The 144,179-nt window shown below is 42.5% G+C and overlaps 1 protein-coding gene and 1 non-coding gene across 4 annotated transcripts; both read right to left on the minus strand.

Annotated features, from left to right (window-relative positions):
* Positions 1-18,208: 18,208 nt before the first annotated feature.
* Positions 18,209-81,346, minus strand: HSD17B2 (hydroxysteroid 17-beta dehydrogenase 2). 3 transcript variants are annotated; one of them, XM_056525823.1, is made up of 6 exons: positions 52,218-52,245; positions 41,207-41,271; positions 40,811-41,023; positions 30,394-30,579; positions 24,234-24,371; positions 18,210-21,789 (listed from the first exon to the last, which is right to left on the minus strand). In XM_056525823.1, the coding sequence occupies exons 1-6, from the start codon at positions 52,226-52,228 to the stop codon at positions 21,425-21,427; spliced, it is 978 nt and encodes a 325-aa protein (XP_056381798.1). In that variant the 5' UTR covers positions 52,229-52,245; the 3' UTR covers positions 18,210-21,424. The 3 variants fall into 3 exon arrangements, with proteins under 3 accessions (XP_056381799.1, XP_056381798.1, XP_056381797.1); XM_056525822.1 differs by lacking the exons at positions 41,207-41,271; positions 52,218-52,245 and adding an exon at positions 80,983-81,346 and having other exon boundaries at positions 18,211-21,789; XM_056525824.1 differs by lacking the exons at positions 40,811-41,023; positions 41,207-41,271; positions 52,218-52,245 and adding an exon at positions 80,983-81,346 and having other exon boundaries at positions 18,209-21,789.
* LOC130278188 (U2 spliceosomal RNA) lies at positions 50,661-50,851 on the minus strand. Its single transcript, XR_008845849.1, has one exon. It is a non-coding gene; the product is annotated as a U2 spliceosomal RNA (small nuclear RNA).
* Positions 81,347-144,179: the final 62,833 nt, after the last annotated feature.

Here is a 144,179-nt window from a genome sequence, read left to right on the forward strand (position 1 = left end):
GTCCAAATGACTCCCAATGTAGTTTTCTATTTCACACTGGCACCAGCTGCTATATAGTGATTTGGATTTCTGGAATACACATTTTTCATTTGATAGCATTGGATTTCTTTATTTATTTAGCCAAATTTTTAGGTTACAGTTCTTTAGGTTTCTTGATCAGTGACATTGCCCAATGGCCATAAATGTTCTCTACTAGTCAAGAAATTGGTTAAAGTAAGTTTTTCAGGCTGGTGACTATGGGGCAGATTTACTATTCAAAATGACCCAGAATTCTGGATCAATTTGCACCACTAAAACCGTGAACAAGCCTGACACTTGACATTTGTCATGTTTTAGACACTTTTTGTGCCCTGCTTGTGTGACTAAAGGTACCAGACACCTTAGACTAAAGTCAGACAAACCAGTTGACTGCCTAAAATGTATGTCAGCTTTCCAACTCTCCCACGAGCATGCTGGATTTTCACCGTCCCAATTTACTGTTCTCAGACAGATAAGCTACCACCAGAGCTGCCTGACTGCAGCTTATTCCTCCTCTACCCATAGAGGAAACAGAAATGTTCGGCCAAGCCGAATGTGTATTCCATGACAAAAAAAGTGTATTCAACAACAAAAAATGTAAAAGAAGAGACAAGTACAAGAGACAATTCCACGCCCAACCCTGAATTCTGGCTTTATCCTAGGCATGGGCCTAGCAGTGCTACCAGCCTGTTCAGTCCAGTACACTTTCTCAAGCTCATGTGTCACGACATAGCAGGCAGGAGGACGGTTGTAAATGTTGTCCTATGAATGGTCAGAAAAGTAAGAGAAAGAAAGTCTTTGGTTCAGATGTATCACTCTGTCAGTAATAATAATGTATCTAATTTGCCCATAGCAACCAAGACCAACTAAGAGCTGAGATTAGTTGTTGTCTTAGATTGATAAATCTGGGCCTCTAAACAATCCAGCTCTGGCCCATTCCTATGAAATGGAGAGACTTTTGAAAAGATGTGCACTATGGAGAAAACCCCCAATTAAAGAAAACTGACAGCAGTTTAAATTACTTTATCACTCTGAAGGGTTAATGTACCCAAACCGTGCAGGTTTTAAAAAAAAACTTTTGAGAGCACAGATAGGCTTTTACGGAATAGTCATAATGATCTCATTGGATATAGACTAATATATTCTTATCCATTGTATGGAAACAAATTCCACTTGGAAAATCCAGTGCAGCATAATCACATTGCTGGCTATGGGGTTCAGCTGCAGAGTGCACACTATGAAATTTAAAGGAGTATTCCAGGCCAAAACTTTTTTTTATAAATCAACTGGCTCCGGAAAATTAAACAGATTTGCAAATTACTTCTATTAAAAACTCTTAATCCTTCCAATAGTTATTAGCTTCTGAAGTTGAGTTGTTGTTTTCTGTCTAACTGCTTTCTGATGACTCACGTCACAGGAGCTGTGCAGTTCCTATGGGGATATTCTCCCATCATGCACAGCTCCCGGGATGTGACATCATCATTGAGCAGTTAGACAGAACATTTCAGAAGCTAATAACTATTGGAAGGATTAAGATTTTTTAATAGAAGTAATTTACAAATCTAATATATAAGGAAAAAAAGGGGGGGTACCAAATGCCTCTAGACTAATACCATAAAATGGTACATGCTGATGGAATTACAGAAAAAATAAATAAATCGGACTGTGCTTCACTTTAAATGATGTACAAATTTAATATAAAAAATATTACAAATAAGACATAAAATAAATAATGCAAATCTAATACATAAATGCCTCCTACCACAGGGCCCTTGTGGGGAGGTATGATATTTGAATACAAAGCATATATTAAAAAAAATTTTAAAATATAGCATGTGAATTACGTTCTACCGCTATCCCAATATATTGCAATATAGCGGTAGAACGTAATTCATGCTATATTTAAAAAAAATTTTTTAATATATGCTTTGTATTCAAATATCATACCTCCCCACAAGGGCCCTGTGGTAGGAGGCATTTATGTATTAGATTTGCATTATTTATTTTATGTCTTATTTGTAATATTTTTTATATTAAATTTGTACATCATTTAAAGTGAAGCACAGTCCGATTTATTTATTTTTTCTGTAATTCCATCATCATGTACCATTTTATGGTATTAGTCTAGAGGCATTTGGTACCCCCCCTTTTTTTCCTTATATATTATTTTGTACTAGTATTTTTTTGGTGTAAATACTTTCCATTTAGCCTCGATTAATTTATATTGTGAGCTGCACATACCCCAATTTTTTTTTATTTACAAATCTGTTTAACTTTCCGGAGCCAGTTGGTATATAAAAAAAAGTTTTTGCCTGGAATACCCCTTTAAGCGTTGAACTTTCCGATGCTGAACTTTCACCACAAAAAGGATGATCCGCCTAGAATACAATGTTGTTTATGGGGATGGCAATGTACACATGGGCCTAGCGCTGACTGATTCAGACGACACTTGGAATCACCAGCTGGAATTTTTCTGGCCAGAGAGAGATTCCATAGTGTGAACCCAGCCTCATAATCTAGGAGTAGTGATATTGTGGCATAGACTGACACTCACAATATCAGGAACACCATTGGAGACCATATATTCTCAATTGTACTTTACAGTGCTGATATAAGGCCTTTTCCCCACATGATAGAATATTCATATTGTTAATAAAATAATGTGTGACTGGGAGAGTGGCCTGTATCCAGTGCTGATATATGGCCTTTCCCACACATAATAGGATATTCATATTGTTCATAAATTCCTGTGTGATTAGGGCAGTAGCCTGTATCCACTGCTGGACAATATACAGCAAATGGCCTACTACCACTTTACCAACAGGAGATCATTTGCCTAAAGGCCTATTCACACAGCAGAATTTTCTCTCTGAATTTCTTTTACTTCTCCTTACAAAAAACATGCCACACAAGAAATTTGAAACAGATTCAAGCAGAGTTTCCATGTGGAAATTCTGCATGAAATATTTGTAGAACAAAAGCAACATTATTTTCTGCTTCGAGAATTGACATGTATGACAATTCTGTTGGCAGAGGGTGCAAAACCCCTTAGGATCAAACCACAAAAGATCAATTGACGGTCTATATATGGTTCTATATATCTATAATTCTATATATATATATATATATATATATATATATATATATATATATATGGAGGATCTAAATATTTCTAACATAGACAGGCCAAGTGCTCAACAGTGAGACCTGCTCTCAGTTTTGGCTGATGAAGGGGGTTTTAAGTTGAGGACCTATCTCTTTGACTGCTTAAAGGGGCAATCCCGTGGAAAACTTTTTTTTTTTTTAATCAACTGGTGCCAAAAAGTTAAACAGATTTGTAATTCACTTCTATTAAAAAATCTTAATCCTTCCAGTACTTTTTAGGGGCTGTAAACTAAAGATAAATCCAAACAGAAATGCATTTCCTCTGATGTCATGACCACAGTTCTCTCTGCTGACCTCTGCTGTCCATTTTAGGAACTGTCCAGAGCAGCATTTGTTTGCTATGGGGATTTTCTCCTGCTCTGGACAGTTCCTAAATAGTGTTGCTAGCGAATATTCGCAATTCAAACTTTAATCGCGAATATCGCATATTCACAAATTCGCAAATATGACGAATATAGCCCTATATATTCGTAATTACGAATATTCGTTTTTTCGCATATGAGAAATTTTATGCGCATATACGAAAATATATGAGCATATGCACATCTTCGCGAATATTGAGTCCTCCCTTATTTAATGGTATAGGGAACTATGACTGGTGCATTAACTCTGTGATATTTTGCCAATTGAAACCAATAGGCCCATTGTGGTCTATGGGGATCTCACAGCGTGTAAAACAGTAAGATAAGCAGGACCGTCTCACCAGCACAGTGGAATGGGAGGCCACCACTAGTTTGAGTCCTGGGGTGGGACAGAGTGTTACAGTATTGTGGTTTAACTTTACTTTCCTGGAAAAGCTGCTGAGTTGCCCATAGCAACCAATCAGATCGCTTCTTTCATTTTTCACAAGGCCTCTGCAAAATGAAAGAAGCGATCTGATTGGTTGCTATGGGCAACTCAGAAACTTTTCCTGGAAAAGTTTCTGAGTTGCCCATAGCAACCAGATTGCTTCCTTCATTTTTCAGAGGCCTTTTCAAAAATGAAAGAAGCAATTTGATTGGTTGCTATGGGCAACTGCACCACTCTTCCTCTACACTGGTTTTGATGAATCTCCCCGTAGAGGGAGATTTATCAAAACCTGTCCAGAGGAAATGTTTCTGAGTTGCCCATAGCAACCAATCAGATCGCTTCTTTCATTTTGCAGAGGCCTTGTGAAAAAAGCGATCTGATTGGTTGCTATGGGCAACTCAGCTGCATTTCCAGGAAAGTAAAGTTAAACCACAGCACTGTAACACTCTGTCCCACCCCAGGAATCGAACCCGTGGTGGTCTCCTATTCCACTGTGCTGCCAAGACAGTCCTGCTTGGCTTACTGTTTTACATGCCATGAGATCCCCATAGACCACAATGGGGCTATTGATTTCAATGGGCAATGCACCAGTCACAGTTACCTATACCATTAAAGAAGGGAGGGGTCAATATTCACGAATATGCGCATATATTTTTGCATATGCGCAAAAAAACGGATAAGCAAATCTCGCGAGTATATGACGAATATTCGTCCATATATTCGCGAAATATCGCGAATTCAAATATGGCCTATGCCGCTCATCACTATTCCTAAAATGGACAGCAGAGGTCAGCAGAGAGCACTGTGGTCATGACATCAGAGGAAATGCATTTCTTTTTGGATTTATCTTTAGTATACAACCCCTAAAAAGTTCTGGAAGGATTAAGATTTTTTTTATAGAAGTGATTTACAAATCTGTTTAACTGTTTTCCACGGGAGTACCCCTTTAATGCTTTAAAAGGAAATATGAGTTACAATGCTGATGGGTCACTAGAGTCATATATTCCCAGGACTTATGGTGGGGAAAACTAGTGGGACCAGTTCCTGCAGTAACCAAGCATGGCTACTATGCACAAAACAAATCCAAATGGTTCCAGCAAATTCCCAGTATAGCTCTGGCCACGAAATCCCGCTGAACAGGCATCATTTTTAACATAAGGTTGGGGCTACACAGTAACATGTGGGACTTTTGTGCAACTTGCTGTTTGGTGACTATTGCAATTGAGATTTGACTGTGAAAAAACAAAAACAAATCACAGAAAAGTTGTAAGCAGATTGCAGACAACTTGTATTGAGTTTAGTGCTAGCAAAGTCGCATGCGAACTACGATGAAAAATCCATCATGTCATGTTGCATCATGTTGCAGGTTACATCGAGATCACATTAACAATCATTAGATGCAGTGTTATAAAATGACATGCACAACCTATTTCCATAGGGAGCATTAAATTCACATGTGGTGTAATGACACTAGTCCAGGTGTATTTTGTATGCCTAATTCTCTCACCTCCATTGTCTTTTCTAACATAAACAATTTATAATTCAATTTATCCTTGTGGAATGAAAAAGAGAATATTTATAGTGTCTGTATAAAACTAGAAAAACAACTATAATTGTTTGCAGATGTAAAACATCCCCTTTAAATCAGCCATTTATCCAGCTCTATAATAAGTAGGAATAATCCATCTTAATTTCACAGTGTTTATAGTAGAACAGCCTATTACATCCAGTTTTATTGTGAGCCAATTACATCAATTTAAAGGGGTTGTTACATGGGAAATGATCCTTTGTTTTACTAGTAATCCATAAATAACAGTCATATACCCAGATGTATACAACACTCATGAATAGAACAAGCGATTCACAGGGAATAAACAACATTATAATCCGGAGGAAATATGCTTCAATTATCATGTTTCCTAATTATCAATTTATCTGCAGTGAAATTATCAACAGTTACAACAGTTGTAAGACATTATACGAATGTTCTCCTGATGCTAAGAACATTTCTTATAATTAGTTCTTCCTTCTTTCTGTAAAGAGACAGGACACAGTACAGAACCTTACAATCACTTGAAGAGTAGCTTTAGTTTGGAGCCACTTCATGATATTAACCCCTTAAGGACAATGGATGTGAATGTATGTCCTGATGCGATAGGACTTAATGAACCAGGGTGTACATCTACGTCCTGTACGTGATGTGAGCACCGGAGCGGCACCTGCAGCAGTGCAGGCATTCTAATGGATGATTAGATTGCCCGTGTCACTGCCGTAGGAACCCGATCATCCAAGATGGCGGACGGAAGTCCCCTCACCTGCTCCGGCCGTCATCCCAGGGTCTTCTTCTCTGGTCTGCCTTCCAGCAGATTTAAAAAATACTAATTTTGTTTAAAAAATTAGATTTTTTTTAAAGTGATACAATAATAGTAAAGCATGTAAACAGGGGTATCATTTTAATCGGATTGACCCACAAAATTAAGAAAACTTGTTTTTCTCTGTAAAATGCACTACATAAAAATGAAAGTTGCAAAATTGCGGTTTTCTTTACAATTTTCCCACAAAATAATATATTTTTTTTGTTGCGCCGTACATTTTATGGTAGAATAAAAGGTGTCATTAAAAAGTACAATTGGTCTTGCAAAAAACAAGCCTTCATATGGCTTTGTGGATGTAAAAATAAAAAAGTTATGAATTTTAGAAGCAAGTACTGGTGCTAGGCAGGAAAAGTACCAGGTTCTATAGCGCAATCCACCACTCAGGCAACTTCTTGGGATAAAAGGTTCGATTTATTTAGCCAAAAACATAACGCGTTGCGAAGGTTTAGACCCTCTTCATCAGATGTACAGGCAATGTATGACCATGGTTAAACAGAGCAGGTTTAAATGCAAGACAAGGGCGCCAAAAAACCACTAGGCTCCGCCCCCTAGTGGGCGTGGAGACTGACTTGCATACATAGAGTCAAGCTAAGTTAAAAGATACTTCAAAATAGCATTCAATCATGCTACGGTAAAGTCTATACAATAAATACTATATATAGTTTAAAAAGGACTGGTTATAAGGTACGTAGGGGATAACAGTGTGTGTCTGTCGGCGTTCAGCTTTCATTAGCGGAACCGCCGGCAGTGTGCGCATGCGCGAACTCGGGAAGTTAATAATGATGACGGAAACCTAGTAGCAAAATGTAGCGGCACGGCATGTGTGCCGCTGGTACATTGTGTCAGCTTATGGGGAATGAGTGGGCTGCGGGGCACCACCCGATAACACCGTAAATGATGGGATGGATTATATTAAGATAAAATGGAATAGAGGAAATGTATGAATGAATGATGATGGGGCCAATGTGGAGCTGCACCCATACATATATATATATACATTTACACATAGAACATAGGCACTACATAAGTATAGTGTGCAAGATAGTCAGCATATGTGATCAGCATAAGCCAGCATCACATGTGTCAGCCTATATAGTTAACAATGCATTGTCAGCATATATAATAGGATTAAGGTGAAGTGGAGGGATAATTTGAATGTATATGATAGTATAAAAGGAACATAATAAAATATATATGTTACATGGTATACAGGGAGAGAAATTTTTTTTTAAATAAATAAAAAAAAAAAAAAAAAAACAACAAATAACAAATAAATTAAATACAAATATGTTCGTATTATTATAATAAATATGTTAAAAATACCATTAAATTGAGAAAGAATACCATAGTGTGGGTACTGGAGGATGGAGAATAATATAAATGATAGGACTCCTAACGGATGATATCCATTACTTCGTTCAGTCCATTGGGTAATAAAGAATTTAATTTATATATCCAAAATGATTCTCTCCGTTGTAGTTTTTCAAACCTATTGTATGTATCCTCTGGGATGTGTTCTAAAATGGTTAAGGAAAAAGCTGAAAATTCCTTATTGTGGTATTGTGTTGCGTGTCTAGAGACGCTGTGTTTGATAAATCCTTTATGTACGTTGGATCTGTGTTTGTTCATACGTAGTCGCAACTGTTGAATAGTGCGACCTACGTATTGTAGTTTGCAGTCGCATTCTAATAGATATATCACATGGGTTGTAGAGCAGTCCATCCTAGTTTTAATAGGAAAAGATTCCCTGGTGGAACTGCAAAGGAAATCTTTTTTACCATTGGTGATGTTTGCACAGCATTTGCATGTTGTCTTATAACATTTGTAATTTCCCGGGGTGAGATGGTTAGTTTTGCGTTTGTTAATGGATTCTTCTTTTAGACGACTAGGTGCTAGTATATTCTTCAACGTTTGGGCGCGTCTATAAGTAATAGAAGGTTGATTGGAAATATCTTTTTTCAGGACGAACATATTTGTATTTAATTTATTTGTTATTTGTTGTTTTTTTTTTTTTTTTTTTTTTCTTTATTTAAAAAAAAAATTCTCTCCCTGTATACCATGTAACATATATATTTTATTATGTTCCTTTTATACTATCATATACATTCAAATTATCCCTCCACTTCACCTTAATCCTATTATATATGCTGACAATGCATTGTTAACTATATAGGCTGACACATGTGATGCTGGCTTATGCTGATCACATATGCTGACTATCTTGCACACTATACTTATGTAGTGCCTATGTTCTATGTGTAAATGTATATATATATATGTATGGGTGCAGCTCCACATTGGCCCCATCATCATTCATTCATACATTTCCTCTATTCCATTTTATCTTAATATAATCCATCCCATCATTTACGGTGTTATCGGGTGGTGCCCCGCAGCCCACTCATTCCCCATAAGCTGACACAATGTACCAGCGGCACACATGCCGTGCCGCTACATTTTGCTACTAGGTTTCCGTCATCATTATTAACTTCCCGAGTTCGCGCATGCGCACACTGCCGGCGGTTCCGCTAATGAAAGCTGAACGCCGACAGACACACACTGTTATCCCCTACGTACCTTATAACCAGTCCTTTTTAAACTATATATAGTATTTATTGTATAGACTTTACCGTAGCATGATTGAATGCTATTTTGAAGTATCTTTTAACTTAGCTTGACTCTATGTATGCAAGTCAGTCTCCACGCCCACTAGGGGGCGGAGCCTAGTGGTTTTTTGGCGCCCTTGTCTTGCATTTAAACCTGCTCTGTTTAACCATGGTCATACATTGCCTGTACATCTGATGAAGAGGGTCTAAACCTTCGCAACGCGTTATGTTTTTGGCTAAATAAATCGAACCTTTTATCCCAAGAAGTTGCCTGAGTGGTGGATTGCGCTATAGAACCTGGTACTTTTCCTGCCTAGCACCAGTACTTGCATCATATACCTCGGACAGGTTTCACCTGCTGCCGATTCCAGGAAGCTGCTCCACCATTACTTTGAACCACGCGCTTATTGCTGTTGTGTCTATATACACAACAGTACAAGGTGAGCGAGACTACTTACTTGTTTGACTGCCTCACCTTATACTTATGAATTTTAGAAGGCAAGGAGGAAAAATCATCCTTAGACATGTTATCCCCTATCTGGGCCCCCTCCTCCTCCCATAGACATGAATGGAGGGGTGTGGCGCTTCTGTATTCATGAACACCACAGATCCTAGTGTCCGGACCCCCAGCGATCACACATGTTACCCCCTATACTTTCGATAGAGGATAACATATACCCCTTTGTTATGGATGTAGTCTAAAACATCTAGTGTAAAACTGTAAACAGAAGATGGAAGGGGGGGGGGGGATGTTGGTGCAGATGAAGTATTTCTGTGAGAGTGCATGACTATGAGAGGGGGGGAAGAACAGCAGGAGGAAGACATCTGATTAGCATAGCTATGACATCACTCCAGGAAAAGCCTTCCCACTCATGAGCCATGGTGAGAGGATATGCCACATCTAACACATATGTATAGCTAGAAGGTTTTGGAGAGGCTCTTGTCAAACTAATCACCAATATAGACTCGAGCTACCCAACTAACACATACACCCACGGTGTCTAAAAATAGGCTAAAGACAATATCAAATCTGGGGCTCAAGGTCACGGATATTTGATTAGATATTATTATTTATTGTTTATAAAAATATCAACATGAAATCATAAAATGCGCTGTGTCCTGCGGCTCACAGGGCCCTTGTGTGTCGTCAGGATCACTATGTATAAAATTGCGATAAAATATAATATAAAATGCAATAAAACCACTCATTCAATGTGACCAGTCCATTATAGGTATATAAACATTCAGAACGTTCTTGTTCTCAGAGTCAGTAATAGCTTATATGCATATAGTGGTGCTGCCGTAAACAGTAGTAATATCCAGATGTTATAGGCTCAGTTAGCAGAGTTTTTTTAGACTCACCGGTCCTGGAGTGCAGAGACAGAGGGACCTCTATAAGGATTCCTCACTGGTATTATGCTGGGATCTCTGATGTCATTTGCAGGTAATATAGAATAGGTTAGATTTGACTTTATTCTTAGTGGCGCTGGTCTTTGTCCCCGTGTCGGCTCTCTTTGCAAGAGAGAGCGCTGCTGGAGACTCTGCCGTCTCTCAGGATCGCAGCGCTGATGATGGTGGGCTCCAGTTCAGTGGACTGCAGCGCATCTCATGCACAGATGGTTAGTACTCCCAGGGGCATCCTCGTGTATGGCAGCACACGCTGTCCGGCGGTTTGATTGACAGACCGCGTGCTAACGGTATCTGGCAGATATGATCCAAAATTAAGGTATAGTCACAGTATGTTCAAGTTGGTGGTGGTCAGAATACTCAATTATTAATCATCTGGATGCGTTTCAGGACCCCCATAGGTCCTTTCCTCAGCAACTTATCTATACTAACACATACACATACTTGTGGAAATAACACGACCACTTCTCAGTTCCTATGCTTCCTGGCTGATTTTTTGGTCACTTTGGAATGCTGGCGGTGCTTTCACTCTAGTTGTACCATGAGACAGAGTCTACAACCAACACAAGTGGCTCAGGTAGTGCAGCTCATCCAGGATGGCACATCAATGTGAGCTGTTGCAAGAAGGTTTGCTGTGTCTGTCAGTGTAGTGTCCAGAGTATAGAGGCACTACCAGGAGACAGGCCAGTACATGAGGAGACATTAAGGAGGCCATCGGAGGGCAAAAACCCAGCAGCAGGACCGCTACCTCCACCTTTGTGCAAGGAGGAGCAGGAGGAACACTGCCAGAGCTCTGAAAAATGACCTCCAGCAGGCCACAAATGTGCATGTGTCCACTCAAACGGTCAGAAACAGACTCCATGAGGGAGGTACGAGGGCCTGACGTCCACAGGTGGGGGTTGTGCTTACAGCCCAACACCATGCAGAACGTTTGGCATTTGCTAGAGAACACCAAGATTGGCAAATTCGCCACTGGTGCCCTGTGCTCTTCCCAGATGAAAGCAGGTTCACACTGAGCACATGTGACAGACGTGACAGAGTCTGGAGATGCTGTGCAGTGGGTCAGCAATGGTGTGGGGTGGCATTTCTTTGGGGGGGCTGCACAGCTCTCCATGTGCTTGCCAGAGGTAGCCTGACTGCCATTTGGTACTGAGATGAGATCCTCAGACCCCTTGTGAGATCATATGCTTGTGCGGTTGGCCCTGGGTTCCTCCCAATGCAAGACAATGCTAGACCTCATGTGGCTGGAGTGTGTCAGCAGTTCCTGCAAGAGGAAGGCATTGATGCTATGGATTGGCCCGCCCGTTCCTCAGACCTGAATCAGCAGTTTGATTGACAGACCGGGTGGTAACGGTATCTGGCTGATACAATCCAAACTTATGGTTTAGTCACAGTATGTTCAAGTTGGTGGTGGTCAGAATACTCAATTATTAATCAGCTGGATGCGTTTCAGGACCCCCATAGGTCCTTTCCTGAGCAGCTTATCTATATCAACACATACACATACTTGTGGAAATAACATGGCCTCCTTCTGTATGAAAGCTAATTTACATCACTTCTTCACAGGGAGCATTGCTTGGTTTATAAAACTTCCTCCACCAGCATGGAGGTTTCACTAAGGAGGCTCATTGCCCCTGATGTGTATTATATAGAAAAAGAACATAGATGTCAACGGAAACTGTGCAATATTTTATTTCCCGTATGTTGTAATGTAGGTAAATTGAACACTTGTTGACAGTTATCCCCACAGAGAACACAAGATCTTTAGAGGTCTCAGCAGTTTATTTTTGAGAATCTGTCTTACAAAGTTGGATTGTGAAAAGTAGAAACAAACACTCCTTTAAGCCTTAAATTAAAAACACTGCTAAAAAAAAATAAAGGGAACACTTAAACAACACAATGTAACTCCAAGTCAATCACACTTCTGTGAAATCACACTGTCCACTCAGAAAGCAACACTGATTGACAATCAATTTCACATTATGTTGTGCAAATGGAACATACAACAGGTGGACAATATAGGCAATTATCAAGACACCCCAAAAAATGAGTGGTTCTGCAAGTGGTGACCACAGACCACTTCTCAGTTCCTATGCTTCCTGGCTGATGTTTTGGCCACTTTTTAATGCTGGCGGTGCTTTCACTCTAGTTGCACCAAGAGGCGGAGTCTATAAACCTCACAAGTGGCTCAGGTAGTGCAGCTCATCCAGGATGGCACATCAATGCGAGCTGTGCCAAGAAGGTTTGCTGTGTCTGTCAGCATAGTGTTCAGAGCATGGAGGCGCTACCAGGAGACAGGCCAGTACATCAGGAGACACAGAAGAAGCCGTAGGAGAGCAACAACCCAGCAGCAGGACCGCTACCTCCGCCTTTGTGCAAGGATGAGCAGGAGGAGCACTGCCAGAGCCCTGCAAAATGACCTCCAGCAGGCCACAAATGTGCATGTGTCCACTCAAACAGTCAGAAACAGACTCAATGAGGGTGGTATGAGGGTCCGACGTCCACAGGTGGGGGTTGTGCTTACAGCCCCACGCTATGCAGGCCATTTGGCATTTGCCAGAGAACACCAAGATTGGCAAATTCGCCACTGGCGCCCTGTGCTCTTCACAGATTAAAGCAGGTTCACACTGAGCACATGTGACAGACGTCACAGAGTCTGGAGATGCTGTGGAGAATGTTCTGCTGCCTGCAACATCCTCCAGCATGACCGGTTTGGCAGTGGGTCAGCAATGGTGTGGGGTGGCATTTCTTTGGGGGGGCTGCACAGCTCTCCATGTGCTTGCCAGAGGTAGCCTGACTGCCATTAGGTACCGAGATGAGATCCTCAGATCCCTTGTGAGACCATATGCTGGTGCGGTCGGCCCTGGGTTCCTCCTAATGCAAGACAATGCTAGACCTCATGTGGCTGGAGTGTGTCAGCAGCTCCTGCAAGAGGAAAGCATTGATGCTATGGACTGGCCCGCCCGTTCCCCAGACCCAGGCCCGTCACTACAGGACAGGCAAACCAGGACAGGCCATCACTAGGGCCGGATTAACAATCGTGCTCTTGGAGTTTGAGCTCCGGGCCCCAGAGCTTTGGAGTTCTTCTCACCACAATCACGCTCCCCCCACCCCCGCTGCACTTGGTATCTTCCCTCAGCCCCCGTCTGAGCAGGAGGAGGGGGGGGGGAGAGGAGAGAGCACAGAGCTGTGAGGAAAAGAGACCGCAGAGGCTGTACAACATGGGGCCTGACTACAGTAGGTTTCCCTGCCTGTATATATATGTGTATAGATGTGTGTGTGTGTGGATATATATGTGTGTGTACTTATGTATATGTCTATGTACTGTGCCTGTGTGTGTGTTACTACTGTGGATGACTATATGTAAAGTGCATGTGTGTATCTACACCAGTGTTTCCCAACCAGGGTGACTCCAGTTGTTGCAAAACTACAACTCCCAGCATGCCCGGACTGCCAAAGCCTGTCTGGACATGCTGGGAGTTGTAGTTTTGCAACCTTTGTAGGCTCACTGGTTGGGAAACACTCATCTATTCTAGCTGTGTGTGTATGATGCATGTATGAGTATCTAATGTGTACAGTATGTGTGTGTGTATGAAGCATGCATGTACAGTATGCAATGTGTACAGTATATGTGTGTGTATGAAGCATGCATGTACAGTATGTAATGTGTACAGTATGTTGTGTGTGTATGAAGCATGTACAGTATGTAATGTGTACAATGCATGTGTAAGAAGCATGCATGTACAGTATGTAATGTGTACAGTATGTTGTGTGTGTATGAAGCATGTACAGTATGTAATGTGTAATGTGTACAGTGCGTGTGTAAGAAGCATGCATGTACAGTATGTAATGTGTACAGTATATTGTGTATGTATGAAGCCATTGGAGGATAATACTGCCATTGTGCACAGGATGGCTCATTCTCAGTCTTTTTAGGATGCCATGTCAGTGGTTTCTTCTACAGTTACAGGACGCAGTGGAAGTGGCCTTTCTAGACAGTCTGCTCCATAATCTCTGTCCTCTGTATTCCTCCGCCAATGTGCTAAACAGAGAAATAGCATTATCCATGAGGAGTTACATAAGGAGGACAGTCAGCCTTTGTGGTGGAAGCAGTGGCCAAGCAATGCACCAGTGGAACTGGTGGTAGGAATGGTGGTAATATTGTAAGGCATTATGGTGGATAAACTGAGAGGTAGCAAGAATCCCTACTAAGGATAGTGGGGGGGGGGGGGAGGGGGCGATAAGGAGGATATTGATGATGATGTAGTTTTGGATAACACATAGGAACCATGTCAGGAGAAGGTGAGGTGTTCAGAGCAGAAGGGTAAGTGTAGTACTGTCAACAATAAAGAGCAGAGCCAAGGTAGGGCCAGAACATCTTTCAAATATACCAGCCTTAGGCCTGCTCGTATGATCAGCTCAGAAGCAGGTGATGGCAACATTGCTGCATCTGTAGGCTCAGGAAAAAAGCCTTCTAGGGGAGGGGCAAAATCGGTACCTGTCTCTTTACAGTATTCTGAAGAGTGGACATTCTTTTCTACCATACCAGATGGAAACAACCAGGCACAGTGATGTCTCTTTAAACAGAAATTAAGGCCCCAAAAGGTCTGAGTTTAATAATTATAACTCTAGGTAAGCACATTGAGAGGCATCACAAGGCCTGGCTACAACTATCACTAGCCCATCACCCCTGCTGTCTGCTGGCAGCTACAACAACCAACAGTACAACAATACCTACTGTCCGCTGACTTCAGCTACCATTAGTCTACCAATGCCTGCTGTCCACTAGCTAAAGCTACCACTAGTCCATCACTGCCTGCTATCCACTGGCTACTACAATCACAAGTCCACCACTCCTGCTGTTAACTGGCTACTATAACTATCACCATTCCACCACTGCCTGCTGTCCCACTGGTACCACTAGTCCACCAATGCCTGCTGTCCGCTGGCTATAGCTACCACTAGTTCACAAATGTCTGTTGCAGTTGGCTTCTACAACTACCACCAGTCCACCAATCTTGCTGCTGCTTCTACCTGCCAGGCCTACCGCACAAAGATTCGAAAGCAGCAGAATCCCATTGATATCAATGGGATTCTGCTGTGCTAGTCCCACGGTGGAATTTCCGGAGTCTGCAGAAAGAACTGACATATCTATTCTTTCTGCAGAGTCGGCACGGCAATGCATTGCCATGTATGAGATCCTGCATTTCCGAGCGGTCATAGCACCGGCATGTTCTGCCAGCGCTTCGCTGTCAGGGGAGATGTCCGCACAGAATTTTTTAAAGCGGACATTCACTCGTGTAAACAGCCTTAAAGTTTACAAAAGCTATTGCTTCTTCACTTTTTTAAGACACCAATCCTGTTGTAACTCCCAAATAACTATACAAATCACACAGGTGTGCTTAATTAGGCACAAAACAATATTAAGGGAGAGGGTATAATCACACAACAACCCAACAGTACTCCAGTGGCCTAAATATTAGGACCAGTGTAAATCTGCTATATGCAGTTGTAAATTACAACAACCTACAAGATATTCACTGCAGCAGACAAAAATTTGATTATACAAAATAACAATCTTTATTGTTTAAAAGGACATAAAATGTATCACAAATTCTACCTATTTGGGAGTTAACAACAACCTACAAGATACTCACTGCAGCAGACAAAATATGATTATACAAAATAACAATCTTTCGTGTTAAAAAAAAGACTTACATAATTTTAAAAGATATCAGCAGCTGAACAACAGACGTCTCTCATATTATGAAAGCATACACCTCTAGATCAGACATGGCCACATAGTAGATAGTTAAAGTGCTTGATATGAGGGTATAAACATCCCACTATGCATTATAGAATCAGTACGCAAGTGCAAATCATAATGTAAACAGAACCCATGCTGGGGATGGAATACCCACATGTAATAAGCCAATGGTACACATGAGGAGACATCCACCCCTACCATCATTTTAGACCAAACAACCTTCTTTGTCTCCTCATGTGTACCATGTGCAACCCCTGTTGTACCGATATCGGCGTCCATAGTGATGTCCCGCCTCAGCTGGTGATAGGCTGGGCGCACTGTCATGTAAGGAGCTTGGGCCCCACCTTCTCCCTGCTGCCGTGGCTCCTTACATGACAGAATGATCAGCCTATCACTGACCGAGGCGGGACATCAATGCGGCCGGCGATATGCTGACTGCAGTGTGACGTTCCGAGCCTAAGAAGCAGGGAGCGAGCAGCGGCGGAGGAACAGGAGAACGTAGGAAGGTGAGTTAAAGTTAGTTTTTGGAGCCCGGGCACAGGAAAAGTTAAAAGATTTGCGCTGCAGTTCTCCTTTAATGTTAGGAAGCATACAAAATCCACAAATGCAGTGTGTTTTCAGACAAGTTGCTAGTTACCATAGGTTACTGTATACCACTGTACCATTAACATTAACTTATGACCACTTTAAAACTACTTGAAAAGATTCCTGGCAGTGTTATACAGGGATTTAGATCTTTTAGGCAGTCATGTTTTAGGGGTTGTTGATCTGCATGTTTGCTATTTTATGCAATCTTTTGAAAAGTTTTGTGGTGGCGGCGGGGTTTGTGGTGCAGGCCAGATGTTGTTACCCTAGGGGTAGATGGTATTAACCACTTGTGTTTGTGACGCCAGGGCGTGGTTTAGCCTTAACCACCTGAAGGTGTACCGCTGGATCCTTGGCTAGGCATGGGGGCAATGAAGACACCGACGCCAAGTTATGGACAACAGTAGCTTAACTGAGGGTAGACAGTTGTTACAGTCTATGCAGTACAGCCAGGGCCAAAGGAGGTGACCAGTGACACAGAGACCTCGCAGGTTTGCTGGGACTTGTAGTAGACAGGAGAATTTAGTACAGGCCACGCTGAGTAGATAGAAGACTTGACTTGACTGACAGGACAGTGACTTCAGCTTACTTGACTTGAGGCTGCAGGACTTGACTTGAGGCTGCAGAACTTGACTTGAGGCTGCAGGACTTGACTTGAGGCTGCAGGACTTGACTTGAGACTGCTGGACTTGACTTGAGGCCTCCACTGCTCTGGACACACACTATAGGCAGGACTTGACTGGACTGGACTTCAGCACAAAGAGAGAGCAGAGCTCAAAGAGAGAGCGAGACTAGCTCCATCCAGGGCTTGTATGGGGGAGACTAGCAGGGAGCTCATAGGCCACCTTTGGGGTCAGCTGGTCACTAGTACCTCCTGGGTAACAATCACATGGTACATTTATTAAAGGTATAATACACAATATAATACATAACCTATTTACATGGGGGAAAAAACTGCAGGGGGCCCTGGGGATACTGAGGGACACTGCCTGGAAGGTATGGGGAAACACCATCCCGTACTGGGCCACCAAAAACTCCCCCTCTTTATTACAGTCGACGCCCAGTCTTGGAGGGGAGAGGACCGAAGTGACCACTGGGGCCAATGACAGTTTCTGGAGCATTTTTACCCAATGTCTTTTCCAGGTCTGATGAGGAACGGCAATGAGTCCATGTGGCATGGTTAATGTCCATACATGTTCTAAACGGATGTGGAGTTTTTTGACCTTGTAATTCTTCTCCATCAAGAATATACATAACAACTTTACAAGACATGTTGGATTGGGCTGCCGAAGGCTATCTACCCAATGCCTTGGCTACTGGGGTCCCTTGGTTTGACACAGTTCCCCCCCCCCCCCCCAGAACTCTATACATAGACTTTAAACATAATGTTACATTTACATTTGGTTACCTCTGTCACTGCACGTGTGTTGTGGAGCTATCAAGAATACCTTCTGGCCAGCAAAGTATTCTGCACACTGGGACAGAAGAAAACAATAGACATACTCGCTATAGATATGGGTGGACTGGAAAATATATAAGGCTACAGTCCTAATCTAGACATGGACATTAGACTAGACTAATTTAGTAATAGTGTTTTGACTATACTGGACTATGTGTGGTACATAACTTGTATTTATTTTAACGAGAGTTAATCTCTGTACCTCACTGGGAGTTGTCCTTGGGTTGACCTGAATAAGGACACTGTACACTTTAGCTATTTCTGTACGAACATTATACTCATTTTATTACAGTATAACAACATAAAAAAAAGTTTACTTGTGCAAAAATTATAGACAAAATATATTACTTTGATGATAACATCCTTAAACTTTGCAAAACCTAAAACAACAATGATTTCTGAACACAGTTTCACGACTCAACAGTAGTAATTTTCAAATACTGTGGCCTGGCAAATTTCCATCCCAACCTCGAAGGTCACCTTGCTTCCTAGGCTGGGACATGTACCTAGGACCACGAGACTGTGCCCCCTCCATCGGGCTGACATGAGTACCCCATGACGCATGGGACAAACTGGATTCAGTGATGGTTGGGCTCATGGTGACCACCACTTGAACAGCAGCAGCTTGCACCACTGGGAGATCACGTGTAGGTGCCGGTTGGGCCGGCCAAACCTCCTCCTCAGCAGGAGTAGGCAGAGGCACTTTAGTTGGTGCCCATGGTTAGGCCAAAGCTCCTCAACCACAGGAGTAGGCCTGGGCACATCTGTGGAAGACCCTCAAGCAGATATCTGGGGTCCATAGCATTTGACTCAGGATACCATTTCTCTTGGACGACCTTCCACTTGACGCTTGGTGGCAGGAGACCAAATGGATCTGAGTCCCAATCTTCAGAGGGGGAAATAGGTGAAGGAAGGGGATTTTCATAGGATTCATGGGCCTGGTGACAGCTGCTGCCCATTCCCCTCACAGGCTCTGTATAGGGGTGTATTCTACAATCTCGTCGCTCTCTAGGGAGTGTAGCGGTGAAGGGAGGTAGTCTCTCTTCACCGCTCTCCTGTTGACCAGAATAGTACCACCATGGTGGCAGTCCATTATTGTGCCATATCCCCTCACTCTATCAAACTTGATGACTGTAGCTCTTCGCCATTCTAGGGGTGGCTATCCCTCTTGGGGTTGTTCTAGCCTTCTGATATATAAGGCATCAAGGCTCTTGATGTCCTCTTGCTGGACTTGTCGAACTTCATATGGCATAACTTTAGGGCCATACTTCCTTCTCCTCTGCGCCCTTAACTCGGGTCATGACATCAGGCCTCCTCAGCCCCGTGGGAGACCTTTTGAAGACGGTCCGCTAATGCCTGAAAAATGTGCGCCGTGGTGACACTTTTGGTCTCCGACGCCATCTTGGGACTCTCTGCTTGGGTAGTCTGCTGTGCATCCACCATCTTCTTGCTCTCACCAGGAACTTCTGCAAGATTGAAGAGGTCGAGCTCCACTCCGCTTCTTAAACTGGTCTCCAGCAAAATGGCTGCAGGCCAGAATTTCATCATCAGCAGGGCCTAGCAACAAGGGGAAGACATTTCAAGTTCCACCTGGACTAGGAACTGCGACTTTACTTCAATGCCCGAAGGCGGGGCGCTGGCCATGGCGGGATCCTTTTGTGCGCTTTTCTTCCAACAGATTAACCCTTTCAGGTATGACGGCAGACATCTTGGCACTTAACATTGCTTCAGTACAAATTTTGCACATAATGTTCACGACTTCAGAGTTTTCCTCAATAACAGATGACAGTCTTTTCTTCACCTCTATTTCACAAGTGCCTCGGGTAAAAAACTTTCCACAGACAAAGTCCCGTACACTTTCTGGCGCAAACTTTACTCGCATCGGCATGCAATTTTCTTGCAGACAATACTGGACACAGTTCAGAGGGGGGAGGACTTGTGCCATAAGGCACACACCCGTATCCTGTTCGTGACGCCAAAAGTTGTGGTGGCGGCGGGGTGTGTGGTGCAGGGCAGGTGTTGTTACCCTAGGGACAGGCGGTATTAACCACTTGTGTTTGTGATGCCAGGGCATGGTTTAGCCTTAACCACCTGAAGGTATACCGCTGGATCCTGGGCTAGGCACTGGGGCAATTAAGACACCGATGCAATGTTACGGACAACGGTAACTTTACTGACGGTAGACAATTGTTATAGTCTATGCAGTACAGCCAGGGCCCAAGGAGGGGACCAGTGACACAGAAACCTTGCAGGTTTGCTGGGACTTGTAGTAGACAAGAGAATTTTGCGCAGGCCACGTTGAGTAGACAGAAGACTTGACTTGACTGACAGGACAGTCACTTCAGCTTACTTGCACTTGACTTGAGGCTGCAGGACTTGACTTGTGGCTGCAGGACTTGACTTGAGGCTGCAGAACTTGACTTGAGGCCTCCACTGCTCTGGACACACACTATAGGCATGACTGGACTGGACCTCAGCACAAAGAGAGAGCAGAGCTCAAAGAGAGAGTGAGACTAGCTCCACCCAGGGCTTATATGGGGGAGACTAGCAGGGAGCCCATAGGTCACCTTTGGGGTCAGCTGGTCACTAGAACCTCCTGGGTAACAATCACATGGTACATTTATTAATACAATACACAATATAATACATAACCTATTTACATGGGGGAAACAACTTCAGGGGGCCCTGGGGACACTGTCTGATAGGGCAGTGAAGTACAGAGAAACACCATCCCGTACTGGGCAACCACATTTGGTTTACCAGGCAAAGAGCCCTGGACCACTCACAGTCCACCATGGTATCAGTAGTCTTGATCAAGTACAAGTTTTAACCTCACTTCTGTCATCTGACACCAGAGATTACATAATATATGTTTCGATTATGGCAACAATTAAAACTTTGTCACGTAGTAAAGCTTTATGTTACAAAAGTAAAATAAACAGGACAAGTATTGTGATATGTAATTACAATTTACTACTAGAGAATGCACCACTTCTATTTTCTAAAAAAAATATGTATATTAAAAAAAATGCTAAATTTTCTGCTCCTCATTAACAAAATGATCCTTCATGTTATTAGTTACTGGAATGGCCATATGACATATGTACATATCTACAGTCATATGATTTTTCCAATCCTGGCCCTTGCATTGATCATATGGGAAGTTTTAAAAATAATTCAGATCTGTGAACCAGATTAAATCACGGATGAGCCATATTTTTGTAAAAATTGTCCACTCATCATCATGGAAGCTCTAGTCTGTTTTATTATTAGCCTTGGATATCCGCAGGGATCTTGGTAGGATATTCTGGTGGATTTGAAAAGTTTGTTTTGCAAAGCAATCATAAACCCAGAGAGGGAAATAGTGGAACAAACAAGGGATGAGATATGCACACTGGCCCGGGGTGTAGGAGACGTAGGGTTCTTGAGCCAGAAGAGCGTGACACACATCCTCCAGGACAGGGGATAGATCTGGGGAGGTAACTGTAGACATTGTATGGTGAAGATCCTTCAAACTTGCCAGGTATTCCTCCCCATAATCTTCTTTGACATCTGGCATGATATTATCTTGAATATTCTGGTCTTGACTTGACCAGTGTTCTTGAGATCCAAAAATATCTGCAAGCAGAAGACATGCTTTGTTTAAGGAGCTTGTATAATTTATTAAATATATTCCCAACAGCAATGTAAAACAAGCAATCAAATTATAGATAACTAGTATATACACAGAGCAGTACAGGCTCTCAAAGGAGGAGTGAATGGAATTACACAAGTGATTCCCTTATGGTTTTCTGAATCTATGTAGGGCCATTATCCTGATGTATTTATATGTCATCTACCACAGTAATTGAGGCTACTTCTCTTATTTGCTTATTTTAAAGGTGGAAGGGGGTGAGTGTTGTCATTTTATAGGATGAGTTAACTGTAACCTATAAATGTATCTTTAACCAGCAGGGATGTACTTTGAAGAGAGGTTGCCTCATAGCAAAAATTATGGGTATGTTTATCCCTTTAAAACCAATTAAGGGATGCCCCAAAGAACAGCATGGTGGCCGACACTTGTACCATCCAACATCATGGTCCAGAGACACACCTGCATGAAGTTTGTATGTTCTACCTAAGCAATATCTGGGTTTCCTCGGGGACCTCAGGATTCTTTCAACACTCTCTTTTGGTGCCTGTATATATATGAGTGACAGTGTGATTGTTTTATGCTCGCACATGCGCCCTCTAAGTATGTAGCTGGGAGTACATCCGAAAGTGACACCTTCTGCCGGCAGCCGGATCATGTGACATTTCATGTTTCACATGACTAGGAGTCATTATAGCAATATTGGTGATGTAATCCCATATCGCTTGGATCATGTGATATACAGCTATGTGGGTAGGCCCGCAATATACAGTGGATGCTGATCAGGTTACGTTCATGTGAGTAAGCGGAATTAACAAGGTAGAACACACGTTTGAGTTGAGATGGCTGATGTGGCAGAATAGTACACCTATGATAGGAGTCCAGCGATAGGTTCTGTTATCATATATTAGATAGATCTGGGCCGGTTTTAGCCATGCCCCCTGACGAAGCTCAGTAGGAGCGAAATGAGCGTTTGGGTTCCAAGCTCTCCAGGTCAGGTACTTTTGTTGGGGTAAAGATCTTTGTGTCTTTTAATGATGATTAAAATGTATACTTTACTACTGCATTAGCACTTTCCTTCTATCTAATTGTCTACCTACCAATTGCCCTGCTAACAACCTGGGTGTTGACACTGTCCATCTGATAATGTACTGTTCCCTCTTTGTGGGGGTGGGAGGGGTGCTGGTATTGTATGTATGAATTTCTCACTAAAGAATTATGTTTTTTCTATGCTATCTTGCAATCAGTGCAATTTTTTTGGTGTAGATTTGAATGACATTTAAAAGACTTTATAAGCACCTGCCTTATTCTGCCTACAGAACAGTCTAAAGGTTTTCTACAAATGTCCCTTTTTTATGTAATTTGCCTCTTCACATTCTGATATGCTGGGAAGGTCAGAGTAAAAAATTATCTGTAGGAGGTGGAATAACTGGAGTACAATCAATTAGGCCTAGCTATAAGGTCTATTTATATTAAAGGGAAGGTTTAAACAGATTTTTTTGGTTAGAGGCAGACACTTAAAGGAGTATTTTGCCCACTTAAAGGGGCAAAAACATTTTATCCCCTATCGAAAGGATAAGGGATAAGATGTCTGATCACGGGGGGCCTGCTGCTGGGATCCCTCGCGATCTCCCTGCAGCAGCCCGCATTCTATCCGTCGATGTGTCTGCAGTTTCAGAAACGCCGGGCTTCCGAGATGGGGACGTGACGTCACGCCACGCCCTCTCCATTCATGTCTATGGGAGGGGGCATTGTGGCCGTTATGCCCCCTCCCATAGAAATGAATGGAGGGGGCGTGGCGTGACGTCACGTCCCCGTCTCGGAAGCCCGGTGGTTTCCAAAACTGCAGACGCAGCTATGCATAGAATGCGGGCTGCTGCAAGGAGATTGGGCGATCAGACATCTTATCCCCTATCCTTTCGATAGGGGATAAGATGTTTTTGCCCGGAATACCCCTTTAAACATGTTCTTTGTTTCCTAATCGGTTTCTATTTACCATTTTTTTCTCATATTTTTACATTGTTATGGCAGCTGCCATATTGCCCGAGCTGTTTTTAACAGCATTTAGAGATATGCTTTACAACAAGTTCCAGGGACATAAGCAACAATAGACAGGACCTGTCCCATTCACATGAATTGGAAACTAGGCATATTCTGTGACTTTTTTTTAGTGGTTATTCTAAAGGGATGGGGATGCTGAGCTTCAGCTATTGGTGTCTTATCTATCTACTGGTGTCATCTTTCACTGTTCTAGTATTTTCTAATAATTCCTATCACTAGAGTAAGCAGGTTGTAAATAATGCCTGTATTCCATATACAGAAGTCTTCTCATGCATTTTTCTGCATGTGTTTAAGCAGTAGTCATCTGGAAAAAAAGACAAAGGTTTGCAAAGCAACCTGGACTAAGACAAACACTTAAATATATACATACTTGTTTTGAAGCCACTTGGGTGGATAGCGGATACTTTTACACTCCACTTTAAGAGATCTTGGCGCATCACTGCAGAAAACATGGACAGAGCTGCCTTAGATGCTGCATAAGCTGCAAACCCAGGAATTGGAGTGTGTCCTGAAGAAGATGTAAAGATGAGCTGAGGACAACATAGACATCTACTAAACACCAGCAAGCCTCAATCTAGTAGAGACCTCATGCCAATGATTTACTAGCTCATAAACATTGAAAGGTATAGTGTATTATGGTCACAGCTAGTGGTCAGGTAGTGTTTTATATAGAGTATAACAGAAATGGATTGGTTATACCCAGTAGTTGATTTAGGTTGTGGGGTGTAATGATTTATGTATAGAGAATAATGGCATCATATTGTAGTCATGGCCAGTGATCAGGTGTAGTGTTCGTATAGTGAATGACAGAACTGTTATGGTCACGTCTCGTAGCCTGTTTCTGTTGGGATTTGCAGTGTTCGATGTATAAAGAATAATAAGATTGTATTAGGGGCATGTCAAGTGTGTCAGGTCATGTTGGTGGATGTAGTGTTCTAAAATAGAATTGTATTTTGATCACATGGTGTAGGTCTTTTTAGAATGGTATGATCATACCCTATGCTTAGGACATGTTGAGATGACGTTGTGGATTGTATCTATATAATTATATTTATCAGTCTTGTCACGCTTGTAGATTGAAATGTTTTATGTAAACCGTAAACATACCAAGTAAGACCTAAATATGATTTATATACAATAAACTGTTCCAGGAGACCTGCAAAACACATCTACACGTTGGCAACTCTGAGCAATTCATCCAACAGATGCTTAAGAAATGTTCTTATTGTAAGAGAACACAAAAGAGATGGGCAAACAGATGTGATGGGCAAAAGCCATTCATCAGCCTCCCCACCCGATCACCTTTAACAAATACATGAAAACGTCCCACATCCCCTATCGATGACACTACTGTTTATCTAGTGCACAGTACACTACTGTGGGCTGAGTGTTCATGGTTGTTTGTCTGTGCCTGGTTGGAGGATTCCGCCGTGCTAAATACTTTAAGACTCTTTCTATTTTGCACAGTAAAGTTAATCCCAGTTGAAATGAATAGCTTATTGGAGGTCACAGTGACCTCAGATCGAGTTCTTTCACAGCATTGGGTTGTACATGCAGTCAGAGGATATAACCGCATGTACCGTTCATTGTGCAGAAAAACCTTTTCATCTGATAACAAGCTAGAACTTGCATGCACTGTATTACTCTAAAATGACTAAGATGTGCTAACTAATCCTGCATAGACACATTGTATAATTGCACAGTTTTAAGCAGTTTTGTCTCTGAACCTGTTCTAGGTTAAAAAGACACATAAGACTCCAAACATGCTCTTATCTTGTAATCCCGAGAACTCTTAAAGGGTAGCTCCCACCATCCTATATATTTTGTTATCTGTCCCTGCCTATTGCCCATCTATCCCTAACCCCCTCCCTGCCTTAAATTTTTTTTTTTACTATATTAAAAATAACTTTTTGTCTGCCTGGTAGTGTGCTCACTACCAGGCAGACTTCCCCAGCAGGCACCACGTCACTGATGCCTGCTGGGGCCGACACTTCCGCCCTTAGTTCATCTACACAGGGTGCCTCCAGCTGTTTCACCACTACAACTCCCAGCTTGCCCTGACATCTATTGGCTGTCAGGGCATGCTGGGAGTTTAGTAGTGAAACAGCTGGAGGCACCCTGTGTAGATGAACTATAGGTTAGTGCCATGCGGCGCTACCCCGTTCCCTCCGTCACACCCCCACCCCTCCCCCTGTTCTGAAACCCGGAACCCCAGTCTCCTACAACCCCCGTTATAACCACCAACTCCCCTAAACATCTCTCCTCCATACTTACTGATACTGCAGAGTCCGGCAGTGGGCGTGCAGGGGCAGTGGCGGCGGCAACGACATGTGTGGGAGGAGTGGCCTCCCAGCCAGTGGCCGGGGAGCCAATGCGCTCGCTCCCGCCTGTCTGATTGACAGGCAGGGAGGGAGTGCAGTGTAAATGAATTAGGATCGATTGCCCGGCCGCAATCAGTCCGAATTCAGGCGTGACGTCACGCCGTGCTGCAGGCGGCCACTAGGAGGGAGACCCCTAGTGGCCGGTTTTCAAACGTAAAATTCACCATGAAAATGAAAAAATAAATAATGAAAATATATTACAGATATGTTGTAGTACATAAGTACTACAACATATCAAAAAATAAAGTTGGTGACAGTGCCCATTTAAAGGAGTCCGCTCCACTGCAATGAGCCTTCCTAAACATAAAGCTGACTGGTTTACTCATTCCTAACCAGTGTTAGGATTTCCTTTAGATAAGCAGCACCACCTGTGTCTGGCATCCACTTATCTCTTCTGTCTTTACATTTCATTAACATTTCTTTCAGCATCTGTGGCATAAATGTCAGCCTCGGATTTTTGTATTAGATCCTCTAGTAAATTTGTGTTGGGCTGGGCCAATCAATCACTTGTGAGCACACATACAAGGGTTTATTTACTAAGAGTGGAGTATAGTTTTCTTTGTGGGTTTTGATTCTGGACAGGTATTTTCTCAAGGTATTTAGTAATGTTTCCCCACACTTTGCACTTTTCCCTACGTTTTGCAAATTTTTAACAACTGTTTTGATCTGCCTGCTTTTTTTCAGCTCAACTCCACCACATTTTCTGCGGAAACTTTAGTAAATATGTTGGGATATTTCAAAACGGTCAGGGACACTCCCCTTTTGTTGGGACCACGCCCCCTTTCTCCCATGGCCATACCCCCTTTTCTGTTTTTTTTTTTTTGTTTTTTTTTTGCATTCTGTCTTTTAACCGTTGCTGTGGTTTTGCAAGTGTTAGTATTTTTAAATTGTTTCACCTATTGAAACAATGTTGTCAGTAACATTCCAAAACCATGGTTAGTCAAGGTAAAGACGTATGCAGCTTTTACTTCCCATTTTTACCTCTGACCTTCGAAACACAAGAATAACATGGAAAAAATGCATATTGTGAACATAGCCTTATTTAGGATTATCTGAATAGGGGTGGGGTCACCAAACTACTTCAGCAGTATGAGAAAAGCTATACAGTGGTCATATTGCACATCAACACCAAACACTTTAGACCAAAGTACAATAGGTAACAAATATTTAATCTTTATTGAATTTATCAAATAAAAACAAGTAAAACACAAATAAAATGAGAGGTAGGACGGTTTAGTACAGGAAGGTAGATAGCAAGGTGGGAGGACATTTAATCATCAGGATAAGGTTATAAGGGTAAAGGGTGACACTCTCTCATGCACATAGGATATAAAAGTAATCATACAACAACACATAACTTGATGAGTATGATGAGAGGGAGAAAACATGATACCAGCATATAATAGCAGAAATCTGAATAGTAATGAATGATAATGCACCCTGCCTGAACAAAGCAGGTGCGAAAACGCATTTGGGGCAGAGGTGAGGAGTTCAGGCAGGGTGCATTATCATTTATTACTATTCAGATTTCTGCTATTATATGCTGGTATCATGTTTTTTCCCTCTCATCATGCTCAAGTTATGTGTTCCTGTATGATTACTTTTATATCCCATGTGCACGAGAGAGTGTCACCCTTTGCCCTTTACCCTTATAACCTTATCCTGATGATTACATGTCCTCCCACCTTGTTATCTACCTTCCTGTACTAAACCGTCCTACCTCTCATGTTATTTGTGTTTTATTTGTTGTGTTTTATTTGATAAATTCAATCAAGATTAAATATTTGTTACCTATTGTACTTTGGTCTAAAGTGTTTGGTGTTGATTATCTGAATAGACAATATGGGGAAGATACTATTGTTTTCTCTGTGTCCGACATTCTGACTGCTTTGTATTCTTTGTTTTATTTACTATTTCGGCACACATGTGTTTATAAATTTGGGTCTATCCTCATGTATTACCCTGTCCAGATGAGAATGTCACAGTAATTTACAACTCAGCCTTTATTTTGTAGCTTGTGTAAAAATCGTGCCAGAAATGTGCCTTTCTAGTAAATTAGTCAGGGAAATCCTAAATCCCTTTAGCCACACACCCTTTTTAGGAACTGAAGCTCCATGCATATGTCTAAACAAAGCGTTGCCCGAGTAGTGTAAAATAATAGTAAATGAGGGCAGACTAGGGACAAAGGTGTGGTGCACGCAAAATAGTACATTTTCCCAACACATGACACTAACTTTCAAGACTGATTGAACATTATCACCTGTAAGGGAAGAGTCAGGAGCCTTCCATACACATTAGACAACAAGCTGGTTTCATGAAAGTAGGCAGGTTCAGCTGACTTTTGGCTAATGTGTATGGGGACCTTAAAGGGGTACTCCAGTACCAAACATCTTATTCCCTAGCCAACCGCTGGTTCAACCCCTCCCCTTCCAGTCTCCTGCCTGGAGCCCTGGCTCTCTTCATGCGAGGAGTGACCTTCGCTTCATGCAAGGAGTAACCTTCGCTTCATGCACGTATTACTGACGACCATGGCACAAAGCTGTGACTTACCCCTTCTTGTATGTCTATGGGAGAGCCAAAGATACGGCATTCATGTATCTCCAGCTCTCTAATAGAGATACATTAAGGAGCATGTCGACCACAGCCCAGTGGTCGGACCCCTAATAATCACACTGCGGATTTTATGTGTGCGCATCAAAGTAGTACTAATAATTAATATGAATTATGATGTAAAACTGCTATGTTTGTTGCCCAGGGTGCTATTTTCTATAAAACAAAGCAAAAAACCTAACCAAAAAAGCTTGTCTGAAGCTGACTACCGCCTTTAAGGTATTTTCTGTAGAAAATAGTTATGGTGAATTGGGACTATCACATTCAAGTTTAAGTCGTGCAGCAACAATGCAAGCAATCATGATGCGGCTTTGATCAGTGTCGGGATTTTTTCCTTCCTGTAAATGAGAGATTATGTATGCACAATTACAATCACATAACAAACTAATTAAATAATCAAAGAGCCAATTACTGAGCTGTGACAAGCCAGTTCTGACAAACTAACGAGCCCATTAATTAATAGCCAGGATCTCAGACTTGGCTTTGGAGATTTGATTGATCCACCCGCTAATATTTTTGTACATAACTGACAGTATGATTGTATGTCTGCAGTGCAGGGTTGTAGACAAGGGCTGCAGGTGCACAGGGCATCATACCATGGCTGCTGTCAATCACTCGCCTCTAATTATACAACCAGGAATGCTCAATGCTCTATTACTCAGTCAACTCCATGAGTAAAGTATACAGGCCGATAAATTAAGTCAGAATAAATAGATAGATAGACTTTGTGAATATACTAGACTATGTGAATATTTCAAAAACGAACAGGTTGTTAGTATACATTTTGCTCAAAAAGTACAAGCCCACTTGCCACATCAAGGCCACCTCATTAGAGTGGGTCCCTAACCTAACACTCGTGTAGAGCTGGGCAGTGAACACTGCCTCTGTGACATCAAGCCCACAGGGGGAATGACCCACTGGCCAGGCAGCCCCACTGATGTCCGACCAAGCTCCTGGCTCTGGGCCAGCGCTACGACAGTGTTAGGTTAGGGACCCACTCTGACTAGGTGGCATTGTTAGTTTTTGAAATGATGCTGAGAAGCAAGTAGATCAAAATACAAATTGTGAATGTGCGGCTATGTTTCTATTTCTCCTTTTTTGTTTTACATATGTATTTTAACACCTACACATTGCTCCTACATAGCTTTTAGGACATCCTATTCTAAGTCTTTAGGCATTAAAGCATACCTGTCAGATCCCACAAAAGAAATATGTCACTTAGTACCTAATCCTGACCATGTACATCTAATTTGTATGCCTCTATCACCTATATTTATTATAAAAATACCTCTTTTCATTAGTCCACTGTTTTATAAATCCTCTCAGGGGAAGGGGGTGAGTCCCTCGCTTGTGGTGGTGGGAGGTGATTGGGGTGTCTGTTCATGTAGTTTTGTCCATGAGTCATCTATTGCCCATGACTCATGAAAAAAAAAAAAAAATAATATACATATATATATATATATATATATATATAAATGAGAAACACTTTGGTTTAGAATAAGATGTGGTGACTGGTGAACATAATAGAATAACCCTTACCTGCCATACTGGATATGGTCACAAGTCTTCCCTTGGCTTTCCTTAGTAAGGGCATAAATATCTTTGTAACTTGAACAACTCCAATAAAATTCACATCCATGCATTGCTTATAGACACTAATGGGCAGCAATTCTCCATCTGCCATGTAGCCAAGAACCCCTGCATTATGCACAATACCCCAGAGACCTAGACCAATGGATACAAAAAGGAATGTCAGTATAAAATGTGTGGTTGGGATATATCAAGGATCTATATGGCTATCATTATCATATGCACTAATGTACCATAAAGAATGCACCAGAGACATCCTAAGGGTCCACAGTCATGCCCAATAACACACAGTCTCTCGAACATTGTATTGGTGGCACCAGTGTAAATGATAAATTGTCCATAAAATATACATTATTCATATTATCAAAGTATTGTGATTCCTGGTCGTACTGTTACAATAAGATTTGTATAGTACATTTATTATAGTCTAAATTAATAAGACACCAGTTGATCAGTAAATATGGTCAGATTTTTGCTTTTGTTGCCAATAAAATAAATGACTGCGACCAAGGTCTAGAACATGATTTATCTTATATAATTCAATGAGTAACCCCTTTTATCCAAATCTACATCTGACTGACAGATCACTTTAGACTGTAAAATACCAGGTGATGTAGCTAAGCTTTGGTCTCCCAGGTTTGGCACTATTTAATTTAATTACTGAAATATATTCATAGTCAGGAGACTGTCCATTGTGTGGTTGTATTAAGAATATATTTGCATTTAAATGCAATGTACGCATGACTTATTTCCATAGTTCCATGTCTCAATGCATATTGTAATTCCATCAATATAGGCTTTGCTTAAAAGATACATGCTTCCATAATCTGCTATTAAAAGACCAATGCTTCTGAGGTGTCTCAGCCCTCTGCATATGGCAGTTGTAGATAATAGAATCCAAGAAGGAAAAGGAAATCCAGCTCACCCGAAAAATATGGAATAACAGTATAAAAACACAAAAAATTTATTTCATCCTTTAAAAATCAATGAGATGGTGAGAATTAAAAGCATAGATGAAAAGCCGACGCGTTTCGAACTATATGGTTCTTAGTCATGGCACCATGACTAAGAACCATATGCCATGACTAAGAACCATATGGTTCGAAATGCGTCGGCGAAACGTGTTGTGCCATGACTAAGAACCATTTGGTTCAAAACGCGTCGGCGTTTCATCTATGCTTTTAATTCTCACCATCTCATTGATTTTTTAAAGGATGAAATACATTTTTTGTGTTTTTATACCGTTATTACATATTTTTCGTGAGAGCTGGATTTCCTTTTCCTTCTTGGATTCTATTGCAATTGGCTACACGGCTTGACCTGCATCCGTGCTCCTCCACCAACTACCCTTCCAGTGGCTACTTCTACAGGGCGGTAAACTGGTCTATTTTTTCTTTATGTATTAGTTGTAGATAATACTTCAATAAAGGCAGATAGACCGGCACATCACAGGTATTCTCCACCAAGGAAAGAAGCGCAGGAGTGTGAATAGGACCGTAATAGATCATGCTACTTGTGCTCAGCACAACAGACTGGCAAGTCTCGAATGTTGTATATGAAGTAAAATATAAATTCGCGGCACTCACCACTCGTGAACAGTCTTGCTTTATTACTTCGGTGTACAACAAGTACAAGCAGTGTTTGTACTTGTACACCAAAGTAATAAAGCAAGACTGTTCAAGAGTCGTGAGTGCCGTCTATCTATATTTTACTTCATATATATCAGTTGTAGATAATATTTTGCAGCCATGACACTGATCTCCTGGGGACATGTAGATCAAGGACCCCTCTCAATCAGCTGGTATTGCTGGGAGAACCACAAGCTAAAATATTATAACATATCATTACATTCATTGAGATCAGTTGGCGTCTTGATTTCAATCAGTTATGATGGGTCTCCAAAACAAACAGCTGAGACATACATGAAAGTGATCTGAACCCTTTGAAATTAAGGGAAATGGTCAACCAACTTATGTGTATGAGGGTCTGTCATCTGTCCTGGCCTTAGAAGGTGGCCTTTGTTCCATTGGGAAGTTAAATGCTCCTCAAGGGGTCTTAGTGGCTAATTTCCTTGTTGCCATTGAACTGTACATGTACCCTTGGCCAAATACACATGTTTAAAGGGGACATCCAAGAATAGAAAAACAGAGCTAATGTCTTCTAAAAACAGCACTGCTTAAAGGGGTTCTAAGGTGGAAGACTTTTTTTTATTTTTTTTTATGAACTGGTGCCAGAAAGTTAAACAGATTTGTAAATCACTTCTATTAAAAAAAATCTTAATCCTTTCAGTACTTTTTAGCCGCTGTATGCTACAGAGGAAATTCTTTACTTTTTGAATTTCTTTTTTGTGTTGTCCACAGTGCTCTCTGCTGACACCTCTGTCGGTGTCAGGAACTGTCCAGAGCAGCATAGATTTGCTATGGGCATTTTCTCCTGCTCTGGACAGTTCCAGTTGTCAGCAGAGAGCACTGTGGACAACACGAAAAAGAAATTCAAACAATAAATAAATAAATTAATAGAAGTAATTTGCAAATCTGTCTAACTTTCTGGCACTAGTTCATTTAAAAAAAAAAAAAAAAAAGTTTTCCACCGGAGTACCCCTTTAACCCCTTAAGGACCGAGGGTTTTTCCGTTTTTGCATTTTCGTTTTTTTCCTCCTTGTCTTTTAAAAAATCATAACTCTTTCAATTTTGCACCTAAAAATCCATATGATGGCTTATTTTTTGCGCCACCAATTCTACTTTGTAATGACTTCAGTCATTTTGCCCAAAAATCTACGGCGAAACGAAAAAAAAAATCATTGTGAGACAAAATTGAAAAAAACGCTGTTTTGTAAATTTTGGGGGCTTGCGTTTCTACGTAGTACATTTTTCGGTAAAAATGACACCTTATATTTATTCTGTAGGTCCATACGATTAAAATGATACCCTACTTATATAGGTTTGATTTTGTCGGACTTCTGGAAAAAATCATAACTTAATCACAAATACGTTTAAAATTGTCATCTTCTGACCCCTATAACTTTTTTATTTTTGCACATATGGGGCGGTATGAGGGCAAATTTTTTGCGCCGTGATCTGAAGTTTTTAGTGGTACCATTTTTGCATTGATGGGACTTATTTATGGCTTTTTATTCATTTTTTCATGATATAAAAAGTGACCAAAAATGCACTATTTTGGACTTTGGAATTTTTTTGCACGTACGCCATAGACCGTGCGGTTTAATTAACGATATATTTTTATAATTCGGACATTTCCGCACGTGGCGATACCATATATGTTTATTTTTATTTACACTGTGTTTTGTTTTGTTTTTATGGGAAAAGGGGGGTGATTCAAACTTTTAATAGGGAAGGGGTTAAGTGATCTTTATTCACTTTTTTTTTGCAGTGTTATTGCTCCCATAGGGACCTATAACACTGCACACACTGATCTTTTACACTGATCACTGGTTTCTCATAGGAAACCAGTGATCGATGATTCTGCCGCTTGACTGCACTGAGCAGTCATTCGGCGATCGGACAGCGAGGAGGCAGGTAGGGACCCTCCAGCTGTCCTGTAAGCTATTCGGGATGCCGCGATTTTGCCACGTCTATCCCGAACAGCCCACTGAGCTAACCGGCATACTTTCACTTTAGACGCGGCGTTCAACTTTGAACGCCGCGTCTAAAGGGTTAATAGCGCGCGGCAGTGCGATCAATGCCGCGCGCTATTAGCCACGGGTCCCGGCCGTTGTTAGAGGCCGGGCCCAACCCGCCGTGGCCCCGCGTTATAGATCGGGAGCGGACACATGACGTTCCAGTACGTCACGTGTGCTTAAGGAGTTAAATTGTATGTGGTATTACAACTTGGCTCCATGCACTTCAATGGAATTAAGATGCAATACCACACACAACTTGAGGACAGGAATGGTACTGTTTTTGGAAGAAATTAGTTCTGTTTTTATAATTCTGGATTATCCCTTTAACCCCTTAACCTGTTAAGGACGTAGGGCATACCTGTATGCCCTACGCCCGGTCCCGGTGTTTAAAACGGGGTCACACCGTAACCCCGCATCACATCGGGTCGGTCCCGGCTGCTAATGATAGCCGGGACCCTGGGCTAACCGATCGTTGTGCCACGTGCTATTAACCCTTCAGACGCAGCGATCAAAGTTGACCACCACGTCTGAAAGTGAAAGTAAACGCTTCCTGGCAGCTCAGTCAGGATAAAATCGCGATGTCCCGATCAGCTAGGACGCGAGCGGAGACCCCTTTACCTTGCTCCATCGCGTCCGATCAGCGTATGATTGCTCCAAGCCTGAGCTACAGGATTGAGCAATCGAGCCCCTATCTTGCTGATCCATGCAAAGTTATGGCTTTGCAGGGATCAGAGTAAAAGATCAGTGTGTGCAGTGCTATAGCTCCCTATGGAAGCTAACTTTTTAATTTTTTCACAAACGGGCCGGTATGGGAGCTATAGCACTGCAAAAAAAAGTGAAAAAAAAAGTTAACAAAGGTCATTTAACCCTTTTGAATCACCCCCCTTTTCCCATAAAAAAACTGTGTAAATAAAAATAAAAATAAACATGTGGTTTCGCCTGGTGTGTAAATGTCCAAGCTATAAAAATATATTGTTAATTAAATCGTACGGTCAATTGCGTACATGCAAAAAAATTCCAAAGTCCAACATAGCGTATTTTTGGTCACATTTTATATCATGAAAAAATTAATTAAAAAAGTCATATCAATACAAAAATGGTACCGATACAAACTTCAGAACACGGTGCAAAAAATGAGCCCTCATACCGGCCCGTACGTGAAAAAATAAAAAAGTTATAGGGGTTAGAAGATGAGAATTTTTAACGTATAAATTTTCCTGCATGTAGTTATGATTTTATTCCGAAGTACGACAAAATCCAACCTATATAAGTAGGGTATCATTTTATGGACCTATAGAATAAAGATAATGTGTCATTTTTACCTTAAAACGCACTGCGTAGAAACGGAAGCTCCCAAAAATTAAAAAAAATGACATTTTTTCTTCAATTTTGTCTCACAATTTTTTTTTTTCAGTTTCGCCGTGGATTTTTGGTAAAGTTACTAATGTCACTGCAAAGTAGAATTGGTGGCACAAAAAATAAGCCATCATATGGAATTTTATGTGCAAAATTGAAAGCGTTATGATTTTTAGAAGGTGATGAGGAAAAAATGAAAATGCAAAAACAGAAAAACCCTAAGGACAGAGCCAATTTTGGCCTTAAGAACACAGACAACTTCATTTTTGCATTTTTGCTTTTTCTTCCTCGTGTTCTAAGAATGATACCGTATATACTCGAGTATAAGCCGAGTTTTTCAGCACGATTTTTCGTGCTGAAAACACCCCCCTCGGCTTATACTCGAGTGAACTCTCCACCCGCAGTGGTCTTCAACCTGCGGACCTCCAGAGGTTTCAAAACTACAACTCCCAGCAAGCCCGGGCAGCCATCGGCTGTCCGGGCTTGCTGGGAGTTGTAGTTTTGAAACCTCTGGAGGTCCGCAGGTTGAAGACCACTGCGGCCTTCGACATCATCCAGCCCCCTCTCACCCCCTTTAGTTCTGTACAGTACTCACCTCCGCTCGGCGCTGGTCTGGTCCTGCAGGGCTGTCCGGAGAGGAGGTGGTCCGGTGGGATAGTGGTTCCGGGCTGCTATCTTCACCGGGGAGGCCTCTTCTAAGCGCTTCGGGCCCGGCCCCAGAATAGTCACGTTGCCTTGACAACGACGCAGAGGTACGTTCATTGCCAACGTACTTCTGCGTCATTGTCAAGGCAACGCCTCTATTGGGGGCCGGAAGCGTGGAGAAGAGGCCCCCCGGTGAAGATAGCAGCCCGGAACCACTATCCCACCGGACCACCACCTCTCCGGACAGCCCTGCAGGACCGGACCAGCGCCGAGCGGAGGTGAGTACTGTACAGAACTAAAGGGGAGTGAGAGGGGTCTGGATGATGTCGAAGGCCGCAGTGGTCTTCAACCTGCGGACCTCCGGAGGTTTCAAAACTACAACTCCCAGCAAGCCCGGACAGCCGATGGCTGCCCGGGCTTGCTGGGAGTTGTAGTTTTGAAACCTCTGGAGGTCCGCAGGTTGAAGACCACTGAGGGCGGATGATGAGAAGAGGATGATGAAGGGGGGGGTGGGATGATGAAGGGGGGTGGGGATGATGAAGGGGGGTGTGTGGGATGATTACAAGGGGATGATGAAGGGGGGTGTGTGGGATGATTACAAGGGGATGATGAAGGGGGGTGTGTGGGATGATTACAAGGGGATGATGAAGGGGGGTGTGTGGGATGATTACAAGGGGATGATGAAAGGGGGATGTGTGGGATGATGACAAGGGGATGATGAAGGGGGGATGTGTGGGATGATGACAGGTGATGATGATGAGGGTCTGGATGATGACAGGCGGTGATGATGATGAGGATGTTAATGATGGGTCTGGATGATGACAGGGGTGGATGATGTATTTCCCACCCTAGGCTTATACTCGAGTCAATAACTTTTCCTGGGATTTTGGGTTGAAATTAGGGGTCTCGGCTTATACTCGGGTCGGCTTATACTCGAGTATATACAGTACCTTTCTTTGCCCATTTACAGACCAGAGAGCTTGTTTTTTACATGACCAAGTGTACTTTGCAATAACACCATAAAATGTACAGGAAACAAAAAAAATATTATTTGTGTGGGGATATTGAAAAGAAAACAGCAAATTTGCAATTTGGGGGAGGGGGTGTTTATGCGATACACTTTAGGGTTAAACTGAATTTTTTTTTTTAATTCTGTGGGACTTTAGGAGAGCTTATTTTTGCACCATCATCTATAGTTTTTATCGGTACCATTTTTGCTTTGGTGGAACTTTTTGACCACTCAATCTTTTTTGTGACCAAAAATCAGCAACTGTGTTTTACATTTATGCCATTCACCAAGCAATATAATAATAATATTATATCTTAATAACATTATAATAACATTATATTTTAATAGATCAGGTATTTACGCACCCTACCAGATATGTGGGGGTTTTAAAAAATATATTTGTATTACATATTATTTTTTACTTTTTTAATTGGAAAAGAAGGTGATTTACATTTTTATTGGGGGGGGGGGGGGTCTTTTATATATTTTAAAAAAAAATTATATTTATTTTACACTTTTTAAGTCCCTTTAGGGGACTATTAATAGCAATCAATAGATCATAACATGGTACTGATAAGTATTGTCACCAATCTTTTTGTACAGCCTGGCTCTCCAGCTTACGGTTTTGAGCAGTTGGCTGTACTTTAAATTAAAAAGCACTTGATGTTTAAAAATAAAAAACAACTTTTGACATGCCAAAAATTTTAACTGGTTGGGGTCTTAGTGTTTAGATCATTACCAACCACTAGAATGTGTCTCTGAGACGATCCCATACATCTCACACTTCTCCCTGCTCATTCTTCTGAATGTTTTCCTTGAAATAATTGCAGGGAAGTAATCTACTAAACTAAACGTATAAAATACTTTCATCTTTACATAGTTGAATGTGCTGACAACAAAATCACACAAAAATTATCAATGGAAATCAAGTTTATCAACCCATGGAGGTCTGGATATGGAGTCGCACTCAAAATCAAAGTGGAAAACCACACTACGGGCTGATCCAACTTTGATGTAATGTTCTTAAAACAAGTCAAAATGAGGTTCAGTAGTGTGTGTGGCCTCCATGTGCCCGTATGACCTCCCTACAACCCCTGGGCATGCTCCTGATGAGGTGGGGGATGGTCTCCTGAGGGATGTCCTCCCAGACCTGGACTAAAGCATCTGCCAACTCCTGGACAGTCTGTGGTGCAATTTGGCATTGGTGGATGAAGCGAGACATGGGCCCTTATTTACTAAGAGGGGAGTGTAGGTTTCATTGTGGGTTTTAATTCCCTACAATTTTTTTCCACAGTATTTACTAAGGTTTCCCTACATTTTCCACCTACCCTACATTTTGCTTTTTTTTTACACATGCTCTGATCTGTAGGATTTTCCTCAGTTGAAATCCACCACATTTTCTGTGGAAACCTTAGTAAATAGTTAACCTTAGTAAATGTCGGGAACACGCCCCTTTTCGGTGACCCCTTTCCCAGAAGGCCACGCCCTTCTTTCATGTTTTCTTAGCAAAATGGTGAGTTAGTCTGTTTTTTTCAATTCTGGCACAGACAGTCCATAGCATCAATGCCTTCATCTTGCAGAAACTGCTGACACACTCCAGCCACATGAGGTCTAGCATTGTCTTGCATTAGGAGGAACCCTGGGCCAACCGCACCAGCATATGGTCTCACAAGGGGTCTGAGGATCTCATCTAAGTACCTAATGGCAGTCAGGCTACCTCTGGCAAGTACATGGAGGGCTGTGTGGCCCCCTAAGAAATGCCACCCCACACCATTTCTGACCCACTGCCAACCGGTCATGCTGGAGAAGGTTGCAGGGAGCAGAACGTTCTCCATGGCATCTCCAGACTCTGTCATGTCTGTCACATGTGTTCAGTGTGAACCTGCTTTCATCTGTGAAGAGCACAGGGTGCAAGTGGAGAATTTGCCAATCTTGGAGTTCTCTGGCAAATGCCAAATGTCCTGCACGGAGTTGGGCTGTAGGCACAACCCCCACCTGTGGACGTCGGGCCCTCATACCACCCTCATGGAGTCGGTTTCTGACCGTTTGAGTGGACACATGCACATATGTGGCCTGCTGGAGGTCATTTTGCAGAGCTCTGGCAGTGCTCCTCCTAGCACAAAGGCAGAGGTAGTGGTCCTGCTGCTGGGTTGTTGCCCTCCTACGGCCTCCTTCACGTCTCCTGATGTACTGGCCTGTCTCCTGGTAGCGCCTCCATGCTCTGGACACTACGCTGACAGACACAGCAAACCTTCTTGCCACAGCTCTCATTGATGTGCCATCCTGGAGGAGCTGCACTATCTGAGCCATTTGTGTGACTCGGTCTCATGCTACCACTAGAGTGAAAGCACCGCCAGCATTCAAAATGACCAAAGCATCAGCCAGGAAGCATAGGAACTGAGAAGTGATCTGTGGTCACCACCTGTAGAACCACTCCTTTATTGGGGGTGTCTTGCTAATTGCCTATAGTTTCCACCTGTTGTCTGTTCCATTTGCACAACAGCATGTGAAATTGATTGTCAATCAGTGTTGCTTCCTGAGTGGACAGTGTGATTTCACAGAAGTGTGATTGACTAGGAGCTACATTGTGTTGTTTAAGTGTTCCCTTTATTATTTTGAGCAGTGTATATATATATATATGCCCCCCATAACTCATAACAGTCATCCCAGCTGTTTTGTTTCAAAATCAGACCCCCATTAACAGTCTTAAAAAGTTCAGGTTTGTGCAGAGAGATGAGAGCTACAGACAACTACACAGACCATAAGCCCTGCATTTGTTTCCTGACTGATCTGCGGGAGAAGATGCCTTCAGAGAGCTGAGCAGGTCACATGGTCAGAGAAGCAGTGAATATAAATGAGGGAGGTGTGTGTGCCTCAGCCAATCAGGAACAATCACACCGAAGCTGTCTCTGAGGGCTGAGGAGAAGGGAGTGTGATTTTACATTATGTGTGCTAAGAACTACTGGACTTTCTGCCTGGAGGAAAAGCTGAGAAAAACATGGCATGTGCTCAGCAAAGATTACACTTGTCCATTGCAAAGTTATATAACCTTAGCATGTGCAGCTATGTAAAGGTGATTTCATTTGGCTGGAGTTCTACTTTGAGGATAAGATTGCAGATCTTTCCAGACTGAAGATTACAAAGTTTATTAGATTTCACACAAAAACAACATGTAAATAACTTAAAGGGGTACTCCACTGCCCCAGTGTTCAGAGCATTTTGTTCCGAACACTGGGTGCGGGCTGCGAGGGTCGTGACGTCCCAACCACGCCCCTCATGACGTGACTCCATGTCCCTTCAATGCAATTCTATGGGAGGGGGGGCATGGCGGCTGCCACGCCCCCTCCCATAGTCTTGTATTGATGGGGCGTGGCCATGATGTCACGACCCTCGCAGCCCACACCCAGTGTTTGGAACAAAATGTTCAGAATGCTGGGGTAGTGGAGTATCCCTTCAACAAGATAAGTGTAGTAAATGTAGGTAGCACAAGTTTTTGTCACAGTTGCAATGCATCAGGAAGAAGTCGGTGCATTTAAAGCATTGTGCATGTATATCTACTATATAGATTTGTTGTCCTAAAGCCAAGCCTCTACATTTATCTTGTGATGTTTGTGTGGTGTACATGACAGTGTGTTATATATGGCCCATATTGCTTTTTATGTTCATTGTTATATCCCAAAAAGGAGGAAAGCATTATATGGATGGGTGTTATCTACCTGCATCTTGCACCTGACTTTTGATTTCATTGTAGGCAGTCTTTATCTGTTCTGGGTTTGTGACATCAAGTTGGATTATAGATAGTCTTGGAGAACAAACCCTTCTTAGTTCTTTAGCACCTTGGCCTTTCTTATCCAAAACTCCGGCATAGACAAGAGCACCTAGTTCATCCAAGTGCTTAGCTAGTGCATGCCCAAATCCCGAATCACACCCTAAATGAAGGAAAGAAAGCTGAAAAATTTAGCACAGCCCATCCAAAGCAAACACCTCTACAAATCAGCCAGGAATGGCATTTATTGATTAAAAGTTATGAAACTCTACAGAAGCTTTAACTGAGGAGAGACTTCCACACCAGTAACCCCATAGCCTAAGGCATGGTAAATAAGAGGAGACACCTTTTGACAGTCTTTTGCGGTTAAATTTCACAATCCAAAGAAGGGAAACATGTCTGCATGTCTGACTGCACAGGAAATAAATAAGAAACATAATACATAGTAAGAAACTAAATCTGTCTTATCAATCTGCATTTATAATGAGAAAATTCCAAGGTAAATAGGTTACATTTAAAGTGCCCTACATATCAGTACAATATGAAACAGCCATACTTAGCGACTAAAGTCAAACACCAACAAGGTCCTCAAAAGAAATCCCAACTATTCTTAAATGACATATTATTGGATATAGAAAATTACTAGTCTTTATATAGTCAAAACCCATAGTGCAGACAAAGGTAAACAGAACACAACTCCAGTAGCTTTTGCACAATGGTTAATTGCATACAGTGGTACCTTGTAAATGACAGCACAAAGAGACTTTACAGTTCCATACTATGGAGGAATATATACTGCCTTATGGTTCTTCTGCACAGCAGTGTATTATAGAGGTGTTCCCTACTAGTAATACTTATAGGGGAGAATATTTTGTTAATATGGCATCCATTGATGCATGGCACAATTATTTTCTCTATATGAATCCAAAATAAGATTGAATGTATACAGATGTAGAGTGTAACTCATAGTTTACTATGAAGTCATAATGGCAGAGTGTACAAGGCCTTACCTAAGAATGTGAACACATCCTACAAGAAGTTGTAGCAAATGTATTTATCTGATGTGAGTTTCATATTAACTTACTTTTTCTTACCTTGAAATATGCTATTCCATTCAATGTGCTCTCTTGACTGGCAGATTGGACAGGAATGCATTATCATATGGATCAAATCATAGTTGTAGGGTAAACTGTCTTATTTATTAGTCATGAATTTGACTTTTAGGGTGTGTTCACATCATGATTCGGCCTTCCGTTCCAAACATGTGTCAGCAACATCTCAAAATCAGCTGCCAACGTATATGTGTGAATGATGAGGCATGGTCCAAATAGACCTTAAAGAGGTTATTCAAGCATTAATTGGATCACAGAGCTCCAATCCCTGGTGTGCGGTGTGGCACTTTTGGGATTAGAGATGTGACATCATAGACCTGCTCAATCACAGCAAATTAAAATAACCCCCTTCTAAAATTCAAACATTCATTAATATTTATTATTATTATTATTGTTATTGATGTTGTTATTATTATTATTGAAAATGACTAAATATGAAATTCACATCACTGTGTCCCAATGTTTAAAAGCAAATGTAAATCATTGTCTACTAACAAAAACTCTTGGTGGTTTTAAACCAATATAGGTATACAAATACAAGATGATAGATCATATCAAACTCTATGGGGGACATTTACTAATCTAGTCTATTCTGGGTATGCTTATAGACCAGCGTATGTGGTAGTCTCCTGTCTATTGTGCTCCTAATTTATCAAAGGTCTCACAGCCCTTGATAAATTCTGTGCTCAGACTTCAGGGTCTACAGCTTAAACTGCATTTAGACCTGCTCCAACATGGTCTGACATTTCAGCGTATTTTGGGCAGATGCGACTTGTCGCACAAAAGTCTCACTTGATAAATTCAGCACCAATGCATTTTCCAATGCATTTCCGTCTAAAATAGACTTGCATGCTTCATGTTCTAAAAATCCTCTACAGCAAAAGTCGCAGAAAAGTCGCACATATTTAGACTGCGACTTTCTGTGCGACAAATTTAGACAGGAAAAACCAGTCTAAATCCTTTGATAAATCTCCCCCTGTATGTTTAACTGGTTTGCCAGTTCATGCAGAAAAAATATATATACAATACAATACAGCAAGTCGCTATATCTAAAGTATGTCCTTCAACCAGGGGAAAGTCAGATATGCCATTCTTTATTGGCAATAACTCATAAGTGTATAACCTACTGATATAATATCAATTCATGGCAACTGTCTCATACTGATTTTACAGAAGGATTACCATATATAGATAAGTGCACTTGTGCTACCTTTCCACCAATATGAAGCAACCATATCATGATCCTGTAAAACAAAGGCAGCACCAGATAAGTATACGCCAATCTACACAGTGTAAGACACAGGAAAATTCCTGACCCCCACGACAATACAAAAAACAATTATTTATTACCCTGTGAAACATTGTGACAGTCCTATATACTTATTTAGGGTTTCCTTTTTTCATGGAATTGTGATATATTGGCTTTATATTGGTGGATGGTAGCACAAGTGCACTATATGTGGTAATTAATCTGTGAACACAATATGAGATAGTTGCATTGAATTGGTATGAGATCAGAAAGTTATGCACTGCTAAGCTATTGCCAATAGAGCATGGCATATCTGACTTTCCCCTAATAGAATGATATGCATATAGAGCCTTGCTGTATTGTATTTTATATGCATTTTTTCTGCTGGACCCAGCATACCAGCTATATATAGGATACACAGTTATTTTTCATGCTCTTTGGCTTGATCTATCACCTTGAATTTGTATACCTATATTGGTTTGAAAACAATAAAAGTATTTGTTTGGAGAAAGTGATGTGAATTTGCTTTTAAACATTGTAGATTTTGTGTCTTGTATTTTTTGATAATAATGATTAATAAAGGTTTGAACTTTAGAAGGAGGTCAATTTCATTTGCTGTAATAGATTATTTTCCTGACCTACTGTTGAGATAGATTTCTATGCTGTGAGTAGATCATAGGTCTGCTCAACCAATCAGCGTAACACTGCTGAAGCCACTAATTGGCTGACCAAGGCTATGACAGTACGTCACCGAACCTGGAAGCATCGTGCACCAGAGATTGGAGCTTTGTGATACCAGGAGAGATGAAGGTAAGTATATAGGGTTTTTTTGATTCATCAGCCCCATGGCAGAATAATAAAAAAAAAAAAAAACATCTTATGCCCAAATAATAACTCTTGTAATGGCCTGAACATAGTCAACTAGTGACTACGTTTAGGTCATTTTCTGACCCTATACATGTTAGGGCTTGCTTCACTACTGGACTATGTTCAGGTTATTAAAGTCAATGAGGTCAATTCCTCTTCACGCACACATACATCGGCAGCCATTTTTGAGATTTTGCAGACATATATCTGGAATGAAGGGCTTAATCGTGATGTCAATATGGCCTTAAGGGGGGTTGTCTAGAACCCCTGTCCATAGGCTTTGTCTAGTATTGCAGTTTAATGGGAATAAGTCACAGAACCAGAAACAGACTATGGACACGAGTGGCGCTATTCTCACCTTTAATCACACATGTAAGGTTGGCAAGTTAATCATCACTGACTTCATAAGCTCCTGAGCCGGGTGCCTGCGTCAATACACTTCCTGCTATTCTCTAACATCAGCCTTGTTTATTTGTGTTAAGGTAAAACATTTGGATTTATATCCCCTGAAATCTCACCACTATTATTTAGTAAGAAACTGGAAGAGTAGACCTCAGGAAGGATAAGATATTTGGTTATATTAAGCAGCACAAGCTTAACTGCATTGCTTTGATTCTGTCCAGTTGATCAAGAAAAAACATTGTTATTACTTTGAAGCGCGGGATCTGACACAGTCTCAATAAGCAATATAAATAATTTCATTTCTCATAAGGAGGCAGAGGCCTTATTGCTTTTAATAGAAAACTTCTCATTCTCTGCAGGTTAATAATGTTAAGGATAAAAAAACTTTAAAAGGATTTTCTAAGATTAAAAACACACGGCTGCTTTCTACCGAGAACAGTTTGTACCGAAATGTGTCCATGGGTTGTGCGTGGTAACACATTTCAGCTCCTCTGAAGTAATTGAGACTGAGCTGCACTGCTACACACAATGGACAAGTGTGATATTGTTTTTGAAAGTAAATGACCATGTTTGTCTAATCCTGGGTATGGGCATATTCACACCGTAGGAAAATGTGCAGAATGTTCGCATAGAAAACACGGGCGGACATTCTGCAGATTTGAATGATCCGGCGGGCTCGGAAACGCGGCGTCTCATAGACGGCAATGCATTTCTGAGCAAAATCCTTAGAAGGAATAGACATGTCTATTCTTTCTGTGGACGCCAGAATTCTACTGAACTTAGTCACGGAAATTCCACCATGTGCACAATGCAGTAGAATTCCATTGAAGTAAATGGGACTCTGCTGCAGCAGAATGTCCGTGCAGAATATTCTGGCAGAATTCTGCACAGACATTCCACCGTGTGAACATACCCTTATTCCTTCAATTCCATATAAATAAAATTATCCAATGCTGTAGATATAGCTTTAGGGTGTTCCACACATACATAACCTGCTATGGATTATGTACATGTGAACGTACCCTTAGGCTAAGTTTCCACACAGGGTTTTTTCTGGCGTTTTTTTGGAAAACTGCCACTGCACTTTTTGAGCCAAAGTCAGAAGTGGATCCACCAGAAAGAAGAAGTAGAAGTCCCTCCTTTATATATCCCATTTCTTTTGAATCCTCTTCTGGCTTTGGCTTAAAAACTGCAGTCGAAAACAGGGGGGGGGGGTGCCTAAAACTTAACTTTTAATTACACCAGATAAAATTCACCTCATAAATAATAATCCAGAGCTCTAATGACCACAACCAAGCAATAATAATAACTTGCCCGTCATATTACCAGATAGAAATCATAGATTGTATGCACAATCATTTTAGCATCAATCATCACATGTAAATCCACTTCAAGCAAGTCCCAACGCGGATACCTGAGGTGACTGATCGATATTGCCACTATATGTCCCCATGGTATATTATATCAGATATATGGGTTCATAATCAACTATTGGATCCTACATAATAATAATCCCTACTGCACTTTATAGTGATTTATCAGCATTGGTGTTCTTGTGGTCACTCACTCTGTGCATTATAACAGGGTATTAGCCCGGTCTTTTAATATCTCATTTACTCTGCCATTATATACTTACCAGTCTATAATCATTACAAGATTTTGAATGCATAGCTTAAATCACTTTGTTATGCGCATGATTTTCGCATGCACATTTTTTCTGGCCGGGACCTTAGCACCACTTTCAGCTAACCATTACCCGCACCACTGCTACGTCACAGCGGGGTGGGGTATGCCGATATGGTGCATTGGAAACAGGATATGACGTCAGACGCCAGCACCACGCGGCAGAGCGCTCAGTAGCTGTCAGAAATACACAGCTTCCCGCCACTGCGGGTATGCGCTCCACCATGGAATCTACTGGTTCGGCGGCGTAATCGTGAGTAAGCCACCAAGCGGCATAGTGTGCAGTGATCTTTTTTCTAACAGGTACCTGGAACATGGAGAGTGATAGGGCATTTTCTTTTGCAGGTCTCTTTTGGATCTCCTAATGCCATGAGTGTGACAGACTGTGCATTTAAGGATGAGATCTTGAGACATACAGTGTTTATAGCCCCTCTCCCTCCTTTCATTATGATTTTATTGTAGGTATCGGGGATCACTGCTGCTACTGTATGAGGGTTACTGACAGTGGCCCTACATCTGACCACTTAATCTAATATGATATGATTGTTGCTGCAATTTACTGTGAATCTATGAGTTGCTATACATCTTAAAGCATTTATGAGCTGAAACGTAACAATTTCTATGCTGTATTATCAGAAACATTATCATAGTATCCATTCTATATATCCCCTGAGGATGCCAGTCAATATTGGCGGAAACGTGTGGGACTTGCTTAAAGTGGATTTACATGTGGTGATTGATGCTAAATAGTGTTGCTCGCGAATATTCGCAATGCGAAATTTATTCGCGAATATCGCATATTCGCGAATTCGCGAATATTCGCGAATATAGCACTATATATTCGTAATTACGAATATTCATTCATTTTTTTTTTTAACTTAATTTTTTTTTTCACCGTACACATCACAGTGATCATCCCTTTCTGCTTCCAGCTTGTGTGGTGTAAAGAAGGCTCTAATACTACTGTGTGAGACCGGTGTGCGAATTTTCGCATATGCGAAAATTAACATATGCTAATCTTCGCATATGCGAATTTACGTTTAGGTTAATTAGGGTATATGCTAATTTTCGCATGCACGTATTTTCGCATATGCGAAAAATTAATCGAGAATATTACGAATATGCGAATATTCGCGAATATATGACGAATATTCGTCCATATATTCGCGAATATTCGCGAATTCGAATATGGCCTATGCCGCTCAACACTAATGCTAAAATGATTGTGTATACAATCTATGATTTCTATCTGGTAATATGACGGCCAAGTTATTATTATTGTTTGGTTGTGGTCATTAGATTATTATTTATCTGGTGAATTTTATCTGGTGTCATTAAATGTTAAGTTTTAGGCACCTCCCCATTATCATTTCTTTGATATATGTTTTTGGTTTCTTGAGCTAGGAGATGGAGGATCCCTTGTAGATCCAAAATATCTAGCAAGATATTCGTTATCACTCAAAAACTGCAGTGGCAGTTTTCAAAAAAAAAAAAAAAAACACCAGAAAAAAACCTGTGTGGAAACCTAGCCTTAAGGCTCATCCCAATGTCAGTTGTTCACCATTTAAAGTTTAGCATTTTTTCACGTTCTTTATGAAAAAAATCTTGAATCACATGATAAAGGATCACATGCCTTGTAACTTAAAAAACACCAGAATATAAAACAAACCTAATTCCACCAAAATTTACTGTCCATTGATTTCAATTGGATTTTGCAACGGAATTTCCTCCTGTGGAAATTCTGCATAATATAAGTTCAATCTTATATTTTGTGGAATACCATTCAGTTAATAGGGTGGAATTCTGTGTTCTGAAAACACAGACATTCTGCCGCAATTCCATCCCGCAAGATTTGCTGAATGGAATCTGAGCAGAATTGCAGAAATTCCGCCATGTGAACATATCCTAACAGATATACAGGTTGTGGCCTTCAACAGCTATGGGAGCAGAGAACGAGTTTTAAGAGTGGAAAAAAAAAATTGTAACAGTTTTTGAGCAAAAGCCAGTAGTCAAATCACTTCTGGCTCCGTTTGAAAAAACAGCAAATGGCATTTAAAAAAAAACAAAAAATAAAAGCTCTGTTGTGAAAACCCCCCCTTACTGAGGTCATGAACAATCATTAGATAATTAACTACTATGGAAGTCAACAACACAAGTGCAAGGCCATAAAGGAATCAGATGGAAGTAGAACATGCAGAGTAGCAGTTTTTAAACATATTAGGGTGTATTCACACATTATCTGGAGCATATTTGATGTGCAGGATTTGAAGCTGCAGATTTGATGCTGTATTCTGTCATTTAGTTAACATTGAAATCTGCAGCAAAAAATCCTACGCATCAAATATGTGCAGCATACTGTACGTGTGAATAGACCATTAGTACACAGTGACTTTAGAGTTGTATTTACAGGGTGCGTTTTTCCACGACACCAAATGTAGCCCAATAAAAAAGAAAAGCACTACTTCCTAAGAGAAAAAAGATCTTACCCTTTGGGAGTAATAATGGTCAGATTGGTTGCTAGTCTGTTCTTTTTCTAGGGGGAAATTGCTCCTCATTTTATCTAAGGAGCTGATCATTAAGATACTATGACCTCTTCCAGGGATTTTTGGAATATAATAGTTATTGGCCATGAAACCCCAAGTGACTTGTTCAATCTTTACTTAGCAAATGGTTTGTAAATCTCTCCATAGCCTTCGTCTCTGGTGGTAAATAAAATAAGAATGATTTATGTAAAGATTAATGGACCCAGTGACCAGACAGCTTTAAAGACGTTCTCTATCAAATTAAACTATCGCTCAGGTCGCAAATGTCTAAGTTGTCCAGATGGGACTGTATGTTATTTATAGCCCTGCTATGTGTCTAACATATGGGATAAGACACATTCAGCCAAATAGCCTAATATATCCATAGAAGATTGGTTTTTATACAGGAGAGATCTCTTTCTAATTAAGAATCAATGCTCCCCCAATAAACAAAACAATAGATGCCATTACTTAAAGACAATCGGGAGGGTCACCCACATTAACCTAAATATATAGGTAGATACTGCAGGTGAACCTTTTTCTTACCTAGTGAAAATCGGTGCAGCCGATCAGGAGATATTCATGTGTTAATTCATTGTTCTTTGCAATGGAGGCGGGCTACTGCTGTAGGGGAACCTGGTCCGGCCAATGTCACCGCGCCCCTCATGCAGTGAGATTGAATTAGGGATGAATATTCATTACAGGGCAGTGACATCAGCCAGAGCGGGCAGGAGAAAGTGTTGATCCTACAGTAGTGGTCCGCCTCCATTGTGCAGAACAAGGAATTTACATATTAGCAACAAGACCAATAACTCTACACCGATTCTCACCAGGTACGAAGAGTTGGGAACAGGGCCATCTGCATTATCTACCTATATTTAGGTTATTGCTGGTGACTCTGTTGTCTGTTCTTTATTAAAGGGTGATACCTCATTAATAAAACTTATGGCAGCTTTCTTTCAGATACAGTGCCACATCTATGCATGGGTTGTGAATGGTATTGCAGTCACTAAAGTGACTGGGAAAAGCATACTACACACAACCGGTGAATATGCGTGGACTGTTTTTGGATAAACAACCATGTTATTCTAATGCTGGACAACCTCAGTTCAGTTACAGCTCTGCTAACAAGAACAACATTTAGCAACGTGTTAGCCTGTTAAAAAAAAAACTTTTATTACAAACAAAACAGCCATCTTGCAGCTATAACACGATTTCTTTTATTTGTTTTCAGCCATTAAAATGTATCAGTTCTGCTAAAAACCTGGGTAAACTGAGCTGCATTCACACCAGGTTTTTGCATTTCGGCTGCCGGCAGTTAGATAGTGACTCCGGTCGGCTCATTTTTAAACTGTATCGGTTTTACTGTCGGTCTTAAAACTGCGACAGACCACGGTTTTCAGTCCGGCAACAAACAGGATACGGTCCAAAAATGTGCCAACCAGAGTCAACATCTCACTTTGTCTGGCTTTTTCAAAGGAATAGGATGTGGCGCCGGTCCGGAGGGGATACAGTTTTTAAATTCCCCTGCAGAATCCGGTAGCTGTAGTGCAAAAACATGGAGTGAATACACCCTGAGACCAGTTCTTATGACTTTACTGCCTCACAACATTATTGATAAAGGAAATCTGTCATCCGTGTCACCTGCACTAACCTGTCGGTAGCGACAGATAGTGCAGGTGACACTGATGGCAACGGTACTCACCTTGTCCTGCTCCGTTGCGGGGATCTCTGATAATCTTGGCCGTTAGCTCCAGGTCTGGGTACCTGACTTTGGGAAATGGGTGGAGCTTAGTAACGTCACTCCCTGCTGGGTCCCGCTGCTAGAGAACAGCAGTGGTGACGTCACTTAGCTCCGCCCGTGCCCCAAAGGGGGGCCAGAGCTGAAGCTTATCGGCCAAAATTATCGGAGATCCCCACCACGGAACGGGAAAAGGTGAGTACAGTTTTTTTTTTTCAGTTTTTTTTTGGTGCACTGTACCCGAAGATACTGCCATATCGGGTCAATGCATAGGGCGACGGAAGCAAGCTTCGAAATCGGCCCCCGTTCTCAAAATTCCATTTAATATATGGTCCCCAGATAGGGGACGTATCAGATATTAAACTGATAAGAACAGATACTACACTTGATCTTAGCCAAAAGGCCGAGAAGCGATAAGGTGAGTACAGTTGTCATCAGTGTCACCTGCACTATCTGTCGGTACCGTCAGGTTAGCGCAGGTAACACTGGTGACAGATTTCCTTTAAGCAGTGTATTCTTAGCAACCAAATTGTCAGACAGCTGAGAAATCAAGCCTTCTTCCATCTTAGATTGCATTACTCATATTTTAACGTACACAAAGAAACTTAATACACTTTTAATTCAAGTATTTATTAGTCAAAACTATTTTGGGATTAGCTATAGGAAAACCAGAAGGTTTCCACCTAGCTGTCCTACACTCCTAAAAATATATCTGCCTACATATTCACTGGAATCAACTGACTGCTTGAATTTATATACCAATTATTATTTTTTAAATAACTCAAAGTGTTTAAAAAATTTCAGAAAAAAAATGTATAACAAGTAGATTTTGCAAAATTTTTATTTTTTTTTTGTAATAGTCAAGTTCACCCATGGCTGGTTATGGGCTTCTGACCTAGAAAGTTTTCCTTCTTTTCAAAAGTCTGGCTTCTTATGTTTTTTTATTTAAAGTTTTATATAAAAACTGTAAACGTCTTTTTAAATAATAGATCATTAAATGAGAGCGGCCGGGCGGCAGAGTAACTGTTATAGCAAAGGACTAACATATTTAAATAGCAAAGGACAATTTGATGTAATGGTTTAGCTGGTGGAACTTTCAAAAGTACATTAAAGAGAAATACAATTTCCTTTAGTTATGGCGTATGGGAACATTGGTTTTTATAGACTTTGCCTGGGATTTATGGACAATCTCTGTATTTGGGAGTCATTGACAGCCTGTGGCAAGGAGAATAAGGTTTGGCAGGATTGCTGAGGCATCTAAACACGGTCTGTAAAATATATTTTGTGCTGCACTCCCAACAGGATACCATCTCTCCCAATGCTGACTAGTGCAGCCATTTCTTTAACCCTTAAAGGGCACTAGTCTCAAAATAAAATCACAAGTAAACATGACAGTTTGATGCCGTTTTCTGCTAAAATATTCCCTTCATCAGCTTCTTAGACTATAATGTTTATGGGGAAGCTTCCTAAAAACCAGTACATGCACAATGGCTGGTTATGTACAACTATCACTTAGCTATGTTTGACGACCCAGGTTATGTATGTAGACATTTTTTTTTTTGTTTCTTTTCATCACTAAGGAGAATTGGCATTCATAAAAATTAAAATGCCTAAAACCCAACAATTACTGGGACAAAGCAAATAACTACGAGTCTTCTCCATCACATTCTCTCCTCATCTTCTTTTGGATGGTGAAAACACATCTATACTGAACATGTGGTCCCAAACCAAATTGGATTAGCATGGAAGGAAGTGGTGTAGAAAATAGAAAGCTTTGTTACCACATTTGCATATGTAGACATTGGTCACCTAGGGCAGCAAGTCGTGGTTGCTAGGCAACCTGAAGTCATATAACATACACTGCAAGGGAGATAATAAATATTAATATGGATTCATCAAAAATCTTTATCCATAAAAGTATCTACCAAGAAAGTGTCTTCTGTTCCTTTTCCTATCTCAATTCTAAAAAGGATAGGATGGTTTACGGTTTGGAGAAAACTGATCTGTGTTTTAGGCAATCTTTATTTCCATCTGTACACATTTTCTATAAGTATCAATAGTGACATTAAAAATCATGCATGACCATAAAGGAGCGACCATACATTCTGCTCCTACTTTGGTTGGTTCACGCTTCAAGCATAATACTGTTCATGTAATTCATCACATTATAACTTAATAGAGGAGTTTTGCCACCATGAACAGTATCAAGAATGAGACTCTCAAAGTTCCCATGTGAATGGAGTGGCAGTCGAGTATGTACACAGCATATTATACTATTACAGTATATACAGTATCTCTACTATACAGTAACTCACATAAGTGAGTACACCCCTCACATTTTTGTCAACATTTTATTATATCTTTTTATGTGACAACACTGAAGAAATGAAACTCTGCTACAATGTATAACAGTGTATAATGTTGTGTCCCCTCAAAATAACCCAACACACAGCCATTGAGTACACTCCTAAGTGGAAATGTCCAAACTGGGCCCAAGAAGCCATTTACTCACCATTGTCATATGATCTATTAGTGTTACAAAGTATCAGGTGTAAACAGGGAGCAGGTGTCCTAAATTTGGTGTTATTGCTCTCACACTCTCCAATACTGGTAACATGAAGTTCAACATGGCACCTTATGGCAAATAACTCTCTATATGGCTGAACACATTTCAGGACCCCTGTAGGTACTTTCTTCAGAAGCTTGGTATAGTCACTATACAAAGCTGCTGAAGAAAGGACCTAAAGGGGGTCCTGAAACGCGTCCAGCCATATAGTACAACAGTGACCACCACTATTTATATTATTTGAGATATAGCACAAGTCTGGAACATATTTGCCCAGCTTACCAGCATCACCCGACCTGCCAATCAACTTGTGACAGAGCGATCTACCTCAAACACGAGGACGTCACCAGGATCTGCTGCTGCACCCAGGAGAAGCGCTGCAGTCCAGCTAACCGGAGCCCACTGCCACTCATGCTGCGAATCTAGGAGATAGCCGAGTCTCCAGCAGCGCTCTCCCTGCCAGGAGAACCGAAACGCGGACTACGACTTATCATTTACCTACCTGCATAACTGTTATCCTATTTCGCAGTGCACAAAATAACATCGTACAGAGACTCTGTATTCATTCATACTCCCGGATCGGGGAGTCTCAGACTTGTTACTATACCTGGACATTACCGGCATACTGAACTAAGCTGCATATTAAAAGTGATCACTCAAATAGAACAAAAAGCACAATATACTGCGCAGTATCCTATCTAGATTGGACTTATTATAGTGTGTGGCCACATTTGATTTATTTTATTATTTTATAAGTATTAGTCCCCTTTTTTGCCATCTTATATTTTATTTATTTTATATTCTATATTGTTATTTTGTGTCTCTGCTGAATCAAAAGGGCCCTGAGTCACAGCACATAACGTTGTATATTTTTAACATTAATAAATTACATTTGGTTCAATATTCATGACCCTGAGCCCCAATTTCTTCTTTTAATTTGCCTATTGTTCGACACCGTGGGTATAAGTGCCATTTGGGTAGCTCGAGTCCACAGGTTGCTAGCCTAACAAGAGCCTCTTCAAAATATTATATAAGTACATAGATTATTGGATCCATGTCTTGTGGTCCGATGAGACCAAGATAAACTTGTGATGGTAACCAAGTGAGAAGTACAAAGGCAAGTGTGTCTTGCTTACAGTCAAGCATGATGGCAGGAGTGTCATCTTCTGGGGCTGCAAAAGTGTTGCTGGCACTGAGTTGTTACAGTTGAGGAAACCATGAATGTCAACATGTACTGTGACATGCTGAAGCAGAGCATGATCACCTTCCATCAGAGACTGGGCCGCAGGGCAGTATTCCAACATGATAATGACCCCAAACACACCTCCAAGAAGACCACTGCCTTTCTAAAGAAGCTGAGGGTAAAGGTGATAGACTGGGCAAGCATATCTCCAAACCTAATCCCTACTGGGAATCTGTGTGGCATCTTCAAACTTAAGGCTGTGTGTTGAGTTATTTTGAGGGGACACAACATTAAAGGGGTAGTCCAGAGATAAACAACTTTTCCCCTATTCACAGGAATTGTCTGATCACAGGGGGTCTGACCGCTGGGATCCACCATGATCTCCTGTCTAGCACCCTGGCTCTCATCTGTTGCATGTGCTTCATTTATTTCTATGGGAATGCCAGAGATGAGTACAGCACTCAGGTTTTTTCAGCGCTCCCACAGAAATGAATGAAGCACATGCTACAGGCGAGAACCAGGGCACTGGACAGGAACTTGCGGGGGGGGGGGGGGACAAGGCGGTCAAAATCAGACACTTTTCCCCTCTGGATAGGGAGTGGTTTTTCACCCGACTTCCCCTCTAAAAAGTGTCATAAAGGCTGTGCACTCACTTATTTACATTGTAGCAGTGTTATTTCTTCAGGGCTGTCACATGAAAAGATAGAATAAAATATTTACAAAAATGTGAGGAATGTACTTATTTATGTAAGATACTGTATATGTAGGAAGCAATTACCCAGATGCAAGACCAGAAAGCAAGTGGTTGATAGGCAACCTGAAATTTAACCGGAAAGTACCGTATCCATGAATTGGCTACTAAAGAAATAATTCTTTCAGCATTGGGAGCATTTATCTGGTTATTTTGATATCACTTCTGTGATTCCTGTCATGTCGTTCCAAATTGTTACTACATAACAGGGTGACCTCAAGACTGAGCTATTTAGGACAATACTTGGGAAGTGATATTCTTGTGGTCAGTCTAAAACCACTGTATAAGACAGACAGGAATGTTGTTTGCAAAATATTATAAAGAAAGAAAAATCCTCATAGTAGCAAACGGGTTAAATTTGTCTGGCATCCGTTATATGAGCCATGTTCAGTTAAGCGGTGTAATTTAATGCTGACACTCCAATAATCCCTTCCACTGTTAATCAAATAACTGGAGATCAGCACACGTGGAACCTCTAACTCGCAGACTGCTCCCCTGGCAACAGTTATTTATGAGGTGTAATGCAAATCATGGCTCTAGGTCCTGATTAATACAAATACCAAGATTACACTCAAATGCAGGAAAACTGCTGGGCTGTAAATCATGGATATGAAATGTATCGACGGATTTTGACTTATGAGCTTTGATAAAAAAGAACTATTTAAGGCATTCTAACAAAGATTAAAGTATTATTCTTGTCCGCCATATGTTTTTTTTTTTGGAGAAGCCCCATTGGCAATGCAAGTTTTACGTCAACCATAATTTTTAGTCAGCAGCCAATTTTAAGTGCCATTGGGATTCATTGTATAACAGATACAGCAATGTGTTATGAATGGACACCATGAGGTATTCAACTGTGTGAAGTAAGCCTTATATTTTGCTTACACATCAACCTGGAAAATGGGGCATTACCAATAAAAGTCTTCAACCTCAATCACCCACTGTATTGGTCAATACACTGACCAAACCGGATTAACTATAGGTTGCTATGTTGATGTAAGAAAGAGAGATTCTTCTAGGTTACGGGGGGATCATATTTTATATGTTGCTAAGGCTGCAAGGAACATAACAGACTTGCTCCCCCGTCGCTGCCGATTTCCCCAGCCCCCGCTCTCCACTACTGCCTCTTCTTTTCTAGTTCCACTGCCATTCCATGCAGACAAAAATGACTTTGCAGTGGCTGATCTTCTTGCTGTCAATTCTCCTCAGCTGCTGAGCGGGTATTTCCCTGGACGCATGAAATGTCAGCAAACTAGTAAAGAAGAATTGTCTATCTTCATAAATATACTTAAAAAGATAAGTAAATTATTCTAATTAATGACAGATGTTTTTCTAGAAATATGGAATTTCACCATGTTTAGGAATGTGTAACAAGTGTACTGCCAGTCCATTTACTGTCTATGTAAGCGCCAAAGATCGCAGCACTTGGCGATCTCTGGCAGTCCAATGGGCAATAAATGAAGCAGCGTTGCGCACACATTACTGTAGATCCATTCAAAGCAGAAATTCAGGACCCATTTTCATGGTCATGGGGATCCCAGTGGTCAGACCTCCTGGGGTCATACACTTATGCCCTATTCTGTGGATAAAATTTCACATGCCAGTTTAAGTTAATTCCCTGCCAGCATACGACATGCTTATTTATGTGAAGGCGCATGCCTCTACTAAATCCCTGTGCATCTGACGCTGCCTGTACGCCCACACTCACATCTAAGCCAGTTCTGAGTGGCAAAGATTTTAGCTACTGTTTATGCTCGCTAGCAGGCACAAACCATAGGAGATTTGGCACACAGGGGACTACTTCCCCTTAAATTAAACCATGCCCCTCTACGGCAAGCCGAGAATGCCAAAAAGTGGCAATATTTTTCTGCATAGTAGGTGCCTGTGCAGAAATGATGTGACTTTTTGCCAGTTTTGCGCAGCTCAAGTGTTGTTCATAAGACAACCCATTTAAACCGCAAGATCCATTCACTTGTTGCAGCAATGTTTTTACCCATTTTGCTAAGTCCTACAGCTTGGCAAGATCTATAAGCTTTTTTCTTTTTATCTATTGACTATTTTTTTTTTATTTTTTTTTTTATAATGTCTGTATTTGTATAAGAAATGTGAACTACAAGTTGATGCCATCAGATTTTTGCTCCACAGATTGATTCTATAGTTTTTTCTTTAGTTGAATGGGAAAACACATCTGAACTAAGGTTGATTTATTCAGATGTTCTTCAATTGAAACATCTGAACTAAGTCCTAGTGCTATCAACACTTCGAACATGTCTGGACAGCATTTCTGCACGGAATTCTGCAGTAAATTACACAGAAATTAACTGCCTATTCACTTCAATGGAATTCCTGCAGCGGAAATTCTGAAGCAGAAATTCAACTGTGTGAATGGGACAGCATCATTTGTTTATGGCTGGGCTCTGAAAACACACTAACTGGACTGATCCTCACAGATCATCCTCTTGCCCTGACCTGGCAAGTCTGCATCTGCTTTAAAGGGGTACTCCGGCGTTCAGACATCTTATCCCCTATCCAAAGATGCCTGATCGTGGGGGCACCCCGTTTAAAATCAGTCCCCGGAGCGTGTTCGCTCCGGGTCTGATTACTGTCGATCATGGGGCCAAAGCGTGGTGACGTCAAGGCTCCGCCCCGTGTGACATCACGCTCCGCCCCCTCAATGCAAGCCTATGGCGTGGAAAGCTTTTTTTTTTTTTTTAAATCAACTGGTGCCAGAAAGTTAAATAGATTTGTAAATTACTTCTATTAAAAAATCTTAATCCTTCCAATACTTATTAGCTGCTGAATACTACAGAGGAAATTGTTTTCTTTTTGGAACACAGAGCTCTCTGCTGACATCACGAGCATGGTGCTCTCTGCTGACATCTCTGTCCATTTTAAGAACTGTCCAGAATAGAAGAAAATCCCCATAGCAAACATATGCTGCTGTGGACAGTTTCTAAAATGGACAGAGATGTCAGCAGAGAGCACTGTGCTCGTGATGTCAGCAGAGAGCACTGTGTTCCAAAAAGAAACACATTTCCTCTGTAGTATTCAACAGCTAATAAGTACTGGAAGGATTAAGATTTTTAATAGAAGTGATTTACAAATCTGTTTAACTTTCTGGCACCAGTTGATTTAAAAAAAAAAAAAAAGCTTTCCACGCCCCCTCCCATAGGCTTGCATTGAGGGGGCGGAGCGTGATGTCACACGGGGCGGAGCCTTGACGTCACCACGCTTTGGCCCCATGATCGACAGTAATCAGACCCGGAGCGAACACGCTCCGGGGACTGATTTTAAACGGGGTGCCCCCGCGATCAGTCCCGAACCCCCGCGGCGGTCCCGAACAGCCCGACTGAGTAGCCGGGATACTTTCCCTTTCGCTTCAGATGCGGCGGTCAGCTTTGATCGCTGCGTCTGAAGGGTTAATACAGGGCATCACTGTGATCGGTGATGTCCTGTATTAGCTGCGGGTCCCGGCCGTTGATGGCCGCCGGGGCCGACCCGATATGACGCGGGGACACCACGTGACCCCGCGGCATATCACAGGAGCCGGCGGAGGACATAAATATACATCCATCGTCGTTAAGGAGTTAAGTACTAGTTGTGCATTCTTCTCCTGATAACATTGAAGTTGTTGTTGGAACCAAAAAAACTTCAGTTTAAATTTTATGAGGCACTGATACACTACTATTATAAGAACACTTCAGATATATTTTTTAGAGGAGATGACAAGACCAAAAGCCAAACAAAAAACAATGGAGTTTTTCTTCACGGCAGGGAAACCAATGAAAAGAAAACAAACAAGCGGGGAACACACGGAGGAGGAAACAAAAGAGAGAAAATACCAGTAGCCACCCGACTAAGGGGGAGATTTATCAAAACCCGTGCAGAGGAAGAGTGATGCAGTTGCCCATAGCAACCAATCAGATCGCTTCTTTCATTTTCCACAGGCCTCTAAAGAGGCCTGTGGAAAATGAAAGAAGCTATCTGATTGGTTGCTATGGGCAACTGTACCACTCTTCCTCTGCACAGGTTTTGATAAATCTCCCTCTAAATGATTCCAATTCTTCAAGAATGAAGATTTTTAATCTATCCAACCATGAGCTAACAGCCTATGAGATTCATTCATTGAATAAAGGGTTATCCTTCTGTCCAACACATAAACCAGATGATTTATTTTTATTTTTAGACCTGCATCACTACACTAGGAAGCTTACACTACACAGACATTTTTTGATACAAGACCATCTCAAACAAACCATGGATAATATCCCAGAGGAACCAACCCGAGATATTCCAAATAACTACCAGGTATACACCCAGAAATTAAAAACAAACCAATATTTTATCCAATACACAATCAGGGTCATTTGATTAAATCTTTTCATGAATTAGTAGCCAATGACCTAAAGAAATTACCCACCAATCTCTGCGGATCAAAAGAAGGGAAGCTTTCCAAAAAAGATTAACAAGCACTGAAAGCATTGAAAAACAACCCCGATATTGTCATCAGGTCGGCCGACAAAGGGGGCAGCATTGTCATCCAGAACTACAGGGAGTACCATCAAGAGGCCCTGAACATTTTGGAAGATCCCAATTATTATAGGAAACTAAATGAAGATCAATACCCAGGTTTAGAAAAGAAAATCATCACTGTTATGGAAGAAGCTTTCAACAATTCTATAATCACCAAGGAAGAGAAGAGATTTCTAGTCATCAATAACCCATCGCAACCATATTATTATCACCTCCCTAAGGTGAATAAAAATCCCATCAACCCTCCGGGTCGCCCAATAATATCGGCATTACCGTATTTTTCGCCCTATAGGACGCACCGGCATATAAGACGCACCCAATTTTAAAGGTGCAAAATCTAGAAAAAAAAGATTCTGCACTCAACAGTGATCTTCAACCTGCAGACCTCCAGATGTTGCAAAATTACAACTCCCAGCATGCCCGGACAGCCGTTGGCTGTCTGGGCATGCTGGGAGTTGTAGTTTTGCAACATCTGGAGGTCCGCAGGTTGAAGACCACTGGATAGGAGGTAGTACGCACGTGTCCCCGCCGCACCGGACCCATCACCGCTGCCCTGGATGTCGCTCCATCGCTGTCGCCGCGCCCACGGGGTGTCCCCGACGCTCCGGACGTCTTCTTCCCTGGGATCCACGCTCTTCGTCGCCATCATCACGTCGCCGTCATCACGTTGCTACGCACGCCGCTCCTATTGGATGATGGGACGGCGTGCGCGACGACGTGATGACGTCGAAGGAGAGTGCCGCCATGCAGGGGATCCCGGCGGTCCCGAACAGCCCGACTTTTGCTTCAGATGCGGCGGTCAGCTTTGATCGCTGTTTCTGAAGGGTTAAAACAGGGCATCACCGCGATCGGTGATATCCTGTATTAGCCGCGGGTCCCGGCCGTTGATGGCCGCAGGGACCGACCTGATAGGTGTGTATTCGCCGTATAAGACGCACCAACTTTCCCCCCCACTTTTTCTTTGGGGAAGAAAAAGTGCGTCTTATACGGCGAAAAATACGGTAATAGCCATACATCTAATATGTCCCAGTACCTGGATCTTATTTTACAAGACCATGTGCAAATGTTATAGAGTTTTCTCAAAAATTCTGATGACCTCATCCTGAGGTTGCAGGATGTGGAATGGAAAACAGAATGCATCTTTATCACCATGGACGTGACTTCCTTGTATAGCAACATCCAGCATCACATTGGTCTAGCATGCATCAATGATGTTCTAAGTGGGGACTCCTCTATACCAATCACACAGAAACTATTTCTTTTGGAGTGTTTGGAAATAATTCTTACCAACAATTTCTTCAATTATGACAAGACATGTGGTACCACGATGCAAACCTCGTGAGGGGTAGATTTGAAGAACTATTTATAATGTCACAAGAACTATATAAGAAACATGTTATCATATACAAAAGGTATATTGATGACCTTTTCTTCAATTGGAAAGGACCAAAGACTATATCCTCCGGTTTGTGGAAACCATCAATAATAATTAATGGGGGATCATACTCACTTCACAGCAATCTGCCAAAAAAATAGAATACCTGGACCTGGAAATTTCACATGATTCTTCTAAAATACATACTGCTACATTTTTTAAAAAAAAGTGGATGTGAATATCTATCTTTCATTCAATAGTGCACACCTAAAAAATGGAAAAGCAATATTCCCTTTAGTCAGTTTAAAAGAATTAAGAAAAATTGCTCACAAAAAGATAAATTTCACCATCAAGCAGAATCACTAGCAAAACACTTTGAAGCAAAAGGCTACCTGGAACAACTTATAATGGAAGCATTCAATAAAACCAATCAACTTTCGCAAGATGAATGCCCAAAAGATGAAACATTATAATGCAACCACCGTGCCTTTACAATAACATTTTATCACCACTTATAATCACGCTCACAGTCACATCAAATCAATATTATGGAAACATTTTGCAGGCAGACCCGATCCTTATGGATATATTACCACCCGGCCCAAATGTGACCTTTAGAAGAGCCCCAACCCTGAAGTCTATTCTAGCGCCAAGTAAACTAAAACAGCACAAAAAACGAAAGAAAATGGATGATTCAGGAAAAGAAAATGGCATACACAAGTGTCACAAAAAACGGTGCCTATGCTGCAGCACTATAAAAGCAGGTCTCAAAACCCATACCAGCAATACCTCAGGAGAAGTGTTGACTATAAAATACCCATTAAACTGCTGTTCCAGTTTTGTGATATATGTGGTGGAATGTTGCTGCGGGCAACAATATGTGGGTCGGACAACCCAAGAATTACATTGCAGGCTGAACAACCATAGGGCAAACATCAAAAAGGGATATCTTCTACATAGTGTCTCCCGCCACTGCCGGTAGAAACATGCATCAATCCAAGATCCGATACAGATTTACCCGATAGACCACATAGATGAGACTACTCACAACAGATTTGAGGAACCTGTTAATAACCACAGTCATCTGATAATCACAATGACCACAATTATCACATCCCCACCCCCCGTTACACAGCACTTATATATTCCAAAACATAATTAACATATGTTATAGCAAAAATCCTCTTTCACTCATCCAGTCCAGCTGTATACATATCATGACCTAGCAGTACTTAATCCTCTCATCATGCACTACATCAGCTGATTAATTTATAATAAAGACAACTAAACAATTTACAGACCCCTGGAGGGTGCTGCACATGTATATATTTGCTTGTATGTACACAGTTCAGTTTTAGCATGAGATATATATTTCTTGCATATACCGTATTTATCGGGGTATACCACGCACCGGCCTATAACACGCACCCTAATTTTACCAAGGATATTTGGGTAAAAAAAGTTTTTTACCCAAATATCCATGGTAAAATGAGGGTGCGTGTGTGCGCGTGTATACCCCGATACACCCCCAGGAAAGGCAGGGGGAGAGAGGCCGTCGCTGCCCGCTTCTCTCCCCCTGCCTTTCCTGTGGTCTATAGCGCTGCTGCCAGCCCTTCTCTCCCCCTAGCTATCGGCGCCGCTGCCCGTTCTGTCCGCCTGACTATCGGTGCCGGCGCCCCTTTGCCGGCGCCGATAGCCAGGGGGAGAGAAGGGGCAGCGGCACCGATTGCCGGCGCCGCTGCCCCGTTGCCTCCCCCCATCCCCGGTGGCATAATTACCTGGTTCGGGTCCGCGCTGCTGCAGGCCTCCGGCGTGCGTCCCCGGCGTCGTTGCCATGCGCTGCACGGCGCGGCGCATGACGTCAGTGCGCCGCGCCGTGCATAGCAACGACGCAGGGGACGCACGCCGGAGGCCTGCAGCATCGCAAATCCGACCCAAGTAATTATGCCACCGGGGATGGGGGAGGCAACGGGGCAGCGGCGCCTGCAATGGGTGCCGCTGCCCCTTCTCTCCCCCTGGCTGTCGGCGCTGCTTCTCTCCCCCTGGCTATCGGTGCCGGCAATGGGGCGCCGGTACCGATAGTCAGGGGGACAGAATGGGCAGCGGTGCCGATAGCCAGGGGGAGAGAAGGGCCGGCAGCAGGGCTCTAGACCCCAGGGAAGGCAGGGGGAGAGAAGCGGGCAGCGACGGCCTCTCTCCCCCTGCCTTTCCTGGGGGTGTATCGGCGTATAACACGCACATAGACTTTAGGCTAAAAATGTTATCCTTAAAAGTGCGTGTTATACGCCGATAAATACGGTACATATTTTCAGTGTGAGATATATAAGTCCATCCTTATGTATTTTGGGTTGATAAATTTGCATTTACCATTATATATATTTATTTTGCTGCCAACATTCTCCATACTATGGCAGATGCTTTTTCCAGCTTTTATCATGCCAATTCTTATCACCACTATATATATATATATATATATATATATATATATATATATATATATATATATACAGTATATATATATATACACACACACACACACACATTTCTATATAGCTTTTATCATGCCATATACCTTTCCAACACATTTATATATTGTGAGAAGGTGAAAGGGATAATAGTGGATGGTCGATATGTGTGACCAAGGCTCCTAGCCTTGGTGAAGTAAGAGCCGGTATTTATTCAGTGTCTGTGCTGCGATGCAGATTGACACTGTGGCAGTAGTATGGATGGAAGGCCAATCCGGGATGGCTCTTACTGGGAATGGTCAAGTGTAGGGTGGGGGCCATTCCCCACAATCCAGACCATCTTTTGTTGGCCTTAAAGCTAGACTGCCTCACCAGCTGAGGGGGATTTGCTAGTTGCAGCTCACACTGCCAGAGAAAGCTGAGTGTGGAGTTCTTCCTTGAGAGTTTGGAATCTGGTCAGCAGACTGCCTGGAGGCTTGGAAAATACTTATTTGATGCCGCATGGCATGGACTTTTGTTACGTTTTCCTTTTATCTGCATTTAAAGACTGTTTGCTGTTTGCTAAGTGTGATTAAAACACTGATCTTTGAGTTGAAAAGTCCTGTTTCTGTGCTTCTATACTGCAACCGCACCTGTCTGCAAGAGCGAGTCATCACATTCCGTGAAGGATGCGGGCAACGCAGTAAGGTCAGTAATTGAGTTGCAGCACGCTGTTAACCCATTGGAGTTGTTGCTAGGGGCAACGATCCTGCCGACAAGTGATTGACAGTACAGCGGGAGTATTTTCTCCGGAGAGTCAAAGCAAGGCAGTGTTCCATTGACTGCAGTGTTGACAAAATGGAGGCTGTTAGAAAAGCGCTCATGGCGGCCAACTTGCCAAAGGGGGAGACTAACAGGCTCCAGCAGGAGTCAACCAAGCAACAACAGGAGTTCAACAAGCATCAGCAGGAGACTAACCAGCTACTGTTGCAGCACATAATGGCACTAAAAGCCGCAGTGTCGACCCAGACCACCCCTGACGCCAGGAAAGCGGTTCGGATGGCGATGACCAAGATGACCCCCTCAGATGATGTCGAGACTTACCTGGCGGTCTTTGAAAAAATGGCCGTAAGGGAGAAGTGGGCCCAGAGACCAGTGGGCTGAGTTCATCACTCCGTTCCTGTCTGGATCCAAGCAGGCATACTTTGACTTGTCCGACGACCAGGCTGTCGACTGTGACGTTGTCAAGGGTGAGATCCTGGCCAGACTGGGAGTAAATGTGTGGGTTCGGGCCCAGCAGGTATGCCAGTGCAAGTATAAGCAGGCTGAGCCTGCTAGGCTGCAATACTATGACCTATTGCAACGCCTGCAAAAATGGCTGCAGCCGGAGGTCTTGAGTCCCACTGCCATGCTGGACCATTCTGGAGGGCCCTGCCTTACACCCTCCAGAGCTGGATCAGCCAGGCATCCCCTAGCATTGCACTAGGAATGGTAGACCTGGTGGGACGATACAAGGCCACCAGGAAACTCCAGGAGAGGGCTGTTAAACCCAGAAGGTCCCCACCCCTTGCCCAGGGGGTTGGTAAGCCCTAAAGTTTCCCAGGAGGTGTTCCATAAAGACCCTGCCCCGCTGCTGTGTTGGGGTGTCAGGAGCCGGGACATGTCGGGGCCAATTGTCCCCACCAGGGAGAATCCATGGACATTAACTTTGCCCACCGCCCCTTCGTGTATGTCCAAAGACTGTGTGCCACAGGTATCCCCGAAATAATGGACTATGGTCACCTCTGTTGGGTGAAGGTGGGAGATACGGTGGTGGTAGCACTGTTGGACTCCGGCAGCATGGTTACTTTGGTAAAGTCTGACCTGGTGCTGCCCACTGAGTACACGGACAGGAAAGCTGGGCTCCTGTGTATTCATGGGGACTTAAAGGACTATCCCACTACCCTAGTGACTTTGTCCATAGTGGCCGGCAAGTGGACTCATGAGGTGGCCATTGCCACAAAGCTACCATATGAACTGTTAACTGGGAGAGACTTTCATGGGGTTCGTGTCTTTGTGGCCCCAGACAAGAATTCCCCAGACGCGAGAGGCAGGGGTATCCCCAATAGACTGGCCCTATTCAGGGGTGATCCCGGAACCCAGCAGTTGGGGTGACCACCTCTACGGTGGAAGAGGCGGTGTCATCTCCACTGAGCGTTATGGTAGGAGATGTGGAGGCACTGCTGTCAGGGCCAAAGTTGGCAGAAAATTTTGGTACAGCACAGCACCAGGATCCGACTCTATCTCGGATCTGGGAAAATGTATTAATTGTAGAAGGTGCACCCCAAGAACTGGGAGCTGAGACTGTATACCCCCGTTTTGTGGTCCGGAAAGGGATGCTGTACCGGGTAAACCAGGTTTGGGGTGAGAATGTGGAACAATTGGTGGTGCCTAAGGCATATCTGTGGCTGGTGTTAGAGTTAGCCCATCAACATGTTCTAGGCAGGCACCTGGGCCAGCAGAAGACACAGGACCGAATTTTGCAGCGCAGTGTTTATCAAGAGGTCGAAAGGTATTGTGAGTCTTGCCCAACATGCCAAATAACTAACATGCCAAATAACTAGCCCCCAGCCACATTACCGTAGTCCCCTGGTCTGATTATCGAGGTCCCGTTTGAACGGATCGGTATGGATCTGGTAGGCCCGTTGCTGAAATCCGCTAGGGGGCACCAACACATTCTGGTAGTCCTGGACTATGCGACTCGGTATCCCGAGGCGCTACCTCTGCGGCATACCTCGTCCAAACTCATAGCTAAGGAGCTAATGGAGATGTTTTCCCGAGGGGGCTTACCTAAAGAGGTGCTGACTGAATAGGGCACCCCGTTTATGTCAGAAGTAATGAAAGAGCTCAGTAAGTTACTGCAGGTAAAACAGCTACGGACCTCCGTGTACCACGTGCAGACGGACAGCCTCGTAGAAAGATTTAACCAAACATTTAAAAATATGTTAAATTGGGTGGTGGCTAGAGATGGAAAGAATTGGGATCTTTTGCTGCCCTATCTTATGTTCGCAGTGCGAGAAGTGCCCCAGGCCTCTACTGGGTTCTCGCCCTTTGAACTGCTGTACGGCAGACATCCACGTGGTCTGTTAGACATAGCCAAAGAGGTGTGGGAACAACAGCCCACGCTGCACAAAAGTGTAGTTGAGTATGTCACTCCGTTGCAGGAATGGAAGGAAACAGTGTTGCCCTTGGTTAGGGAAAATATGGAGGCAACTCAGTGGGCCCAGAGCAGTGTCTATAATTGCCAGGCTCGGGTTCGAAATTTTAACCCGGGAGGTTTCTGGTTCTGGTACCAACGGTCGACAGTAAATTTTTGGCTAGGTGGCAAGGTCCCTACGAAGTGATCAAATAAGTAGGGGAGGTGGCGTACAGGGTACACCAGCCCAGGCGGAGGAAGCCAGAGCAAGTGTACCATGTAAACTTTTTGAAACCCTGGAGAGATAGGGAGACTAGTGTGGATGACAGCCCTCAGCGAGTTTTGCTAGGGGTGGAGTTTTCCATCCCCCAGTCTGGTGCAGGGAAGCAGTTGCCACAGTAAAGATTGCTGACAGCCTTTCCTCTGCACAGACTCAGTAGGAACACTGATGTGTTCTCAGACCTTCCTGGATGTACTTTTGTCATCCGCCATGACATTGTCACTGAACCCCAGGTAAAAATACGGTTGAAACCATACCGGGTACCTGAGTCGCAACAAGCCATTTAGGAAGAAGTGCAACAAATGTTAAAGCTGGATGCCATCGAAGAATCAAAAAGTGAGTGGGCCAGTCTGATAGTCTTAATACCCAAACCAGACGGTAAGTTATGGTTCTGTAACGATTTCCGGAAACTGAATGAGGTTTCCAAGTTCGATGCATATCCTATGCCCCGAGTTGATGAGCTTATTGAGAAGCTACTTTTCTGTCTTGGACCTCACAAAAGGGTACTGGCAGGTACCATTGACGGAGGCTGCCAAAGAGAAAACCGCATTTGTCACACCAGAAGGCTTGTTTCAATACAAGGTGCTACCCTTTGGTCTACATGGTGCTCCTGCAATGTTCCACAGGCTAATGGACATTGTGCTCTGGCCACATCGTCATTATGCTTCAGCCTATCTAGACGATGTCATCATTCACAGTACAGACTGAGAAAGTCGCCTAACAAAAGTGCAGGCCGTTGTAGACTCCCTCAGGAAGGCTGGGTTAACTGCTAACTCCAGAAAATGTGCAATTGGAATAGAAGAAACCAAATACCTGGTTATGTCATTGGGCGTGGAGTTGTCAAACCCCAGGTAAACAAAGTAGAGGTCATTTGGAATTGGCAACAAACTGTCACTACCTGACAAGTGAAGTCATTTCTGGGGATGGTGGGTTACTGTATGAGGTTTATCCCCCAATTTGTTACAGTAGCTGCACCCTTAACAGACCTCTTGAAGGGACACAAGTCAGTAATGGTGCATTGGAATGAGCAGGCAGAGCAGGCTTTCTCCGCTTTGAAGTCGGACCTATGTGGGTCTCCAGTTTTGGTGACACCCGACTTCAAAAAGGAGTTCAAAGTACAGTCAGATGCCTCTGAGTTAGGTCTCGGTTCTGTACTCTCACAGGAAGTCAACGGGGAGGAGCATCCCATTGTCTTTCTCAGCTGCAAACTTACCCCAGCCGAGACCAGATATAGTATAGTGGAGAGAGAGTGCCTGGCCATAAAGTGGGCACTCGAGTCTCTCCGCTATTATTTGTTGGGGAGGAAGTTTCATCTCGTGATGAATCATTCTCCTCTCAAATGGATGTGCCAGGCTAAGGACAAAAATGCCAGGGTCACGCTGTGGTTTTTGTCCTTACAAAACTTTAAGTTAACGGTTGAACACAGGGCTGGTCGGTTGCTAGGTAACGCCGATGCCATGTCACGGGTCCACTTTTGCGCATGTGTCCACCCCCTCAGGGTTGAACAAAGGGGGGTGGGGTATGTGAAAAGATGAAAGGGATAACAGTGGACGGTCGATATGTGTCCCCAAGGCTCCTGGCCTTGGTGAAGAGCCAGTATTTATTCAGTGTCTGTGCTGCAATGCAGACAGAGACTGTGGCCGTAGTATGGCTGGAAGGCCAATCTGGGACGGCTCTTACTGGGAATGGTCAAGTGTAGGGTGGGGGCCATTCCCCACAATCCAGGCCGTCTTTTGTTAGCCTTATAGCTAGGCTGCCTCACCAGCTGAGGGGGATTTGCTAGTTGCAGCTCACACTGCAAGAGAGAGCTGAGTGTGGAGTTCTTCCCTGAGAGTTTGGAAGCTGGTCATGAGACTGCCTGGAGGCTTGGAAAAGACTTGCTTGATGCCGCATGGCATGGACTCAGTTGTGAACAAACACCTAAGGAATACAGGTGGACTTTTGTTACGTTTTTCTTTGTTCTGCATTTAAAGACTGTTTGCCAAGTGTGAATAAAACACTGGTCTTTGAGTTAAAAGTCCTGTTTCCATGCCTCTATACGGCAACAGCACCTGTCTGAAATAGCGAATCATCACAATATATATACGGTACGCATCTTGCAGTTGCATAAAAATGATACAACATTCCGATGCATCCTTTTATCTATGCCGATGCATCTTTTTATCCATGTCGATGCACCTTTTTACCTTGTCTCCCAATGAGATACCATTTTGATCCATCATCGTACTTGTAGTTCTTTTGATGCTGCTGCTTGTCTTTTACTAACAAATAATAATGATTTTTTATCATATTCTATTGTATAATGCTTTTAGCAGTGTCATTACCGGGATGCGGTGTCAAGGCCGATACATCCCATCCGGTAATTAAGTGACGTCATCATTATGTCCCACCTCCCGCATTTAAAAAAAAATGTGTACCTGTATATAAAGAACGTTTGTATGTCGTGTTAATGTGACCTGATGAAGCAAGAGACCCCTTGCAAAACACTTTGTCACCACCATATAATAAAGAGAAACGTTGTTCTATATGCTTCTGCACTATCTTTCTGATATCCCGAACCAGGACCCAGAACAAAATCGTCCGAGGCGCCCCCTAAGCATCGTCTTTTTCCTTCTGGACAAACACTTCGCAGAGTTACTCCGGCATCAGTGCAAACCTTTGAACTAAATATCAGGTTATTCTGACCTGTATTATATAATAATCTTTACACAAGTGAAGTTTCAAATGACTTGTAGTAGGGATGGAAGTATTTATGTAGGAAACCATTTACATTTGAGCAACAATGACCATGGCAAGAGATCAAGGCAAATCTCCCTAGTTGTGTTAATATGTGGCAAAAGTTGTATTATTGCATATGAGAGCCAGTTTGCTCTCTGGGCTCCTTGAAATGTGTGTGGCAACAGATATGGCTGCCAGAAAATCTCTGTATTTTTAGAGTGCTTGCTTCAGTCATGCCTTTTCCAGTCCACAACACGCAACCAGCACTCCCTCCCCGGAGTAGCAGGGTTTTAGGCACTCAAGTGGAATGACCAGATAACATGGCCAAAATCAAGTACACAGGGACTCCAGCAGAAGAAAATAAATGCTAGTGTGGTAGATATCAATAAGATATCAATTGCAAGCATCTGTGGCCAGCAGTCTGTTTATATTGGGTGTACTTCAGGTAGCATAGGACACTGGCACCAAGCATGACTGGCCTAACGTCCTAGCTCCTTGATGTGCTTGCAGCAAGGTTGGTAGTCAAAACTACAGAGTGATGCAATCTGCGCCACTGAAGCCAGGGAGCTGCAAAAACTGCTAGAGCACCTTGTTACAATCTCCCTCTTGGGTTGCCACTGAGCTTTCCTAGACTATTCAATGGTAAATTGTGACAATTATGCAATAGTAACATTCTGGGGTAAACCATGCTGCATTTAAGATTTAGGAGTAGTAATGTTGGGAACTATTGAGGGGTACTACTACTTTAACAAAACTATCACTGTTACTACTAGTACTTTACTAAAAATATAATCACTGCTACTCTACCACTTCTATAAATATTGCCACTACTACTACTACTACATTACTATTAATATTACTACCACTACTACTACTTTGCCACTAACATTACTACAGCCACGACCACTTCTTTAAATGGGCACTGTCATTAACCCCTTAAGGACTTATGCCAATTTTCACTGTAGGACTAGAGCGTTTTTTGCACATCTGAGCACTTTCACTTTAAGCATTAATAACTCTGGGATGCTTTTACCTATCATTCTGATTCCGAGATTGTTTTTTCGTGACATATTCTACTTTATGTTATTGGTAAAATTTAGTTGATACACATCGTTTCTTAGTGAAAAATTCCAAAATTTGATGAAAAAATTGAAAATTTAGCATTTTTCTAACTTTGAAGCTCTCTGCTTGTAGGGGAAATAGACATTCTAAATAAATTATATTTTGATTCACAAATACAACATGTCTACTTTATGTTTGCATCATAAAGTTGACATGTTTTTACTTTTGGAAGACATCAGAGGGCTTCAAAGTATAGCAGCAATTTTTCACAAAATTTTCAAAATCAGAATTTTTCATGGACCAGTTCAGGTTTGAAGTGGATTTGAAGGGCTTTCTTTTTAGAAATACCCCACAAATGACCCCATTATAAAAACTGCACCCCTCAAAGTATTCAAAATGACATTCAGTAAGTGTGTTAACCCTTTAGGTGTTTCACAGGAATAGCAGCAAAGTGAAGGAGAAAATTCAAAATCTTCATATTTTACACTCGCATGTTCTTGTAGACCCACTTTTTGAATTTTTACAAGGGGTTAAAGGAGAAAAATCCTCTCAAAAATTGTAACACAATTTCTCTCGAGTAAGGAAATACCTCATGTGTGTATGTCAAGTGTTCGGCGGGCGCAGTAGAGGGCTCAGAAGGGAAGGAGCGACAGTGGGATTTTGGAGAGTGAGTTTTTCTGAATTGGTTTTTGGGGGGCATGTCACATTAAGGAAGCCCATATGGTGCCAGAACAGCAGAAACCCCCCCACATGGCATACCATTTTGGAAACTACACCCCTCAAGGCACGTAACAAGGGGTCTAGTGAGCCTTTAAACCCCACAGGTGTTTGACGACTTTTCGTTAAAGTCGGATGTGTAAATAAAAAAAAAAAATTGTTTCACTGAAGTGCAGTTTTCCCCCCAAATTTACCATTTTTATAAAGGGTAATGGGAGAAAATGCCTTCCAAAATTTGTAACCCCATCTCTTCTGAGTACGGAAATACCCCATGTTAGGGCGTAAAATGCTCTGCGGGCGAACTACAATACTCAGAATAGAAGGAGTCACGTTTGGCTTTTGGAAAGCAAATTTTGCTGAAATGGTTTTGGGGGGGCATTTCGCATTTAGGAAGCCCCTATGGTGCCAGAAGAGCAAAAATACCCACATGGCATACTATTTTGCAAACTACACCCCTCAAGGAACGTAACAAGGGGTACAGTGAGCCTTAACATCTCACAGGTATTTCACGACTTTTTGTTAAAGTTGGATGTGTAAATGAAAAAAAAATTGCTGTTTTTTCCCCAAATTTTACATTTTTATAGGGAGTAATATGAGAAAATTACCCCCAAAACTTGTAACCCCATTTCTTCTGAGTATGGACATACCCCATGTGTGGACGTCAAGTGCTCTGTGGTCGAACTACAATGCTCAGAAGAGGAGGAGTGCCATTGAGCTTTTGAAGAGCGAATTTGTTTGGAATGGAAATCAGGGGCCATGTGCGTTTACAAAGCCCCCCGTGGTGCCAGAACTATGGACCTCCCCACATGTGACCCCATTTTGGAAACTACACCCCTCACAGAATTTAATAAGGGGTGCAGTGAGCATTTACCCCCCACTGGCATTTGACAGATCTTTGGAACAGTGGGCTGAGCAAATGAAAAATTTAATGTTTCATTTTCACAGACCACTGTTCCAAAAATCTGTCAGACTCCTGTGGGGCATAAATGGTCACTGTACCCCATATTACATTACATGAGGGGTGGAGTTTCCAAAATGGGGTCACATGTTGGGGGGGTCCACTGTTCTGGTACCATGGGGGCTTTGTAAACACATGTGGCCTTCAATTCCGGGCAAATTTTCTCTTCAAAATTCCAATGGTGCTCCTTCTCTTCTGAGCATTGTAGTTCGCCCGCAGAGGACTTTAGATCCACATATGGGATATGTTCTTACTCAGAAGAAATGGGGCTACAAATTTTGGGGGGCTTTTTTCCTATTTTCCCTTGTGAAAATGAAAAATTTAGGGTAACACCAGCATTTTAGTGAAAAATTTTTTTTTTCATCTTCACATCCAACTTTAATGAAAATTCGTCAAACACCTGTGGGGTGTTAAGGCACACTATACCTTGTTACGTTCCGTGAGGGGTGTAGTTTCCAAAATGGGGTCACATGTCGGTATTTATTTTTTTGCGTTTATGTCAGAACCGCTGTAAAATCAGCCACCCCTGTGTAAATCACCAATTTAGGCCTCAAATGTACATGGTGCACTATCACTCCTGAGCCTTGTTGTGCGCCCACCGAGCATTTTACGCCCACATACGGGGTATTTCCGTACTCTTTCCGTAGTTTTTTTTCCTTTTACCTCTTGTGAAAATAAAAAGTAAAGGACAACACCAGCATGTTAGTATAATTTTTTTTTTTTTTACACTAACAAACTGGTGTAGACCCCAACTTTTCTTTTTTATAACGGGTAAAAGGAGAAAAAAGCCCCCAAAATTTGTAGTGCAATTTCTCCCGAGTACGGGAGTACCCCATATGTGGCACTAAACTGTTGCCTTGAAATACGACAGGGCTCCAAAGTGACAGAGCACCATGCGCATTTGAGGACTAAGTTAGGGATTGCATAGGGGTGGACATAGGGGTATTCTACGACAGTGATTCCCAAACAGGGTGCCTCCAGCTGTTGCTAAACTCCCAGCATGCCTGGACAGTCAGTGGCTGTCCGGAAATGCTGGGAGTTGTTGTTTTGAAACAGCTGGAGGCTCCGTTTTGGAAACACTGCCGTACAATACATTTTTCATTTTTATTGGGGGGACAGTGTAAGGGGGTGTATATGTAGTGTTTTACCCTTTATTATGTGCTAGTGTAGTGTAGTGTTTTTAGGGTACATTCGCACTGGTGGAGGTTTACAGTAAGCTTACCGCTAGGAGTATGCGCTGCAGCGAAAAATTTGCCGCAGCTCATACTTGAAGCAGGAAACTTACTGTAAACCTGCCCGTGTGAATGTACCCTGTACGTTCACATGGGGAGGGGGGGGGGGAAACCTCCAGCTGTTTCAAAACTACAACTCCCAGCATGCACTGACAGACCGTGCATGCTGGGAGATGTACTTTTGCAACAGCTGGAGGCACACTGGTTGGAAAACCTTCAGTTAGGTTCTGTTACCTAACTCAGTGTTTTCCAACCAGTGTGCCTCCTGCTGTTGCAAAACTACAACTCCCAGCATGTACTGAACGTCGAAGGGCATGCTGGGAGATGTAGTTATGCAACAGCTGGAGGTACGCAACAACAACTCCCAGAATGCAGAGAAAGCTGTTTGATATTTGGGCATGCTGGGATTTGCAGTTTTGCAACATCTGTAGGGCTACAATTTAGAAATCTCCAAACTGTGGACCTCCAGCTGTTGCAAAACTACAAATCCCAGCATGCCCGGACAGCAAACTGCTGTTTAGGCATGCTAGGAGTTGCAGTTTTGCAACATCTGGAGGGCCACAGTTAGAGATCCCTGCCAGTGATATCCAAACTGTGGCCCTCCAGCTGTTGAAAAACTACAAATCCCTGCATGCCCAAACAGCTGTGTGGGAATGCTGGGAGTTGTAGTTTTGCAATATCTGGAGGGTTACAGTTTAGAGACCACTGTATAGTGGTCTCAAACTATACCCTCCAAATGTTGCTAGACAACTTACCGGCTTCCGTCGGATCCAGCCGCATGACATCGCCGGACTCCGATCTCCTCCACCGATCGTCGCCCGCAGCCTTGCCCACGGGGTAAGTGGATCTTCAGCGCCGGTCCTATGTCGTTTCCCCGTTCTGTTGTGTGTGGGCAGAATGGGGAATCCGAAAGTAAAGCCCCCCCCCCCGATCTGCTATTGGTGGTCGCGTCTAGACCACCAATAGCAGGGATAGGAGGGGTGGCACCCCTGCCACCTCACTTCTATCCCTTCAGGGGGATCATGGGTGTCTTGGAAAACCGCGATTCCCCTTATTTTCCGGGTCAAAGGGTCACCACAGACCCGTATGACCCTGAATCGGCACAAATTGCAAGTGTGAATTCACTTGCGATTTGCGCCGATCGCAGACATGGGGGTTCTGATGACCCCCCTGGGCATTTGCGCGGGGTGCCTGCTGATAGATATCAGCAGTCACCCCCGTCCGGTCCCCGCCCGGCACGCGGCAGGGACTGAAATTCCCACGGGCGTACAGGTACGCCCTTGGTCTTTCATTACCAGGGAGCAAAGGCATACCTGTATGCCCTTGGTCCTTAAGGGGCTAAACATGAATTTTAATATTTAAATCCTTATGTCAAATAAATAACTTTTGTAATTGGTTTCCATAAAAAAAAAAAAAAACATTTTATGTCAGTTTTTCTGCTGTATACTTCTGGCCACCAGGGGTCTCCTTTCTTGGCCATAACACATTCTGTCTGGTCAAAATCTCAGATTTTGGTCTCCTGCTTGTAATGGCAGGAGACCAAACTCAGGAAGTGTTTCCCTGCATTGAGCTTGATTGACAGTTGCACATAGCCTCATTAAAAGCTGCAAAGAGCCTCACTGAAACATGCATAGAGCCTCACTGAAAGATGCACAGAGCTTGAGGTCTTCTATTCATCACAGCACTGCAACATTGTGAGGGCTAAAGTGGTCCCCCAGCAGGCTTCAGTAATGTCATGCCTGCTGGGAAACTCCCACTTTCTCCTGCTGAAGCAGAAAGAACAGTAAGATGCAGAACTTTAAGCTCTGAATTTTTTTTTGAAGGGTGGGAGGAGTGTTAGGAGTAGTTAGGGAACATAGCCTGAGTTAGTTTAGAAAAGTTTATTTGTTGACAGGTACTATTTAACACCACTATTACTAGACAATCAGTGTATTCCTTGGTGCAACTAACTCCAGCTTAGTTTTAGTTCTAGAGTGTACATATTAGGTGTCTGAAAAATGTGCAAAGTGTAGGAGTGTATGCAGAGTATGTGACTAGAGTCTCTTTCTGAAATGTGTGAGAAAGTCAGTATTTCTCTCCAACTAGGTGTCTTAGAGACTAACTGGGAATGTATGCCAAGCCAGACATCTCTCCTGAAGAAAGGAATACCATTGTTATTCAGATGGGTATTCTTTCCTTCTGGAGAAATCTCTGGCTTGGCATATATTTTCAATTAGTTTCTAAGACTTCAAGTTGGAATAAAAAACTGACTTTAAGGAAAAGCCTCCTGAAAAGGTTGTGTGAGAGCTGCTTTGAATATCTTTTATTTCCAAAATTTCCTAGTGGAACATCAATTCGCTAGTCGCCTGTTCCCTAGACCTGAATCCGATTGAGCACATCTTGGACATCATGTCTCGCTCCATCCACCAACGCCACATTGCACCACAGACTGTCCAGGAGTTGGTGGATGCTTTAGTCCAGGTCTGGGAGGACATCCCTCAGGAGACCATCCACCACCTCATCAGGAGCATGCCCAGGCATTGTAAGGAGGTCATACGGGCACATGGAGGCCACACACACTACTGAGCCTCATTTTGACTTGTTTTAAGGACATTACATCAAAGTTGGATGAGCCTGTAGTGTGGTTTTCCACTTTGATTTTGAGTGTGACTCCATATCCAGACCTCCATGGGTTGATACATTTGATTTCCATTGATAATTTGTATGTGATTTTGTTGTCAGCACATTCAACTATGTAAAGACGAAAGTATTTCATAAGATTAGTTCATTCATTCAGATCTAGGATGTGTTTTTACCCAAAACCCCATATAAATACCTTTTTTAGTTCCCCTGTGGGAGGAAGGCGGCGTGGCCTGGCAGGCGCAATGTCACCTGCCCTTCTCCTTCACACAGATTAAGACCTCGATCAGACTCAGAAGAGGCAAAGCCGATCCTCTTCTGTGCAGCCCTGCACTTCACTGACATTTGGCCAGCCAGATGAACCGGCTGGCCATGTCAGGAGCGCCCTGATTGACAGGCAGGGAGCTGCGCTGTGCTCTTCAGTGTCCTGGCTGCACTGAGAGTTCGGACTCATGCCAGGTCGGCATGAGTCTGAATTCTATGCACCGGGACATGTAGGGAGACCCCTAGTTTTTGTTAATCACATGTAATTAGAAACTTGTTTCTAATACATTGATTAACAAAATAAAAAAAGTTATTTTGGTGACAGGTACTCTTTAAAGGACCCTCGCATGTACAGCTTGAAAGAAAGACGAGACAGAGAGGATATGATAGAAACTTTTAAATACATTAAATGAATTAACACTGTAAAGGAGACAATATTTAAAAGAAGAAAAACTACCACAAGAAGACATAGTTTTACATTAGTGGGGTAAAGGTTTATGCAGTAATATCAGCAAGGATTACTTTACTGAGAGACTATCCTCCATATAAGATAAGACCAGGGACTATTCATAGTATTTAGGATATTGGGCAAATGGTTCTTATCTGCCGACACATTCTATGTTTCTATGAATCAAAGCAATTTTATATACTACTGGGTAAATATAACCATCATTTTGGAGTGAAAATTTGGAGAATGTTTTCTTATTTATTTGAACTACAACTGATAGGGATCTGTGAGTCCATGCCTATTCTGAGTTTATTGGCACAGCACTGTTCCACATTCAATTATTTGTAAATAGTTTTTCTAAGCTGGTTTTATTCAGTAACAGTATGGTGGTACCTTTGTAATTATAAGGCAGTCATGATGTGGCAGAATTATTTGGGTCACAAAAAGCCCTGGCAGCAACAAAAGTGCTGCACAGAGCTGGGCACGTTAATGAGCATCATCTGATGAGTCCTTACAAACATAGGTACTTTTCTATATTTTTATGAGCTCGGAAAACTTCTCTAGAGTACTTTCACACAGATTATTATTGAAGTCAATGGGTAGTAAAATCAGCTGCAGAAAATCTACAGCAAAATACACACGTGAACATACCCTTAAAGGGGTACTCCAAATCAACTGGTGCCAGAAAGTTAAACATATTTGTAAATGACTTATATAAAAAAAAAAAAGCTGCTGTATGCTCCACATGAAATTGAGTTGTTCTTTTCTGGGGATTTGCTTCTACTCTGTACAGTTCCTGACATGATCAGAAGTGTCAACAGAGAGCACTGTGGTCAGCCTGGAAAGAACTACTGGAGCATACAGCAGCTAATAAGTACTGGAGCATACAGCAGCTGATAAGTACTGGAAGATTTAAGATTTTTTAATAGAACTAATTTACAAATCTGTTTAACTTTCTGGAGCCAGTTGATTTGAAAATGATTGTTTTCCACCGGAGTACCCCTTTAAGCCATCTTTAATAATGTGAATTACTATTACAAATTTAAGAATGAATGCAACCTAATTCCCAAGAAAATCACATGTAAAAACTAAAATTATGCGTATTACTTTTTTAAATTCAGTAGACATGTGGCCATCTATATGTCTTTGTGTGTAATCTTATAGTGTAAACTGGGGCCAGATGTTCACATTTTCTTAATTAATGGACAATGGTAGAAAATAAACTGACATTTGCTCTTAAAGGAAATCTGTCATCAGAATCACCCGCACAAAACCTGTTACACAGGCTTGTAGTGCGGGTGATCCTGATTAAAACGCTCCTTACCTGGTTAAAAATGGTTCAGCGCTTCTTAAGATATCTATATTTTTAGTTCTCTGTTATTCCCTGGCTTGGGACTCAGTGGGAGGTGTTATCATCTGGGACTCGGCCACACGTCATTCTAGCTGGGCGGAGCTGCCGCCCGGCTCATGAATATTCATGAATTTATCCTCGGGGCCCTCCCCACCAGACCTAGAAAAAGGAGTTAGACTACGAGGATAAGGTCATGAATATTCATGAGCCGGGCGGCAGCTCCGCCCAGCTAGAATGACGTGTGGCAGAGTCCCAGATGATAACACCTCCCACTGAGTCCCAAGCCAGAGAATAACAGAAAACTAAAAATAAAGATATCTGAAGAACCACTGAACCATTTTTAACCAGGTAAGGAGTGTTTTAATCAGTATCACCCGCACTACAAGCCTGTGTAACAGGTTTAGTGCGGGTGATTCTGATGACAGATTTCCTTTAAGCATAAGGATTGTTTAGAAAGACAGCCCACATATAATGCTTATACAGTCATGGCCGTAAATGACGGCCCCCCTGAAATATTTCAAGAAAATTAAGTATTTCTCACAGAAAAGGATTGCAGTAACACATGTTTTGCTATACACATGTTTATTCCCTTTGTGTGTATTGGAACTAAACCAAAAAAGGGAGGGAAAAAAAGCAAATTGGATATAATGTCACACCAAACTCCAAAAATGGGCTGGACAAAATTATTGGCACCCTAAACTTAATATTTGGTGGCACACTCTTTGGAAAAAATAACTGAAATCAGTCGCTTCCTATAACCATCGATAAGTTTCTTACACCTCTCAGCCGGAATGTTGGACCACTCTTCCTTTGCAAACTGCTCCAGGTCTCTCTTATTGGAAGGGCGCCTTTTCCCAACAGCAATTTTAAGATCTCACCACAGGTGTTCAATGGGATTTAGATCTGGATTCATTGCTGGTCACTTCAGAACTCACCAGCTCTTTGTTACCATCCATTTCTGGGTGCTTTTTGACGTATGTTTGGGGTCATTGTCCTGCTGGAAGACCCAACTTCTTGGATGCAAACCCAGCTTTCTGACAATGAGCTGTACAGTCTGACCCCAAATCCATTGGTAAACCTCAGATTTCATGATGCCTTGCACACATTCAAGGCACCCAGTGCCAGAGGCAGCAAAACAACCCCAAAACATCATTGAACCTCCACCATATTTCACTGTAGGTTCTGTGTTCTTTTCTTTGTTGGCCCTTATTACATTTTCGGTAAACAGTAGAATGATGTGTGTTACCAAAAAGCTCTATCTTGGTCTCATCTGTCCGCAAGATGTTTTCCCAGAAGGATTTTGGCTTGCTCAAGTTCATTTAGACAAAATATAGTCTTGCTTTTTTATGTCTCTGTGTCAGCAGTGGGGTCCTCCTGGGTCTCCTGCAATAGTGTTTCCTTTCATTCAAATGTTGACGGATAGTTCGCGCTGACACTGATGCTCCCTGAGCCTGCAGGACAGCTTGAATATCTTTGGAACTTGTTTGGGGCTGCTTATCCACCATTCTGACTATTCTGCGTTGACACCTTTCATCAATTTTTCTCTTCCGTCCATGCCCAGGGAGATTAGCTACAGTGCCATGGGTTGTAAACTGCTTGATAATGTTGCGCACTGTGGACAAAGGCAAATCTAGATCTCTGGAGATGGATTTGTAACCTTGAGATTGTTTATATTATTCCACAATTTTGGTCCTCAAGTCCTCAGACAGTTCTCTTCTTCTCTATCTGTTGACCATGCTTAGTGTGGCACACACAGACACAATGCAAAGACTAAGTGAACTTCTCTCCTTTTTATCTGCTTTCAGGTGTGATTTTTATATTGCCCACACCTGTTAGTTGCCCCAGGTGAGTTTAAAGGAACATCACATGCTTGAAACAATCTTATTTTTCCACAATTTTGAAAGGGTGCCAATAATTTTGTCCAGACCATTTTTGGAGTTTGGTGACATTATAACCAATTTGCTTTCTTTCCTTCCTTTTTTGGTTTAGTTCCAATACAGACAAAGGGAATAAACGTGTATAGCAAAACATGTGTTACTGTAATCCTTTTCTATGATAATACTTCATTTTCTAGAAAACTTTCAGGGGTGCCAACATTTACGGCCATGACTGTATAATTGTCAGACTGTATCAGTATGCACTTGTAAAACTAATTTTAAGTTAAGAACTACAGAGTTGTTAATTATTTTCAATATGCTTAGGTTCACTAAAGGTTCCCATTATATATGCAATCCTGCACATACCCAGAGGTATTGATATTTACATAAAGCCCTAATATATCATTGTACATTTGCCAAAGAGAAATGTCTTTGATGTATTTAAGTAGATTCACGGAAATAAATTGCTAATGATGCAAGTTCCATATACGCCAATGAAGGATCACCAAGGGGAACTGCCATTTATGAAGCTGACTGTCACGTAGAAGAGTTTCCAGTAATAAAATCATGTGTGTTATATGAGTATATGTACGTCCGGTATTGTTAGTTCAGTGTTATATCCTAAATTTGGATTAATCAAAGGTAATTGTTATTTATGCAACTTTCTAACTTACCAGTGTTATTCCCCCCAAGTGAAATGTTATTTATTTAGTTCTCTAATATATCAATGTATCTTCAAAAGCAATAGTTACTTCTGTAGTTTCAATATATCAGTGGGGATTTCATATTTATGCAATCATGCAATTCCACAAAATAATGAAGGTATGTTCCACTAAAGGAATTGCTATTAAGGCAGTTTGTTAATATATTAAAGATCTGATAAATATGCAATTCCCGAATATGTCATGTATATAATATTTGCAATTCCTGAATACGTTAGTGGACAACACAGGTATAAATAACTTTTGGGTCTATATACTGATACTTTCTTACCTGTGATGAGCACAACCTTGCCTTGAGGTGGCAGCATCCTCCGGACAGGTATAGAGATGTAATAGAAAGCACATGCCAGGATGAATAGAGTGAGACCCAGATGGCTGCACAGGACGCAGCAGCAGATGATCTCCAGTAAGAGCAGGGACAGTAGACAAGACACAGCAGAATTTTCTATCTTTACCTTGTTTCTGATTATTTTGTGAATGACTAATCCACTGAAGAGAGCGCTGAGTACGACGTATGAGAGCGCAGAGTCACACTGGACCATTTCCATACTCCAAAGTAACACAGTCAGATATGACAATGCTCACGGACCCTTTAGTCAATGGGACAAATTGCAGGAGTTGCTAATAACTTGCTTCTTCAAATATGAATTTCTTTCCCACCTCTTTTATGTGTATGTTTTTACACCCCCCCCCCCTTTTTTTGTTTCACATGCAGACTCCTCCTTCCAGACTTCACTCACTTGTATAAGAAGTTTAATCAACCCATTCATTACTACAAGACGTGACGGAGGGAGAATCAGCAAAAGGATATGAGGTACAGGACAAGGGAGTAATCACTTAAAACCAGAGAATAGCAACTGATAAAGTTTCTCAGAAGGTAACAGAGTTCCAGAGGATGAAGTTACACGAGGAGGTTCCATAGATAGCAGTGACAGATACAGCATTGTTTTCTGATCATAATCATGTTATTAACAAATAATCTCACAATTCCATGCATAGTGCAGGAAGAATCTATTGCCTTGTCATCCTCTGGCTGCTAGGTCATGCATACACTAACAAAACAACAGAGACTTACACAGGCACAAAAGTAGAAGGGTGGACATGAAGGTGGTAACCTTACATAGCAGTGGGGATTATATGCCATTCTGGGTCTATGGAAAACCGGTTACCAACTCTAAAGGGTACTGTATTGGCTGCCATTAGTGGTTATCATTCACTATCTGACAAGGATAACTTAGAAATGGCTGAATAGAGAAAAACAAATGTTCCCACAACTAATTTTATTGACGTATATTTACACATTATATTTATTTAAAGGGGAACCACCCTTTAACAACAAGAAACATTTACCGTATTTTTCGCCGTATAAGACGCACTTTTTCTTCCCCAAAACTGGGGGGGAAAAGTTGGTGCGTCTTATACGGCGAATACACACCTATCGCGGCGGTCCCTGCGGCCATCAACGGCCGGGACCCGCGGCTAATACAGGACATCACCGATCGCGGTGATGCCCTGTATTAACCCTTCAGATGCGGCGATCAAAGCTGACCGCCATGTCTGAAACGAATGTGACACTAACCCGGCTGCCCCGGGAGGGACCTTACCTGCCTCCTCGGTGTCTGCTCCTTGCCGGGATCCCCTGCATGGCCGGCGCTCTCCTTCGTCGTCATCACGTCGTTGCACAAGTGCGTAATGGAGTGCATAGCGACGTGATGGCGGCGGCGGAGAGCGGGGATACCGGCCAGCAGAGATGTTCCAGAGCGACAGGGACACCCCGGGGACGTGGCGACAGCGATGGAGGGCGACATCCAGGGCAGCAGTGACGAGCGGTGACAGGTCCGGAGCGGCGGGGACACGTGAGTATAACCTCCTATCCAGTGGTCTTCAACCTGCGGACCTCCAGATGTTGCAAAACTACAACTCGTGGCATGCCCGGACAGCCGTCGGCTGTCCGGGCATGCTGGGAGTTGTAGTTTTGCAACATCTGGAGGTCCGCTGGTTGAAGATCACTGTGACCTATACATTATATTCTAGATTTTCCTCATTTAAAATTGGGTGCGTCTTATATGCGGGAGCGTCCTATAGGGTGAACAATACGGTAAATGATGTGAGAAAGTAGTTGTCAACTTTGCACAGTCTCTTTTTGCTATAAAGGTCCCCTGAAAATAGACTGACCATGTGATGCCCAGATGCTGTGATTTCAGGTGTTCATCCTCCCTGCAGTGACATCACAGGAGAAATGAAACATTACAGGCTTTCCCTTGAAATCATTAGCTTGTGTAATGCAAACATACTAGGTCCTCCCGGGACCCTCTAGACAGATGGGGGACCCCTCTATAACACAGAGGTCCCTAATATAGCATTTAACCCCTTAAGGACCAAGGACGTACCGGTACGTCCTTGGTCCTGCTCTTCCGATATAACGCGGGGTTACACAGTAACCCCGCGTCATATCATGGCGGGCCCGGCGTCATAGTGAAGCCGGGACCCGCCTCTAATAGCGCGCAGCGCCGATCGCGGCGCCGCGCGCTATTAACCCTTTAGCCGCGCGCTCAAAGCTGAGCCGCGCGGCTAAAAGTGAAAGTGAAAGTTCCCGGCTAGCTCAGTCGAGCTGTTCGGGATAGCCGCGGCTAATCGCGGCATCCCGAACAGCTGACAGGACAGCGGGAGGGCCCCTTCCTGCCTCCTCGCTGTCCGATCGCCGAATGACTGCTCAGTGCCTGAGATCCAGGCATGAGCAGTCATCCGGCAGAATCGTTGATCACTGGTTTCTTATGAGAAACCAGTGATCAACATAGAAGATCAGTGTGTGCAGTGTTATAGGTCCCTATGGGACCTATAACACTGCAAAAAAAAAGTGAAAAAAAAAAGTGAATAAAGATCATTTAACTCCTCCCCTATTAAAAGTTTGAATCACCCCCCTTTTCCAATAAAAAAAAAAACACAGTGTAAATAAAAATAAAAATAAACATATGTGGTATCACCGCGTGCGGAAATGTCCGAATTATAAAAATATATCATTAATTAAACCGCTCGGTCAATGGCGTGCGCGCAAAAAAATTCCAAAGTCCAAAATAGTGCATTTTTGGTCACTTTTTATATCATTTAAAAATGAATAAAAAGTGATCAATAAGTCCTATCAATGCAAAAATGGTACCGTTAAAAACTTCAGATCACGGCGCAAAAAATGAGCCCTCATACCGCCCCATACACGGAAAAATAAAAAAGTTATAGGGGTCAGAAGATGACAATTTTAAACGTATTAATTTTCCTGCATGTAGTTATGATTTTTTCCAGAAGTCCGACAAAATCAAACCTATATAAGTAGGGTATCATTTTAATCGTATGGACCTACAGAATACATATCAGGTGTCATTTTTACCGAAAAATGTACTACGTAGAAACGGAAGCCCCCAAAAGTTACAAAACAGCGTTTTTTTTTCAATTTTGTCGCACAATGATTTTTTTTCCCGCTTCACCATAGATTTTTGGGCAAAATGACTGACGTCATTACAAAGTAGAATTGGTGGCGCAAAAAATAAGCCATCATATGGATTTTTAGGTGTAAATTTGAAAGAGTTATGATTTTTTAAAGGCAAGGAGCAAAAAACGAAAATGCAAAAACGGAAAAACCTCCGGTCCTTAAGGGGTTAAAGATCAGTTTTCTAAACAATCCAACCATTTAATAGCATGGTAACTAATCCAACCCTAAACATATATGCTATATTATAACCACATATTATGATGAGTACTTGTGTCTTGAATTAAAGTATAGTTTTATAGAGCTTTGCTGAAGTGGATCTTGATAGATGTAGTGTTATATTGAATAATAGTGTGGCGTGGAAAAAATCATCTACTATCACATTCCCATAACGGCAGGGATGGGGGGGCCCATGGTGAAGTGTGGAGAAAGGACATGGGGCTCTGGTAGTCTTGCTTTCTCCCTCTTTCCTATGTTTGTACTATAGTATGTTACCAGCTGTAATAACATGGGTGCAGAGAGACTCTGTCCATTCCAAACCATGGCTCCTCTCCAATTCTGGGATAGGACAGCTCTGTAGAAGAGGTAAGTAATCTGTGTATAATTTGTATATATACTGATCAGCCACACACATTAAAACCAGTCAGGTGTAGTAATTAACATGATTTATCTACTGACAATGGCACCTGTTAAAGGGGTATTCTGGAGGAATTTTTTTTAAATCAACTGGCAACAGAAAATTATACAGATTAGCACATTACTACTACCATATATGCTCGAGTATAAGCCGACCCGAATATAAGCCGAGGCCCCTAATTTTACCCCAAAAACCCAGGAAAAGTAATTGACTCGACTATAAGCCTAGAGTGGGAAATACATCATCCCCACATGTTATCATCCAGACTCCGTCATCATCCCCCCCCTTCATCATCACCGCCTGTCAATCCCTTCATCAGTGGTCTTCAACCTGCGGACCTCCAGAGGTTGCAAAACTACAACTCCTAGCATGCCTGGGAGTTGTAGTTTTGAAACCTCTGGAGGTGCGCAGGTTGAAGACCACTGCAGCCTTCGTCATCATCCCCCCCCTTCATCATCAACGCCTGTCAATCCTTTCATCAGTGGTGTTCAAATTGCGGACCTCCAGATGTTTCTTTCATGCGCAGGGACGTCACGGACGGCCATCGGCTATCCGGGCATGCTGGGTGTTGTAGTTTTGAAACCTCTGGAGGTCCGCAGGTTGAAGACCACTGCGGCCTTCGTCATCATCCAGCCCCCCCCCCAACCCTTTTGTTTTGTACTCACCTTCCCTCGGCGGGTTGTTAGGGTTAGCTGGTCCGGGCCATCTATGCTGCAGGGACGGGTTGGTTAGTCGTTGCGGGCTGTCCATTTTCACCGGGGGGGGCCTCCTCTCTGCGCTTCGGCCCCGGAGTAGTGATGTTGCCTTGACGACGACGCACAGGGACGTTCATGTGCATCGTCGTCAAGGCAACTTCACACACCGGGCCCGAAGCGCGGAGAAAAGGCTCCCCGGTGAAAATGGACAGCCCGCAACAACAAACCATCCCCACCGGATGGCCCCTGCAGCATAGATGGCCCGGACCAGCTCGCCCTAACGTCCCGCCGAGGGGAGGTGAGTACAAAACAAAAGGGGGTGGGGGGGGGGCTGGATGATGACGAAGGCCGCAGTGGTCTTCAACCTGCGGACCTCCAGAGGTTTCAAAACTACAATACCCAGCATGCCTTGCTTGCTGGGAGTTGTAGTTTTGCAACCTCTGGAGGTCCGCAGGTTGCAGACCACTGATGAAGGGATTGACAGGCGGAGAGTTCACTCGAGTATAAGCCGAGGAGGGCGTTTTCAGCACGATTAATCGTGCTGAAAAACTCGGCTTATACTCGAGTATATATGGTATTTGAAAAATCCCAAGCCTTCTAGTACTTATCAGCTGCTGTATACCCTGAAGCAAGTTGTGTAGTCTTTTCAGTAACATGCTGTGCTCTCTACTGCCACCTCTGTCTACATCAGGAACTTTCCAGAGCAGGAGAGGTTTACTATGGCAATTTGCTCCTGCTCTGGACAGTTCCTGACAGGAACAGAGGTGGCAATAAGCAGGGCCAGAATTGGGATAAAAATCAGCCTTGGAAATAATTGCATACCAGCCTCACAGTACTGCATCATTGTGCCAGTGGCATTTGATTTGCCAGGCTTCCGTAGGAATACTATGTGCAGGCTGTGCCCTGATGTCACAAGAGGTGAAAGGATGCAACTGCAGTGCAGCGTGAGGGAAGCCTTGCATTTGATTGGCCTGGCTTCTGTAAAAGAACTATCTGCAGGCTGTACCCTGAGGTCCCTGAATTGTGTTGCATCATAATTAATGTAAATAAACGGTTTGTGCTGCAAACTGCTACTGGCTGTGACTTTGTACTGACAAACTTGATAATTCCATCCAGGATGCATCTCTGGCCACAGTATTTTGGGGGTGGAAACTTTACCCCATTTACTTAAATTAACTGAGATTCAGAACGATTCAGGGAGCCCAACATGGTGATCGTTGACTGCGCAATCCATGTCACAAGCAAAGTCACCATGAAGCTCTAGCCTAATAGTGTCGCCTCTTGTTCTGTATACAGTAATAGTCCCACAGTGATCTTCTAACTGCCCATTTTATTTCTCACACAGTAATACGCTCTCCTCTTAAAGGGGTATTCCAGGAAAAACTTTTTTTTATATATCAACTGGCTCCAGAAAGTTAAACAGATTTATATATTACTTCTATTAAAAAATCTTAATCCTTTCAATAATTATCAGCTGTTGAAGTTGAGTTGATGTTTTCTTTCTGGCAACAGTGCTCTCTGCTGACATCTCTGCTTGTCTGGGGAACTGCACAGAGTAGAAGAGGTTTTCTATGGGGATTTGCTTCTAAACTGGGCAGTTCCCAAGATACGTGTCATCAGAGAGCACTTAGACAGAAAAGAACAACTCAACTTCAGCAGCTCATAAGTACTGAAAGGATAAAAAAAATATAGAAGTAATTTACAGATCTGTTTAACTTTCTGGATCCAGTTGATATATACATTTTTTTTCCTGGATAACCCCTTTAATGCTCCATATTGTAATTATGCCCCCTTTGTGCCCACTAGTACATAATAATTCCCACCTTTGTGCCCTTTACTGTGTAATAATGCTTCATTTGTGCCTCTTACAACATTATAATGCCCCTACACCTAACACCTCTGTAGGTCTGTATTCACACTACTGCATTGTGGTCAGCCTGAGCGCTGTGTACTTTATACCAAAAACAGATTGGAAACCCATCAAAGGAGAGTAGGGTATCCCCCTCCTAAACTTTCCACTGTGGACGGTTTTCCTGGTTTTCTCTATTTTATAATACAGAATACACAGTGCTCAGTTACTGATCACACAACCATGTGATACTGAATACACAGCACTCACTTACTGATAACACACCATGTGATACAGAATACACAGCGCTCTGTTATTGATCACAAAACCATGTGAATACAGCCTGAGATCATAATAAAAGGTAAATGCATCAAAGCCATAACACAAACGTATTATAGGGTCCAACTATAAGATCTGTAGAACTGAATCAGACCCTAAAATGCCACTGTATTCTGGCCATATTAAAGTGGATCTGACCTGATCAGACACAGTCACAGAATGCAGAACAATTACATCTGGAGACTACAGGGGGCGTCTTCCCTGATTCTAGATGTTCTCTTTTACATCTCGCCCAGACAAATAAGATGATGTCTCCTTATGATGGCAGGCTATACTAAGACATCTGTAGCCCCACACTTCTGCACCTATCCCCATCCTCTGTGACCACCCCTGTGTCAAAAAAATTACTATTTTGAAAAAACAGTTATACTATGTAGGGATCGACTGATATCGTTTTTTTAGGGCCGATACCGATAATCGGTGGAGGCTAGGGCCGATAGCCTATAACTTATACCGATATTCCGGTATAAGTTATCGGCTATTTATTCCCCCGCTACACCGTAGCAGATCATTGATTTAAAGCGGGCGCTTTAAATCAATGCACTGCAGTGGCTTTTGCGGTGCCATAGACCGCCGCCGCCACCCGCTTCTCTCCCCCTACCTGTCAGGGTGGTCCGGGCCATCCATCCTTCCTGTAGTGTCCGGCGGCATTCCAGGTGGAGGGTGAACCGGTCCGGCTGTCCTTCTTCTCCCGGGGTCATCTTCTCCACTCCGGGCAGGCTCCGGCCTAGTACGCTGCATAGACGCCGCTGCGCAGTGACGCCCGTGCACAGCGACGCACCTGACGTCACGGTGTAGCGGCGTCTATGCAGCGTACTAGGCCGGAGCCTGCCCGGAGTGGAGAAGATGACCCCCGGAGAAGGACAGCCTGGACCGGTTCACCCTCCACCCGGGATGCCGCCGGACACTACAGGAAGGATGGATGGCCCGGACCACCCCCATTACGGGTAAGTTAATTTTTTTTTATTGACTCGGAGGGTGGGGGAGGGGCCTGACCGGTATAGCGGTATGGGCAAAAATCCATACTGGTATACCGCCCAGCACTACGGTGGGGGGTGTGACGCGGTGCGGTGGGTCAGGGGGGCGGTCACGGTGCGGTGGGGGCAGTGCGGGGCATTATCGGCTTATCGGCAAGGTAATTGCCGATACCGATAATGCACAAAATCGTGATTATCGGCAGATAATATCGGCCATACCGATAATCGGTCGATCCCTAATACTATGTTGAAAACCAATCTGTATAATATGGACTACCATGCAGATTCTCAATGGAAATAAAATGACGCAGCATAGGAGTGGACTTCATGTGGATTTCGGCACCAAAACCTCTGTGAACACGCCTAAAGGTACTGTCTGCAGAACTATTGCAAAATTTGAGATCCATGACAATTTGCAGTACAATACATGCAGATAAGAAAAATAAGAATCAGTACAGAGTATAGGGCATATTGCACATTTCAATCATCCCAAATGTCCTTCATGTACTGGATATGTAGCGGATTTGGATGCTTTCGAATGTCCCCTCAGGTACTCATACACAACACTGTGTCTTTTTAGTCTAAAATTTAAAGGTGTATGGTCAATTGAGCTTAAAAGCCATAAAAAGTATGCATTAAAGTGTGAAGCAAATGGCTATATACTTCTGTATAGTATACACCTGGCTTGTATTCCAAGTGTTAAAAACAGGTTCTCCCACACTGTAAATTTCGGTTAGTGCAGGTGACCCTTTAACTTACTGCAATTTTAACATATTTGCCAACATTTTCACAAGTAATACAAACTGGCTTTAATCCCTTAACCCACAATAACATAACACTGTCAGCAGACTGGAAGAGAGATAACTCCACTCCCAGGAATTTAACCCTCTAGATGCTGCAGTCAATAGCAACAGTGACATGTAGATGGTTAGACCGAGGGGGGGAAGGCACCTCTATCACCAGGATCATATAGCAGGTATTTGTTGTGGTGCAACCCTTCTGGAGTACGATATCAGGTAATCTGATCATGCTTAATTGCCAAATATTATATGTAGAAAAAAAACAGGATTCCACGGTGCAAAACACTTCACTTGTGATTAGATATAATTCCAGCAGGTTATTTTAGTACTAACACATGATATGTTTTGAGGAGTTAATACCTCTTCCTCAGATGTATAATAATATAAAAAACCATATTAAAAAACCGACCCCATGACATTACCATCAGGGGGCAAAGCCATCAGCATAGACCCAAATACAATAATATATATATATATATATATATATATATATATATATATATATACACATATATATATATATATACACACAATTTGGAATGAACCGAAGATGTTAAGCTTAAAAAAAAATGTAGATGAGCCTGTGACTGGTGAAAGACATTCCAGAATTCTAGCCAAAAGCGTGTCTCCTCTTCGCATAAGATTATAAAAGTGGCATACAACAGATCCTTAGCCAATCACAATTGCAACAAGCCCCTTTGTCACTGTACTGTAACCATAGGAGAACCATCTCGCCCTATGGACAATTCAGAGCAGACGGTGAAAACCAGCAACAAGGACCAGAAACTATTTGGTCACAACTCTATTACCAATCACTACACTTCCCAAAATACAGTCAGAGAGATCTTGGATTAACATTGGATTATCTTACTACTTGGCCCTATCTTGAAACTTAGATTATGTACCGTCGGACAGTATTCTCAAGGACAGACTAGCTCCTATTCGCTCATGGGCTCTAAAATATATCCAAAACCTGACAATATCAAAAGGAAGTTAAAATTTAACATTTTCGCATGAAGGTGTTGTGAAAATATGAGTTACAATGTACAATCATTCTGTGGCCAGTCCACTGGACAATCATATGTGATCAAATCCCATATAGACTATGTCATATATCTACTCAAGTGCAATTGCAAACTCCAGTACATTGGCAGAACAATAAAGCAGTTAAGAACTCTCCTAAAATGCCAGAATCTCTATTACAGATACCCTTATCCCTTCTTAGCCTTAAAGGACATCTGCAGTGCTGGGCAAAAAAACTTTTTTTTACCTCATTTAATAGGTCTTTAAAAGACCTTTCCAACGATGTCTCCCCCATCAAAATTGGCCCAGTCGTTCTCCCGTTATCAGCACATGAATTACGGAGGAGAAGTGAAAATAAAACTACATCTCCCATCATGCCTTGTGCTTACTTCCTGTAAGCTGCTGCCCTCCCCCTGTTCTATCCCCCCGAGCAAATTATTATATTGTAACGCCCCCATCTCCCTCCCCTTCTGCTCATCTCCCCCTCCCCATGCTGCTCCTGTCCAGTGATGAAGCAGCTGCCTCCGTGCTCACTGTAGTGTGGACACTGGAGAGTGGATAGTGAAAGTAAAAATGGTAAAAAAAACATAATTGTTTGTCTATAAAACTGTCCTGATAGGGGCCCCTCCATCTTTTTCACAACTACAACTCCAAGCATGCCCAGTTATTTTATATGCTGTTCGGGCATGCTGGGAATTCCAGTGGTGCCTCCAGCTGTTGCAAGACTACAAATCCCAGCATGCCCTGTCAGCTTTCTGCTGTATGTGCATGCTTGGAGTTGCAGAGGTGACTCCAGCTGTTGTAAGACTATACATCCAAGCATGCTGTGTCAGCTTTCTACTGTTTGAGTGTATAAAGGAGTTGTAGTTCACCAACACCTCTACTGTATCAGGAGACTCCTGGGAGTTGTAGTTCACCAACACCTCTATTGTATCTCTGTAGTCTCCTGGGAGTTGTAGTTCACCAACACCTCTATTGTATCTCTGTAGTCTCCTGGGAGTTGTAGTTCACCAACACCTCTATTGTATCTCTGTAGTCTCCTGGGAGTTGTAGTTCACCAACACCTCTATTGTATCTCTGTAGTCTCCTGGGAGTTGTAGTTCACCAACATCTCTACTGTATCAGGAGACTCCTGGGAGTTGTAGTTCACAAACACCTCTACTGTATCAGGAGACTCCTGGGAGTTGTAGTTCACAAACACCTCTACTGTATCAGGAGACTCCTGGGAGTTGTAGTTCACCAACACCTCTACTGTATCAGGAGACTCCTGGGAGTTGTAGTTCACCAACACCTCTATTGTATCTCTGTAGTCTCCTGGGAGTTGTAGTTCACCAACACCTCTATTGTACCTCTGTAGTCTCCTTGGAGTTGTAGTTCACCAACACCTCTATTGTATCTCTGTAGTCTCCTGGGAGTTGTAGTTCACCAACACCTCTACTGTATCAGGAGACTCCTGGGAGTTGTAGTTCTCAAACACCTCTACTGTATCAGGAGACTCCTGGGAGTTGTAGTTCACAAACACCTCTACTGTATCAGGAGACTCCTGGGAGTTGTAGTTCACCAACACCTCTACTGTATCAGGAGACTCCTGGGAGTTGTAGTTCACCAACACCTCTATTGTATCTCTGTAGTCTCCTGGGTGTTGTAGTTCACCAACACCTCTATTGTACCTCTGTAGTCTCCTGGGAGTTGTAGTTCACCAACACCTATATTGTATCTCTGTAGTCTCCTGGGAGTTGTAGTTCACCAACACCTCTATTGTATCTCTGTAGTCTCCTGGGAGTTGTAGTTCACCAACACCTCTATTGTATCTCTGTAGTCTCCTGGGAGTTGTAGTTTACCAACACCTATATTGTATCTCTGTAGTCTCCTGGGAGTTGTAGTTCACCAACACCTATATTGTATCTCTGTAGTCTCCTGGGAGTTGTAGTTCACCAACACCTCTATTGTATCTCTGTATTCTCCTGGGAGTTGTAGTTCATACACCAGTGTTTCCCAACCAGGGTGCCTCCAGATGTTGCAAAACTACTACTCCCAGCATTCCCTGGTTGGGAAACACTGGCATACACACACACATAACAGGGACTACAACTCCCAGCATGTGTCATTCAGTAGTCCCCCCCCCTCTCACACACAGAATCATCTCCAGTATGATATTTATTCCCTGTATACACCACCAGCCCGTGCAGTGTAATATGTCTCCTTCACACACACGTCCTCCCCTCCCTGCTCTGTGGTTTGCTCTGTGTTTTCCCCCATGAAAACTTGAAACCTCCCCGTGATAAGTGAGGTCCTATGTAGACAGAGCAGGGGAGGGGGGAGGAGCTGTGGACGTCCTCATTCTCCCCCTGCTTGAATCTTACAGATAGGGGCGTTTCTGAGGATGAGCCTATGGCTGCCTCAGAAAGCACCCGCTCATGCATATGCATAAGCAGGGAGGAGCTGACGGAGGCTAGGGGGAGCACAAACACTGCTGGGAGGAAGAGATCTCCGTCCCCAAGATGGCGGCTGCAATGTAATGAATAGGGGACGGACGCAGGACTACTGGGCTATGCTGGCAACTCTAATATCTCAGAAACGGCTGCATATAGGTAAATAGAACTAATTGACTGAATTGTATAACTTTTGTTTGGGGAACATTTGGGCAGGGATTTTTGACCACTACAGTTGTCTAAGTCCCAGTTTGTTTTCTTGTACATAGATGTTTATCAGCAGACGTGAGATGACACTGGGTGAAGGTAACAACCTTTGTGTAGAGAGGACCATGCCTAAGGTCTTTTTATACCGCTCCTACCGCTTCAACCCCAAACTCATCATTCATCCTATAAAACTGCTAAAAGTACATTTTGGGAAACACAAAGGAATTTTAGCTCACTGAGGGATAAGCTTACATGCTGGCCAAAGAAGATTAAAGAGGGGGATGAGGAAGCTGAAGAGTGAGACAAGGGCAGACAGGGACACTCTTTGCTGAGTTCTCTATAAAGTGTTATATTTTATATAGCTTACATTGCTCTGTAATATCCTCCAAGCTGTTGCTGCATCTGAAGATGTGCAAGAGAGATATAGTGGAGCAGGATTCCTTCTTTTGTGTGTTAGTCTCTATTCACTTACTGAGGGGTAGCTGAAATTTAGAGATGAAGCCTGCAAAGAATACAACTGGTGAAAAAGTCATAAATAACTGCTAGAAATAAGTCTACTCCTTGCACACAAGCGTCATTTTATCTTGAAAAGTATGTTGAAAGACTAGTGCCCATTTAAGGTCTACACCGTGACATTTATTTCACATGACTGACAGGCTGGCTATACAATAATATACAGGGTGGGCCATTTATATGGATACACCTTAATAAAATGGGAATGGTTGGTGATATTAACTTCCTGTTTGTGGCACATTAGTATATGTGAGGGGGGGGGGGGAATTTTCAAGATGGGTGGTGACCATGGTGGCCATTTTGAAGTCGGCCATTTTGAATCCAACTTTTGTTTTTTCAATAGGAAGAGGGTCATGTGACACATCAAACTTATTGGGAATTTCACAAGAAAAACAATGATGTGCTTGGTTTTAATGTAACTTTATTCTTTCAGAAGTTATTTACAAGTTTCTGACCACTTATAAAATGTGTTCAATGTGCTGCCCATTGTGTTGGATTGTCAATGCAACCCTCTTCTCCCACTCTTCACACACTGATAGCAACATCGCAGGAGAAATGCTAGCACAGGCTTTCAGTATCCGTAGTTTCAGGTGCTGCACATCTCGTATCTTCACAGCATAGACAATTGCCTTCAGATGACCCCAAAGATAAAAGTCTAAGGGGGTCAGATCGGGAGACCTTGGGGGCCATTCAACTGGCCCACGACGACCAATCCACTTTCCAGGAAACTATTCATCTAGGAATGCTCGGACCTGACACCCATAATGTGGTGGTGCACCATCTTGCTGGAAAAACTCAGGGAACGTGCCAGCTTCAGTGTATAAAGAGGGAAACACATCATCATGTAGCAATTTCACATACCCAGTGGCCTTGAGGTTTCCATTGATGAAGAATGGCCCCACTATCTTTGTACCCCATATACCACACCATACCATCAATTTTTGTGTTCCAACAGTCTTAGAGGGATCTATCCAATGTGGGTTAGTGTCAGACCAATAGCGGTGGTTTAGTTTGTTAACTTCACCATTCACATAAAAGTTTGCCTCATCACTGAACAAAATCTTCTGCGTAAACTGAGGGTCCTCTTCCAATTTTTGTTTTGCCAATTCCGCAGCACCTGAAACTATGGCTACTGGAAGCCTATGCTAGCATTTCTCCTGCGGTGGTGCTATCAGTGTGTGAAGAGTGGGAGAAGAGGGTTGCATTGACAATCCAACACAATGGGCAGCACATTGAAGACATTTTATAAGTTGTCAGAAACTTGTAAATAACTCATGAAAGAATAAAGTTACGTTAAAACCAAGCACATCGTTGTTTTTCTTGTGAAATTGATGTGCCACATGACCCTCTTCCTATTGAAAAAACAAAAGTTGGATTCAAAATGGCCGCCATGGTCACCACCCATCTTGAAAAGTTTTCCCCCTCACATATACTAATGTGCCACAAACAGGAAGTTAATATCACCAACCATTCCCATTTTATTAAGGTGCATTCATATAAATGGCCCACCTTGTAGTGTCTACAACCTCCATCATTCTTTGTTAGCTTGCAGCTGTCACGCTTTGATACTGTAGTTCTATCATAGATGGATTGCCACAGGCAGCAAACCACTGTTGAAAAACTTTTACTTACTTGTCATGCATATTTAGTACATGGCAGGTATTTTATAACTTGTTTATAGCATATTTTGCGATGTGCTAATATGACCCAGCTATGCTAGGACACAGTGACCCATTTTTCTCACTCATTTTCTTATTGCAATAGACAAGTTAGAGCAAGTACTCTATGAAGAAAATGAAGAAATACCTTTTTTCTTCACTCTGCTAAATATGTGTGAGAAGATCAAATGACTCACATATACAGTGCATTGGAAAGTCTTCAGACCCTTACACTTTTTTTTCTCTTTTCGTCATGTTGCGGCCTGCTAAAATCAACAAAATTCTAGTTTTTCCCAATCATTCTGCACTCAATACCCCATAATGAGAAAGTAAAACAGAATTTTAGACATTTTTGCAAATTTATTAGAATGAAAAAAACTAACATTTTGCATAGACTTAAAGGGGTATTCCAGGAAAAAACTCTTTATATATATATATATATATATATATATATATATATATCTCAACTGGCTCAAGAAAGTTAAACAGATTTGTAAATCTTAATCCTTCCAATAATTATCAGCTGCTGAAGTTGAGTTGTTCTTTTCTGTCTGGCAACAGTGCTCTCTGGTGAAATCTCTGCCTGTCTCGGGAACTGCACAGAGTAGAAGAGGTGTGCTATGGGGATTTGCTTCTACTCTGGATGGTTGCAGAGACAGGTGTCATCAGAGAGCACTTAGACAGAACAACTCAAATTCAGCAGCTAATTAGTACTGAACAGATTAAGATTTTTTAACCTCTTCAGGACATAGGGCGTATGGATACGCCCTGCATTCCGAGTCCTTAAGGACCGAGGGCGTATCCATACGCCCGTGGGAATTCCGGTCCCCACCACTAGCCGGTTGGGGACCGGAGCCGGATGCCTGCTGAAATCGTTCACCAGGCATCCCGGCATATCGCCCAGGGGTGTCATTATGTCCCCTCATGTCGGCGATCGCCGCAGATCGCTGGACAATTCAGTCCAGCGATCTGCGGCGATTCCGGGTCAATCGGGTCTCCAGTGACCCGGAGACCCTGAATTACTGGCTGTCAGAGACGGCCCCGAACAGCCAGAGCCTGCAGGGGTGAGGTGGCCCTGATTCGTCGGCCGGATTACCGGCCCCGTATATGCTGGGAGTTGTAGTTTTGCAACAGCTGGAGGCACACTGGTTGTGAAACACCGAGTTAGGTCACAAACTCAGTGATACATAACCAGTGTGCCTACAGCTGTTGCAAAACTAAAACTCTCAGCATGTATAATCTGTCAGTGAATGCTGGGAGTTGTAGTTTTGCAACAGCTGGATGTCCCCCCCCCCCCCCCAATGTGAATGTACAGGGTACACTCACATGGGCGGAGGTTTACAGCAAGTATCTGGCTGCAAGTTTGAGCTGCAGCAAATTTTCTGTCGCAGCTCAAACTGCCAGCGAGAAACTACTGTGAACCCCCCACCCAGGCGACTGTACCCTAAAAACACTACACTACACTAACACAAAATAAAATAAAAAGTAAAAAACACTACATATACACATACCCCTACACAGCCCCCCTCCCCAATAAAAATGAAAAACGTCTGGTACTCCACTGTTTCCAAAACGGAGCCTCCAGCTGTTGCAAAACAACAACTCCCAGTATTGTCGGACAGCCGTTGACTGTCCAGGCATGCTGGGAGTTTTGCAACAGCTGGAGACACCCTGTTTGGGAATCACTGGCGTAGAATTCCCCTATGTCCACCCCTATGCAAGTCCCTAATTTAGGCCTCAAATGGGCATGGCGCTCTCACTTTGGAGCCCTGTCGTATTTCAAGGCAACAGTTAAGGGTCACATATGGGGTATCGCCGTACTCGGGAGAAATTGTGTTACAAATTTTGGGGGGTATTTTCTGCTTTTACCCTTTTTAAAAATGTTACATTTTTGGGAAAACAAGCATTTTAGGTAAAAAAAAATTTTTTTTTTTACATATGCAAAAGTCGTGAAACACCTGTGGGGTATAAAGGTTCACTTAACCCCTTGTTACGTTCCCCGAGGGGTCTAGTTTCCAAAATGGTATGCCATGTGGTTTTTTTTTTTTTGCTGTCCTGGCACCATAGGGGCTTCCTAAATGCGGCATGCGCCCAGAGCAAAATTTGCTTTCAAAAAGCCAAATGTGACTCCTCCTCTTCCGAGACCTGTAGTGCGCCAGCAGAGCACTTTTCACCCCCATATGGGGTGTTTTCTGAATCGGGAGAAATTGGGCTTCAAATTTTTAGGGGTATTTTCTGCCATTAACCTTTTTAAAAATGTAAAATTTTTGGGAAAACAAGCATTTTAGGTATAAAGGCTCACTTTACCCCTTGTTACGTTCCCCGAGGGGTCTAGTTTCCAAAATGGTATGCCATGTGTTTTTTTTTTTGCTGTTCTGGCACCATAAGGGCTTCCTAAATGCAACATGCCCCCCAAAAACCGTTTCAGAAAAACGTACTCTCCAAAATCCCCTTGTCGCTCCTTCCATTCTGAGCCCTCTACTGTGCCCGCCGAACACTTTACATAGACATATGAGGTATGTGCTTCCTCGAGAGAAATTGGGCTACAAATACAAGTAAAAAATTTCTCCTTTTACCCCTTGTAAAAATTCAAAAATTGGGTCTACAAGAACATGTGAGTGTAAAAAATGAAGATTGTGAATTTTCTCCTTCACTTTGTTGCTATTCCTGTGAAACACCTAAAGGGTTAAAACGCTGACTGAATGTCATTTTGAATACTTTGGGGGGTGTAGTTTTTATAATGGGGTAATTTATGGGGTATTTCTAATAGGAAGATCCTTCAAATCCACTTCAAACCTGAACTGGTCCCTGAAAAATAAAGAGTTTGAAAATTTTGTGAAAAATTGGAAAATTGCTGCTGAACTTTGAAGCCCTCTGACGTCTTCCAAAAGTAAAAACACGTAAATTTTATGATGCAAACATAAAGTATATGTGAACCAAAAAAAAAAAAAAAATGTATTCGTAATATCCATTTTCCTTACAAGCAGAAAGCTTCAAAGTTAGAAAAATGCAAAATTTTCTAATTTTTCATCAAATTTACGGATTTTTCACCAAGAAAGGATGCAAGTATCGACAAAAATTTACCACTTTGTTAAAGTAGAATATGTCACGAAAAAACAATCTCGGAATCAGAATGATAACTAAAAGCATTCCAGAGTTATTAATGTTTAAAGTGACAGTGGTCAGATGTGCAAAAAACGTTCCGGTCCTTAAGGCCAAAATGGGCTTGGTCCTGAAGGGGTTAATAGAAGTAATTTACAAATCTGTTTAACTTTCTGGAGCCAGTTGATATAAAAAAAAAAAAAAACCCTTTAAGTTTTTTACACCCTGTACTCAGAACTTAGTTAAAGCACCTTTGGCAGCGATTACAGCCTTCAGTCTTTTTGGGTATGATGCACCTGGATTTGGGCATTTTTTGCCATTCTTCTCTGCAGCTCTGTAAGGCTGGATGGAGACCATTGGTAGAAGCCATTTTCTTGTCTGTCCAGAGATGTTCAACTGAATTCAAGTAAGGACTCTGGCTGGGCCACTCACAGTGGATATTCACAGTGCTGTTCTCTAAGCCACTTCTATGTTGTCTTGGCTGTGTGTTTAGGATCATTGTCTTGTTCGAGGGTGAACCTTCAGCCTAGTCTGAGGTCCAGAACACTGGATTATGTTTTCATTAAGAATCATACTTTGCTCCATTCAGCTTTCCTTCAACCCTGACCAGGTTCCCTGCACCAGCTGCTAAAAAAAACAACAACAGCATGATCAATCAAGCATCATTTGTGAAAGAATGGGTTCTAATGGGTTTACACAATTTCACCATAGTTCTATATTCTACCACCACTGCAACAAGTCAGCTTGTGATATTTCTTCACTCCTATATCTTCCATGAACAGAAGTGGGTGATACAATAAAAATGTGGAAGTGTTTAACAACTACTGTAACTCAACCTCATAGTGGCAGATCATGTAAAGTTACATGGGGAGATTTATCAAAACTATAAAGAGAAAGAGTGCAGTTGCCCATAGTAACCAATCAGATTTCTTATTTCATTTTTTAACCCTTTCCCGAACCATGACATACATGTACGTCAAGACCCGGAAGGTTTATCCGACCTATTACGTACATGTACATAATGCAGATTCTGGCCGCTACCCGTGGCATCCCGCCGCGCCCAGTAAAATGGCGGCTACAACTATTAGCCAGCCATCTTGTTTTGGGACCTAGGGGGGTCTTGTCCCTCCGCCCCCCACCCTCACCGCGATTGCTACTATCAGCTAGTGAAACCTGACTAGCTGATGGCAGCGTTTCGCAATGAAAATCCTGAGCAGAGCAGAGATTGGGACACACACACTGCTCTGCTAAGTGTCCTTAGTCTCCTGTTCCCCTTCCCTGATATCCCAACCCCCTTCCCCAATGTCCCTTACCAGTCCTGAGCTGTGCCCTCCTGCATGCTTCACTGCTGGGTGAAGCGAGTCCAGTATTTTATTTTATTAATTTTTTGGTAAATTAGCTGTTTAGTTGTACAACAGCTTCCCCTAGTGTCCTAAACCTGCTACTGCATCTTGTGCTTGGCAGGGCAGACACTAGGGAAAGCTGTTGTACAGAAGTAAAAAAAATTATATATATAAATATATATATATATATATATATACATACATACATACACGTATATGTATATATTTATATATACACGTATATATGTGTGTATATATATTTATATATACACACATATATTCAGAATTCAAGTGGTCCCTATATACCATATTTATCGGCGTATAACACACATTTTTTATGCTAAAATTTTTAGCCTAAAGTCTATCTGCGTGTTATACGCCGATAGACTGTTTGTCACCCTGCAAAAGCTGCTGCAGTTCAATGATTTAAAGCGGGCGCTTTAAATCATTGAACTGCAGCAGCTTCTGCCTGGCCAGAGTCCCACTGCCACTGCCAGATTCCCTCCCCCTCCCCGGTTTTATAGTTAAATATCCCGCCGCCGCCACTGCCCAATTCCGTCCCCGGTTTTATAGTTAAATATTCCGCTGCCACCACTGCCAAATTCCCTCCCCGTCCCCGGCTTTATAGTTACATGTGCCCTGGGGACTGCGGTCCTTCATGCTCCGGCGGCCTCCTTATCTGTCACTGTGCGCTGCGTAATGACGAGTGACGTCCTCGTCAGTCAGTGCGCGGCGCACAGTGACAGCTCAGGAGGCCGCCGGAGCATGAAGGACCGCAGTCCCCAGGGCACATGTAACTATAAAACCGGGGACAGGGAGGGAATTGGGCAGTGGCGGCGGCGAGATATTTAACTATAAAACCGGGGACGGGGAGGGAATCAGGCAGTGGCGGCGGGGGGATATTTAACTATAAAACCGGGGTCGGGGAGGGAATCAGGCAGCAGCGGCGGGGGGATATTTAACTATAAAACCGGGGACCGGGAGGGAATAGAGCAGCGGCACTTTGGCCCAACAGAAGCCACTGCACGTCAATGATTTAAAGTGCTTGCTTTAAATCATTGAACAGCAGAAGCCGACAGAAACAGTTTATCAAGGTACACCTGCACACACACGCACCCTCATTATTCCAAGGATATTTTGATAAAAAACTTTTTTACCAAAATCCAATTGGAAAAATAAGGGTGTGTGTTATAGGCCGGTGCGTGGTATACCCCGATAAATACGGTAAATGTGATTTTTAACTTTCGTAGAAAACTTTTAAAAAATGGTCATATTATTATAAGCCTTCTAATGTCGTAAAAAAGTTAAAGAATGTTCAACAAATGATGCCAACATAAAGTTGACATGTTGTGGATGTGAATTAGTAACTAAATTTATTTGGCATGACTATTTCTCTTACAAGTAGAGAGTTTCAAACATAGAGAAATTAAATTTTTTCAAATTTTTCACAATATTTTAGAGTTTTTCACAGAAATCACTTCCTGTAATAACGAAAATATGTCTCGAAAAAACTGTCTCTGAATTAATTTGCCAGGTAAAAGCAGTCCAAAGTTATTACCACTTAAAGAGACACATGTCCGATTTGAACAAACGGACTGGGTCATAAAGGCCAAAACTAGCTGGGTCATGAAGGGGTTAAAGGCCTTTGAAAAAAATGAAAGAAATCTGACAAAAAAATGAACTATTTTAATTTAAATCTATAAACATCAGTCTCTGGCATTTTGTGGACAGGCCAAAATAGTCCACTAGGGCAAATTCTCGGTCTGTATAAAAAATGTCCAATACGATAGAGAAGCTTAACAAGCCAATGTTGAAAAGCTTGAGGGTGAAGGCTCGATGAACAAACGTGATTAGAAAACAATATGTCTGCAGGCAAATGCAATGAAACCAATTGATTGTGTTTTTCAGGCTGTCCAATAAAGTAGAAGAGGGGAGTGAGCATGGTATCACTGGTCTTTGAGAGATCCATGGCAGTAGGTTGATAGGAGTAGAAGCATTATGTTCATACCTCATGCTATCTTTAAAATGCAGTGGTGGTAGTATTATAGTTTGGGCCTGTTTTCATGCATTTGGGCCTGGACATCTTGCCACCATTTTGAATTCTAAGGTTTAAATTATAAGAGTATGTTCACACATTAATAAAGCCGCAGCAGGTTTCCTGCTGTGAGTTTCGTTATCATTCACTACAATGGATCAGCTGAAAACCATCAGTAGAGGCATATTTGCAGATTTCTGGTAGACCCATTGAAGTGAACGGTAATATAACTCAAAGCAGATCTCTCGCAGTGGGAAACCTGCCGCAAGTTATCAAAGTGTGAACATATTCTAAAGGGTAATGTCAGGACATTTGTCCATGAGCTTAATCTCAAGTCAAGCAGACAATGACAAAGAAAACAAGTTGTTCTACCAAAGACTGGTTAATGGTTAAGAATAAAGTTAAAGTTTTGGAATGGCCAAGTCCTGACCTTAAACCAATAGAAATATAGTGGAAGCACATGAAGTGAGAAGTTCATGGAAGGAAACTCACCAACAGAGTAAGGCTGGGTTCACACCACGTTTTGTTAAATACGGTGTGAGGTGGTTTTTTGCGCCCCCGTAGATCCATGCGTCCGCTTCTCTCCCAGCTCTCCGAACATTTCCGAAGCTAGAACTGGGGGAGGGCAGAGCAAGGAGAAGGAGAAAGTTCACGCCCCCTCCCTCATCTCCCTGAGCTCGGCTGGACACAGATCTCTACGGCACGCCCCTCGCTGAGGACATAGAGCTCCACGGCAGGTCCCTCCCTCATCTCCCCGAGCTGAGGACGTAAATCTCCACGGCAGGTCCCCTCCCTCATCTCCCCTCCCTGAGGACATAGAGCAGTGCTCCCAATGAGCTCTATATGTAAAGGGGGACATACTGTACGGGCTAAAGGGGGACATACTGCACGGGCTAAAGGGGGACATACTGCACGGGCTAAAGGGGGACATACTGCACGGGCTAAAGGTAGGGTTGCCACCCTACCGGTATTTTACCGGCACAGCCGGTATTTTCGTTCAGATTCCGGGCTGTGCCGGTAAGTTTGGATGAAAAATACCGGCCATGCAATAGCCGGTATTTTTCATTCACTGTCATCACACACTAACCTAAAAAAGCGGCGCCACTGAACGGGGGTGCGTGCTGCACGCCCGCACCATGCCGCTCAGCACAGCACCCTGTCTGACTCTGAGGCTGTCCCAGTCTAAAACCTTACCTGGCACTGTGCAATGCTGTGCGGCCGGATCTGCGGAGGGACGTTGCGGAAGTGACGTCACGCCGCAGACCCGCGCAGGACGTCACGTCACTCGCCGGCCCAAGACTGAGAGGAGACTGGAGAGGTGCTGCGGTAGTAGGTAAGTGTGTCTGTGTGTGTCTGTTACTATGTGTGTGTGTCAGTGTTTGTGTGTCTGTCAGTCAGTGTTTGTGTGTCTGTCGGCCAGTGTGTGTGTCTCTGAATTCCACCCCAATTCCCCTGTGGCAATCCCCCTCCACCCCAATTCCATGGGGAAGAGGGGGGGGGGGGTAACTTACTATACCTATGGGGAAGAGAGAGGAGGGGGGGTAACTGCCTATACCTATGGGGAAGAGAGAGGGGGGTAACTGCTTATACCTATGGGGAAGAGAGAGAGGGGTAACTGCCTATACCTATGGGGAAGAGAGAGGAGGGGGGGGGTAACTGCCTATACCTATGGGGAAGAGAGAGGGGGGTAACTGCCTATACCTATGGGGAAGAGAGGGGGGGTAACTGCCTATACCTATGGGGAAGAGAGAGGGGGGGGGGGTAACTGCCTATACCTATGGGGAAGAGAAAGGGGGGGGGGTAACTGCCTATACCTATGGGGAAGAGAGAGGGGGGGGTAACTGCCTATACCTATGGGGAAGAGAGAGGGGGGTAACTGCCTATACCTATGGGGAAGAGGGGGGGGGGTAACTGTCTATACCTATGGGGAAGAGAGAGGGGGGGGGTAACTGCCTATCCCTATGGGGAAGAGAGGGGGGGGGGGGTAACTGCCTATACCTATGGGGAAGAGAGAGGGGGGGGGGGTAACTGCCTATACCTATGGGGAAGAGAGAGGGGGGGGGTAACTGCCTATACCTATGGGGAAGAGAGAGGGGGGGGGGTAACTGCCTATACCTATGGGGAAGAGAGAGGGGGGGGTAACTGCCTATACCTATGGGGAAGAGAGAGGGGGGGGGGGTAACTGCCTATACCTATGGGGAAGAGAGAGGGGGGGGTAACTGCCTATACCTATGGGGAAGAGAGAGGGGGGGGTAACTGCCTATACCTATGGGGAGGAGAGAGGGGGGGTAACTGCCTATACCTATGGGGAAGAGAGAGGGGGGTAACTGCCTATACCTATGGGGAAGAGAGAGGGGGGGGTAACTGCCTATACCTATGGGGAAGAGAGAGAGGGGGGGGGTAACTGCCTATACCTATGGGGAAGAGAGAGGGGGGGGTAACTGCCTATACCTATGGGGAAGAGAGAGGGGGGTAACTGCCTATACCTATGGGGAAGAGAGAGGGGGGTAACTGCCTATACCTATGGGGAAGAGAGAGGGGGGGTAACTGCCTATACCTATGGGGAAGAGAGAGGGGGGGGGTAACTGCCTATACCTATGGGGAAGAGAGAGGGGGGGGGTAACTGCCTATACCTATGGGGAAGAGAGAGGGGGGTAACTGTCTATACCTATGGGGAAGAGAGAGGGGGGTAACTGTCTATACCTATGGGGAAGAGAGAGGAGGGTAACTGTCTATACCTATGGGGAAGAGAGAGGGGGGGGTAACTGCCTATACCTATGGGGAAGAGAGAGGGGGGTAATTGCCTATACCTATGGGGAAGAGAGAGGGGGGGTAACTGCCTACACCTATGGGGAAGAGGGGGGGAGGTAACTGCCTATACCTATGGGGAAGAGAGAGGGGGGGGGGCAACTGCCTATACCTATGGGGAAGAGAGAGGGGGGGGCAACTGCCTATACCTATGGGGAAGAGAGAGGGGGGGTAACTGCCTATACCTATGGGGAAAAGAGAGGGGGGGGGGCAACTGCCTATACCTATGGGGAAGAGAGAGGGGGGGGGGCAACTGCCTATACCTATGGGGAAGAGAGAGGGGGGGGGGCAACTGCCTATACCTATGGGGAAGAGAGAGGGGGGGGCAACTGCCTATACCTATGGGGAAGAGAGAGGGGGGGGGCAACTGCCTATACCTATGGGGAAGAGAGGGGGGTAACTGCCTATACCTATGGGGAAGAGAGAGGGGGGGTAACTGCCTATACCTATGGGGAAGAGGGGGGGAGGTAACTGCCTATACCTATGGGGAAGAGAGAGGGGGGGTAACTGCCTATACCTATGGGGAAGAGAGAGGGGGTAACTGCCTATACCTATGGGGAAGAGAGAGTGGGGGGGGGTAACTGCCTATACCTATGGGGAAGAGGGGGGGAGGTAACTGCCTATACCTATGGGGAAGAGAGAGGGGGGGTAACTGCCTATACCTATGGGGAAGAAAGAGGGGGGGGGTAACTGCCTATACCTATGGGGAAGAGGGGGGGAGGTAACTGCCTATACCTATGGGGAAGAGAGAGGGGGGGGTAACTGCCTATACCTATGGGGAAGAGGGGGGAGGTAACTGCCTATACCTATGGGGAAGAGAGGGGGTGACTTTGCCTATAGGGAACGGGGGAGGGGGTGTAACTGCCTATACTTATTGGGGGGGGGCTACCTAACTTATACCTGGATGCCTAACTACTTACCTACATACCAGGCTATCTAACTATGTACTTGGCCTTCATACATGGCTGACTAACTACCTAGCTAGCCCCCTACCTACCTAGCTTGTCACCTACCTACATATCCGGCTTCCTGATCTACCTACCTGGTTACCTATTTACCTGGCTGCCTACCTACCTTCCCAAGTTTATTACAGTTTGTTGGCCTATAGATGGGAAGATTGTGTAGATGAGGGGATGGCACTGAATATATGCAGAGTCTGAGATGTTTTTCCTGCAGATGTTAAGAGATCCACATGGCGGTCTTATCCGGACGGAGAAGAAAAGGAAAGAGGACGCCGCTGATCAGAAAAGACATAATTGTGAGTCCCAAAATGTAACTGTAATCACTTATATGGTATACGCATCCTGTGTACAGCTGATATATACTGCCATATGGTCCTGTATATAATCACTTATATGGTATACAGATCCTGTGTACAGCTGTTATCTACCGCCATATGGTCCTGTATATAATCACTTATATTGTATACAGATCCTTTATAGTATACTGGTCTGTATATAGTGGTTTTATTCAGTACAACATTTTCCGTTTTCCACCTACAGAGCTATATGAGGGCTTTATCGGTATTAATTTGGTTTTGATGATTTTTTCATCCTATTTTTTGTTGTTGGTAGTGTGTATACAGAGGAGCTGTTACAATGTTTGCATTTGCACTATTTGGTGAGGTTGTCAAATGTATTTATATTATATTTATATTTGCTGGGTATCACCTTAAATTCATTGCCTGTTAAATAAATGTTATTTACAATTGAAAGTTTTATTCTCTAAATGTTTTTTTTTTGTGCGATATAGGAAAGTTCCCCCCACATATATATTGTATCCATCCCATCCCCCATGCCATTTCTTTACCCCCCTCCCATCCCCCATGCCATTTCTTTACCCCCCTCCCATCCCCCATCCCCTGATCCCTCGTCCTCTGTGCAATCGGGCCCCTCCCCTTTTTTAGCTCCACCCCCACATAGCCACACCCACGACCGGTATTTTTCTGAGGGAAAGGTGGCAACCCTAGCTAAAGGGGCACATACTGTACGGGCTAAAGGGGACATACTGTACAGGCTGAAGGAGGACATACTGCATGGGCTAAAGAGCCCATGCAGTATGTCCCCCTTTACACATAGAGCTCATTGGGAGCACTGCTCTATGTCCTCAGGGAGGAGAGATGAGGGAGGGGACCTGCCGTGGAGATCTATGTCCTCAGGGAGGGGGCGTGCCGTGGAGATCTGCGTCCAGCCGAGCTCAGGGAGGGGGCGTGTACCTCCTTCCTCCCCTTGCCCCAGCTCTAGCTTCGGAAATGTTCGGAGAGCTGGGGGAGGAGCGGACGCATAGATCTACGGGGGCGCAAAAAAACACCTAACAACGGCCCCCTTATACGGCTGGGAGGGGGGCGTGGCTTAATCGCGGGGCCCGCACTCAGCCGTATTCGGGAACCGTATTTAATGTATGTCTATGAGCCAACCGGAGTGAACCGCAGCCTCCGGTCGGCTACTTTTTCGGCCGTATGCGGTTTGCCGACCGCAGGCAAAAACGTGGTCGACCACGTTTTTGCCTGCGGTCGGGAAACCGCATACGGCCGAAAACAAAGCCGACCGGAGGCTGCGGTTCACTCTGGTCGGCTCATAGACATACATTAAATACGGTTCCCGAATACGGCTGAGTGCGGGCGCCGTGATTAAGCCCCGCCCCCCCTCCTCCCAGCCGTATACGGGAACCGTATTTAACAAAACGTGGTGTGAACCCAGCCTAAGGCTGCCTTTCCAGTTTTTTGAAAACCTGCCACTGCAGTTTTTGAGCCAAAGCCATTAGTGGATCCAAAAGGAATGGGAAATATAAAGGAAGGACATATACTTCTCATTCCTCATGGATCCTATTCTGGCATTGGCTCAAAAAAATGCAGTGGCAGTTCTCTAAAGAAAAGTGGGTATGCAGCATTAAAATGGTTTTATACAGAGGAATGGGCTAAAATTCCTCCAAACTGATGTGCAGGACTAATCTACAGTTAATGGGGATTAGGCCAGATACTAAAAGCAAAGGTTCACATACTTGACTGTGGATCATACAGCAGATAAGTACTGGACGGATTAAGATTTTTTAATAGAAGTAATTTACAAATCTGTTTATCTTTCTGGCACCAGTTGATTTAAAAAAAAAAAACTTTTTCCAGTGGAATACCCCTTTAAGGGGTTAAGGACCGCCAATTTTATTCTTGCGTTTTCGTTTTTTTTTTCTCCCCGCCTTCTAAAATCCATAACTCTTTTATATTTCCATTCACAGACCCATATGAGGACTTGTTTTTTGTGTGACCAGTTGCACTTTGTAATGACAAAATCATAATTTAATAAAATTGGGAGGTTTCGTTTTCACACTGTACACTTTATGGTAAAATGTTTTCTTTATTCTCTGGGTCAATACGATTTAAATGATACCCATGGTTACATGCCTCTTTTTTTTGTTGTACTGCTTTTAAAAAATCTCAAACTTTTTTTTACAAAATCAGTACGTTTAAAATTGCCCTATTTTGACCACCTCTAACTTTCTTATTTTTCCGTATTCAGGGATGTGTGAGGGCTTTGCATGATCTGTAGTTTGTTTTAATACCACATTTGCGCATATGTGACTTTTTGATCGTTTTTTTTATTAAATTTTTTTGCAGAAATTTTGGACTTTTATATATTTTTTTCTTACGTTTACGCCATCATTTACATTATATTTTTATAGTTCATACATTTATGCACGCGACAATACCAAATATGTTTATTTATTGTTTTTTTTTAATGCTTTTGTGTATTAATATGGGGAAAAGGGGTGATTTAAAACTTTATTGGGGGGAGGGTTTTTTCCCCCTTTTTTCTACTTTTTTTTTTCACTTTAATTTACACTTTTTAAGTCCCCATAGGAGATTATTTATAGCAATCATCAGATTGCTAATACTGTTCAGTGCTATGCATAGGGCATAGCACCGATCAGTATTATCGTCGATCTTCTGCTCTGGTCTGCTGGAAGGTAGATCAGTGCAGAAGAACCCGGGAGACGAACAGAGGCAGGTGAGGGGACCTCCGTTTGCCATCTTGGACGATCTGATCCCTGTGGCAGTGCCGCTGGCAATCAGATCAGGCATTTTAGGTACCGCACTGCCACAGATGCCGTGATCTGTATTGATCATGGCTGACATCAGCGCGATCGCCATCATCGGTGGGTCCGCAGCTGCTGATAGCCGCCGGGACCTGCCGCGAATTAAGCGAGCGCAGCTCCTGCACTTGCGGCTCAGCCGCGCCGTAAATGTACGACGCTGTGGGCGAAGTGACGCTATGCAGCGCAGTACATTTACGGTGTGTATCCTTAAGGGGCTAGAGTGTGAAACTGATGTAATTTTAGGTCAAATTTTGAAAATTTTGAAGGGTTCACAAAAACAGGTTTAAAGGAAGAATGCAACTACTATAATACTTCCCCCTGCGTGCAAGAATATAACTGCTATAATACTGCCCCTATATACAAGAATATGACTATTATAATACTGCTGCTGTGTACAAGTATATAATTACTGTAATACTGTCCATATGTACAAGAATATAACAACTATAATACTGCCGCTATGTACAAGAATATAATTACTGTAAAACTACTGTAGCTTCTACAATATAAACCTTATGTTCTAAATATAACTACCATAGTAGTACTCCCATATAATAGAATATAGGTACTACTACCCTTTCTGTAGAATAATGTACCACAAAATTGCTCCTAAAGACATTTAAAACTACTATAACACCATCATCTATAAACAATAATATAACCACCACAATACTTCTATGGTCTACAATATAAGACAAAAAGGGAACAGGAGCGCTTCTATGTGCAGGACGAGTAATAAAGTGCTGATTACAGGAAGGTGAGTAACATGCTCACCTTATATTGTTGTGCAATATCCGAGGCACAACGCTCACAAAGCCGAATAGAGGCCGCACACATAGTGCCAGCTGGCCACCGCAGGCTTCCAAAATGCTCTGGCATGGAGCACTTGGTACTAGCGGGTCTTCCTATCCTGTCCTAACATTAAGACCTGGGTACATCTAAGTACATGGAGATACACAACCCCAGGAAGGAGATTGGCAGCGTGGGAAGACTTCCAAACTTTCCATTGTGTCCGGTCCGGTATGGTCTAGAATATATCTTCTATAATAACGTACAATACAGACAAGAATATAATTACTATAATACTACCTACCGTACATTGTACAGTTACACACTACAATACTGCCTCCTGGAGTCAAGAGTATCATTTTTATCATTCTGCTTCTTATGTTTAAGAAATTATACAATAATTCCTCTCCTTATGTACAAATATAATAACTATTACCCCCAATGTACAAGAATATGCCTACTATAATATTGCCCCTATGTACAAGAAATTAAAAGAACATAACTTCTCTAACACTGCCACCTATATACAATATACCGTATATACTCGAATATAAGCAGAGTTTTTCAACACGATTTTTCGTGCTGAAAACGGCCCCCTCGGCTTATACTCGAGTAAACTCTCCGCCTGTCAATCCCTTCTCAGTGGTCTTCAACCTGAGGACCTCTATATGTTGCAAACTACAACTCCCAGCATGCCCGGACAGCCATAGTCCGTCCGTGACGTCCCTGCGCATGAAAGTCCCTGTGAGTCGTCGTCAGGGCAACGTCACTAGTCCGGGGCCGGCCCGGAGCGGAGAAGAGGGCCTCCCAGTGAATATGGACAGCCCGGAACGACTAACCCTCCCCACCGGACATAGATGCAGCATAGATGGCCGGACCAGCTCACCCTTCCTTCCCACCGAGGGGAGGTGAGTAGAAAACAAAAGGGAGGTCTGGATGATGACGAAGGCCGCAGTGGTCTTCAAGCTGCGGACCTCCAGATGTTTCAAAACTACAACTCCCAGCATGCCCGGACAGCCGATGGCTGTCTGGGCATGCTGGGAGTTGCAGTTTTGCAACATCTGGAGGTCCGCAGGTTGAAGACCACTGATGAAGGGATTGACAGGCGGTGATGATGAAGGGGGGGGGGGAGGGATGATGACGAGGGGGATGATGACAGGGTGATGATGACGGGGTGATGATGACGAGGGTGTTAATGTTGGGGGTCTGGATGATGACATGGGGGGATGATGTATTTCCCACCCTAGGTTTATAGTTGAGTCAATAACTTTTCCTGGGTTTTTGGGGTGAAATTAGGGGCCTCGGCTTATATTCGGTTCGGCTTATACTCGAGTATATACGGTACTATAATACTTACCATATGTGAGTAGAATTGGCTTCTATGTGAATTTAAATCTGTTCATGTTCCTACAGAGTAATCCATTTTGTATATAAACTGGTACTGGTATAATTCCACAAGTTATAAGCTGTATATTTTCTTTTACTGTAGAATCTCTCTTATCTTAACAAGCAGTAATTTATTGGAACAACCACCATCTGTCTCTACTCGACAAGTTACAGTAGATGCTTATAACTTTTTATGGCCCCCGACACACTAGTGATTTTACAGCTGCGATTTTGTCAATAAAAACTGCAGCTACTGTTGGATGATCTAAATAAAGTTTATTGAGGAGCACGCGGGACGTTGTAAAACTTTGTAATATGTTTTATGTCCCATTTTGGTCTCTGAGATAATGTGTCAGAGCCCATAGCTACCAGCACTGCTATGTTAGCTTACATCAGGTATATCCATGGGGATATGTATGTAACCTGTAAATGGGCTTGTTATTGTAGCTGCAGTTCTTTGGATAAAATAGGTTCACAATTTGAATGCTTTGAAAGTGAATGGAGTATAAGACATCATGTGACCAGTCACACTGCACTTACGGCCCATTAGTAGAACTGCTGTATATCTGCTTGAGCTTTTTGGATTGTTTGGTTATTTTAATGCACCCTGCAGTATAAATAACATTTATGTATATAGTAGTTTATGTAATAGTTTATTACTTTACACAATAAATCTTTTATTAAAAAAAAAAAATTGAGTACTCACATTCCAAGAGTTACAATGTTTAAATTTTTCCATGAATATTGTCAGATGCCTTTTTCGTCTCAGGAAAATTTGCACTTGATATTTACACCGTTTTGGAGAAGAGGAAGGGGAATAAGAAAACTGTTGTATTTTTGATGATTCATTTTATTATTGAACAACTACAGCTATCTCCATGAATCCAAAATGTTAATAAACCTTAAAATAAACATGAGCTTTTGGCTTTCTTAAGAGCATATCTACAGTATGTGTGTAGAATTATTATTCCTAAAAGTATTCCAAATTTTTAATACATATGCTATTTGTGAAACACCACAGAACAAAATACCTGAATAAACTAAGGGAGATCTTTAAAATTCCTTTAGCAATGGCTTTTTCAGTGTGCATTTAACCCCTTAAGGACGCAGCCCTTTTTCACCTTAAGGACTGAGCCCTTTTTCGCAATTCTGACCACCGTCGCTTTACGAATTAATAACTCTAAAACGCTTTTACCGAATATTCTGATTGTGAGATTGTTTTTTCGTGATATATTCTACTTTATTTTGGTGGTAAATTTTCGGCGTTACTTGCATCCTTTTTTGGTGAAAAATCCCCAAATTTTATGAAAATTTAGCATTTTTCTAACTTTGAAGCTCTCTACTTGTAAGGAAAATGGATATTCCAAATACATTTTATTTTTATTCACAAAGACAATATGTCCACTTTATGTTGGCATCATAAAATGGACATATTTTTGTTTTTTGAAAAAATTAGAGGGCTTCAAAAATTTGAGGGCTTCATCAAAAATTTCATGAAAATTGCAAAATCTGAAGGGACAGAAGTTACAGAACTACAACTCCCAGCATGCCTGGACAGTCTAGGCATGCTGAGAGTTGTAGTTTGGCAACATCTGGAGGGCTACCGTTTGGGCACCACTGTAACAGTGGTCTCCAAACTGTGACCCTCCAGCCTTTGGCTGTCTGGGCATGCTGAGAGTTGCAGTTTGGCCTTCCTAGTGGTTGCCACAATAAAGATCACTTTACTTTCACTTTCATTCCCCCCCCCCCAAACGTGGTTTCCCTACCTGAGCCAGGATCCAGCAGTCTCCAGCGACGATTGGGGGTCCCCAGACATCTTCTCCTCCAGGTACCAGCCTCCATCTTCTCCCCACGTTCCCCTTGACATTCAGGGGTGGGCAGAACGGGGGGTTGCCATGGTAACCCACTATCCTGCCCTGCCATTGGTCAGAATCAGTTCTGACCAATGGCAGGGGATAGGAGGAGACCGCAGCACTGCAACCTCGCTCCTAGCCCTCAGGGTCACTGACAGCTCCGATCATCCCTATTTTCCTGGCGATCGGGTCACCAGAGACCCGATCAGCCCGGAATAGCAGAAAAACACATGTCTGAATTGACATGCAATTTTCTGCGATCGCCGACATGGGGGGGGGGGGGGGGGAATGATTTCAGCAGGTATCCCGGTCCGGTCCCCACCCGGCTAGCGGCGGGGTCTGGAATTCCCACGGGCGTATGCATATGCCCCACGTCCTTAAGGACTCGGGATGCAGGGCATATGCATAAGCCAGCGTCCTTAAAAGGTAAAAGTTAAAAAAAATCTGCAGCTCGATCGTCTACCATATGGTGAGTGGGGGCCTATGGATTTTTCTGACGTACATGCTAGGAGCTTTCCTAAAGTATATGGCAAACAGCTCCAAAGAAACGCAGTATTAAAAGAGCCTTAAATACGCTCAGGAGGTCCTGCAAGCACGTTTTAGTGCTGCTTAGAGCCCTGAGCTCCAGGCTTCATTCCAAGTATGCTCATCTGTATGATACAAGTGTCTCCGATTAAATAAATATTACTTTTGTCCTTCCAAGCCACACACTGTACAACAAATACACCTTCTAATTGGCTGTGTAAGCTCTCAACACTGCCAGGAAGTGTCTGTCTTTGCCTCTGTGAATAGTATGTACAAGGGCATCATGCCCAGAGGAGGACTTGTCTTCTTCACAATTTTTCTGGGAGCTGTGTCTCTCTGATAAGTTTCTGTCTACATCTCTAGAGAACAGAAGATAAAAACAGTGAACATCAGCAGACTGTGCCCATGACCAAACACAAAGGATCAGCTAAGAGCACAGGGACAGTAATGCCATGGGCGTAAGTATTGCTCTGTGCTCCAAAGATTGCTGAACCTATTTAACATAAAATATATAGATCTTTCTTATATCTGTTTCTGGAAGAGCTAGATGACAGCCCCAATGGCTACAGTTAATTAACTCACCCGAGCCCCTGAACAGCAAATTTTTCGAGATATGCGATATCTTCTACCTTATCTCAGCACAAGTAGCAATATTTGATATTTCAAGTCTCAGATCATAGAGACCAAGATTTGCATAGGAACTGAATACATAACAGGGTAAACATTTAATTAAAAGCCACAGGGCAGGCTATAAGTGTATTCCTATAATTGTACTTTTGCATCCTAACAGTGGCTTCCAGCACTCAGTTACCCCAAGGACTTATGGTAGGTCCAGAATAGGGAGACCAGTCGGCAGTCGTGTAAGGAAATCATAGAAGAAACTCGCCAATAGATGAGAGGAACTGATAGAAGTAATCAGCAGGGTGACTCGCATAACACACAGGGGCGGAACACAATAAAGAAAACAGGACAACACTTTCTAAGGGAAACAAGCTGAGAGCAACAAGGTCAGAGAACGCAACAAGCAACGCTGATATCCACCACAGAAACTTTTCAAGTACAGTGGTCCCTCAACATACGATGGTAATCCGTTCCAAATGGACCATCGTTTGTTGAAACCATCATATGTTGAGGGATCCATGCAATGTAAAGTATAGGACAGTGGTCTACAACCAGAGGACCTCTAGATGTTGCAAAACTACAACACCCAGCATGCCCGGACAGCCAACGGCTGTCCGGGCATGCTGGTAGTTGTAGTTTTGCAACATCTGGAGGTCCGCAGGTTGAAGACCACTGGTATAGGAAGTTGTACTCACCTGTCCCTGCCGCTCCGGATCGTCATCGCTCATCACCGCTGCCCGGGATGTCGCCTTCCATCGCTGTCACCACGTCCCCAGGGTGTCCCCGACGCTCCGAGAAGGCCTTGGCTTCCCCTGCATTCTCGCTCTCCGTCGCCACTCTCTGTCGCCACCATCACATCGCTACGCACACCGCTCCTATTGGATGACGGGGCGGCGTGCGCAGCGACATGATGACGACGATGGAGAGTGCCGACGATGCAGGGGATCCTGAATAGGATGCACCGGAGCCCCAAGGACAGGTAAGTGATCGTCAGTGGACCACACGGGGCACCATAAACGGCTATCTGGTGGCAGCTGAAGCAGTCAGCGCTGCCGGATAACCGTTTATGCGATGGCCCCGACATACAAAAAGCATCGTATGTTGATGCTGCCTTCAACATGCGATGGCCTCCGAGAGACCATCGTATGTTGAAATGATCGTAGGTCGGGGGGTCACCGTAAAAGTAGTTCACTTTCCAATACTTGATACTGAACTAAACAACATGAAACAGAAAATCAGACAGACACAGAGCACATGGTCAGCAGTAACTAACTTTAAGCAGTCAGACATGGATTCATTACTCTGGCATTATAAAAAGACTGCTGCCAGTGATTGGCTCCACATTAAAATGCAAGAGAAGATGGCATGGTAGGAATTCTACCATTCATAACAGCTATTTTCTTCTACATAGGGGGCAGTATTATAACAAATATACTGGATATTTTTGTACATGTAGCAAAACTCTAGCAGCTATATTCTTACACATAGGGGCCAGTATAAAAGTAGTTTTACTCTTATACATTTAAGCAGCATTAGGGTATGTTCACACATGGGAATAAATACGGCTGTATTTTTAACTGTTTATGGTAAAGAAAATGGACAATTTATTTATTTGTAGCCATTTACAGATGGAGATATGGCTGTATTTTTTCTGTGTGTTAACTTACCCTTATAGTAGCCATATTTTTATACAGTGGACAGTGTTATAGTAGTTATATTCTTGTACATAGAGGAAAGTATTATACTGGATATGCATTCTTGAAGGTATGAGAAATGTATAAGAAATGTATAAACTATGACTAAAACCACCTCAAAATCAGTGTAGAATTTTCAGTGAACTTTTTGGCACTGATTTTAATGTGGTTTTTCATGTGGCGTTTCAGGTGATTTTGTCAAGCTTTCACTATTTTTAATGTGAGCTTCCAAACAGAACCTCTCTAAAAAGTGACATGTCACATCTTTTATCAGTGCTGCAACAAAAATATTGAAAAAGAAACACAGCCGCACATCCACAATTTGTATTTTGATCTACTTGCTTCTCAGCATAAATTCAAACACTAACAGGTTGTTAGTATACATTTTGATCAAACAGTACAAGCCCACTGGCCACGTCAAGGCCACCTATTTAGAGTGAGTCCCTAACCCAACACTGGTGTAGCGCCGGATGGCAGCCACCACCACCGCAACACCATGCCTACAAGGGGAGACGACCCAGTGGCCAGGCAGCCCCACTGATACCTGACCAAGCCCCTGGCTCTGGGCCACACCACCCCACAGACAAAGCATCACATTAACAATGAACGCCGCAGTGCAACCACACCAATGTAAATAACTACCAAGTGCTCCCTGCCAGTGGGCTGGGAGAATGCTAGGAGGAAACTCTTATGCAGTCTCCTGCTAATTTAACCTCTTCAGGACACAGGGCGTATGGATACTCCCTGCATTCCGAGTCCTTAAGGACCGAGGGCGTATCCATACGCCCGTGGGAAATCCGGTCCCCACCGCTAGCCGGTTGGGGACCGGAGCCGGATGCCTGCTGAAATCATTCAGCAGGCACCCTGGCACATCGCCCAGGGGGGTCCTGAGACCCCCCCATGTCGGCGATCGGAGAAAATCGCATGTCAATTCAGACATGCGATTTTCTCCAATTCCGGGCTGATCGGGTCTCTGGTGACCCGATCACCCGGAAAATAGGGCTGATCGAAGCTGTCAGCAACAGCCCCGATCAGCCTAAAGGATAGGAGTGAGGTCGCAAAGCTGAGATCTCCTCCTATCCCCTGGCATTAGTCAGAACGGAGTTCTGACCAATGGCAGCGCAGGACAGGGGGTTGTTGAGGGGCTCTGGGAAGAAGATGGAGGCCGTACCTGCAGGAGAAGATGCCTGGGGACCTGGGATCTTCGCTGGAGCCTGCTGGATCTTTGCTCAGGTAGGGAATCGACAGTGGGGGGGGGGGGGATTGAAAGTGAAAGTAAATAGATCTTTACTTTGGCAACCACTAGGGGGGCCAAACTGCAACTCCCAGGATGCCATAGTTTTGCAACATCTGGAGGGTCACAGTTTGGAGACCACTGTTACAGTGGTGCCCAAACAGTAGCCCTCCAGATGTTGCCAAACTACAACTCTCAGCATGCCTCGACTGCCCAGGCATGCTGGGAGTTGTAGTTCTGTAACATCTGTCCCTTCAGATTTAGCAATTTTCATGACATTTTTGAAAATTGCTGCTCTACATTGAAGCCCTCAAATTTTTTCAAAAAGCAAAAGTATGTCCATTTTATGATGCCAACATAAAGTGGACATATTGTATTGAAATATTTTCAATATTGTATATTGAAAAATAAAATTTATTTGGAATATCAATTTTCCTTACAAGTAGAGAGCTTCAAAGTTAGAAAAATGCAAAATTTTCAAAATTTTCATGAAATTTTGGGTTTTTTGACCAAAAAAGAATGCAATTAACGCCGAAACTTACCACCAAAATAAAGTAGAATATGTCACGAAAAAACTATCTCAGAATCAGAATATTCGGTAAAAGCGTTTTCACGTTATTAATTCGTGACGGTGGTCATAATTGCGAAAAAGGGCTCAGTCCTTAAGGTGAAAAAGGGCTGCGTCCTTAAGGGGTTAATGTGAGCTTCCAAACAGAACCTCTCTAAAAAGTTACATGTCACATCTTTTATGAGTGCCGCTATTTTTTTTTTGCCTATGTGAACATAACCTAAGGGTACGTTACGCAAGCAGATTATGTGTAAAGTACCCTAAAAGTGGTTATATAAGTTCTATGTCTTCTACAGTAGGGCCAGGCGGTATTACCAAATGTGTATATCACACTATTTTTTAAACTTTTGGCGGTTCCACCGTATAACGGTATTTCCTAGCCCCCCCCCCCCTCCCCATATTAATTATCAGCCCGCATCCCCATCGGGGTAAATACTCACATGTCACCCGCATGCGCTGCCCTCCTCGTCCTGCTTGTTGCGGCCACCGGCACTGGCACTCTATACTGTGCGGTATCCCTATGCCTGGGCTGCAAAGGGTAAACAAAATTAACTTTAACGCACCTACGTCAGCCTTAAGCTGGGGACAGGAACGTCGGAGAGCTGTCAGCCTATCACCGGCCGCAGCGATGTTCCGCCTCGGCCGGTAATAGGCTGAGTCCACTGTCCTGTAAGAAGCCGGCTTCTTACATGACAGTGGGCTCAGCCTATCACCGGCCGAGGCGGAACATCGCTGTGGCCGGTGATAAGCTGACAGCTCTCCGACGTTCCGGTCCCCAGGAAACAAGTGAGGCCGGTACCGGACCAATGGGAGGTGAGTTAAAAGTTTATTTTGTTAATTTTTTGCAGCCCGGCATAGGGATACCGCACAGTATTGAGCAGTGGTCTCCAACCTGCGGACCTCCAGATGTTGCAAAACTACAACTCCCAGATGTTGGCTGTCCGGGCATGCTGGGAGTTGTAGTTTTTAAACATCTGGAGGTCCGCAGGTTGAAGACCACTGCTATAGAGTGTCAGTGCCGGCGGCCGCAAGAAACAGGACGAGGAGGGCAGCGCATGTGGGTGACATGTGAGTAGTACCCTGATGGGGACAGCACAGCGATGGGCTAATAATTAGTTGGGGGGGGGCAGAACAGCGCTCGCGGGTCACATAGGATTAGTGGGGACAGCGCAGCGCTGGGCTGATTCATTCATTCCGGAGGGGGAGGGGCCCCTCCCGTAGGCTTGTATTGAGGGGTGGAGCGTGACGTCACACGGGGGCGGAGGCGCCTGTAATCAGACCCGAAGCGACCATGCTCTGGGGACTGATTAAAAACGGGGTGCCGCGTGCAAGATCCCGGGGGTCCCTGGCGGCGGGACTCCCGCGATCAAGCATCTTATCCCCTATCCTTAGGATAGGGGAAAAGATGTGTAAGCACCGGAGAACCCCTTTAAATGGGTACTGTCAGATACAAAAACTTTTGATATGTTGTAAAGCATGCAAAACCAATAGGTTTTGCAATTGCTTTAGTTAGTCAAAGAACTGCCCCCCCCCCCCCTGCCTCCTTGGACACATACTAGTCCTGCTGTGCCAATGCGTCATCACCTATGTCATGGACACACTTCCTTGATTGACAGCTGTGAGCGCAGGGCACACAGCTGGAGGAATAATCCTCCCACTGTCATTTTGTGTCCCACTACTGTCAGTGAGGACAAGCTGGGAGTTGTAGTTTTGCTAATGCTAGGGGAGATGTGAGCAGACAGCATACTGGGGGAGGGGGCGGAGACCTGCACAGTGAGGCCACACCCCTCCCTTTGAGAGTAATTTCGACTAGTGAGCTAAATTAAATGTGTCATAAAAAAATAAAGGTGCTAGATACATAAAAATTTGATGTACATGGTCAGGATTAGGTACTGAGCGATATATTAAAAAATAAATTTATACATTTGACATGTGTCTCTTTAAATGATAACTTTAGAACGTTTTTTCTGAACGGAGCGATTCTGAGAGTTTTTTCATGACATTGTACTTTATATAAGTGGTGCATTTTTGTTGACACAAGCAGCATTTTTTATGAAAAGCTCCAACATATTGTGAAAAACTGGAAAATTTCTGGCGTATTATTTATTTATTTATTTTTTTAACCCCATGAGGGCCAGGGGTTTTTCAGTTTTTGCACTTTAATTTTTTCCTCCTTACCTTTAAAAAATCATAACTCTTTCAATTTTGCACCTAAAAATCCATATGATGGCTTATTTTTTGCACCACCAATTCTACTTTGTAATGACTTCAGTCATTTTACTCAAAAATCTACGGCGAAACAGAAAAAAAAATCATTGTGAGACAAAATAAAAAAAAAACTCAATTTTGTAACTTTTGGGGGCTTCTGTTTCTACGCAGTACATTTTTCGGTAAAAATTACACATTCTCTTTATTCTGTAGGTCCATATGATTAAAATGATATCCTACTTTTATAGGTTTGATTTTGTCATACTGAAAAAAATCATAACTACAAATTTATACGTTTAAAATTGTCATCTTCTGACCCCTATAACTTTTTTATTTTTCCACATATTGGGCAGTATGAGGGCTCATTTTTTGCGCCGTGATCTGAAGTTTTTAAAGTGACCATTTTTGTATTGATCAGACTTGTTGATCGCTTTTTATACATTTTTTCATTATATAAAAAGTGACCAAAAATACGCTTTTTTGGACTTTGGAATTTTTTTTGCGCATACGCCATTGACTGTGCGGTTTAATTAACAATATATTTTTATAATTCTGACATTTCCGCACGCGGCGATCCCACATATGTTTGTTTTTATTTACACTTTTTTTTTTTTTTTTATGGGAAAAGGGGGGTGATTCAAACTTTTATTAGGGAAGGGGTTAAATGATCTTTATTCACTTTTGTTTGCAGTGTTATAGCTCCCATAGGGACCTATAACACTGCACACACTGATCTTTTACATTGATCAATGATTCTGCCGCTTGACTACTGGATCTGGATCTCAGGCACTGAGTAGTCCTTCGGCGATCGGACACCAGAAGGCAAGGGAGGAGACCCTCCTCGTGTCCCAGAGCTGTTCGGGATGCCGCGATTTTGCCGCAGACATCCCAAACAGCCCCCTGAGATAACCTGCAGTAATTTACTTTCACTTTAGACGCGGTGTTCAACTTTGAACGCAGCGTCTAAAGGGTTAATAGCGCGCGGCACCGCGATCATTGCCACGCACTATTAGCCACGGGTCCCGGCCGGTTGTTAGAGGCCGGGCCCAACCCGCTATGACGCGGGGCCCCGTCGTGGCCCCGAGTTATAGAAAGGGAAAGGACTCAGGACGTACCGGTATGTCCTTGGTCCTTAAGAGGTTAATGGTGTTTACTGTGCGGTAAAAGTGATGTTATATTTATTCTGTGGGTCGGTACGATTATGGCAATACCCATTTTATATAGCTTTTAATGTTCTTTTTCCTTTTCTGAGCAAAATTTTTTTTTCCCCTTTTTTGTGTAATCATTTTCCGACAGCCGTAACTTCTTTACTTTTCGTCTGACGCCATTGAGTGAGGGCTTATTTTTTGCTGGAAAAGCTGCACTTTTTATTGGTATAGTTTTTGTGATACATGCTACCTTTTGATCTTTTTTATTCTGCTATTCGCACCAAAATTGGGGAATTTTGTGCTTTTTTTACTTTTTTTTTTTTTTTTTTTTTTTTTACAGCGTTCACCGTGCGGCATAATTTACATTATAGCTTTATAGTACACATTATTATGGATGTGGCAATACCTAGTATGTATATGATTTGTGCTTTTTAAAAATATATATATTTTAATACAGGGCTTTTATTGGGAAAGGGGCATTTATTAAAAAATGATTACACAATTTTATTGAAGAATCTTTTATTATTTAATTTTTTACACTTTTTACAGGTTATACTATGCTGCAATAAATTTTTACTGCAGCACAGTATGACCTGATGAGCTACACACACTACAGCCTGTGCGATCCAGCCTCTGATCGTCAGGACATATGTATACGTCCCAGCGCGCGAACGTGTCAGGTGCTGGGATGTATGCATTTGTCCTATAGCTGGAAGGGGTTAATAAAATTTTTTTTATTTTATTTTATCATATTCATCATATTATCGTCTGGAAAATTGTGATAAAATATTAAAGAAAGTAAATTGTGTCAGGCCTTGTTTAAATTTTGAGATTTGTCTATAGAAATTAATAGTGAAAGGCATCAGAGTTCACTTAATTCTGTACAATAAAGCAATATTTGTAATGTGTGCCTGTGCTTAACAAATCATGTATTCAAACACTGAGACAGAATGACAATGATTATGCTATTAAAGGGGTTAGTTATCTGGGCAGCAAGGTTTTTATGCATTTGCTCGGGAAGTAGCAGTTAAATGGGCTTTGAGAGATTCAAAAACTTTTCATATGTTGCACATCTTGGCAAAACATTTACCTTTCTAATTAGGGATGTCCCGACACCATTTTTTCAAGACCGAGTACGAGTACCAAGAACTTGCTGATACCAATTACCAATACTTTTTTCAATGTCATGTGACAGGGTTTTTTCCCTTAAAGGGGTACTTCGCCCCTAGACATCTTATCCCCTATCCAAAGCATAGGGGATAAGATGTCAGATCACCGCGGTCCCGCTGCTGGGGACCCCCGGGAATGCCGCTGCGGTCCCCCAGCTATCATTACTGCACAGAGCGAGTTCGCTCTGTGCGTAATAACGGGCGATACAGGGGACAGAGCAGTGTGATGTCATGGCTCCGCCCCTCGTAACATCACAGCCCGCCCCCTTAATGCAAGTCTATGGCAGGGGCGTGACGACCGCCACGCCCCCTCCCATAGACTCGTATTGAGGAGGCGGGCCGTGACGTCACGAGGGGCGAAGCCGTGACGTAACGATGCTCCGGCCCCTGTATTGCCTGTCATTACGTGCAGAGCGAACTCACTCTGTGGAGTAATGACAGCAGGGTGCCGCAGCGGCGATCCTGTGGGTCCCCAGCAGCGGGACCGCGGTGATCTGACATCTTATCCCCTATCCTTTGGATAGGGGATAAGATGTCTAGGGGCGGAGTACCCCTTTAAGGGTACGTTCACACGGGTGGATCCACAGCGTATTTTACGCTGCAGATCTACAGCTGAAGGACCGCTACATGGTGCCTTTAGATGTGCCTTCTCGGAGCAGCAATACGCCGCTACGAGCAGACACACTGCGATGTGCGCTTCTTTACTACTGCCTGCCATCAGGACACCACGATTACATTGCGATGATCCCGATCAGCATCCCTGAGCTAAGCGGCAGTACATCTCTGGATGTTTAGATGCCGCGATTAACTTTGATCGCGGCATCTAAAGGGTTTAAGGCGGGTCCCGGCTATGATGTGCGCTCAGCTGCTGAGCGCGTTTCAAAGCTCGGGAGCGGAGAGTGCAGGCGGCCTATCGTACTTCTGTGATACCTGCCGGCGGGGCTCCCGTCGGCAGGTATCGGATAAGGTATCGGGGACATTTGCATGAGTACAAGTACTCATACAAATGTCCAGTATTGGTCCCGATACCGATACTAGTATCGGGACATCCCTATTTCTAATATACTTCATAAGAAAATTTTATTTCCTATTTATATAAATCATGTCTACTAAAAAAAAAACACCACTAGGGGTCCCCATACCATCCAGAACATGATCCTGTCCAACAGAAGCATCATCTTTGTCCAAGCTAAAGCATAGGCTTGGACAAAGTCCAGTAACTTAGGGTGGGACTAGCACTCCTCTATGCTCACTCTTGTCCTTTGAGACTGCATCATGAAAAAAGAGAGGAGGAGGTTAAAGAGCAGCCTGTAGTGATTGAATGAAGAGACAAAGCACAACAAACTCAGGGATAAAGATGAGTCATGCAGAGTGAGCATGACCATGAACAAGTGGCGCCTCTCAGTGGACCAGGTACAATGGCACCCACTGATCTGATCTAAAAAGTGTTTAAATTTAATTATTTTTTTAATGCTACAGTTTTTGTGGAAGTTTTTCATTCAGCTTTTTAGCCAAAGGCAGTAGTGGATTGAAGCGGAATGTGAAATATAAAAGAAGGACTTCAACGTCTCCTTCTTGTTGGATCTCCTTCTTGCTTTGGCTCAACAAACTACATAAAAAACTGAAATTTCTCCAAAACAAATACTGTGTGACACAGTGGAAGATTTTGTGTAACAGCCCACCCAAACCAGTGTCTGCTTCTTTCTTGTCTGTATTCGCATAATATCCAGAGGGTGCATAGGTTGCCTGCTGGACTAGCAGACTTTGGAAAGGATCCACTAAATATATAAAAAATGTTCAGCACCCAAATTAAAAAATGCAATTCTTTATTACCACATATTAAAAACTCAATTCAGCATCACAAACAGGTTTATGTGTTTTGAGCTATGAGAGCTCTTAATCATAGCTAAATATATGATGGCACTAAAACCCTTAAAACATAAGCCAATAGATTTATTTCTTTACAATTTAATGCAGTTTATGTATCCGTTCATAAGTCACATTACAGATTAGCACCATGTATGATTTATATGCTAAGTAATGCAGTCGCCCTAAACTGGCTTTACCTTGGGAATATTGACCATGATTTATCATAATGTGTGAGAGAAAACCTGGAGAGATTTTGCCCATAACAACCAATCAGAGCTCAGTTTTCCTATCTTATCCATCTCTGTTAAAGTGAAAGCTGAGCTGTGGATAGGTTTCCCTGGTCAAAATCTCTCCAATTTTTCTCCCATACATTTGATAAATCAGGGCCAATATTCTTATTTGGTCTTTTTTGGAGCATTTAGTATTGGCATTTATATATTTTGCATTATCTCTAGTTATATACATGCGCAAATGTGATCTTGGTGTATACATTAGGTGAATGCGACAAGTTCACGATTTTGGAATTATGTGATTCCCTTTGTTCACCCACTAACTAATATTGTTCCTCATAGATTAAAACTCATAGGCCTGTATGCAATGCTGAACGAACTTTTCAAAATTAGGTAATAAAGAATAGAATTTCTTATTGTGGACATTAAGATTCTTGATATATTTGGTGGATAATACCTGGATCTTGATGCAAAAATTCTAATTCTAGGGTCCCACCAAGCATCTTGTATTATTTCCAATATCTGTGTAGTAAAGGAGCTGTCAGGCTCCTTCAGGAACCAGGGCCTTGTTGCAGCTGTAAGCTATGCAACCCTTTAGTCACGTCCCTGCTTGTTACAATTTTGCTGTATACCTAGGCTGATTTGCCATTCAGGACTGACAGAATGACAGTCCTTTGAGGGGGTGAACTTTTGGTCAACTTGGCTGTCTCCAAAGTATCCCCATGGATAAATTCTAAAAATTGATCTAAACAAAAGAGGGTGATTCAAGGTATGGAATATATATTGATTTTTATTTTTTTAATTATATATTTATTTAACTTTAAAGAGGTTTGTAAAAAATAATAAAAATGTCTTTTAAAAAGAATACATTATACTGACATACTATATTGTTTAATGATTATGTGCTGCAATAGGGTTTTAATTTCCCCCAATTCTGCGGACACTGTCCATGGTACTGAACCTTGGGCATGCAAAGAAGAATACTTTCTACATAGTATATTACCTACTATTATTGAAGCCAAATTTGTGTCTAGGCCTATTTTGCATGTATTTTACCCTAATTTGATGAGTGTACAGAATATTTATACCCCCTGGTTATACTTGCACTCAACAACTTGATTTGAAACAATAGTGGCTAGATGATTTAACCAATCAAAGTAGACATTCCACTGGTAAAACTGTATTATTATAGTGATTTTCTGTCTGGTAGTGCCTCTCTGCTGTACTGCTCTTTACCTGGGCCAGCAGATTCTTTGGATAAGGTCTCCCATCCCCGTAGGTGGGGATCTCTTGTTTGAGATCTATAAGCTCCCTAGGACCCCATCATCATCCGGTGCTCTGTCAAATCTATCTTCACTTGTTTCTTCTTGGATTTTTCCCGGCTTTTCTCTCTCCTCTTCTTCTTTCCATAGTTGTCTATGGTTTATACCCCTTTTCCAAACCTAGAATTGTTAAGTACCTTGCATGATTATGGGTCTTGTGAGCAAGGTTATCTCAGGTCCTCTTGGGGTATTTGATTGCTAATGGTAGTGCTCACTTCTAATCCCCGCCCTGCTGCCTAAACTGCTCTTGTGTTCCAGCCCCTCCTTGGATTTCCTGCCATTAGCGGACTCCAACACCCGTCAATGTGGTTTCTAACCTCTTGCTTCTAAATTTATGCATGGAAGTGAGTTTTAGCAACAAACTTTAATTGCAAAGTTATGTGAAGGTGGACCTGGCTGTCTGTATCCCATAAGGACAACTGCAATAATCCGGTTCACTGCTTCCCGAAAATATATAGGGTTTAGGAGTGTACTTACTTCTCAAGGTGTGGTATCTGTATGTGATAGGTTGTTACTAAAAATGTTCTGCTTAAAACCAGATTTTCTATTTTTCCAGTTCAGGTAGTTTTAAGAAAATATGTGCATAGGCATAGACATAGGTCTTAGTGATATATATAGGCCGTGCACAAATTCAACTTTTAAATTTAGGAGGTGTGGTATATATAACTTTATGCTTGGGTTACACTTTTATCCATTTATTTGCGCATTCTTTATGGACAATAACACACAATTGCCTGTGTGTGTAAAGACAGAGTGTCATTTTAATATTGTGCAAGGTGTCTACTTTCAGAAAATATAATGGTAAGGGGATGAGGGGGTTAGTATGATTTTTTTTTTGTCATTTCAGTTTTATTTGTACATGTCAAAAGTGTGAATTTTTTACATTTGTCCAGGCTACTGGAGGTGTAAAATTTCCAGGAACTCCTGGCAGTGATATGGTTAATCTGGGATATTTTATTAAGATGTCAGCAATTTTTAAAATATCACAATTATTTTGCCCGAATGATGTTGTATTGGAGTCTACAAAAAAACATACAATTAGTTGCTAAACGGTGGTGACCCTGAAGTAAGAAAATGTGGTAACAGCTCATTGAAGTATTCACCAGACATTAGCGTGCATTAGATTTGTATCATCTGTGTAGATCTATGTATCACTGTACACTGATTCATACAGCGCTATTCAGGTTCCCATACAAATCATCAATGGACATTTAAAGACTGAGCCAAAGTAACTACCTGCAGTTGTCCTTGGACACTAATGTGTTTCGCAATATCCATTGCTACTATAACAATGTCGGAGGCAAGAAAGATGGATTATTAGGGCAGGAGGTGATCCTCAGGCACAGTGTTCGGCTTTTATTCACCCAGACTTTCTTGTCATCTGCTGGAAAGAATAACCTCTACAGAGGAAAATGAAAGGACCCTTGGAATGTCAGGTAACTTACAGATGCTTGATATCCTGGGAAGGGAAAATCATAAAAAGTGGTTCACTAGATTATTCTTATGAATTTGTTGTTTGTAACGGGATATAATGGTGATGTAGTCAAGTAGTTTGATATTTTGCCACTAGATGGTTGAAACATTTTAATACCATGTGTTGTTGGGCCAATTTAGCAATAGTGACTTTGCTGTGTGTGGTGTAAAGATTTGACCTATACTGTGTTATATTATAGGAAAAAGGCACAAAGCCAATTAAAAAACTGTGAACCTATCTATGGTGCTGACATTATCCAATTTCCGAATTTCATTTTTAAGAAACCAAAACACAATTTTAAGTCTCATGCTTTCAGTTTGATTAAGTCTCATGCTTTCAGTTTGATTAAGTCTCATGCTTTCAGTTTGATTACATCCAAAAAGAAGCCTAAGAACTTAAGCATTTGGTAAAACCATATGCATGGACTCCCATGTACAGCCAATGGAGAAACACATTTATGTTTTATTAAGTTCTGACATTTTATTCAGGAGGGTCAGGATGAACAGTAGAAGACTGCTGTATTACAGGTGAAACTCGAAAAATTAGAATATCGAGCAAAGTTCATTTATTTTAGTAATGCAACTTTAAAGGTAAAACTAATATATTAGAGAGACTCTTTACATGCAAAGCAAGATAGTTCAAGCCGTGATTTGTCATAATTGTGATGATTATGGCTTACAGCTCATGAAAACCCCAAATACCCCCCCCCCCCCCACACACACACAAAATCACTATGATTTGGGGAGCCATATCCTCTGCTGGTGCTGATCCACTGTGCTTTATTAAGTCCAGGGTCAACGCATCCGTCTACCAGGAGATTTTGGAGAACTTCATGCTTCCTTTCCTTTTAAGTTGCATTGATGAAATGCAATGAAAATGATTTGAGTGCCTTGGGACTCACAGAAAGAAGAAATTTCTGTAAGAACATCCCTATGGCAGCACATGAAAGGGATTTACAAAGCAATAACTTAAGAGAGCAAGGGTGGAGAATCTCAAAACTGCCAACTTGAGTGCTCTTCTGCTGAAGGCCGCCGCTTAAGAAGCCAGAACATCCACTCTGTAATGCTTAATAAACATGCAAGGTTTTGCCCACATAGCTGCCTGACATATCATTCAGCCACACAAAGTTATAGTTGTTCTAGTAGAATGGGCTTTGAAACCTTCAGGTGGTGTAACTCCCAAGGAAGAGTAAGACAACAAGACAACGACTTTGATCCATCTGGATAATGAAGCTTTCAATGCCACCATCCCCTTGTTAGGAACTTGAAGCTGAAGAAACAAAGAATTTAAGCCTCTGAAATGTCCAGACCTATCCAATTGAGTGAGAACAGTCAGTTTAACATTAAGAGAATGTCGCTTAATTTGGTCTACTTTCACTAGATTTTCAAAGAGGTTAAGAAAAAACACTTCTTGGTTCAGATTCTCTGTAAAAGCCACTTTAGGCAGAAAAACTTTTTTGTTAGCACTATAAGGCAGTCGAGAGCAATACAAAGGAATGGTTCCATCACAAAAAAGGCTTCTTTGCCTATCTTCTTAGGCTTTCCAGGACAGGAACGTACTCAACTGGAAAAAATGTTTTTTTTTTAAATGAACTGGTGCCAGAAAGTTAAATAGATTGGTAAATGATTTCTTTATTCTTCCATATTTAAAATCCTCTCTTGCTGAGGGAATTTGTGCAGACAGGTGGGGAGGTGAAGGGTAGGGACGCGAGGTTACAGAGATGACGGCTCCATTTCGCTCCCGGGGGGAACTTCTTCCGGTCTCCTCTGGTTGTTACGCATCACAGGTGAACTAAATACAGGTGAGTAGGGGGAGGGGGCTACCACCTTGTTGTGTGAACACCTTTCTGTGCACATAAATAAAGTTTGTACAATTCGATACAAAAATTACATTTAAAAAACAATTTCTTACGATCTACAAAAAGGGACTAAATTCTGCCCTATCATTCAATCCGGCCGAGCCCATGGCTCCGGTCCGTAATATCCATCTTGTTTCATATTTAATGAGCTCGCTGTCCCTGTCCCTGACGTTTTTTTGATTAGGTATGTGTTGGAGACCTGCGAACTTAAGAACTTTGGGATTCCCTCCATGTACCTCGGTGACATGTTTTATTAGTTTAGGGACACCTTTACCTGTTTTCAGGGAGTACAGGTGTTCCCTGTACCGGGTAAACATCTGTCGCTTTGTTTTGCCTATGTAAAACATGCCACACGGGGAGCATATGCAGTATACCACATAGCAAGTTTTGCATGTGATAAACTGTTCTATGCGTATATCTGTCCCTCCTAGTTTAATAAAGCTAGTGTTCATATTCTGGGGGCAATAGGCACATTAGCCACACATATGATTCCCTGTCACTTTGGTTTTAGTTAACCAGTTGGTACTGTTTTTTTTTTTCTTCAAAGTATTCTTTACTTTGATCTTTTTTAAAAGATCCCCTACTGTGTGATTACGTTTAAATGTAATAATGGGTTTCTTTTTAGCTTTGATATTCAAGTCACTGTCCTGTTCGATTATGTGCCAATGCCTATATATTGCCTCTTTGATTATATCGTTGAGTGGTGTATTTGAGAAAGATAATACAAATCTTTGCATGTCCGCCTGGTTACTTCTGTCATGTTTTTTCATTTTTAATAACTGTCCCCTATTTGTGTTCTGAGCTTTGTCATATGCCTGCTGTATGGTGGTTTCTGGGTAATTCCTGGCGATTTTTTAGGTCCTCTGCTTGCTTTTGATAGTCGGCCTCCAGTGTATTGATGCGTCGTAATCTGATAAACTGGCTATATGGCAAACCTTTCTTTGTTTGGATGTGAGCTGTTGAAATGTAATAGTGTATTTTTGGCTATTGGTTTGCGGTATCCTGTAATTACTATCTGTTCATGTTGGATGGAAATAAGGGTATCTAAGAACTCTATTTTATCCCTTCCATACACCGCTGTGAACTTCATATTCATAGTATTGGCTGTGTTTAAATATTCTACGAACTGATTAAACTGTAATTCATCTCCGCTCCGACTACTATCACGTCATCCACATACCGCATAATGTATCGAATGTGTGGAAGAAATATATTCTGCTCTGAAAAAATGTATTACGTATTGTAGAAAATACTAGCGGATCTTGATGAGGAGAGTGAAGGGTTAACAGTAGAAGAGAATGGTAACTCACATTTTACAGGGGGAAAACCTTCTACCTTCAACCCTCCCATTAGCCTAGGGAGTAGTTTGGAGATTTCCAGGAAGGCAGTGGTGGAGGACGTGAAATCCATTATAAAAATTTGACCCAAGCAGAGATGAAAACTCTGCAGGACCTGGCGGCCCTTGGGGACATCACCATGACCAGAGCCGACAAGGGAGGCTCGGTGGTGGTGATGTACACAAGAGACTGCCAGGCAGAGGCCGAGAGGCAACTAGGTGATATCACCACTTACCTACTCCTTCAACAGGACCCGACACAAAAAATCCTCAATGTCTTAAGAACGCTACTAAGAGAGCAAGTTGAAAAGGGTACCCTCCCTAATAAACTAGCTGAAAAATTGTTACCATCTCACTCAAAACCAGCTAAATGGTACACCATACCTAAAGTTCACAAAACCCTGACCCATCCCCCCGGCAGACCTATAGTCGCGGGGATTGGGTCAGTGACAAAATATTTGTCCCAATATCTAGATTGGGTATTGCGCCCCCTCTTGAAGAACACCAGGACATATCTCAAAGAGATATGTCCATTCAGAATTTCCCCCTGGACACTACATGCGGTTTAGCATCTATTGACGTCGAGAGCCTGTACACCCGTATCCCTTTGGATACGGGTGTAGGGGCTATCTGTCAATTTTTGAACAGAACAGGCAAATCTCAGCAATTCATTAATTTCGTTTGTGACGCTTTACACTTCATTTTGTCGAACAATACGTTCACTTACGGGACCCAGTGGTACCGGCAACTGACCTGTACCGCGATGGGTACCCCGGTATCTTGTACATTTGCCAATTTGTTTTTGGCCATTTTTGAGGAGGTTTACGTTTTTTCAGAGCAGAATATATTTCTTCCACACATTCGATACATTATGCGGTATGTGGATGACGTGATAGTAGTCTGGAGCGGAGATGAATTACAATTTAATCAGTTCGTAGAATATTTAAACACCGCCAATACTATGAATATGAAGTTCACAGCGGTGTATGGAAGGGACAAAATAGAGTTCTTAGATACCCTTATTTCCATCCAACACGAACAGATAGTAATTACAGGATACCGCAAACCAATAGCCAAAAATACACTATTACATTTCAACAGCTCACATCCAATCCAAACAAAGAAAGGTTTGCCATATAGCCAGTTTATCAGATTACGACGCATCAATACACTGGAGGCCGACTATCAAAAGCAAGCAGAGGACCTAAAAATCGTTTGAGGGCCAGGAATTACCAAGAAACCATCGTACAGCAGGCATATGACAAAATTCAGAACACAAATAGGGAACAGTTCTTAAAAACGAAAAAACATGACAGAAGTAACCAGGCGGACATTTTCTTTCTCAAATACACCACTCAACGATACCATCAAAGAGGCAATATATAGGCATTGGCACATAATCGAACAGGACAGTGACTTGAATATCAAAGCTAAAAAGAAACCCATCATTACATTTAAACGTAATCACACAGTAGGGGATCTTTAAAAAAAAATCAAAGTAAAGAATACTTCGAAAAAAAAAAAAACAGTACCAACTGGTTAACTAAAACCAAAGTGACAGGGAATCATATGTGTGGCCAATGTGCCTATTGCCCCCAGAATATGAACACTAGCTTTATTAAACTAGGAGGGAAAGATATACCCATAGAACAGTTTATCACATGCAAAACTTGCTATGTGGTATACTGCATAAGCTCCTCATGTGGCATGTTTTACATAGGCAAAACAGAGCGACAGATGTTCACTCGGTTCAGGGAACACCTGTACTCCCTGAGAACAGGTAAAGGTGTCCCTAAACTAATTAACCATGTCACCGAGGTACATGGAGGGAATCCCAAAGTTCTTAAGTTCGCAGGTCTCCAACACATACCTAATCAAAAAACCGACAGGGACAGCGAGCTCATTAAATATGAAACAAGATGGATATTACGGACCGGAGCCATGGGCCCGGCTGGATTGAATGATAGGGCAGAATTTAGTCCCTTTTTGTAGATCGTAAGAAATTGGTTTTAAAATGTAAATTTTTTTTCACTTTTGTATCGAATTGTACAAACTTTATTTATGTGCACAGAAAGGTGTTCACACAACAAGGTGCTAGACCCCTCCCCTCCCCCTACTCACCTGTATTTAGTTCACCTGTGATGCGGAACAACCAGAGGAGACCGGAAGAAGTTCCCCCGGGAACGAAACTGAGCCGTCGTCTCTGTAACCCCGCGTCCCTACCCTTCACCTCCCCCACCTGTCTGCACAAGTTCCCTAAGCAAGAGAGGATTTTAAAGATGGAAGAATAAAGAAATCTTTTGTATTGGCAAAGTTGGTGAGTGATCCGTCTGTTCTATCTACAAGTTTGTGAATTTAAAACTATGCCTTCTTGAGATGTAGAGAACCACCCAGCCGCAACACAGCAGACATAGTGCTGCATGAGCAGAAACTCATCAGACACGCCACAAGTATTCACTACAGTTGTGCCTGACGTAACTCTCCTTGCATATAGATTGGTAAATGAGTTATATTTAAAAATCTTAATCCTTTCAGTACTTATGAGCTGCTGTATGATCCACAGGAAGTTATTTTCTTTTTGAATTTCCTTTCTGTGTGACCACAGTACTCTCTGCTGACACCTCTGTCCATGTCAGGAACTATCAGAGCAGGATAGGATTTCTATGGGGATTTGCTCCTACTCTGGACAGTTCCTAAAATGGACAGAGGTGTCAGCAGAGAGCACTGTGGTCAGACAGAAAGGAAATTCAAAATGAAAAGAACTTCCTGTGGATCATACAGAAGCTGATAAGTACTGGAAGGATTAAGATTTTTTAATAGACATAATTTACAAATCTGTTTAACTTTCTGGCACCAGTTGATTAAATAAAAAAGAAGAATGCGACAGAGCCTCCAAGACCAGAGAAGGATTCCCTCCCCCCAGATTGCAATGTGTAGGTCCTAATCAGCCCCCTGAGTTAGCCGACAACTTTATTTTTTTGATTTTAGAAGCTGTAGTACTTGTTAATAACAGCCTGTGTCTTTTTATATAGGCTCATACTTCATCCATTTGAATTCCCCCTGTCCTACCAGAGTGGAGAATTTCCATATGTTGTGCTGAAGGAACAAAGAAAAGCAAGGTTTACTAAAAAAAAAACAACACATACTTACCCCTCCCATTTTTCTCACTATATCTAGAGGCATATTTAAAAAAAATTCTACCATAATGTTTGTAGTAAATAACTTTTCTTCTGTGCATGATAATGTAATAGTGTATGTTAAATTATATTTCAGAAAGGAAGTTGATAAACAGGACACATTTACAGTCTCCGATAAGCAGGCATTTCTTGTAAATAACGCTGCTATTTCCAGCAACAACTGTTCTTCATCCTCTGGAAGCTGCTGTCATGGCCAGCAAAGCCACAGCACTTTCCTGAAAATTTCCTCTCCTTCATGATCAAAACAGTGTCTCTCAGCAGGACATTTTCCTTTAATTTTACTGAGATATAAAAAGGTAAATACACCATGAAAATAGCATGGTCTAGCGCTGTGGGAGATTTCCACTGTGTAGAGATCACATTCCAAGCATGGAAACTTACAATGTTATGGAGGTCAGGTATGAAAACACAAAATAGGATAAATGGAAAAAGAACTTAGTTCAGGTCAAGTTCCTCACTTCTAATTGAAAAGAAAAACCAAACAAACATTCTCATTGTAAATAACATTCTCTCCATTGGTTACCAACCTCAAAATCACATAACTGAGCGTTTACAACACTAGTTAAAACAATAGAATTTTGTCACCATTTCCATGAGTTGGACCTCCACAAATCAGCAAGTCATGGTATTTTCATGTGATACTTGGGCACTTTATTTTTTAAAGATGTAAACACTATCATTTCTATATATCTAAGAAAGATGACCAACAGCTTTCTAAAGTGCTCACATAAACCCTAGAAAATAACTCGTCACGTATGCAACACCAACACCTCTTAGACACTCAGTAAACTTCTCTGCAGCCCTTCCTCCTAACAAACAGGAAGTGATCTGTTCATTATGAGCCAGGAGTCTTTTTTTTATGCCCCACCAGCAAATTAGGTGTCTGCTTAGTCGGATGCCCTAATTTAAAGGATCTACATTCTGCTTTCAGGTTTCCTTTCATGGGGTTTTTACCAAGATGATAATTTGCTACCTGGCACTCACACCATTATCAAGATCAAGTGATAAGTTGCTATCTTAGACAAATCCCTTTAAATCTGACTCAAGGTTGTTGATAACAAAATAGACATTTGTCCACATTGTTTTCCTCCTCTTCATTTGTGCGCTGACAAGTTTCAATAAAGACAATGGCTGAGCATATGGAGGTTAAACGTAAATCGCCAAATCTTTTCTTTATAGCTCCGGCTGTATGATTTACGCCATCGAATTTCCTTTTCAAATTTTAAAATGTCAATCTGCTCTGCCATCTTTATACCCCCCAAAAAAAGTCAAAAACAAAATAATCATTTTTAAAAAGTAACGAGCAGCCATCTGGTTCTGTGGGGTGCGGAGAAGTAGTTAATTACACCTAGACGACAGTTTTACTTTCTTCAGATATTAACAGCTTTCAGCACAGATGCATATTTTCCATAATTAAAGTCAGAAACGCTTCCTTCATGCAGATTCTTTGTGAGTTTTTGTCTTGTGCATCTGTTGAAACGTGCGGTTCTTTACATTGCTTCTCTATATGTTGTTATATTGCTGTCATATTTTTAAGAGGCTTTGACACAATGTACTAATGACTGATTATAGGTGAATCATAGTGGAGATTCAGATTTACACAGATTGGATGTAAAGAAAATATATTTTAACATATCATGGGACACAAAATGTCTATTTGAGTTGAAAATGGTACAGCTACTGGCCACAATCATATTTTACATTAAAAACTTGGTGGGATGACTACAGTTTTTAACAAAACTGCACAAATAATTTTCCTCTGCAAATAAAACTAAAAAAGTTTCAAGCTTGATAAAGGCAGCATGTTACTGTCACTTTTTAGTGAAATACAGCCTTTTTTTTTAAGCTTTTTTAGGAAAAAGTGCCAAAGTTTTTCTCTTTTCTATGTGAAGGGGTTCGTGAAGGTCAGGACCTGCCACAGTGTACAGATTTGAAAAGACTGGTTTTTGTGGAGCTGTTGTGGAGATTTTTAACATGTGTACAACAGTTAGCCAGAACAGACCAAGTATACATTGTGGGGAACATATTATGAGCGTGTTAGGGAAAAATAGGGAAAAAGAGTTCTTCTTGTCAGCATTTGTAGGGAAACCTCTGTACATTTTCTCTAATAGTATGGGCATCCTATGGCTGTCATGACCTCCTTTGTAAGCCAAAGCAGAGACCCTCTCGTAAAAATGCCCTTATGGTAAGCATTCATGTAACCAGGGAAAATTTCAATTTTTATAAGCTCTTCTTGGCAGGATTTACAGGGCAACCTCTTCACATTTACTCTAAGAGTACAGGCATGTATGGTCATCCTATGGCTGCCATACCCTCCTTTATTAGCCAAAGTAGACACCCTCTAGTAAAAATGCCTGTATTTTACTAATTCACATATCTATTAATAAAGATGCTGCACTGGAAAAAATGACAATAAACCTGTCGGCACAAAGAACCTTATTCTGTATCACAGTATGCCTCAAATTTCATACAAAAGTTTTTCTACTAGATTTATACAGAGTCCATTTACCATACTTACTTTCACCCTCCTATTGTTTCCCATTACCTGACATTTAAGGCTCTGGAGGGGCTTACTCAGTGGGATGATTAAAATCTCTGTTGCCCTCATGTTCACTACTTTATCATACATATCTCCAGCACATCCTATTCATTGTGGTTTTCAAGCTCATTGTTGCTGCAGGAATTAAAGAAGACCTAAAAGCTACCGTAATACACAAAGGGAATATGGATAAAAGGTGTTGGGTGCACATTAGAGTCAGAAGCCTTTTAAACTGGCTGATATAGAAATAGTGCAAACTGACTTTAAATGGGTACTTTACCCATAGACATGTTATCCCCTATCCAAAAGATAGGGGATAACATGTCTAATCGCAGAGGGGAGGGGGGCCATCACCTGGGACCCCTCCCAATCTCCGGGCCAGCCGTGCAGCGTTACGGAAGCCCCAGGCCTGATTCCGTGATGCCACACCCCCTTCATTCATGTCTGTGGGAGGGGATGTGATGGCTGTGTATTAGCCGTCACGTCCCCTACCATAGACATGAATGGAGGGGGCATGGCGTTAAGAAGCCCCAAGCTTCCGTGACCGTAATGCCGCACCGGCGGTTCGGAGATCACAAGGGGTCCCAGAGGCCAGACCCCCCCCCCCCCCCCGTGATCAGACATGTTATCCTCTATCCGTCAGATAGTGGATAGCATGTCTAGGGGGAGAATACCCCTTCCAGTAAAACAGCGGGTGAAATGAGTATTGAACATGTCACCAGTTTTCTCACTAAATATATTTCCAGAGGTGCTATTGACTACATCACTGAGTGGAGACTAAAATAAATGCTCCAGGAGTCAATCAAATATTGCCAAAGGTTTATGTTAGAAACAAAATCACCAAAGAGAGAGTACCAATCAGGCAAATGCAACAAGTTATAAAATATAACATTTAATACTCCTGACTTAAATATTAAAATTGCCACATAACATAAATCAACACATTATATTTATAATTATTTATCGTAATAATCACATCTTGGACTACCAAAATAGACACAATGTAGGGGAGGGGATGCAAGGGAAAGAACCGACGCTAGTCTAAACTAACTCTCCCTTATGTCTTTCTCTGCCTGTTGGAGTTCCTACTCCTACTAACAAGGTAGCTCCAACCACTGTGACCGTCCCTTCCTGGTGTATTGTAAAGCATAAAATAATAAACAGTAAAGAGAGGGAAGATAAAAATGAAAAGAAAAGAAATATTCTAGGAGTGGCAAAAAAATAAATATGCTAGGATGGAAGGAGAATTCAGCCAGTGCAGCCAAAATAGGTATACAAAATAATTAGTATCAATGCGTTACTAGATTCCACTGATTCCTATGTGTTTCACTTGAGAATATGGTATAAAGCTCATGAGGAGAAAAAACACATTGGAATCTGCCATACAGCTATTGAAAACTAAGTAAGGGTCGGAACACACTACGCTTTGGCTCCCGTTAATCATATCTGTTGGCATTTTACTGAAAACAAGATGTATACTGTTAATCGCAGCAGCACACCCCATTCACTTCTGCTACAGAACTGAGTCACCTCTAGTGACTCTATTTGGGACATATGCACTATTTTAAGGGCACTTATGACAGGGGCTGTTGCGTTTTTAAAATAGCCCAATAGAGTCACTAGGTGACTCCTTTGGCCATAGAATTGAATGTGGTCTTCTGCGCCCGTTAACTGAAGTGGTCTTCTGCACCCGTTAATTGAATGTGGTCTTCTGCGCCCGTTAACTGTATAGATCAGCATCCCATTTTCAGCGGGATGCAGACGGATACGATTGACGGGGGCCAAAACGTAGTGTTTTCCGACCCTAACAAAAGTACTGCAAAACAGTGCAGATCATAAATTAAGTATAAGATAGTTCCGTTAATGTCTATCACGATACATTATAGACCACATATAATATAGAGATTAATGCTATGGATAAATAGCTATTATATGTGAGAAAGAAACTGTAATGTCATGGGCAGATAGACAGCAATGGATAAACTGTACAGCTACAGTTGTAGGGAGCTCATCAGTTACGGACACATAAAATATATAGTAGTTATAATGTGGTAAATGGTATAGCAGAACTAAATCAGCACTAGTATCATAAAGGAACTATAAAGACTGCAATAACTCGATGTGAACAGAGATGTGGATTTTTAATATAGATATTATAATACTACACCATGTATGGGTGATGTCCACAGGTACAAAAATGTGTTTGATATAAGACTGCATTCTTATGATGCTCCAGAGTGCTACTAGCTCAGTACATCTGAAGTGATCCCACTTTGGAGTATAGATGACTTCATATACTCAAACAAATAAAAGTGTGTCCCTGTGGTGATATACAATGCTTCTAGCCCAGCATACATAAGGTAATCATACAATAGTATGTTAAAGACTCCGTACCGTGAAATGTAAATAAAGAAAACCAAGTCCCGGGAAGCTAGCTGTGACATGAAAAATGATGTTTAGCTCCTCCTGCAAAAGCCAGTATTTTTTTTTAAGAAAGAGCCCCCGGCCACTGCAGACAGAATCAAATGATGCGCCCTTAGCCCCGCTGCCCTGGCCCTGCTTGCAGCAGCCGCCAGCGCTGCGGCCACTTTAAAACAGTGTGCTACGGTGGTGGCTGCAAGGATTGACCAGGGACGCCCTGACGTCCCTCGTCAGTTTCGTGTGTCGGTGCTGAGAGAAGCTGGCAGCTGTCTTTACACTTCACTTGAGCCTCAGGTCCAGACCTGACGAAGGAGGGAGCCCCTCCGAAACGTGTTGTCCAACATAAAACTGATCCTTTTTATGACTCTTAATAAAAAGTGATCATCATCCTCTGCGCTATCTCCGACTGCTTATTCCACTCCGCCGGTGTAGCGCTGCAGTGCCGCAATTTTCACCCACGGGAAGAATAGGAGACCCTTGCTGGGATTCCTACCTTCCATACACGCTACAGGATTGCACCAACCGTCTCTGAGGGGAACGACGACCAGCAGCTCCCGGTGCACCTACAGAAAAGATACCTGCTCAAGGCTCCTAATCAGCGTTGCGCCTGACATTAGCACAACCACCGAAGGTGAGCAGGCTCTTATCTACCTATTTACCTACTATCCGTTATCCACGGATAACCGGCACTATTAGCGCCACATCTGTCTGTTTTTTCTCCCCTACATATTCTATGCTGTGCCTGAAAGATATTATCATGGCTTTCCTTTCTCAGTATCAAAAAGGTCTGGTCAGCTGTTACTTGTGTAAATACTTGTTTCCTACTGTGAACACACTGCTGCCTCCTAAATGTAATATCCTCTATTCCATCCCTTTTGCTTGTCATAATCATCTTTTGCAGTCTACAGCTTGGACCAGGGCTGCTTTTGTGGTGAAACATCTGCCTTGCTGTGATCCTGTTGCTGCTTTTCTTTCTGCTTACATAACACCTTTGTCAGTGCATCAATAACATCACCCCACCCCCTGTGTCATTTGTAGTACTGCACTATAAATCAATCCGCAGCACATTGCCAACCTGTTCAGTCCAATGCACTTTGTCCAGCCCTATGTCGTGGCATAGCAGAGATGAGTAGGTACTGTCCTAAGACTGACCAGACAGAAAGGGGAAGTCTAGAAGTGAGAACATGAAAATCACATTGACATCCTCTTCAAATCACAGTTGGAAATTGACCCTTAGGTTCACATTTCCTTCTCCAAGGCCTACATTTTGGTAGGCAACTCACACTATGCAAAGTATATGCCCCTAATGAGGGCCAAATTCCCTTCCTTAACAAGATCTTTTGTAGGCTGGACCCTTTGTGGCTCACTGTAGTTATTGCATGAGGCTAATTCATTTTTGCTTTCGCCAGATCTATGGAACTTTCACATACCTTCATCGCCCTTGCCTTTAACTAATCAAATTATCTAGATCTTTCTGTTAGTTCATCTAAGCATACTCATTGTTTGATCTCTAGTAGTCACATAACCCTTCACAGAAATAATTTTGCTTTTATCTTGAACCTCAATAAACCCACGCTAGGATAGATCATTTCTTAAAAAAACATTTTGGCTTTCTACTGACTCAAATGCTTAGTCACTGACCCAACATCCTTCTCCAACTACATCCCCTTATTGCTGGATTTATCCCTTTCAGCTTCAAAATTTAAGAAAATGTCACTGTATATGAAATGAATGAAATCCTGATATCAGAGAGATCCTGAGAGGCCACGTATCCACGTTCTTTAACTTGAATGAACACTCAGTATAATCGCCAGCTATCCTTTTGGAAAGTGCATACACCAGCCATACATGGTTACTGTATCTCTCTGGCTACATTACAGAATTACAGGACATATATCACTTTGAAAGATCATTGTTTCTGCAGTTCCTACACTTCGCAAACTAGTTGGTCTGCTCTATGCTTAAAGAGATCTTCCTGATAACCAATTCCATCATCAATGCTTTATTTGCACATTACTGTTACATTGAAGCTCAGGAAAGTTAGTTTGGATTGCTCTAGTTATAGACCAATTACATTGCTTAAAGCATTACTGGCATTTCTAAAAACTTTTGATATGTGATGTAGACATGTCAGAAGTTTTGATCAGTCAGGGTTCAATGCTGCGACCCCCACCAATCTCTAGATATAAATGGGAAAAGAGTGGTAGCTTTCTTCATTCCTATGCTCAGCGCTTGCTCTGAATCATGCAGGATAGTGGCTCCATATGCAACATCTAGGGATATATAGCTACATAGGACTATATTTAAGAATTGGGAGCGATCAATTTTTTTGACTTCTTGATGATATGTCAACAATTTTTTGAAATTACAATTACGCTATAACACTGAGGAGTTATCCAGGAATGAAAAAAAATAAAAAAAACAGAGCCAATTTCTACGAAAAACAGCACCACATCTCTCCTCAGGTTGTGTGTGGTATTAAAACTTGAGTTTATTCACTTTAAAAGGAACTGAGCTACAATAGCACACACAACCTGAGTACAGGCTTGGTACTGTTTTTTGAAGAAATCAGATCTGCTTTTCTAATCCTTGTTCATAAAGATCAGGTGAAGTTTCTTTCCTGCCAACAGATCAAATTGATGTAGCTATCAGAATGAATATCTAGATGTTCCTGCTAAGCTTTGACACTAAGAAGGCATTCAAGCAACAGAAGAAGCACATTGAGCATATTGAGCATCTCATAGGAATGAATAGAGAAACTGACTTTCGGTGCACACACATACTTCTAGAATGTATTAACACACTGAAAATAACAGTACTTTTAAAATCCTTATGGGGGAGGGTTATCAAAACCTTCCAGAGGAAAAGTAGCCCAGTTGCTCATAGCAACCAATCAGATCGCTTATTTCATTTTGCAGAGGCCTTGTTAAATATGAAAGAAGCAATCTGATTGGTTGCTATGGGCAACTGGGATCCTTTTCCTCTGGAAGGTTTTGATAAATATATATTTTTTAAATAATGGGCCTTGATTAGTAAAACGGTCTATAAAATAATTTGTCTTGTGTTGTTAACAGGAACCAATTAGAGGACACAATTCATTCTACCAACACACTTTGAGAAGTGAAAGCTGAGCTGTAATCGGTTGCTGTGGGCAAAAAAGATAGTTCTGGTAATCTAACTATATTTTTGGCCTTTCCAATCCTCAAGGCCACTTTACAATAGTTTAGAAACTTTTCTTAAATTATATTGGTGCTCTGAGCTGACCGCATTTATATGCCACCTACTTACACATACTTAGATTGTAAATAACATTGGGTTCATACATGAAATGGACAGGAAAACTCTGGATAGTCATCATTCCCCCAAATGATATAACAACCAATTTGCATAACCCTTACTTGCACCCATGGAACTCACTAGGTCTATTTGGTGTAAATCTAGGTCCAGATTTAACCTCTCATAAGAAACATCTGGCTCATCACAGATGTTTTTTCATTGTGCCGTGCATTTTATTGTAAAATGAAAAGTAAGCAAAAAACAAGTCATCCAATAGCTCTGTGGATGGAAAAAAAAGATTTATGCGAGGAGTTAAAACGCATAGACAAAACCCTTGCCAAGGAATGCGAATCAGAAAATTATCTATGGTTTAAGTTTTAAAACATTTTTTAAGATTGGAAGATAAAGATTGGAGATGTGACCCATACCATTTCTTTATCCCCTTAACGAAGCAGGACGTATTTTTACGACCTGCGCCGGCTCCCGCGATATGAAGCGGGATCGCGCCGCGATCCTGCATCATATCGCTTCGGTCCCGGCGCTCATCAACGGCCGGGACCCGCGGCTAATACCACACATCGCCGATCGCGGCGATGTGCGGTATTAACCCTTTAGAAGCGGCGGTCAAAGCTGACCGCCGCTTCTAAAGTGAAACTGAAAGTATCCCGGCTGCTCAGTCGGGCTGTTCGGGACCGCCGCGGTGAAATCGCGGTGTCCCGAACAGCTGATCGGACACCGGGAGGGCCCTTACCTGCCTCCTCGGTGTCCGATCGACGAATGACTGCTCCGTGCCTGAGATCCAGGCAGGAGCAGTCAAGCGCCGATAATGCTGATCACAGGCGTGTTAATACACGCCAGTGATCAGCATAGGAGATCAGTGTGTGCAGTGTTATAGGTCCCTATGGGACCTATAACACTGCAAAAAAAATGTAAAAAAAAAAGTGTTAATAAAGGTCATTTAACCCCTTCCCTAATAAAAGTTTGAATCACCCCCCTTTTCCCATAAAAAAAATAAACAGTGTAAAAAAAAAAAACTAAACATATGTGGTATCGCCGCGTGCGTAAATGTCCGAACTATAAAAATATATCATTAATTAAACCACACGGTCTATGGCGTACGCGCAAAAAAATTCCAAAGTCCAAAAAAGCGTATTTTGGTCACTTTTTATACCATTAAAAAAATGAATAAAAAGTGATCAAAAAGTCTGATCAAAACAAAAATCATACCGATAAAAACTTCAGATCACGGCGCAAAAAATTAGTCCTCATACCGCCCTGTACGTGGAAAAATAAAAAAGATATAGGGGTCAGAAGATGACATTTTTAAACGTATAAATTTTCCTGCATGTAGTTATGATTTTTTCCAGAAGTGCGACAAAATCAAACCTATATAAGTAGGGTATCATTTTAACCGTATGGACCTACATAATAAATATCAGGTTTCATTTTTACCGAAATATGCACTGCGTAGAAACGGAAGCCCCCAAAAGTTACAAAATGGCGTTTTTTTTTCGATTTTGTCGCACAATGATTTTTTTTTCCGTTTCGCCGTGCATTTTTGGGTAAAATGACTAATGTCACTGCAAAGTAAAATTGGTGACGCAAAAAATAAGCCATAATATGGATTTTTAGGTGGAAAATTGAAAGGGTTATGATTTTTAAAAGGTAAGGAGGAAAAAACGAAAGTGCAAAAACTGAAAAACCCTGAGTCCTTAAGGGGTTATACGCAGATGATATTATCTTAACGCTATCAAATCCGATTATATCAATGAAGAAAGCCTTAGAGTTATTAGATAGTTTTGGATTACTTTCATATTACTCATTAAATAAGATTAAATCGCAAGCTCTTCCCTTAAATCTCCAGACCACAACTGAATCATTTCTGAAACTGACATATCAATTAGACTGGCAACCAACCCAAATTAAATATTTGGGAATCTGGATCACAACACCATCTAACCTCCTATATGAAACTAACTATATACCATTCAGCAAACAATTACAAGTTGAATTAGAACAATATAAGAAAATAGAAGTGTCTTGGCTGGGGAGAATAGCAGCATTTAAGATAATGCTGTTACCAAAACTTCTTTACTTGTATAGAGTACTCCCAATTAGGATTCCAGCATCTTTTTTTTAAAAAGATTAGAATAATGATAAACAGATATATTTGATTAAATCATAAACCCAGAATAAAATACAATATGATGACTAAGGACAAGAGGACAAGTGGGTGGCTTGGGTTTGCCAAATGTTTATCATTATTATATAGCGACCGTAGTGGCAAAAATTAAGGCATGGTGGACACGTTCGCACGATACACATTGGGTGCAGATCGAGCAGACACATGTGGAAAGTAAAGACACACGTTGCCTATTTTTCTATTCATTTCTGAAAGGAAGGAAAACAAATTTTATGACTCCCCTGATGGTTAAAGGGTTACGATGTTGGGAAATATGTCTGAAACTAATGGGGCACAACTCAAAGATATATAGGGATTACATCCCCTTGCAATTTCTTTCCTGCAGAATTCCAGACCTTGATCTTCAAGGATGAATAAAAAAAGGGCATAATGTTAATTAAACTGATATATTTAAAAGACAAGATAATGCCATTTATAGAAATCCAGACTAGATTTGGTCTGTCGTCACGGGAAATATTTGGATATCTCAGAATTAGGCATTTTTTAGAATCGGTTAAAATAACCCCATGTTACTGCTCTGTAGATATGTTTTCATATTTAAATCATCTAACTTTAAAAGG

This window comes from Hyla sarda, chromosome 6, assembly GCF_029499605.1.
Source record: "Hyla sarda isolate aHylSar1 chromosome 6, aHylSar1.hap1, whole genome shotgun sequence".
Lineage (NCBI taxonomy): Eukaryota > Metazoa > Chordata > Amphibia > Anura > Hylidae > Hyla > Hyla sarda.

Coding starts and splice junctions, on each gene's coding strand:
- HSD17B2 (XM_056525822.1), bottom strand. CDS start 81,259: ATGGAAATGGTCCAGTGTGACTCTGCGCTCTCATACGTCGTACTCAGC. Junction 30,580..40,810: donor AAGTCAGGTGCAAGATGCAG/GTAGATAACACC, acceptor CCATTGGTCTAG/GTCTCTGGGGTATTGTGCAT. Junction 21,790..24,233: donor CCCAAGTGGCTTCAAAACAA/GTATGTATATAT, acceptor TTCTGCTTGCAG/ATATTTTTGGATCTCAAGAA.